Source organism: Corvus moneduloides, chromosome 5, assembly GCF_009650955.1.
Source record: "Corvus moneduloides isolate bCorMon1 chromosome 5, bCorMon1.pri, whole genome shotgun sequence".
NCBI classification, from domain to species: domain Eukaryota; kingdom Metazoa; phylum Chordata; class Aves; order Passeriformes; family Corvidae; genus Corvus; species Corvus moneduloides.
Genome location: NC_045480.1, coordinates 36,624,020 through 36,768,198, shown reverse-complemented (window position 1 = coordinate 36,768,198; position 144,179 = coordinate 36,624,020). Strand labels below are relative to the sequence as shown.

Here is a 144,179-nt window from a genome sequence, read left to right as displayed (position 1 = left end):
AATTGTGTTTATGGTTCTCAGAACAGCAGTACAGGCTGTTCACAGCATTCCTCTGACCTTTACTTCAGAAGGAGAAACAGAAAGAAGTCCTCTACTTCTGGAACATTGCTAAGTGGAACAGTTAATCTGGAAGTATTGCAACATGAATCCCAAGAATCAGTGATTGTGAATTGTCTAAGCCAAACTCTGATGTAGATGTACAGCCCTTCACTTTGAGAATGTTAATGATGTGGAAGAAGACCATCTGTAATCAAGCTAGGATCACCTGAGAAAACTTCTTCAAAGTCTCAGAAGTTGCCAGCCTTTTCCCAGAGATTGTCAGTTAAATCTGTAATTGTGATTGACTTTCAATTACAGAAAGAATACTGTTGAATTTTTTCACAGCACCAGGGTAGACACACTCCCTGCTAGGAGATCAAGTGACATACTAATTGGTAGAGAGCATCTCCACTTGTAATATTTGTAACCCAAAACAATTGAGTGGCCTTTTTATGGCCATGCAGATGTTTTGACTGTGATCTGAAAAGGGTGGGGACATCAGGCATGATTAAACAAATTAAAAACAATCACAGGAAAAATTATGCCCCAGAAGGTTACTTCAGGAGAAAAGGAGTCAAGCACTGTGTCTGCTGGCAATCTCGATACAACGTTTAACTGTTTCTTCTCATGATTTCATCAGTTCATTCCAGCAGCATGGCTCAACACACTTGAGCAAGTCTTTTCAGAGGCAGCAAAAATATCATTGCAAACACCCTGGAGCCATGAACTTCAACAGGTAATGTGTGGGGATGCAGACCACAGTTATGCTTTGCTCTAGGGAGTAGCAGAGACATTATATGCTTTGTTGCTACTCCTGCCTTCGCTGACAGGTTCCCTGTAGTCTTAAAAAGGGCATTCGCCGGGCTCTGTAGTGCCATGAGAAGAGCACTTCTGTACAGAGGTGATGTTGGGAGAGTACAACTGATCATCTACCACAAGTGTCTGTAGGGTGGCACTGCCTCATGGATCAAACAAATAAAAACATATGGTAAGGAGGACACATCCGAAAAGGGCAGCTCACCAGGTGGTGAATTTTCTAACAGGTGAAGAATGAAATGCTCCCAATGGTGTCTATGGAAAAGCACAGCATCATGAATGAGTGATCCTAGAAGCTTCTGCTGAGTTTTTGGAACATCACAATAAAACTTCACAGGCAGCAAAAATGATAACTTTCAGCACGAAAAATTAGATTCCTTAAAATGTATGTAGACCTATTTTCCAGGAGGACAATGTTTTTTTAAACCCCAAAATATTATTTACTCTTCCAGCAAACTGGTATTTCTATGCATTCAGGACCCAGAACAATGATGCATCAGTTGTCACTTCCTTTCTTTCATCAGGAAGCAGCAATGCAAGGGAAAAAGACGTCCAGAAAAACCTGACAGACTTCATGGAAATCTGTGTTCCAGACAATGTCCTCATCAGAATGACTCAGCCTTTAAAGTTTTCCTCAAAACCGCTAATGAATTTTTTTGATTGTATTTTGAGTAACATATCCCTCCTTTTAATCCTGTGGATGGAACCATTGAAATAGCCTAAGTAGATGTGTTCCTCTGAATCTTTTAACCTAATAGCTCTTTTTCTGATTTTGATACAGTCACATGCACTACCGTATGCACTGCATACATAATTGTGTGCTGTCAAAGGACATTCATGCACAACCCCTTAACTGTGAAAAAGAAAATAACAGCCACAATTATAAAAATGTTTCAGGAAACAGAGATACTGAATAGACCAAAATATTATTTAAAACCAACTACAAATTCACTTCTGAACGGTGTAGTTAAAAGCAATTCTTCATGCTTGCACTATCCTTATACGCATCATATGAATGATATGGTCTGAAAAAACTAATCTTGTGAAATATTCCTTACAGTATTTAAAATTTCTTTTAATGCAAATTTAGTTACTACTTTGACAGGCTGTCAGAGACTGAAAATACTTCATGCTCAAACATTGATATAAAGTTCTGCTCATTATAAAGAAGCTACAACCAAAGAAGCTTCCCTGAAGAGTGGGACTTTGGACTGAAAGTCAAATTGGTGATTAGATAAACGGAAACCTATCAGTCGTCTCAGACTGAGGGAAAGATATGCATCCACAAAAGGCCAAAGCCACCAGCTGCAACTGTCCCGGGCTGAGTGTGGGGTGGGGGGAGAGCCCAGCTCACAGAAGCCAGGTTTACACAGACTCCCCCCAGCCGAGGGGTGTGGGGTGGAGGGCAGGGGCTGGGCATACCCCACAGAGGGGGGGAGGAGGAGGTTTTGGGTTCATGGTGCAACCTCTGGTGAGAGACAGTGAACACCCATCCTCTGTTACACAAACTGGCCCAGCTGTGGAGCCCCCAATCCCACAGGGCACATCCACGGGACTTTCACGTGAGAGGCTTGGCCCCACAGGGCTGCACAGAGTCTGCTGTGAGAGACTGCCCCCCACACCTCCAGGGGCCATGCCCAGACATGCCCACCCAGCCTGAGCATGTATATCCACCAGACTCTGTGCCTTTTGGGGGGACCTTCACCACTAAGAGACCAGCTGGAGAGGATCAACGGGATGTCTCAGGATCCACAGAGTGGTGATATTTCCTTTATTCTGTCCCTGTCACTTTTTCTTTCTCTTTCTTTCTTTTTCTTTCTCTTTCTTTCTTTCTTTTTTTTTCTTTCTTTCTTTCTTTCTTTCTTTCTTTCTTTCTTTCTTTCTTTCTTTCTTTCTTTCTTTCTTTCTTTCTTTCTTTCTTTCTTTCTTTTCTTTTCTTTTCTTTTCTTTTCTTTTCTTTTCTTTTCTTTTCTTTTCTTTTCTTTTCTTTTCTTTTCTTTTCTTTTCTTTTCTTTTCTTTTCTTTTCTTTTCTTTTCTTTTCTTTTCTTTTCTTTTCTTTTCTTTCCTTCCTTCCTTCCTTCCTTCCTTCCTTCCTTCCTTCCTTCCTTCCTTCCTTCCTTCCTTCATTCCTTTCTCTCTATCTTTCTCTCTATCTTTCTCTCTATCTTTCTTTCTCTCTTTCTTTCTCTCTTTCTTTCTCTTTCTCTCTCTCTTTCTCTCTTTCTTTCTCTGTCTCTTGCTCTCTCTCATATTTACCATCAAATAAAACCCTTACTATTGTCACTGGCATATGGTCTTGTTTGCACCTTAATTTGGGCAGAGGCATTTCTAAGAACCTTAAAACTGGATCATAACACAAGCTAACATTATTATGTTGAGAATTCAGAACTAATGTGAAATGTATACCCATTTAAAAATCATATATATATCCCATGTTCTTAAAGCAGGCTGATCTGACTTCAGTTTTACATCTCTAGCTAAATCTACTTGCTTACCAAAGCACATTCTCTCAGCTAGAACAAAGGACAGATAACCTTCAAGACCTTGCAGAACTGTACAGAAAATAACAGGAACTAAACTGTCTAAAATTGAAAACAAAGGTCTTGCTGCTTGAGTAAATGTTCATAATGAACATTTCGAAAAAGAAAGTAGTGACACTCTTTGAGGAAGTTAGGAATGTGTTTCTTTGGGGGATGTCTGGTGCCAGAAGATATCTTTTGGGTGGAAGGCATCCCAGAACACAAGCAAATGGACTGGAAGGTTTCATTTTAAAGAAGCCAGATGCATTGATGTGACAGCTCTGAACAAAATGGCCATTTTGCACAAAAAGCCATACTGAACACAGAAGGTGTGGTATTGTAAATGCAGATTGTTTCTTCAGTGATGTGAAAAAAATGAAGAAAAGATCTAGGATTTGATGTGTGAGACTAAAGTGTAAACTTGTAGTATAAACTGTCAAAAGCAGTTGTCCTTATGTGGTATATAATTTGGCCTTAAATTTGCACGAATGCACAAGTAAACACAGTCTTGTTTTGAAATCGGTGTTGTTGCGCAAATTCTAGCTGATCATCTGCAGTTTTAGAAAGAGCTGAAGTCAGCGCCTGAGGCACAACTCCCTAATAAGTAATAGCATAATAACAAAATTCCATAAAGAATCAGATCAAAAGGCCAATATTCCCCAGTGGTAGCAATAAACATTTTGATATAAGAAACAAGGCATAGCAGAAGAGTTTCCCTTTTATACACACCATGATCTAAAAAATAAGGGAAAGCTTAGTTCAGTTCCCCTTTAAAAAGCATTATGTGTTCCCATGCCTCAGACAATGCTTCCAAGTGAGAGAGTCATTCCTCAGCTATTGGGCAGATCTGGAAGTATCTGTCAAAGTGTCAAAATATGCAGCTGCAAGACTTTGCAATGACTAAGATATGAAAAAGGAAGCAAAAAATAAGTTCTCTGTTTTGGCTTCTTGACCAGAAAATTAAAAGAAGAAAATATTTTCTATTAAATGGATATGTTTTGTTGTTTGCTGTACTGAAATAAGCTTGATCCTTACTTTCATTCACCACTTCTCAGCAAAACTCTTTTTTCAAAAGGAATGCTTTCCAGGTTTTGTCAGAAAAGCAAAAGGTGGGAGTTTATTCACAAAACCAGTGAAATGTTGCCTTTACCTTTGACTAGAGGCTGGGATAATCAGACATAGAATATGGAGTCTGGCATTCTCCATGAGATATTTTTGAAATTTGAAATCATGTCCTTTACCTCTCGAAAGAGCATTCTATAACTTCTTGGTTGTGCTATGGCTCTCTTAACTGTTACTGTTACAGTCTGTCTTATGGAAACTGCATAAAGAAAAGAGTGAGACACTAAAAACTGGAACGAGAAGAGTGACTCTCTTTGGTCATTGGGACATTCATTACAGAAATAGGCGCCTGGATTCCCATTTCACTGCAATACTATTGCTTGCAAGGATAGGTTGAGAAAACCTTCCACTACTAAAGAAAGTTCATTTAAGAGGTAGGAGGTGCAAATAGTCAGCAAGTTATAAAATGATTTTTTACAACTTTAATCTCAAACAGACTTTTCTACACAAGCTGGTGCTTGCCATTTATATGGTCAAATTTTGGGAAGTAAAAATTGTGTTTCATTTTACTCTTTCCTTATTTCTGAGGTAAGAAAACATGCAGAATTTTTTAGTAAGTTCACTGTATTTGGTGTTTTGGTGTTTAACAAAAACTTTACCAAACTTAAAAACATTTTATCAGAAAAAAAGAATCTAACCACTGTGTATTGATTTACAATATTTGTTTATATTTCTCTGTACTTGGATGCTGCCAAGTTTGGCTTTTCTCTCCCTCTAAATGCTTATTATTGTATGAGCAAGCATTAAGCTTAATCCTGTTGTGGTTAAATGAGAAGGAAGGTTCAGCAATTTCATTCCATGTCTTCAACTGTTCTTAGCCATGCGTGCATGTCTCTTGCTACTGTTTGATCTGCTCAGAAGAGATTTGGTTCAGAATGTCATCTCCATGGAATTTCAGCATAGTTACGAACACATGATTTGGGAGCTGATAACAAAGATATTTGCTGTAAGATTGTATCTTCTTAGTAGCAAGCAGTTAAGGAAGACAACTATAAAGCAGTTTTGATGGTCATGGCATGGGTGTAAATAGCTCAAGGGATGGAGCCATGAAAAAAGACAAATGAGACTGAAAAATTCCACACCGGGATAATTCCAGGGGATCTGGTGAGCAGGACAATGGTGCTGCAGTCATCTGGAATAGTTAAAACTCCAGTCACAGATACGCAAAAAATAAAACTGAAACTAGCTCATATGCAGAGAAGACAACTAGGGTGACAGCAGGAACAGAGAACATAAGTAATGAGAGATAGTGGAAGGATGTGATTTATTTAACTGTGCAAAAGGAAGGCTGAGAGGGGCTAAGATTGTTCTCCTCGGGGATAAACACCATGAGGGAACAGATCTGTTTAAGTTAAAGAACAATGCTGGCACAAGAACAAATACATATAGACTGACCCTGAAAAATTTTGGATTGGATGTTAAAAGAATATCACTAACAATAAAATGTTCTTCAAGCACTCACAGCCATACTGCAGGATGACCAGTGTACGCCTGCAGGAGAAGCTAAGAGATTTACCTTTACATCTCTGAGTGAGAATGCATAGCCCAGAGGCTGAAACCTTAGCCCTGTAGGTGTATTTCTCTAGTAGCACCAGTGTTTTTCTCTTTAAATTTGGTTTGCCAAATGAGTCTGATATTTTTATTACCACGGGTCCAGGTGTAAATGCTCTCTTCCAGGCTCTCTTTCCACCACATATTCCCAGCACATGCTTCCAATGATTTCTTAAAATGTAGCTGGTAGAAGTTCAATTCTTCTTTACTGTGATATAATTCAATGCAAGAGCAAGTTACTGACTTAACGCGGCACTTGCTTGCTGATCTGCTATCTGCCATGTCTATCTGGTCATAACAAATGATCATGATCATACCTTCTAGGCTTAAAGCCCACTAATATGTGGATGACCTGACCACGGGTTCACTGGGGACCAGGGTTTCACTGGTTTTTATAGATAACAAGCACATTTTTTTTAAAAAGCAAATTATTTTTGCCAGCAGGGATTTTGAGGTGTCAGCTGTAAAAGCTGCCATCAAGTGTTATGACATTGCAAAGAGAGGGTAAAGGGGCTTTGAAAATTACATCATTTACAATAGATTATTTACTTTTGGCTGTCACTAATGAAAGATTTAGAGCCTAGCTGAAGTTTTATTGCAGAACAACATTAGGGGTTACAAACTTAAAAGCACCTGTTTTTTTATGTATTAGACTAATATGACATTTGCTCTCATATGCTGTAATATTTTCCTTGCAGGTAAAGCCTTTGTTCCATTGTCAGCATTTTACTGAGGAAAAATAAATCCAGCTATTGAAGACTTTATCTGAAATATCTTCTCTTTTGTAGGGAACATAGGCATAGGAGCAAACAGCTGGCATAAAAAGCAATAAGATAAGATCTATTGAGAAAAGTATAGTTAGATAAAAGAAAAAAAAATTTTCTAGAAGAAACTAAAAGTCTTTTAGTTACTAGCTTTTTAAAATTAACATATCACTGAGGTCTTAGTAATCTTTTTTCTTGTTACAGAGAGTTGAGTAGCACTTTGACGATGAAATGAAAACTGTGCTCCTAAAATGGGACAAGGAAGGATATTCAGGTTAGGAAGGAAATCCAATGGAACTTGAGGTAAACACAGTCTTAAGAAGAAGGATCAACTTGTCCAGACTAATTCTTGTTCCCTTCTTTCAACAGTAGGTGAAATACCTAGCACGTATTTTGGTGCTTCCTGCCTTTTATTCTTGAATGTGCCATTAAAGTAGTGGGTTTCTGGAAATCAGTTTTTGGTCTCTAGAAGAAAATTTTCAGTGTATCCAGGTTGACTCATAGACAATATTTTGTCTGTCTTTTGCCTGTCTGTGTGTGTCCATCCTTAAAAATACTTAGCAACAGTAAGAAAGAGTAAGGAGAGTATTGGATATTTGCAGTTCTGTTGCAATATATGGCCAGTCCTCAGGAAGAACTCTGAGGGATTTCATGCTTCCTCACATGGGAACTGAGAATCTTCGTAGGAGAACTAAATGATAGAATTCAGATGAAAAGCATCAGGACTAAGTTCTGGCATGCGGATATTTCTCTGGAACATGCTCATTATGTAGGCTGAAAATTATCTTTGGTTAACTCGATAAAAAGTAGGCTTCCACTTTAAAGTCCATCCCAAGTATCCTGATTCATAAGATAATTTACTGCTAGAAGTCATGCTGAAAGGTGTTTACTGGCAGAGGTGAATACAAAACAAATATACAACAAATGTGCTAATAAGGGAAATGTTAGAGAGACAAGCTTTTAAGAGCTTCCTGTTCTCCCCTGAGATCTGGAAGAACAAGCTGTAACTCCAGCACCTGCCCTATGCTCTGTGTATCATCAAACATGCCATCTACTAAGCCCTGACACAGAGAAAAAGCTTTCTTCAGGGCTGCAACAACATTTAAAGGGCTGCTTAGTAGCTCCCTGTTTCAAGCAGATATTTAAAAGGCAGATTGATGCAGAATGTACTGGTCAGAGTAGTGGAAGGGTATATCAAACACTTTTTGGTCTCTCAGTAATCTTAGTATCAGTAATTTTTCAGTTTAGAGCAGGTTGGACAGATCAGTGGTGATATTCAGACAAAAAAACCCCAGAAGCCTAAGTGGCCACCATCAGGTGGATTACCTGCTGCTAGAACTTCTCTGAAACTCTGTGAAATGGCTCCCACATCACCAGCCCAACCACTGGATGTTGTGGGAATAACAAGGAATGGGACTAACACCAATATTACTTTAAAATTAAAAAAAAAAATAGTTTTCAAGGTAGGAAACACTTTTTGTAACTGTCTTGTTGCTTCTGTATGCTTTTGGAGGATATCCATCCCTGTCCAATGCTGCTTTCCTGATGAAGGGCTGTGTGTGTATGTTATCTGGCCAGGGGCGTTCACCCCTTCTCTGCCCCTGTGACACTGGGGCTAAACATGAGGATGGTTCTTCAGCTCGCCATGATTCCTCTCTTTGGGAGTGTCTCGCCCCTGCATGTGTGTTCAGTGTGTTTCAACATCTGTGGATCCCACAGGCCACCACACACAGCCCTATCCCACCAGGTGGCACGAGGAGAGGTGCTTTCAAGTGGCCCACAGCAGGGCCTTGGGAGCCATTCGGGGCTGGTGCATGTCACAGGCCCAGCTTGAGCGATTCACAGCCATGGTGCACATCTGTGGGTCTGGGATTTGGGCTGCCTCCCTGCCACCAGGCCCTTCCCAATGCCCGGCTGGGGTGGCGGGACAGTCCCAGTTCTGATGGATGCTGGGGGAGATCCCGAGGCTGTCACCTGACACACAGAAATTGAGTCTGAAAGAGGGAAGGATATCTGTTCTTCACATGCACAAGCAGAGTGTGGTATTTTCCTGAGTAAGTATTTGCATTTAGTAATCCATGCCTTTTTAAAATTCTGATCTTTGAAAAGAAGCGCTCAGATAACCCACACATTCAGGGAACTTCTGCAAGGGGAAAGGAGGGGGTAGGTACTGACAGCAGTGTGTCTGTGGTCACAAGGAGTGCGAGCCGTGGAAGCTGGGGAGGAGGGAGGTTGAAGTGGGAGGGGGAGACTAGAAGAAAACATGGGCCAGTGGATTCCAGGAAGGAAAAGCAGCAGGCTGTTGCAGACCAGAGGCAACAGCAAAAATGCTCTGCTCCAACATTTTACGCATGATATTGAGACTTATGTTTAATCCACATAGCTGCTGAACTGCACTGGATTTTAGTGGGTAACCTGGAAGTTTTAGATGGACAAATATGGTAATTGTGTGTGATCTATCTGTCCTTGCACCCAAGAGCAGGAACCTGGAAAAATGTTGTGAAAACTGTATACCTTCCTCAGGTGCTTTAGGCACTTTCAAACTAGGTGTAAAGGGTTTCCTATAATTTCAAGTTTTCCTGTTATTCCTTATTAGAATATTTGTTGTATTTACTACTGTGTTCTGGTACCAAAAGTTCACAGACAACCCTACGCAGCTGACATACCCAGCTAATTTTCTGGGAACACACCCATTCACTGATGAAATCACCCATATTTGCCCCATCCTCAACCCCCCTCCCAAAAAAACCCCCACAAATATTGCCAAGGTAAGGAATATTTCTTTCTTTTGTAGCCACACCCAGCATACTGTTACCATGACTCAGTCTTGTGTTCATCCTATGTGGCAAAACTATCAGCCTCATTTGGCAAGGGTTGGAATAAATAACCATAGTTTTTCCAGCTGACAGCACAACAGCTATAAATATTTCTTTCCAGAGGAAAACTATATAAAAATAATTTGTCAAATATCCTACTCTTCTTAAAAATTTCTGATAATGACTAAAATGTGAAGCCAAACTCTACTCTTATTTGCAGCCATTTAAATCTGGAACTTATCCATTGACTTCAATAGAGAGATTCCAGATTTATGTTTCTTTTGGCAGAACCTGCCTTAAGTTCTTATGGATGACAATTTTTCACAGGATTGCAACTTTTAAAATTCATGTAATACAATAAATTCTGAAGGAAAACTTATGCTCTTATGTGAAATTCTTCTAAAACACCCATTACATATGCCAAAAGTACTATGAGAATATCAGGGGCATATAGGGCTTCATTGCTTCTTTTATCTCCAAATCTCGAATAACTTTGAAATCATTCTCATTTATAAACTAGAAAATTTTGACAGGTCACAGCCTTTTTTACCTCAGGGACAAAGCCAAGAGATCTTCTTAATATATAGCTAGTATACAAAGCTATTCCTCTTCTAAAGAAATCTTCTAAAGATCAGACCTTGCAAAAATTTAGACATGTGCTTAAACTTAAGTAGGTAAGCAGCTTTGATTCAATGGAACCTACTCATTTAATGTTTACTTGTAAATTTAAGTATTTTGAGAATATATATATATGTACATATATATACAAAGCCATTATTTGCAATCATTGTATCTGAACACCATTTTCATAAGCATATGCTGATCTGTGACTAATCTACCCTTATGCATAATAGTGATGATGATGAAGAAAATACAGGAGCATGATCTAAACCTCTACAGAATATGCAACAAGATATAAACTAGTATGAAGTTAAAACATGAACTTGCAGGGGAATGTTTTGATATATGATATGAGGACAGAAAAGACGTGAAAAAGGGATTAAAAAGCTATGAATGATAATAAAATTGCCTAAGTTAATTGATATAAATAGCTTTTCTTGGAATTAGCAGTTATTCATTGTTAGATAAAACTGAATTTCCTGTACTCTTGATACATCAGAAATCATTTACTAGATATTGGAATGGTCATGATCCTCTCAAGAAAGGTGTCACAAGCAGCACCGAGGAAGAGACATGTTGATCTCTGTTTACAATTTCTTGTTAATGCAGGTTATGGAATTGGAACCAACTAAATACAAACTCAATCAATGCACTTCACTAGTTTTCCTGAATATATTTTTTGAAATCTTACTAAAGCTAATGTGATGTTTGACAGTTTTATTTCGAAGTATAGACCTTCAGTTCACTTCAGTGGTTAAAAATGTATGTATGTCTCTTGTTTGGATTTATTAAATTTGTGTCACTGAAGGAGAAATATAGGTGTACAAATAGTATGCCCTTATTCCTTATGAATAATATGCGGAAATGGAAATGAAATAAAACAATATGTAGGACAAAGAAATAATAGGAGTATTTGTTTTAAATAGTTAACCTCAGCTGTGTATGCATGTTTAAATAAATATATAGCCAAACTATTCTTATAATTTGTTTTTTATTTAGATAATGTGTATATTTGTCTTTCATTATGTTTATGTAATATTTGTATCTCCCATTAATCTCTTAAAAGCAAATATTCTAGAAGCTCTGTTAATTCTTTAAAATAACTGTACAGTCTCTTGCTTTAAAATAGAACTATTTTGTTTAGCCTAAGACAGCTGTGAAAGCATGAAAAATGAAAACACAGCATAAATATTAGCATTCCATTTTGTCTCAGCTTACTGACAGAAAATCATGTGATTTTTATGTTAGGAAGACTATCACAGCTCATTTAAGATCCATGCTATTTCTGTATAGAGTATATTTTAATGAAAATTCTAGCTAATGTCACAATTTTATCTGAGATGGAAAAATTAAACCTGTTTCAGACAGGTGGACTCAGGTAAAACAAACTAATGCATTAGGCATATAAATCACAAATATTCTTTCAATGTTAGATAAAAAGGTGTTCTCTTGGCATGCAAAATTTCCAGTTCTCAGTAAGACCAAGGAAGCAGCTTGTTTCCTGAGATGCAAAACAGTGCTTATTCCTCTACTCTTCTTCCCTTTTCTTAAAAAAAGAAAAGCATTAAAGGAATAAAGTACAATTATCTTCTTTCTCCCTATCAATTACAGATCAATTACAAAGTAGCTATGTCAAATTTGTGTTTCCCCAGATCACTGCAAACTAGAGTACGCAGCAATGAGATCATATAGGACCATTACGGTTATCTTATTTACACCGCTGTTCTTCCACTGTCAGAAGTAATTGTGAAGGGAGGGCACGACAAATTTGTCACTTTTCTGATCCTAAGCAGCAGTCACGCAGAGGAACAGCTCTTCATTGTGATGTCACTTTACATCTTAGCCTTGAATAAGAATTGCTGTAGATTGCTTTTGATTTATACCTGCTGCCATTTGAGCTGTCATGACTTGCTCCTTAGTCTGTCCTCTGAATTTTGTAATTCATCTTCATGGGATTCATCATCAAATTAGGATGTGATCCACTGGTTTCCATATTTTCTGATTTCTCTTCCTAACTGTTGCGCCACCAAACGTAGAGTGAGAGCAAGAACACAGCATTCCAGACAGAACTCTGTGAGCTAATGAGATTATGGCTGATACTGATATGCCAGTCTCACAGATTCTGAGCCTCACATATGAGACCTCTCCCTAATGGAAGTTTTCTGATAATTATTTCTGACTAATTTGAAAAGGTAGTATCACAATACACTCCCTCTGCCATTTCCCATTAAAAGTATCTCAGACAAATAATGTCCTCATCATTAGGCCTGAGGCATACTGATAATCTGCTGATTATACCTGTGTAGGTCAGAGATTGCTAACACTTAACTCATCTGAGCTCAGTCTTTATCACCAGCTCAGTCTGATTGTGAATACCTGCCTAAGACTGTAATACAGGTCTTTGTATTGTGTGGTCTAAACCATGTGGCTGCTTCTTTTGGCATAGTACCCTCTTTACAGCTTTGAATACTCTACTGCAAATTTACTGAGACCTTGCAAAGCACAGCAGCTTGTGCTACATAGAAAAAGTCATATTTCATATCCTACTTGAGAACAGCTTTTCAGAAAAGCAATAAATACTTGCCAGGGATGCAGTCCTCTTCAAAAACATCTATATTGTGTATCCATCTCAAGAAGCATTGGCTTTTCTCATCTGATCAGTTTTTGTGAAATGGTTATTACCCTTTTAGCATCCTGTACAGTACTCCATTAGATGCCACTCATGGCAGGGTAACAACAAAACATCTCTCTGACTCATCTGTTCCATTTTCTGCTGTTGAAGCTTTGTGTACCATAGTTCCTACTGGCAAATATGGCAGCCAGGTTTCCCTTCTCAATTTCTATAAAATTTTACTCTGCTTCAGTCAGAGTTCACTTTACTTGTACTGTAGAAATTTCTAAGCTATCTTTGCATGCTGAAATGATGGTTGGGCTAGGGAGATTAATCTAGAAAAGTATACAGTGCCTGAAAAACAATGTGATGTTTGTAAGGTCAGACAATAGGAGAGTTAAAGCTATGAATTTATGTCCATCTGTTGGACAGCAAGGACTACCCACATAACAGAATATTGTATCTAGTTGCTGTGGAGCTCCATCATGTTTCTCCAAACACTGCCAAGTTATCCTGTTGTCTCAGCAAAGCTGTCTTCCCTTGGGTACCCTCTGTGGTTACTCTAATTATCTGCAGAATCTTTTGTACAGCTTCCTGTACTATAAAATTTTCATTTTCACTTCCGCTAAAGTCATCTTTGCTGTCATCTGTCTAAATTCCTTTTGTATTTACCATCTTTTAGTCTTCACTTGAATTAAATTAGTATTTTCTACTTGGATCTTTGCCTTCCCTTTCATCTGTTTCTGATCATGTTCCACCTTGATTGACATTGTAATTATCATGTCCCCAGTTATTACGTGGATGTCTGTAGTAACTCCATATGTTTCACTGTTGCTTTGTTGAAATAATTTCCCCATTGCCCTTGTTCTAAAAGCTAGATATTATCTATTTTGTAGCTGCCTCAGGAGTTCCATAGTCTCGAGGATTCCTCATTTAAACAGACTTGCCAATATTGGTCTTTTTTTTTTGTGTCAAGTGGAGTAAATATGTTTTCACCAAGTAGGCCCTGCTGAACATCTGTTCATGAAAAAATGCTTAGCAAAGACCTGTTAAAATGTCTGGGATTAAGATTAATTATGACTTTTTCAGCTGTGACTAAATTATAAACCTTTTTTATTATGTTCATTTTGGCCTTGATTTTGGTTTATGAGATATTTGGGTACAATTTTGAATCTCTCTCATGCAAAGAGGCATAATAAAGACTGATATATGTACTCTGCTGTTTACACACCTGCAAGGGCTTGAAAAGTACAGTCAGGGTTTTTGATTGTGTGTGTGTGTTGGATGCCTTAAAATTCGACACTTGTATTAAGATAATCTGGTTTCTCAGTCTGACATGAAAGACAAAGAGCTGGAGACTTGACCTTAAATGGTCTTCAAGTCACTCAGTTTGGAATTGCCATCTCTTACAGGTGGAACACCAAAGTAGGTGGTATTTATTACCACCTGGCATCTAACTCAAAAGTTGAACTGAGGAAAACTTAACTTCAGGCCAAATATCACTCTTGATTATTAAAATGTGGAAAACACATTTGCTGCACTTATTCAACTGCTTTTTCTGCTCAGCATTGATCTGTTTTGGGTGCAGGTTTAAGCAGAGTAAATTCCATGCATAAATTTTAAGTATAACCATAAGCTAAACTTAATTCTACTCTGCATATGGAATCATAATAATTCCATTTTATAAATTTTGCAGTATGTTCCTCTGAAGGTCGAGCAAAACAGTACTTGGATGCTATAGCACACATTCACTGTTCCTCTGTGTGAGGTATTGATGTCCCTTTTATTCTGGCTATGTCTGCCTTAGCTGGTAGCAAGTTGATGAGGACATCCACGAAATGTGTTTGCAGTGGAGAGAGATTACTTCAGGTTAGCTCTTGCCGTGCATGAAGTGAATGTCTGTTTCCAGCTGAAGTGTTATCAGGTGTCAGTGAAGTCCTGCACTGAATATCAGTCTCACCCAAAAGAATATCAATTCATGCACTCTGAGACTGCCCTGCAGTGCAAACAAGCACGCAGTAGTTGGAGGCAACTGGGGGACTTTCTACATGAGGCTGCTTTTGGCCTGAAATAAAAGGCTACTTTAGAGGTAACCACTGACTCTCAAATACTGTGAAATTCTCTAGGATCCTTTGAAATGACAAGAATTGTACAGGTGGGACAAGATTTCTATTTTTGTGTCTATGTCTTGGAAGATACTGTCTTTTCAAAAGTCTCCTGTTCCTGTTCCTGCTCTACCCTGACTACATCTCTTTTGGTATTTCCAAATATATAATTTCTTGCCTCTCACCTCTTGTTATATTACGAAATTTTAGTGGTTTTTTTCATAAATGTAGAAATTGATAGTCTGTAACTACTTTGAAGACTTTATCAGAATCAAAGCATATTCATAACCATTACACACAATGAAAGGCTATTATAGGCTTTGAGAATCCTTGCTTCTATGTATATTAAAGCAAAGCTTTTTAATCACTTAGTAATACTGTTTCCTGGAGCCTTTAGCTGTATGAGGAGTGGACCAAACCTCTCTACTTCTCTGCAAAATTGCCAAGAAGAAATTAGACTGGGAATCACTGACAGTTGTCTAGTGTGTTTTACTAATACTGCTTTTAAGTTTGTCCATGTTTTGTTTTGTCTTGTTTCTTTGATTTTATTTTGTCTCATTTATATATATATATATATATAGTTTAAGATAAAATAACCTCTTCTTGCTTTAACCCAAATGGTGTCACTTCTAATACAAGGTTTCCAAGCTGTTGGCTACTCAGGAATTCAGAATGAGTCCAAAGGACGATGAAAAATTCTCTTGCCAAACACCATGCTTTACCTCTAGTTCTCCAGACTGTCTGTTCATATGAGAGCTGCTTCCAACTTCTAACAGAAGCTTAGCTATTAGAAATGAGTCATTTTAATGCAGCATCACTACACTATAACACATTTGTGATAGCTTAGGAGTTTGGGAGTTCACTTATACCTCTATATTGCCTGTAGTTGTAAAAGAATCAGATCCCCTGTTCATACTAGAGCACAGGACATTCTTAAACAGATGTAGCACTTCACCCATTTAGATAGCTTCATGCTGTTTAAAAGGTGACTCAAGTAAGCAAAATGCTTAAACATTTAATTATCTATGGCATCAGAATCTTAATGTGGATTAAACTAATTGAGGGTAAAAACATGGGTAACTACAAACATTTGGGAAGATACAGTATAGCTTTACTAAAGGGAAGTCCTGTGTTGCAAACCTCTTGAAGATCTTCAAAGGACTCAGCAGACATGTAGCTAAAGGTAATCTGACTCCTAGTTTACCTATCCAAAGACTTATTGGGTATTTGTCCAAAGACTTTTAAGGGGACTAAATAATCACAGAATTAGAGAGAAGGTCCCACTTATAAAATGCTGGTTAAAAGATAACCAACATAGAATTTATATGTTTTCATTATAAAACAGAGAGGTCACTGCTGCAGTTCCACTGCAGTTCCTCGGCATCTTGGATAAGCATCTTGGCTTACCAACATATTTCTAAGTTATTTAGAAAATTATATCCTCAGTGGGTGAAACAGTTTTCAGATAATATTATTTAGTAGAGCATTTGAAGACAGCTAAAGTACCTTAGAAGTCCATGTGACTATGTAATGAAGAGGCAGCTAATATTCATTCTAGATATATACAACAAGGTGAACTTGAGGAAAGACAATCCTAGCTTTACCTGTGACCTGGGGGTCTGCAACATTGCTCCTTATAAGTGAACCGGTGCTATGATAAATAGCTCCATCAAAACATTGACTTAACATTTAGCAGTGGACAAAAAGGAATCTTAAGAATTATTACAAAAGGAAGCAAGAGCAAATGCCAAACAAATGTTTATGCTGCTTTGTAAATATATGCTTCATCTTCTCCTAGAATACTGTGATTTTTTCGTATCTCACTTCAGAAGAATATAGTCCTGCAGCAGAAATCAAAAAAGTTCAAAGAACAGCAAGAATGATCAAAGATATAAAACAGCTTCAGAATGAATAATGACTAAACTGAATGATATTCAACTGAGAGATGACAGGATAGGCGTATCGTAAAGGTCTTCAGAATCAAAACTGTCTGGAGATAGTTGCGTAAAAGCTAGAGAGACCTCTTCACTGTCTCTTACAGGACAGGAGCTGGGGGCTAATGAATAAAGCTGCAGTTTAAAACAGAAGGATGTAATTGATCATGGTGTGGTGCTGTATATATTTTGAACCTTTTGTTAAATGATATTTTATATTTAAAAAATAAACGTTCTCAAGCAAACAACTGGAAAGACACTCAAAATTTTCATGTAAGTACTTGGGAGAAGTTATTAAATAGATAAACTATATGAGGTTCAAGAAATTGGATAAAATGAAAAAAATTGAGGCCAGGAAAGTATTAGAGAAAATATAATCTGTGCTTGCCCTGCACTAGCGTTTCCCTAGTTACTTCCTTTGTCTTTTAGAATCAGGATACTGGGTTAATAATTTTACTCAGAACCCATGGTCTCATAGTTTTCTGTACTTCAGTTCTGGCTCATTATTTATTTACATTTTCTATTTATTAATTATTTATATTTATTATTGTAAATTAAATCAGTCTCTGCATTAGTGAATTTCAGTAGTCGCTTCATCAAAACTGATTCATTTACACTGGCATTCTTAACAAATTTATCCAAATTTGGTTCTCTGTTTCATACAAACAGGCTGCCAGCCTGTCCAATAAACACATTCCAAAGAAACAAATTGTCCGAGAAAGACACTCATATGATTAATGAGGAGTATGAATAAAAACATGTATGTATTTACTGGAAATTACTGGATGAACTTTGCCATTTAACCAAATTAAACTTATATTAACTCAATTTAATAATTATTGCATATGAGTTTTTATGTGGAGTTGTTTCTTCTTGGTTTATACTGACTTTGCTTGCTCTGTTCAGGAGCCACGGTAAAAGCTGTAGTACTATAAGAAAGTGCAGAGTTGCACTTTACTTTTACTCAGAATGAACCTAGAGACATTATTTCAGAAAAATTCTTTCTGAAAACGAGACAGGAATAAACTTGGTTCCATATAGATTCTCTTGGAAGGGAAAAGTGAATTTCTTAATATTTATTAAACAGTAATAATTTCAGAGTATTACCAAGCAGGCATCAGGCTTCACACTCTTACCCACTGCATACAACCACCACTCCAAACCCCACAATTATAAAAACCTCAGTCTGGTTTTGATTATTAAGTAAGCCTTTACCTCAGGGTAATTACTACAAGCAAAATGCATGCAGTGACAAGGAACCTCTGCTTTTCTACCAGGTAAATAAATAGAAAACAAAAAGAGAGACCTGAAGGCATACAGCTAACCTAATCTCTTTTACCTAAAAGCAAAACTGAAGAGTCTTGCCTCTACTAAGCTTTTAATTCAGCATAAATCTGCAAGTGGATGTAAAAATCAAACAAAGCAAAACAACAACAAAAACCAACTCCTCTCAAATTACCATTTTCTAAAGCAATAATGCAGATAATTATCTCCACTAAAAACCCCCAAAGCATAAAAAACAGGATTCTAGGAACATTACATGTGTATGTTTCATTTGGAAAATCGGGCAAATCACCAGAACCCTGGCTTGGATTTTTAAAAGAATGTAAACCTTATGATTGCTTGCCAAGAAAAACCATTTACGTGATTCAGTCTAATTAGCAAATTTTGCCAAGAAAGCCCTTGAAAAGGGACCAATATCTGTCCCAACACATAGTCAACTCCCCTCCTCCCTGTGGTCCTTATGAGTTATTTGCATCCTAACAGTTGAAGAAATTGCCTTCTTTTGTAACAATAAGATGATGAAGATCACCAGACTATTCTCAACGTAATCATTAGACCTCTTTGTTTTCAGAGGAGTTGTAATTTAGATCTCAAGTAAACAGATGAATTCTCACACATCTTGTTTTCTCCAAAATAATCAAGGTGTTCATTACTCAGTTTAGCTAGCTCATGATAACTGAGGTTACTAGTATGAGGTAAAGTCCTCATGAAGATAAATCAGCTCAGAATTTCAACATGAATTTAGAGATCAAGCTGGACCTTTGCTGTAGTGCAATCTGCTGTGGTGAATTGCTAATATATGAAAGCCACAAATTGCCTGTCTTCTTTAGGAATTTTTTAGGCATTTGTTACCTTAAGTGGCAACACACCTAGCTTCCTACCGAAGACACATGCTCCATGAGGATGGCTTCCATGCTTGGAAAAGATTTTGCTAGCTGCAGGCAGGTAAGTGAGTAAACAGGCAGACACAGGCACACAGAGCTTACAGTCATTTGGACTACTTGTCTGCTTCAAATTAAGCAGCAGTTAAATGTTTTGTGGCTCATAGCCTAAATTTTGGAATTTGAGGCCCTTCCCATTCTCCCATCGGTCTGAGAGAGCCTGCTGTCAAGACTTTGAAGACAATCTTATGCAGACCTTTAAAGTTTTTGCTTAGAGAACCCTACAGAGTAGGGTTTTGTTAAATATTTTTCTTTTCAGCAAGAAGGTCCTTATATTTGTTTCTTTTAGTGTTTTCTTCCTTTTTTGTGTGTGTGTTTGCTGAGAGTACATTTATGTTGTAGTAGAAAGTTTTTGTATCCTAAAGAACAAATACTAGTGATGTTATATGGATAAATAACAGCTAATATTGATAAGAAAATGGATAGTAACAAGTATCTAAACAAAACTAGTGGACTTCTACTTGTTTTCAAGTAAGTTAATGGAAAATAAATTTGGCAAACGGCAAGATTCCAAATGCTGTGACTAGGACATGCCATAATTAAATTCATATTTTTTTTCTGATGTCTGTCAGATAATGATTCATTTTGCAACAACTGTTTAATACAATGCATAACTTCTCTCTCTTTGTTTTTGTTACAGAAGACTGAAAAAAAACAATGTAGGAAAATATTGTCTCGCTATGCCAGTTATGGCTACAAGAAAGCAGAGGATACAGGAATGGACTGATGATGTAGAAAGGTTCTTTTGCAGTTAGGGCAGAGAGTCTTACAGAAATTATTCTTTCAACAGAACCTTTTGTATGTCAGTCACATAGTGGTAATTTGCCCATAACACCACATATGTTTCCAGTCTCCTAATAATACAGAGTAAAATTCTTGACTTCTTGCTAAATAATTTCTGTCTTCTGCAGGCTTGTAGGAATAACAAAGATTTCAAGTAGCTAATATACAAGGTGCTGTTTACATACGTTATATAAGCACACATACATAAACATACATGGTGTATGTAAACAATATAATTCAAATTAATCAGGTGATATTTAGCCATAACACATGCTCTTACGTGTTTTCTTACCTAAGTGATCTAGCTACTGGGCCTAGTGGAAAACAAATGAGAAACTTGTGAATGAAAGCTCCAACACTAATTGTAAGAGAAACAGTTTAGCTGTTATAACTGTACACTTAGTGACACTGCTCTTTTGCAGGAAAGTGATGAGTACATTCAAGATCAGAGTTCTGTAAGTCGATCTGATACTGTACCTTGCTCAAAGATTTTATTGTCCTACATACCTTGCTTTAAGCAAGACACAGTTAGTTATGCATATCAGTAATTCATCAATTTCATGTATGTTTTAACTAGAACAAACCGTGAATTGAAACACACAGTCACTATCCTTATGTGACAGTTCAGGGAAGGCTTCTCTCCTCAATTTTTTTTCAGGGGAAGCAAAATTATCAACAATCATTTTAATATCCTGTTTTCCAAGGCAATAGCTTGACATTTTTCTAAGTCAACTGGAAACACTCTTGGCAGGTTTACCAAGTATAAATCTAACATGTAACAGTGAACTTCTTGTTTTCATAATGTCCACAAGAATATGTACACAACTGAGAGTTCTAAATTTAGGAGATCGCTTTGGGCTTAAAAGATGTTTATTTTAACTGAAGACCACAAGAAGCAAGTTTATTTTGCAGAATAGATTGTACACCATCTTCCTCTTCCATCACGTGAATTTTCAGGGTGAAAGAATTCTCCATCCTCTTTTTCCTAGACTGTCTGAAATGCACTATTTATGACAAGTAGGAAGACTCTTCAGCGGCACCAAGACCTGCTTTTTATGTATTTTTGAGTTAAAAGGATCAAGTGAGAGACAGTAGTCCATCAACTTTCTCATAACAAGCTGGCATTCAAATGAGTGGATGAAACTGGTGAGATAATGATAGAACAGAAGAAAACCATTCAAGATCAATTATCTCATTCTGATTTGTATTTTGTTATTCTTAAACCCACCACAACCATCCCCCACCCTCCTCTGAGGACATGGAGTCAAATTCTTTTACACTAAGTTCCTGGACTATGTATCCGCTTAAGAAGTGCTCTTCAAGGCAACTCATTCAGACTTTTTCAGGGAAAAACTAGAAACAAACAAACAAACAAAAAAAAAAAAAAAAGGAAAGAACAGAAACAACAAATAAATGAAATATTTCTTCATTTTCAAGGAAAAATTCTGAGTTGCTCAACAAGAATAGCTTATTTCAGGCTTCAAAAACCTCCACATTCACAGGGCATTTAGCCATAAGTTTGGTGTCCAAATTTTCTCAATTTCTGACAAGCAATTGCAATGACTGTGCGAAAGCAAGGTTTAAAGTTCTGTGCCATACAAACATATAGCTTTCTAAAACCACACAAGTACTTTCATTCAGTCCTTTTGAGTAAAGTGAATTTTATGATTCTCTTTTCATCATAAAATGCTCCAAAACATCAGCTGTCATGCAGGTATGAAAAGCGATGGTATTCATGAGACAAATTCACATTTGAGTGCTGCAGTTTGAGGAAGCTGCATCAAGGGAGGGGTACAACTAAAGATACCAGAGAAGAAAGAAGAGCAAAAGTCCATGGCTTTAATTACAGTGATAGGGAAGCCTGTATCTATAACTTGGTTTTTGGACTTTGCATTTAGCGTGGTGTGAGATAAAGCTTTCTGAAGTTGCATGGAGACATGAAAGCTTACCACTGACACGGTGTGAAAGAGGAAACAAAGGAAGATTTTCTGACCGTAGGCATCATAATTTTTACACAGAAATTTGTTTCCAGATTTTTCTATAAAATTTCTAAGCTTTAAAGATCACATATTTGTAGTTTAGAGTAGATCAAATAAAGAAAGGGAAAGAGAATATTTATCTCTTTCAATTAGATGATGGAAAAATTTCAGTCCAGATGTTATATACTCTATAAAAGCAGATGTATATCTGTGATTTTGATTATTTTTCAGCCAGTATTTCTTAAGACCAAGCCATATGTTTTGATTCCATCCAGTCTGACTCATAACAAAGCAGAACAATATTTCCTCAGTACAACTCCAGCACTTGTGCTTTTCATGCAATTCTCCTCACAATGGGAAACCTTTCAAAAAAAAAAACTAAGGAATTGAAAGAGAGTTTAAGGGAAATGGAAAGGTATGATACTCATAAAAAATTGATTGCAATCTGTTTTCTGCTGAGGCACAAACCCACAGCTTAATCTGTAATCCATGGGTCTGATGATAACTAGTTATTTTAGCATTTCAGAAAAAGAAAACTTTTGTTTCTTTGGCAAATAACTCTTACAAATGCAAGAAACACAAAGGTACTAAAAAGGCAAACAGAAGAAAGAAACCATTGGAATTTCTTTTGTAAAAAATCATGCAGAGCTATATAAGCACAGTATGTTGTAGGATTTGTTTTATCAGTTAGATAGAAAAGAATGCAAATAAATCAGCACAACCTTATCACGTATCATTGAAAAATAATGTTATTCAAATGCACGAAAAAGAATGCTGATTCTTTAGGAAGAGAAGGGAAGGTTGTTCCAACTGCCTAGGCTGTTCCTGTTTTTTTTCTGTTGGGAGTGGCTGAGAGCATGCTGCCATGCTTTGCTAATACCACTGAACATAAAAAGGATGGATGAAGGCAGTAAAGTAAAACAGTAAATGTGTCCTATGTTTCTTTTGTTAATGTTGCATCACTAAAGAACTTAAGGATGGGACCTGATGCTGCTATTGGCTTAGTATTAAGTTATTTGTTGAATTGGTTTTTTTCATTTTAAATTTTTAAAATAATTTCTTATGGTGCTTATTCATAATTTCTGTGTTCATGTATAGAAAAAAATCCTTTTTCTTTGCCCAAAGAGGTAATGTAAAAATACAAATGGAGCTGTTAGATAACGTGGTGATCAGTATTGTAGAAAAGACACTGTACCTGTAAACAAATTAGATACAATTAAAAATTGCAGAATTTAGTGTAGAAAAACATCAGCTTTTTCAGTGATGATTTCCAGATTCTGCCTTGCAGTAGTAGTGATTGAGCAGCTAAGGTTTAACTAGCTGGGTGTTCTGAAGATAGTGGGCCGGGGTCTTATCCCTGTGTCTCATGGGGGACTTAAGGCATAGCTTCACATCATAAAAGAAGTAAGCTGGCTGGAATTGTTCAAACCTGGAAGCGTATTATGGAATTTTGACAGAGACCACTGTTCCATCAGCTCTGTTATCTAAACTATTCAGGTATTTGTTCCTGGGATCATTTCAGTCAAAATGAACCAGTCAATGTACAGTGGTTCAAACAAATCCAGCTCAATTTGAGGACTGCTTTGGACTTCAGAAACTGAACCTAACAAGATTGCTAGCCTGAGAAGGGCCTGGGGTAGGGCCTTTGCCAGCTGATTCAAGAAATACTACAATTTCTTTTGCTCCTTTATCCAAGAAACCCTTCAGTATTATGGAACCAATAATGTCACTTCTTTAGGTAGTTAGTTTGGGTCGCTATTCTGGAGAATATTCTAATCACCAATGCCAAAGGTATTTTTGTCTATAAATGTTAATAATTGGTTTTGAAACATGAAATGGCTGACTGGGTTATTATTTATTGATATACATACAATACACTCACAAATACGTGCAAATTTTTATGCATCCAGAAGTAATTTAGAGCTAAAGATTAATGCTAAATATAAGTGAGTGTGTTTTTTGATATAATCCTTGAAAAATTATGTCTCCTTCCTGTTCCTCAATGTTTTTGTAGAATGATTGCCTAAAAGACATTTGTGGAAATGGTGTAATTGCTCTTGAGAAACAGTTTTTTCAGCCCTTTTGAAGGCTGTGAATGTTGTTTCAGATGAGTCAGTGAATTGAAGAATAATTTATATTAAAAAGCATAGCCTTGTCTCCCATGGTCCTGACTTTGAGCATCTAGAATTGACCCTTCCTTCCCTGTTTTTATTGATAGAAATAGTGAGCTTAGTGAGCTGAGTCAGATTTCTGAAGGGCAGCCACAGAGCTGGTATGAGGGAGAGGGCAGGGCTGTGTATCTGGGTATCAGGGAGGAGGCTGGAAGGGGTGACATCACCTCTTTCACTGTCAGTGGGTTGCTGGACTGCCTTAATTTTTATCACACTCTCTTCAAGTCTATGCTTCGCTCAGAACAGTGAGTGAGTTAGCAGTGATTTCAGTAATTCCATCAACACTGTGGTTGAACTAACAATAGTAAAAATAGGCCCCACTTGGCTTTCTTATGACTAATTGTAAGTCCATGATGGAGCAGGAATTGAACAATCCTCCAAAGCTGGTGCCCTAATGACTCACTCCTAAATTATACACTGTTTTTCAGGGTATACTAAGGTACACTAGATCCTAACTAGTTCCTGGAAAAATGTATTTGTTCTTGCTTTGTCGTTGTGTTTATCTAAAATGAAAATATTTTATAACCATTTAATGTCAATAAAAACACTGACTCAGGGCTATACACCCAAAGTACATATTTTGCTTTGCAGTGGCAAAAGGTTATGACATTTAATTCTTAGCCAACCTTTCACCTATCTCTATTTACTCTTCACATGCATACAGTCAGATGAAATACTGGCATTGGTAAAAACACACTGCTGTGGGTAAAATGCATTATATAATAACATGTAGTTTCTGTGTACTGCAAATTTGTCTGCATATACATATATGTGTATGTATGTGCACATGCTCACATAGTAAAGGAAACAATGTACTAGAAGGAAATAAGCCACTGAGAGAAATCTCATTCTGTTGTAGGAAATCACACTGTGCTCCTTCTAAGCTCTCTATTTGAAGGCTTTTGCTCCTACTGCTTTCACTAGACGTCTGTTCCAAGTACTGAAAGCTCTACAGGTTAGGACTCTTTCATCTATAAGAAGAAAGTCTAAAATACTAATGATCTCCTTATTCCCCCTTGACATTCATTCTTAGCTTAAAAGAGCTCTTTTTTGTTCTTGATGTTTATCCCTCATCAGAATTACAAGAATATGCTCATTTTCTGGAAATCAGTCATATATGCCGGCTGCTTCTATTACCAGATTAAAAAATTAAGCCATTCAAGCCATCTGATGTGAAAGACAAATTTCATATTCTTTTTGTAATCTAAGTAATCCTCCTCTGGATCTGCTTTAGGTGTTTGAACATATACATTCAGAAGAGTTCCAAGATTGTTGAATGGGATCTTTTCCTAATAAAAGTGTATCTAATTATGCTTCCTATGTTTCCTTTTGCCTTTTTCCTCACCTGCAATGCATGACAGTTTAGTGCTATTCTGTAGTCATCTCTAAGTCCTTTTTTCTGGGTGTTTCAAGCCGACCAGATTCCAGCTTACTGAATAATTTGAAGACTTTCTGTTTTATACTATTGAATGAAAAGTGGCTCCTCCTTTCTTCTCTAGCATACAAGGTCGTTGAGAAGTTTATGGAAACTGTTTTACATATTTCCAGACAGATGTGTTTGGAGGTTGTGAAACCGAATTTTAACTCACATGATGTTGGAGAGTTACAGAACTTGCTGTGATGGATCATGTGTACTGCTAATGTTGATCTGGCATTGTACCATGTGCTTCTAAATTGTCAAAGGATTGACCAAGCAGCAGCTATTAAATGTAACAATCAAATCAACTGCATATACTTCTTGGAAAGAGTTTTTGCAACCAGGAATATATATGCCTATGATTTCATAATGGCTCTGGTGTGACAGGAGTCCAGAACCACCCAAGGAATTTTCATGTTCAATGTAACATGTTTTATTGAAGCTTCATACTTATATGGAAATTTCAGCCTGTTATCCCTTTTTCTCTTTTCACTGTCTCCCTTTATTTATGGCTTAAAAAAAAGGAAAAAAAAAAAAAAAAAGGCTAAGGAAATCACTGTAAAGTTACAATTAATTTTCAGATAGTTTTTTTTTCCTTAACTGTGGTCACAACCATCCCTTCTTCTCTATTAACTTGCATTTTTGTAGTAATTTACCCCATTGCAAGCATGGAAAAGAGCAAAGTCAAGATTATAGAACCTCTTGGATGAGCTATAAGTAAAAACAATAATGCCAGGATCCTAGGGAAAACAAACAAACAAATAAACAAACCAAGAAGAAAAAAGGGATGGGAATTCTTCCTACCATGCTACGTAATGAATTCTGACTGCATTCCTGTTTCAACAGAACCCATCTGTCTGCATCACAGATACAGCACTACTGAAATAGCATTCTGTCACTTTAATATACTAAATAAACCATGACAGCCATTAAGTATGAACCACGAGAACCTTATTAGAAAAATAAATTAGGATGAAGAAAAAAAAGACTTTTTAAAAAATATTGAAATTCTCAGTGTATGATTACTCATTGGTACTTACTCTACTTCCCAGAGGGCACCCAACCTTATGTTCCCTTTCTCATGTAAAATCAGATGTGCAACTAATATGGAAGAGGGAAGCAAAAGGACAATTCACCATCACCAATTAATGGTTAATGTCTTTTCTTCAGAAAGTGCTTAAGAGAAGAAATATTCCACAGTGGATCTGAGACACCTGATATAAAATCAGCCACCAGTTTACACCAAAGAGCTTACTTTTGATGGAGGAAATATTGCACTGCCTTCCCTCTCAATTTTAAAATTAGTATCTTCTGTACATATTTTGCACAGATAATAACTAAATGAGACAAAATGTACTAAGAATCAGGTCTCTTACATTCTTGTTTCTTTAATGATTTAAGACAAATCCTTAGCATTGGGTTACTAATGTTTTTTCAGATGTTTGAAATTACATCAAGGGAAGCATTTGGATTTACTGACATTTCTGGGTTTTGGAAGGGTATCTAGGTCTTTTTTCTCCCATGTGCTCTCTGAAATAACTGGCAGTCCCATTCAATAATTCTTGACATGCAGAACAGTTTGGCAGGTTCAGAGAAAAATTAAAAGTAAGTATTGATTCTGAACACATTGTCCTTAGCAATGAGAAGGAGGGAATAGAGGTGTGGGTGTATTCTTGGAAATACTGGAAACCCAGATGTAACAATATTAAATTGTTTTGCTGCATTTTACTGCAATTTATGTTACTGCAATTATATAAAAACTCAAAAAATTGAACTAAATATTCTCTAGGAGCAGTGAAAGACAACTTTAAAAACAGTTTTCCATAGAGGTACTAGAGATTTCTGAATTCACCTTCTGCAAAGGTTTTTCTTCTCACCATATCCAGATGTCTTTTTGTAAATGACACTGCATTTTGGGGATAGCATCAATATGACTGTTGGGACCATAGTCAAAGAATGCTAGAAAGTTACTTTATTTTCTTCCCCTACCAGCTAATGGCTGAAACTCAATTAGAGAAAATGTAAAGGTTACACAATAAACAAACCCAAAATATCTCTGGATTAAAACTAGTGCTATGCAGATGAGAATAGGATCTTTAAAAAGCCATGCTTGGATTATTCTCCACTCTCTCTGGATAAGGCTTCAGGGGATATGATCCACAAAAGGGTGGAGACAGAGATCCAGGGCAACATAGCCTGTTTATATTCTGAGCATCAATACCCTCAAAGGAATGAAATGTATCCCAAAAATCCATAATAGCTTTACTGTCACTTTGCAGTAGGTCATGCTGCTTGAGATAGGTTAATTGACAGTGGGATCTCCGGTCTAAATACTCACATGAAAATGAGCTAGAACAAGATTTTTCCCTTATGAGATGTGATGGTACTAAAGTTACATTTATCCAATGATGGCAAGTTTCCCAACATTCTGAAAATCTAAAATTTCATTTCTTTATATGAACCTATCTCATTGTTACTAGTCCCAAATTATATTTTTGTATAATCATATGTATAGACTGTCACTGATTTCTTTTATGGTGGCAGTAACTTCTCTCTTCCTGTTAGGTCCAAGTAAGGTAGTTCTTAACCTGCTAAGTGAATGCTAAACACCTAACTTCTGTAAGAGAGCAAATTTCACTAAGTTTTCTAGCTGTGGCCTTGGAAATGCATAAAATAAGCTTAAGAAACTCCATATTGTCAGGAGAAATCTTTTGTTTAACGACAGCTTATCTTCTATCAAGGAACTGTCCTCCAACAGAAGTTATTCTAAGTTATAAATCAGTGAAAAATCTTAAACTGAGAATTGTCAGTGTGAATCAATTAGATATTACAAGGTTTCAAAATATTTATGCTAATAGGGGTATATCTAATGTGTAAACAGCTAGCCTATCTTTTGATGTTTGGAAGAAGTTCTTCAGGAACTATTTTCAGTTCCTTATTTGTAGTAACACTAATAACCAGAAAAGAAAAGCTGTATGTTTGACTGCTGAGCCAAAAAATCAAAGGACACATTCAGGGAAAGGTGAATATATTTGAGCAACACAGTCTTACTCTCTGTTTCTGTATAATATCAGTTACAATGTTATTGTTTCCATGAATCTATTAGCTTGATTTTACCTTGACCTTTACCTGTCATTTCTGAGAAATTACATAATTGATTTAGCAGTAACAGAACATAGAAACGCCAAAGTTAATTCACACAAGTCACTATTTTTCTTAATAAAACTTTCATTTTTCTGTCTACTTGATATTTCTCCTCTCAATTATTGAATAATCAAATTATTTTCAAAGTAGTAGAGTACTTATTTATTTGTTTCATTGGACTCTGCCCCTGAATTTTGCTGATCCTCTGTGATTCACTTCAAATCAAGATTTTTGCATAAGTTCCTTGCTTTAAGACTATGAGCTAAATGTGTCCATGCTTTAATCAGCAATTGCAGATTTTTTTTTCCTCTCGTTAAAAAAGTGTTATCATGTAACTGAAACACTTTGAGAAATAATATAAGATGATCCTCCAACGTTTATCACGAAAATTTTTCACTCAATAGCAGAAACTCCTCCTGTTTAGGTGCCAGCTGTATGCTGAGAACATTCCAATAGCTCTCTAACGCTGACAGAATCCTCCATAACAAATTAGTTTGTGCCTGTGGGCATACATGTATGAAAAGGGAAGGATGGAAAATCTGTTTTTTATTTACTGAAAGCAAGAAATGGCATGAGATGAATATTTACTCAAAATTTCATACTTTCTTCCTTAAAAGTACTCTTATTACAGCATGTGAATAATATGTATCTTGGCTATGATAGCGAAATTTTGTTATTACTGAGAGATGGGGACAGCTCTACTGAGCAGTCTTAAAACCTTTGAAGTTTTTGAAGCTGGGGAAGGAATTTTAAAAGGAAGGTTCACAAGAAGTGAGCAAAATATTTTGCTCAAATAAGTGATGAAGCTTGCTAGTATTTGTGCACAAAAGATCTATGGATTAGAATGGCTGAGCACGAATCAGCAGAGGCATGAAGCCGTGAAAAAGAAAATGTATAAACAGAGCTGTATGTCCAAAACACACTAAGTAATCCCTCTCCTCTGCACCTCACTACCAAGGCTTCCATGAGAACACTTTGTACAGTTCTGTTTTTTCCTCTCCAAAACAGGCAGAGGATTGGCTGAAACGCATGTAGAGGAGAGAAGAAACAGTGATTTCAAAGCTGGAAACCATGATCTATGAGGAAAGAATAAGTGATTTGGATTTTATTTTCTTGGAAAACAAAAGAGAAAAACAAAGGAATATGGTGTGGAGAAGGAATGCATTAAAAAAGTAATTAGCAAAGAGGAAGGGAGTAATGCTTTCCCTGTTTGTTGTAGATAAAATGAGAAATAATAGCCTAAATTGCAAAAAGAAGGAGTTATATATTTAGAAAAAAAACTTCTAAGAGTAAGAATAATGAGCTGCTGAGAAGCTGTGAAGTTCTTTAAAAACAGATTTAGCAAGTGTCTGTCCACACATATGTATCTGATTCCATGTTAACTCAGAAATCCCTTTTTTTTTTCTGTGATTTTATGTTCACTTACAATACACATTCTAGGTACACTGAACATATGAATTTGCATCACATAACCAGTATTACACCTTTTTTACTTAGCCAAAATATTTAGTTACAGAATATTTCAAGTGTATCCCACAGCCTGCGGGATGGACTCATGTTGGAGAAGTTGATGGAGGACTGTCTCCCATGGGAGGGACCCCACGTCAGAGAAGATGAAGAGTTTGAGGAGCCTCCCTTCTGAGGAGGAAGGAGTGGCAGAAACAATGTGTGATGAACCGATGGCAACCCCCATTCCCCATCCTCCTGTGTCACTGAGGGGGAGGAGGTAGAGAAAGAGTGAATTTGAGCCTGGGAAGAAGGGAGGAGTAGTGGGGAGGTGTTTTCAAGATTCACGTTTGTTTCTCACTATGCTACTTTGATTTGATTGGCAATAAGTTCAGTTTATTTCTCCAAGTTAATTCTGAGGTTTGCCTGTTACAGTAACTGCTGAGTGATGTCTCCCTGTCCTTGTCATCTTGAACAATGAACCTTTCCTTATATTTTCTCTCCCTTGTCCAGCTGAGGAGGAGTGCCAGAGTGGCTTTGGTGGACATTTTGTAGTGGGTCAGCCTGCTACAAAAAATCTGAAAATAATAATGCTATAATTTTGTACTTTACTCAATGTATTTTATTTATTTTATTTCTCACTTATGTTTCCAATAAAATTATTGATTTCAGATAAAGGTGAATTCTAATTTGATTAAAAATAAACAATCATCAGTGTGAATTTTTTTTAAAATTTTGTTTTTCATAGTTATAGGAAACCCAACTATTTAGACAGATCTATTTCATAAGTAATATTTACTCTCTACAATATCCAAGGGTGATTCCTGTGCAGGTAAAACATGAGTAAAATCTGTTTAATCACCTCTGCTCAAAGGTCAGATCAAAGGCAAGTTCTTATCAGCACAGAAACTCCAAGAAGGCAGCTTACAGGTTTGGACTTGGAGCAAAGATATCTCTGTTCAATGGTGTATCTGGTTGGAGGGTGTATGCAGATTCTGAAGAAGTCCACTTCCTTCCACAAAAGATTTTGTTTATTTTAATAAGATTACTGTCCAGGGAAAGGCAAGAGCTGTTAATGTTGGATGGATTTAGAATGTTGATAGAGAAAATTTCACTTTGGGTTTTCAAGTGGGAAAGGAACTAAAGCATGAACCATTTGGGATAGTTATGGATATTCTCTAAAACTTGAAATGAAAAAAGTGATCTTTTTCTAAATCTCAACTCAAGTATATTGTCTAGAGCTAGGTGATTTAAGTATTTCTTTCCTTGTTCTGACCTCTGCTGACTATTTACTGTCTAGATATAAACAGCACAAACAAAAATATTTCGTTTGTTTCCATAGGTTTTTATTACTAGATTTAAAAAAATAAACAACAAACAGGAGGATGAAGGAAGTGTCAAAAAGTTGTATAATGAAAAGAATTTCTTTGGTAGTGTTTCTGGATGTTGCATAATTACTCTGTTACCACCTCTGACAAAATTTTCCATGTTTATTTTACTATTTAAAATATTATAGTATAACTGAAACCAGCCACTCTTGAGGTCTGTGGAAATATTTTTGCTTCAGGCAGAGCTAGACTTGATGGCAATAGAATTAAGAGAGGCAGGATGGCAAGCATATTTTACAGATGTTCAAGTTTGGTTCAGATGTTCAAGTTCAATTGAGATTCTGCTGCACTTTTTTTTTACGAAGAGAATAAATAGCTCATTAACTTACAGGCACACAACAATTAAACACTGGAAAGGACTCAGAGTTTGCTTAACTCCTGAGTTTGGAACATCTGTTTAAGGTCTGAAGCAAATTGAAGTTTTTCAGAAAGATTATGTCAAAGATGATGATTCAATTTCCTCTGAAAAAACAGTAATTAAAATTCCGGTTACAATGAGATATATAACCACTGCCTTTTGTAAGCAGGTGGACCATCCTGATCCAATTTCTCAGACATTTTTCCACTGACTTCAGACCCACAAAACAGGGCTATTGGTAACTACCCATACAGGCTTGACAGCAAATTCTAGTTCAAAATAGATTCACAGAAACTACAGCCACTAAAAGTCTGTCAAGGATATTAAGCTTAGAAAATTGCAAGCATAGAATGAACTCAGTCACTCACTGATTTAAACTATTGGCTATGCAATTTGAATTACATCTTTCAATGGAGACTTACATCAGGCAAGATGGATGGGCATGCATAGTTTGTAACATTCCCACAGAGGTGATATTGCAAGGTTTTTCTCCCAGGTAGACAGCTCAGAGTGGTCTGGTAGCCTGGTTAGATATTGTGAAAAAAAATATTTTGTTTTGGATGGTTTTGCACAGGCCCCAAGAGGTATGCAGGTTATTTTGCTCTGTTGGTTACGAGTGAAATATTCTGCTTTAATTTAAAAAAGGTTAAGTAACCTTACAAAATTCACGGATGAGTTAATGCTGGCTGTGCCCTGAAATTACCCGGTAGACATCTCATAAGTATTAGAGAATGGGATATGGCTGCATGAGAGAGCTAGTACAGGTTCAGGAGAGATTACGAGGGTAGACAGGAAAACAGCGTGTATAGGATTTTCTGTGTGTTTATAGTAATTGTCCTGTGGTCGCTTTGGACATCCCAAAAGAATTGTACTCCTCAGGTGAAAACAAGGAAGGAATTAAAAAAAAAAAAATATATAAATTATGATATGATTTAGACATAGGTTTGATATTTTTAAAATATGTAGTGAAAAAAATACTTACAGAAGACTTAAGAAAATTTGGACCTACTCACACTGAAAACCGAGCTTGAACTTTTTTCCAGGATTAGGTAGTAAAGGAAGAAAAGAGGTGAGGAAAGGATCTAAGTACCTGAATTTTCCAGTAACTCTTATGCCAAGAGAATGGTCAGGGTTTTCATGTTAATTTGTGTCCATACTTTCCCTTGAAGGGGTGCTAGAGTGGGAACGCAAGCATGAGTATTATATGTAAGAATAAAGTATTAGAGGTTTAATAATCTGAAAGACAATATAACTGTTCTAGAAGTGGAGCAGCTGTGTGAAATGTTGATGGCAGTCACAAGGGAGACATAATTAGAAGGTGAGCAGGGATAACAAACCAGTTTAATACACTTGCCGTGTGTCGTAGGGTGGTGTCGGAATGCACTGCCTTTCAAATGAAAGCAGCATTCTGGAGGTGTTGTTAAGAAATGAAGGAATTAACTCTGGGGTGAAATCAGTATGTAAGGAGCTCTCAGAAAGGGGCCTTCTTGTATCGTCAAGACTTTGCCTGAACACTGAACTACTGCCGCAACGAGTAACACCTTTTCCATGTTCCCTCATCTAGAAGCTGCTTTGATACTGCTTCAAAACCCTTCAGAAATTTACTTGGTCTCATGTATTTGCAAAAAAACCAAAAAACCAAAAAACCACCAAAAAAAACCAAAACCAAAACCAAAACAAGGGGTTTTTTGGTACTTATAAACCTTAGTTAAATCTGAGGCTACTGGAAAGGGGACAGATTACTTTTGAAAGTGCTTTTAAATTTGTTTTCTCAAAATTGTTGGTATAAAATTGTTTCTGTGCTATGTCTGACCACAGCCACATACAATTCAAAAGTTTCCTGTTGAAGCGAGATATGCTCTTCGTGACTTATTTTCACTGAACTTCTTTTATTGTCAATGCAGTTAGATACAAAGTGTAAAGTAATTCAGTTGCATTATCGTTGAGGAGAGCCTGCAAAGCCCAGTGGGAAAAGAGTTTAACAACCACAATACTCATTGATTTTTAAGTTGTAAATACTTCTGTGAACCTTAAACATACAATTCTTTAACTTTGGAGAGATATTTTATTAACTAGTACTAAATTCAAAATTAATAATGTTCATCATGGTCCTATTTAATTAGCATCTAAATCATGAAAGAAACTATATGTTGTACTCTCTTGAGAAATGAAGGACAAACAATAAATGGATCTTAGTGGTGCAATGTAGTATCTATTCTAGTCTGTAACTATTCTGTAGTATCTATCTATAATAATATTCTCAGTACCATTTCAGATCTAAGTTCAGGGTGCTTTTACTGCTGTTCCCATATCTGTTCAGTGAATGTGTAAAGGGATGAAGTCTGCTAGGAAAGCAAGAGGGTAGTGATACAACAAGCTATCACAAGACAAACTGAGTTACAGATTTACACTGTTTATATTGCTGAAGTGTATGGGCTCACCTCAGCTTAGATATAATACGAATTTATCTATTCCTCAGTGAAACCTGTATATCATAGAGTGGTTTGGGTTGGAAGGGACTTTAAAGATCATCTCGTTTAAAGATCATGCCCAGAGCTCCATCCAACCTGCTTTTGAACACTACCATGGGTGGGGCAACCACAGCTTCTTTGGGAAACCTGTTCCAGTGCCTCACCACCCTCACAGGGAAGTATTTCTTCCTAATACCTCATCTAGACCTACTCTCTTTCAGTTTGTATCCACTCCCCCTTGTCCTATGCAAAAAGTTCACATGCCCTTGAAAAAAGTCTCTATCTTTCTTGTAGGTTCCCTTCAGTTACTGGAAAGCCTCAATTAAGTCACCCTGAAACTTATTTATACTACCTTGTGTTTGTGACATCATGACAACACACATGTGGTTAATAAGTGGAATGGCTGTTGTGCATATCTAATAAGTGATGCATCTAATAAGTGATTCTCATACCTGTACCTGTACTCTGAAGGCGTCCTTACCGTGAGGAATTTACTCCAAAGACCTTCAATGTTTAATTTTGTTTCTAAGACAGGATAACCTCAAAATGTTTCCATCACTTTCCAAATGAATTATGATTTGTAGCATGACCAGTAGCTATATTTTATAAATTTCCTTCTTAATAATGACTGTCAGTGTGGGAGATGTCTTCAGGAAGAATGCATTTTGCTGACTTTTGTCCCTGAACAAAACGCATATTCCCCAAACATGCCTCAATCCGTATGAGAGGGCGCCATCTTGTGGTGTAATTTATACTGTCCTGAGACACGACGATGCTTTTGCCCCAATAAAACAAGAAATGGCTGGGGAGGGACACCTGGTTCGCATATAACGCAATGAAGTATAATTGCAGCTTTTAAAAACTTCCAATAACCTCCTACTTTAAATATGTCAATCCTAATTCGAGCAACGTGTTGATTTATTCTGATCTCTACATGGGGTTTACTCCATACAGAATCACAGAATGGGTCAGGTTGGAGGGGACCACAGCAGCTCATGTAGTCCAATCTCTGCCTAAACAGGGTCATCCTAGAGCACAGGATTTTGTCCAGACACTTCTTGAATATCTCCATGAAGGAGACTCCACAACCTGTCTGGAAAATCTGTTACAGTGCACACTCACCCACAAAGTAAAGATCTTCCTCATATTCAGGTGGAAAACCAACTGTATCATGTGCTTTTAAAAACAACTGCTTCATGTCTTCTGTACCTACTCAACATGCTTAATGAGAATAAGTAAACACATCCAAAACAACACTGAGAAGTTTTCAAGGCAGGTCAGTATGTTATTTGGCTTGTAAGGGAGGAAATAAAACGAGTGGGTTTGAGGCTGAACTCAATACCTCAGTAGAGGTTTTAAACGCAGATTACTCAAACAGGGACTAATATTACAAGCAAAGTATTTTCAGCCTTGTGAGGGAAAGTGCAAAGCCCTGCACCTTGGGAGCAACAGCGCCCACGTGGCAGTGTATGCTGAGGGCTGAGCATCTGGAAAGGGGGTGTTCAGAACAGGACCTGGGGTCCTGTGGGCCTCAGGCTGAACACGAGCCAGAAACGGGCCCTTGTGGCAAGGACGGCTAGTGCTGGGCTTGGCTGCATTAACAGTGTTGCCAGCAGGTTGAGGGAGATGATTGCTCCCTTCCACTCTGCACTGGAGTGGGAGTCCAGCCACACCTGGACTACTGTGTCCAGTTTTGGGGGATTTCATCAACTTGTGTAAAAATTTGCATGAAGTATGTAAAGAAGATGGAGTCAGGCTCTTCTAAACAGTGCTCAGTGGCAAGATTGGAGGCAATGGGCACAACCCAAAACACAGGATGTTCCCTTTGAATATCGGGAAACACTTTTTATTCTGAGGGGGACTGAGCACTGGCACAGGTTGCCTACAGAGGCTGTGGAGTCTTCATCCTTGGAGATACTCAAAAGCCATCTGAACATGGCCCTGGGCAACTGGCTGTAAGTGGCCCTTCTTGAGCAGGGGTTTTGCACAAGGGGACTACCAGAGTCCCCTTCCAACCTCAGCCACTCTGTGACTTTGTAACTCTGTGAAATGAAATGAACATGGAAATGTTTAAATATTTCATTTTTGTTAATGAGAAAATATTCTATATAAAATATATACTTGTTTATTAAATGTTTGGAAGTATTATTAAATTTTTTGAGAAAGTATGATTCAGTTCCAAAATGAAAATTGCTCTGTAATTCTAGGTCTGTGACTTTTGAGGATTGTTGTCCTGGGTTTTAAATTCACAGGCTCGTGTCTTATTCAGAAAAAAAAAAAGAATGTTCTCAGATCCTGATAGTGTATAGATAGTAAAAAATAAAATCCACTGTATGGGCTATGTGAAATTAAATATTTCTAAAATTTTTTAAAATAGTTAGGTATTTTTAAAACTATTAGGTTAAAACTATTATTATATGCAGTCATGAAAAAGAGGATATTTGATATCTGTTTTTCCAGAACTTTGTTTTGAAAGGGTCATGTACTTTATGCCATAAATCCCACATTAATCTCTTTAAGATCTGTTACTTCTTTTCCCTATGATCCTCAGGTCACATTACCTGGCTGTTACTTTCTTTTTTAGTTGCTTATTGCACACCTGGTACAGTGCATTTGCAGTTGTCGTGCTCTGGGAACTGTGTACCTCATCATGAAAATGTTTGCTACTGCAGTAGTTTCGTGACACGGTTGCTTGTGAATATGTCTGAACAAGGGCAGAGGTACCACCTATGCTTTGCTTTTATTAGGGAAGACAATACAGTATAGATCTGCTGGAGGAACAGCTGTCACAAATAGCAAAGATCTGAGAGTTCTGCAGGCTCTGTGAAGGCTCACTCAAGATTTCTGCTAAGGCTTCTCTGGTGCTCTTGTTTCATCTGACTGTTCCTTTGAGAAATTTCCATTTTATAAAGCTCCAAGCTACAGGTTTGCTGAACTGAATTACTTGCAACTGATAATGGAAATACTTCATTTGTGATTGTGTCAAAATTGTTGTTTTGGGTCCCATCTACGTGATAAGCAAACTGGGAGGAGTGAACTGATGTTGCCTTTTGTCACATGTGGGCAGGGAGTGACAAAGCGCTGCGCTGTCTCCTACAGATATGGCTGTTACTGAGATGTCCATTCTCTGTGCTCTTTATAGGAGCATTAACACTGCTGTAACCAGATTAGAAGAACTCAGACTGTTCTCAAATGTCTTCTTATCTGCCAACTTCAAGCGTTTTCTATCAAGGAGTACAAAGGAGGTGCTCAGAGATCTACAGAATTTTCATAAGGCTATTTTGCTGCAAGTGAAACTCTTTGCCTTTTTGATAAGATCAGCAGGACTATTTTGGAGTGGCTGTACTTATTTCAATAGGAATTTATCAGGATAACTTTCCCTGAGTTTTCAGAACAAGGTTTTTTTTTGGAGCTAGAACCCATATAACAATCAAAGACACTCTATTCCTTCTCTCTCTTGCTTTCACTCCTGAAATACTTAATAGTAGTGCATAGTAACTACTCTTGAGGTTTTCATCCTTCTTTCCCATGGTGTTGATAGTTCCTTTTTTGACTTTAAATTCATTGCCTTAAATATCATAAAAATAATTCCACAGTTTCTGAAAAAAGATAAGTTTATTTTTCTTTGAACAAAATATCTACAATGACATGGGTGACACCATAAATTTCACATTTTTAACTCTTCTGACTGCAGAGAATGTCAGTTTAAGTGCAATATGATACTGTAATACAATGAAAAGGAATCTAATCAAATCCATGCACAACACATTTATAGATTTCTACGTAAAAAGGAAGTACTTTGAGATGAAATTGCTGTCAGAGAGAACTCACAGGAGAATATTTTGAAAACTCACAGACAAATTATTAATACACTACCATATCACTTTTTTTCTGTTTTTCTTGCTGTAGCCTTTAAAAAGCCAGGATCACTAACACACAAAATACTCTATACTATGTTAAACCTTTATGTCAAAAGTTTATGGCACAATTTCTTCTTATACAGCTCACAATTCCACATTCATGGAAAACCAGTAGCTACTTTAGTCCATTTCATCTGTTAGTATCACTCTGTCATACATTAAAATACAAACATAAGAAATGTTTCTTGCATATTTCACAAAGATGAAAGTGAAGAAGTGCAGTAATATTCGAGAATGTCAAGAAGACAGGATGAGCCAACACTTTTTCTGGCATTAATCCACTGCTTCTAGCAATCTAACCTGCTTCCACAAGCCTTCCAAACTGCTAGTACTTCAGTAATTACTGGAGGTGATTGTTGCCTGAAGACATGTTTTCTGAAACCACTCCAAAACAGAACACCCGTTTTATTACTAACAAGTAGTCTGGTTTGAGATTTATATTATTCTTAGTTGTCTCAAAAAGGAAAAAAGCTGTGAAATCTGATATAGTACTCATCTAACCATATGATTGTACAGTAAGATGTGGATAAAGTTATTTTACTACCTCACAGGGGTACTGTATGTGTTACTAGCTCCTTCAGCAATTTCACATTTTAAAACCAAATTATATTGTGTTGGATTAGATTAATTCCCATTATAGCTCAAACAAGAGAAGAAGTTGCACAAAAAGTGTATCTTTTGCAACCAACCATGTCAGCTTGGGCTGGGAATGGTATAAATAAATTAATTTCCTTCTACTATACAATTATTGCTGAAAATAATACTTTTTTTTTCTAAGGTTAAGGAAGACTTTTTATCTATCCCTACTGTTAAAAAATATAAGGTTTTGTAGAGTTTATTATATTCTATCTTTATCTACATTATCATTCTACAGACCTGTAAATCATTCCAAAATGGAAGCAATACCTCACTCCTTAAATGTAAAGTGCACATTTAATCACCTAGATTATTTCTGTCTAGTGACAGAACCATCTCTCACACGTCACAAATGATCCTTTATAAAGCAGATTTTGGAATGAACTATAAGAAAAGGAATCCAAAGAAAACTAATGTATGATTGAGCTGAAAAAATAATTAAATTTTAAGTAAATGCTCTGTTTTTCCTGAATTATACTAACCTGTTTAAATAATACTGCTTGCTGTAAAAACTCCTTGAAAGTAAAATGTACTTTATGTGTTAAAATAGCTAAGTAGTAAAATCCTAGTATTCCTTATTTCCTTTCATCTTCAAGTCTCCCATGGTCTATCAGCATTATAGAGAAAAAAACCATCCCTCTAACCATGGAAGCCTATTGTGCTGATATTTGAATATAGTTTTAAAAATAGAATGCATTTTGCTGTTTGGAATTTAAGCAGGAGTTTGGTATGGTAGTAGTTGAGTATTTCTACTGCACCTCTAAGAGGCTTTTCTTCTCCTCTCTCAAGGTACTGAAGTTTTTTGCCTTATGAGGGGTGACATGGATTCGGCCACACCTCTCTTTAGTGCAGAATGAAAAGACAGTCATGTGAGAGGTTCCAGGCACTGCTTTGGGGTTTCTCTCTCCCTATGGCCCCTGTTCTGCTATGCCCAGCCCAGACTTTTCATCCTGTATCTTCCTGTTCTGCTTCTCCTTCCACCAAGAAAAGAGGATGGTGGGGAAGTCAATCTGCACAGGTAGAAACTACTGTCACAAAACAATATAAACTTTGCAGCAGATGATATAAACTGTTTCCCCCTGTAGCTACTGCTTCCACCTGAACCAGTGCACCTATGGAGACACTGAGAGATTGGGAAAAATACTAAGAGTGCCTCATCCTTTCTTTTCCCCTTAATGGTGACTGTGTCAGCTCCTCAGTAGCTGTTTTACTGGGATATTCTCCCAGATCCTACTGTGTCTCCCTCTGTTCTCATTGTGTTACAATGTCCTTCTAGTGCCAGTATTTAATTTTTGATGTGTAGGGCTGGTCTACAGAAATCACAAAAACATGACCTGAGAAGTACAGGGTCTGCACCTACGGTGAATGATGACTTGGGACAAAGCTGCATTAGCCTGTCACACGGGGTTTGTGCTTATGAGAAGCCTTCTGGTGTGGCTTTGCCAAGGACTTGTCCTCTGCAGAGCCCAGGTCCAGTGACAGTGAAGTGAGGTAGCTAACTTCTTCTGCCTAATGAATGGGGTCTTTTTTATATGCAGGAGAAACCCTGCTAGATACCATTTGCCTCAAGCATTATTTCCTTGATTTTTTTCTGCATTTCCACTGCCTCTTTCCTGGAAGTGTAGCATAAATACTGCAGTCTGATAAATACTGTGGAGTACCTTTCAATTCTTGTATCTTAACATCATTTCCTGCTGCTTCACTATACAAAGTGCAAAAAAATCATCTCTTACACTAATCTTAGCTGGTGTTGGTAACTGTTGATTCCAGCTTTGCTGGCAGTTTTGGACTATTCCCAATGTCAGTGGTGAATAGCAGGCATTTTTGCCTTGAAGCTTCTTATCATCTTAAATGACATTTTTCTCTTTCTCTACTATGTGACTTTATATTAAGTAATTTAGGAATAATCTAAATGAACTTAACTTTAAAGTTCTGATTTCTTTTGAAAGACACATTATTAGTGGACTACAGAGGCTTCTGGCCTTGGCAAATGTTTTGGTTCCATTAAAAAAGTCCCCAAAACCATCAGCTCCAGGGAGATCTTGGTTCCATTGTATCAAAACAGAATCACATGCCAAATGCTATATGCATTTGAAAACAGCCCTTAAACTAAGTACAGTTGATTTTGCTGATAACAGAAACAAGTTAACATCCCTTTCCATACAATAAAACTAACCCTAACTTTGAGAGAGAGCAGACACGGTATCAGAAAAAAAAGCCAAAGAGTGAATTGATTTTAGATATAAATGAAGAAAAACTAGAAAAGAATAATAGTTTTAAAAGGAAGGTGGATTATACATGTTCCTTCTGACGCAGTTTAACAAAATGTGAGAGCTACTATTAGAGAAACTCTCTAACTAATCCTTGGAGGAAAACAATAACAAATGAAACCAATCCCAAGGTTGCTATGTTACAATCCCTAGTGCAGAGTTCCACTGCTTCTGTTACTTCATATGCACCATGCCCTTGGCAGTGCACCAGATGTTTGCCTCCAGCTGATTCTGCTTTTCTACACACATTCTGATCATCAACAAAGCACACATTTTAAACATGTTCAAAATAAAAATATTTTGCAATGAGAATCGGCCTCACCTACTGGGTTTAGAGTATCTATTAATTCTAAATGCTATATTTCCACATCTTACCAAGGTTTTGTTTTGCCAAGAGATTGACAAAATTAATTACTCTTGCCTAGACACTAAGCCATAAATGTGATCCATGGTGTTACAATTTTAAGAAGTAACTACTATGACTTATTTAAACCTAAACAGGGAAGATCTTTCTAAGAGTTTTAATAGTTGTTCTGCTATTTATTAATGTGAAATACAGTAAATGTAAAGGATCATCCAGGTATTTTTTTATGTTTTAGAACAGCTGCATGTTTTTCCGAAGTTGTAAAGTGCTTCTTAACCAGTATCTAAGTCATATTAATAAACTTCAAAGAACGAGTCAGAAAATTTGACACATTCATAAATTAAACTTCCTGTAATTATGTAATATATAGGAGATGAATGTGCATAAACATAACTGTATTCATCCTCCAAATGCTTCAGTGAAGCAGTTGACTCTTTGCTTTCAGTTTTGGTCCAAGATCTCTTTGCATTGAATCAAAATGAAGCATTGCAAAATTTTGATGTAATTTGTCTATTTCACAAGCTGTATGAGTTTTATGAATTGAGAAAGAAACCACTTAAAAATATAAAAAATATTAAAAAAATATGTTTAAATTATCAATGTATAAGTAATTAAATGAAAAAAAATCCTTTACAGGAATTAATATTTTACAAATTTTAATGTATTTATCATATGATATGAAGACTGTTAGGCTGTTTACTTTGTGCTGTCTGAGATTATTTCAACATACACCCTCCAGGGGAACAATAATTTGAAGTACATTGAATAAATTATATGACTTAAATGTGTTAAATATGTTCATTGCAAAACCGCCAGTACTGTCCTTAAGACTAGATCAAGTCATTTAAACTATTGTGTCCAATCAGAAATTTCTCATTATATTGTAAAATTAAAATAAAGCTTACAAACACTAATCTGTTCTGTAATACTGTGGGATTTACCTAGGGTATCCTGGAAACATTTTTAAAATTAAAAATACACCAGAATTTAAAAAATTTAAGGACCATCAAAGAATACTGTACATTTATACCACTATGTAACAGTATGTATAAATACTTGGCAGTAAAGCTTCAGTAGAGAGTGATTTTCAATGAAAAAGTTATTAATATTTAGTTTGACAAGGAAAGTTTGTAATAGCAGATGTATCTTCTCTGGGTGTCATTCTTCCATCCCACTGTAGCTGGTCATTGCAGGCTGTGCAGGATCCTTTTTCTCCCCCTCATTTTAACTCTTCTGATCACTCCTCTGATGTGCATTTCTAACAAGAAGCCTCCTGTTGAGTGTGACAGCCAGATCTTTATGTACTGCAAGCCTTAGTCTTGTTATTGGTGAATGTCCTCATGCCTGATGATTTTGTAGATTACCCAATAAAAAATGTTGAAAATCAGAAAGGCTAATGGGAAACAAGCTCTGGATATTGTGTCTATCTTCTTGGCCCGGTCAATGAATACCTTTCTCATCTCATCAGGGCTTTTTGGTACAGCTTGAACAGGATTATTTGGCCCCTTTTGTGTCATTCCGTCTTTTGCTGGCACACATGGGCCCACTCCATATGCTGTAATGCTAAACTGACTATCACGTGTATCATCATCCTGTTGGGGAAAAAAAAAGAAAAGAAAGAAGAGCAAGAAGGTTTTTTTTAAATTATTATTTACAGAATCCTTACCTGCTTCTAAATAGCAGTTGCACCATTACCTCATCGACTTCTTGAATCCACAGCTTATCTTAACCTGTTGAAATTTCATCCCTATCAGAGTCTGTTAAAAATACTGCTGGATCCTTAACAGGCACAGAATTTTCTATTTGTTTATAGAGTCTGTAATCCATTTAGTGAAATGAGAAAGCTTAGTAAACTAGTGGTAATTGGGCACACAATTCACTTTAAGTTTCTCCATTTACAGTAAATATGTGAAGTCTTCAAATGGACAAACTTCACACTGGTCTTTTAGAAAACAGCTATTAAGTCTGTAGATTGCCTTACAACCTAGGATCCTGGCCTCTGGAGATACTCCTCATAAAATCACTAATGACATGCACATTAATTATATTTATGAGAATTCTGCCTATCTGGCCACTGTATAATTAATCAATCTTATCTACATGTCTAATATCTGCTGTTCCCGGTGAATACATCAGATAAAGAGAATAGTACATAAAATGTCTTAGTTTAAAATAAACGGAAGCTAAAGGCCTGATTTTTCTTCTGACTTATTCGTCTGTCAGTTCAGGGCAAAACTGGCAAAGACATTCAGGATTAAGGAACTATAAAAGAAAGTGATTCTTAATCACATGGCACAGAAACAGAAGTGAATATTCTGAAGATATACATATTTTCGTAACATACAAATAAACAATGATGCTTGTGTCTGGAGACATGTTTTTTACTCCTCTTTACCTGGTTATAGGTATCCTCAAGTAATTAAAAAGGCACCTATGCAGACAAATAAATGATACATAATCTGTGAAGTCAGGACTAAATTTGGTTCTGAAATATATTCCAGCGTACTCCTTCATTATGTAGGTTACCCAAGAATAGTCATGTGATTTTGATGGCATTCACCATTTTTTCAATGCAAATTTTAGATTCAGGAATGTCTATTTTTCATGTCTAATTTAGCCTAGTTGCTTTAGGATTCTACACTTTCATGAAATTTAGAAATTACTATGTTAATTCTTAAGTATTTTGAAAAATAATTTCTGTAAGTACTATAAAAAGAGTTGAGCAGCTGTTAATTTTTTTTTTTGTAGGAGAATTTTTGATATTTTAAAACTCTTCCTAGTTTAAATTAAAGTAAAAAACTAAAAAAGATTTATTTGGCAAAGCAAGTCAAATAATTCTGTTTCAATTCAATAGTTTGAAGTATTTTTTTTTTAATTTATCCTCTTACTTTATACAAATGCAATTTCTCAATAGCACAACTTAAATCCAAAGTTCCAAATTTTTCATTTTGAAAATGTCTGTGACATTTTGAAAATCTGAAAACATTTTTCAGTGGAGAATTAATTTTAAACATATTTAAAGCTTCCATCAAAAAATTGCTAATTACTTTGTTTAAAAAAATTCCAACAAGTTTTATTATCAATATTGGTTGAATATGTTATCTACAAAAGAGTGCAGATAAATTACTAAGTTTGAAGTGAACGATTTGGCCATCAGCATAACCATCCAGCAGAGTTGTAATCATCATCCAGCTGAAATACTTCTTCATATACGTAAATTGAATAAACATAGAGACTGATATAGTTTACTGAAACTACTATATCTCAACTCTGTATTAGAATTTGCCTTTAAAAACTAAAAAGAAAGAAAAATTAATGTGAAAGAAAAGGAGGAAAAAATCACTGACTGACTTTACTATGGAAATGAAAAACAGAAATACAAAATGATAGGATCATTATTTGATGACGTGATAAAACAGAGATTTAATTACTGCAATAGTGTTCCTCTCCTGTCAGATAAGAATGGGAAATAATACCTTTAATGTAGTTGTATTCTAGACTAGTTGTAGTCTTGTGTTCCAGTTAAGAGAAGTATTAAGTCATAAATGCATGTACTGTGAGAATTTACCATAAACTTGCCATTTAAACACCTTCACATGTAGATTTCAGGGTTTTGTCTTTCCATGTTTCTCCAGAAAATAATGCTTATGACTGCACAGGTTGAGAAAGATAATAAAATTTTCTTCTGAGTAGATTTCAGCTATGCAGGTTTTCAGGATCAGGCACTATATACTAAGACTTTACTGGCTCTATTTTAGTTTTACCTGAGTGGAATGGTCCCCTAGAAAGTTTTAAACGTCAGGTCTCTCCTTATTTTTGTGCTTGCAGACATCCTGTTTTTCATCTGCAAGCAGACTGCTTGGAAATGCTCTCTGTTGTTGAATTGATGTGAAGCTCCTTGCAGGCGTCCAGCATTTCTGCCCAGTGTCTGTTGGATGGTGTCTCCATGAGGGCAGGCAGGATGGCTGGAGCCAGCCAAGCCACACCATGGTGTTAGGGCTGGTGGATATGCAGGAAAGGGCATCTTCTGGAACATATCAAGAGCCTCCATAATTCTTTTCAGCAGCCACAGCTTGAATAATCAAAATGTGGTTCTGCAAGTTTTCCAGCAGATTCATAATGCAGAGAAATCACTAGGTTGGCCTCAGATTCATATCTGAGGGTGCTTGTGCACAGCAAGAAAGATGCAGTTACTGCTATTATCAATACTAGCTTTGAGTGCTTTTTTGAGGGCATTTATGTCAGTGAAACCCCTTTTGTTTTTTTCTATTGATTGACTTGGCTCTTTTTGACTAGAAATATGTCTCAGAATGCATGTGTCTGAGGCTACAGATGTAGAAATCATCTAAAGGACAATGCCCTATATGACCCAGTTGACAGTATTTACTGTGGATCTTTCTGAAAAAGTCCTGCATATTGGCAGAATTAATAGAATTATTTTTTTAAAGTGATAAGCTTTTGTTTCTTTTGTGTACTTTTTAGTGTATCATCACTAAAGAAAAGAAAACTATTTCTTAAAAATTTTTCATAAAATATAAAAAATCTTATTATGAATGAACTTTAGTAAGAGTTTGATTTGATTTGAATGCACTTTTCACACATTCAGATTTAGAATTAACAGCTTGAAAGCTGTTCTGCATACAGTTACATTTAAATATTTTATAATTTCTATTAAAATTACTATAATTAAGGAATGAATAAAACGTAGATAAAAGGTTTTATTTGAAAAGTTAGAATTCTTTAATGCTCTGAAGGAAATAATTTCAATACATTTATTTCTGTATCAGTGTTCTACAAAATACTTAGCTATAAATTAATAGAAAACTGTGAGTTTTGTGGTCTTGTGACAATGGTGTTTTCTGTCCATGTGCCTAGTAATACATTGATCTTGAGAAATAACATGCATAAGGGCTGAAAATAACTCCATAGCCGTTTGATTGTAAGGTGTGATAACAACTTGAAAACTTATTTGAAGCCTTGACTTTGGTAATTTGAACACTATCTTTTTTACTATTCAGTTTTGAGAAGGAAAGCAGTAGTGAGTTGTTTTGCACTACAAACAGTGCAAGATTTTAGTACTATGTTTTAATCCAGATTTAAACATACCAAAAGGGATTAGGAAATTAACAAGACAGTACCTTTACTAACATTTCACGTCATCACATACAGGTAGCAATGAAGGCATATGAAGTTCACATGGGAAGACGTTATTTCAGACAAAAGGACAGGGCCTCTGTTAATGGTTGGATATCACATTATGACAAATGGGACATCTTCTTCATAGTTTACCCTTAAATTTGTACTGTAGATTTGAGGCAAAGTCCCGTCTATACGTCCTGTACATCTCAAGCCATTGCTATGCTGTAATGATTCACTGATTTCTTTTCCATCAAGAACTCCCTCAAAATACTTTCATCAAAACGGATGGTTGACCAAAAAGAAAACAAAAGAAAAAAGGTGTGATTACCATTAAAGACAATCTAGTTTGCATGTCTATTTTCCTCACTAAAGATATGGTGATCTTTAGATTTTGAAAATAGAACTAAAAGACTGAATATCCCCAAAACCTAAATATATGAACAGCTAACCTAAAACCAAATTGTTGTTATTCAGTATATGTACCCAGTTAATATTATTCTCATGGAATGTAAATGCAACTAAGAAAAAGCACTGATTATAGGTGTGTTTCAGTATCCCTGTATGACTTCTAATTCTGCCATTTTTTTCCTTTTGTCTTTTAAGAAGGAAATGAATAATTAACACTCATTCTGAAGGAATGGTAACATCATATTTCTGAATAGTTCTTTTCACTGGCCAGGTTTCCTTTTTTGTCAAAGAACTGCGGCTCATATACTAAGTATCAAATGAAGTCTCAAATTGGGAACCAAAATTCCCCTGTTCTCAGGATTCATTATGCCACTTGTGTAATCATAAAGACATTAGACCCTTTAAAAAAACTCTCCTATACCTACTGTGATGCTTATTGGAAAACGGTATTGAGTAGGTTGCACATTATGTTGCAACAACAGCTTTTATTTATAAATGAATTTATGAAACAATCCCAGGCACTTCAAAATTTTTGCTAGTTCTGCACAAACTGGGTTGGGCCTCTGAAAAGAAATTTTCCTTTCAGTAATTTGGAACCACTGGGTGAAGTCCGTACTTACAATCATAAAAATGGTGGCCAGAGGGTGCAGTTATACTCAAGAATTGCCTTTGATGCTGCTCTTAGTGTTTTCTGGGAAATGAGGCTGCAAATGAACTAGATGGTGTAAAAAGGGGCAGTGACTATAGGTGGAAAAAGCATAAAGAAAATGGCAGGGATAGATGAGCTTTGGATGCCAAAATGTCTTGTTGCAGCTCTGTACATAATTGCAATTTGTATAACCATAGAATTACCGCAGGGGTCTTATTCGAGTTCAAACATATGCTTCTTAAGAGAGAGGTTCCAGTTCCTCTGTGTTTTCAATCAACATTGAGAAGGTATAACCCCTAGTTTTAATCAATTTAAAAAATACTCCAACCTATGAAAACCTGCAAATTTGTTTGAGGATCTGTTTAGAAATAAAATGGAATTCAATGATTTGAACAAAGCATCTGAAAAATACAGAAGAGTCAGTAAGTACGACATTTAGCCAGAAATAAACAACTTTGCATTAGATGGAAAGCCAATGGCTCTGCAGTAGTTATGGGAAAAGACCCGGAAGATATGGAAGATCACAGTCTTGATATGGGTCAATAACCCAATGTTGTTTGAAAGGAAAATGGTAAACTGGCTTGGATAAACAAGTGTATTACTTGCATCATTTGATCCTTTGGCTGCTTTCAATTGTTACTGTGTAGGTTTCATGTTGTTCATGTTGCAAACACAGTTTTGAGGAATTATATGGGCTTATTAGGAGAATTTCCAGGGAAGGTGAATGAGAAAAAAGCAAAACACAACAAAACCCCCAAAACCCGAAACAAACCAAATCCAAAAACTTTATCCACTGGGAATGTTTATAGAAAAGACTGAATGGAAATGTGCAAATGGTGACATGAAGGAACAAAGTAGTCTGGTTTCTGTGTCCTTTCTAGACAAGACATGACAGGACAGAAAACGCATTAGTAAAACAACCTTTTTAAACAATTGGAATAGATTTCAGGGGAGCTTGTGGAATTTTCATGACTGGGATGAATTAGGTATGAATGATCTTAAGTCAGGAAAATGGATCCACTTACCTCCCAAAGACACTGAAATTCAATCATAGGACTATTGCTTTGGTTACTTGGTAAAAGTAAATATTTCTTGCAACAGGCACATCTTTCTAATTACAAGGAAAATAGACTTTGGAAATCCTTCACCTGTCCTATTGCAATTACCTATTACTCATAAATGATGTCTCCTTTCAACAGATACCTGAAATGAAACATTTCCAAGCTGACCTATTTTTGCACTTTTGCAACACAGTCAAATCACTAGAAGTTTTGCTGTACCCTTGTAGATAAAATTCTAGTGGCAAAAAAATTCTGTATTCAACAATTAGAATTCACCTGGTAGAAAAACCTGATCTTAGTAAAACGTCCCAAGATGGTAAGCATACAGAATGAAAAAGTCTAATAAGTTATCCTATCTGCCTTATTTCTTTAATAGTTTTGGACATAAATACTGAAAAGAATACTGTTTTCTCTTTGCCAAAGAAGAAAATGTAATGTTCAAGGAAGCCCCTGAACTTTATTTTAAATGCAGCCTTTTTACATAACTTCTTTTCACCTCTTGACTTTATGGTCAAATGAACATTTCTTAATAAATGGTAGTTTGAAAAGTCAGTGCAATCTGGTCCCTGACAGCCAGTGGCTGTTTGACCTAGTCCAAAGGAAAACCAAACATACAAAACTTTATAATCATGAGCTATAGTAACAGACTTTGAAAAAGACAAAAGAAGAAGGAAAACCAAGGTACTCTGAGTTATGATCCTAGGGCCTGCATTTCATGTTATAAATTGTGGTGAATAAATAGTAACATTTGTGGTAAGGAAGACTAGTTACTAACTGCAGTTTTTAATCTGTAAGACATCATTTATTATTTGTATAACAGTGGGTTTAGAATGTGATCCAGATTTCTTTCTGAGAGATAAAATCTCCATGCTGTAATGTTTCAAGTCCTGTATACTTGTTGGGCAAGGAAAGGTTTAATAAAACATTGAGAAAGAGAGAAGCAATTGGCTGACCTGTCCCTAGAGCTTGAGGTGTATTCTCAGAGGTTAACTCTGTCCAGGAGCTCTAGCTCTACATGGAATTGGAGTGAGTTAAAAAACATTTATTTAAATTAATCTTTTCTGAAAAACTACTAGTTTTCTAAAATCATAACCTTGCATAGGAGCAAAGCATTTTTTTTTGTAAATTTAGACTGAGAAGCTTGCCTCATAATGAAACATATAGGTACAGGGAGGAAGGGAAAGCATATGCCCCTGAACATATCTAATACCCTCATCTGAAGTGTGTTATAAAGAAAAACATTGAAATGCATGTCTCCAGAATCAGAGCAGAATACTTGGTACTTTATTGTACACTCTAAAGTCTCTAACTCTAATCTTTTAATTTTATGAGAATTTAGCAGGCAACCTACCTGAAGCTAAGGACTCTCTCATGAAGTGTAACATTAGAATAAGGACTTTTAAGTGTCAGTTCAAAAATACTATGATCCAGAAAAATAGTGTCTACGCAGTTAGTTATTCATGCACAAACTTTTTTTTCTTTAAAAGGTCTTCTCTTAGCAGTCCTTTTTATATTGTGGTTCCTTCCTCACATACCTCTAAGCTGAAATTTAATTGATTGTTATTGCTGAATGGGTGTCTGGTGAGTTTGAAGTCTTGCTAAGAGGGAGCTGAAAAGAGATTTGGTTTGATTCTGAGGAAGGAAGATACTACCTGCCAGTTCCTAATCCTGTGGTCATAATAATTGACCTGCATTTAAGAAAGATATCAATTAAATTGAACATGGTAAATTTGCTTGAGATCCAGAAGAAACAATAAGACATGGTGAGAAAGATGAATGGACTAAAAGTATAGTGACATAATATATCACTTACCACAGCTGTTTGTATTTGATACACGATTCAGCTGTTGTGACTTACCTACACTCTGTCCAGTAATCCATGTCTGCCTCACCCCATTCTTCCCATTCCAAACCTTTAAGCAGCTTTCAGAGAGCTGCCATATTTCAAGAACAAACACCTTGTTACAAAACTGCTGTTTTTGCTGCTACTGTCAGCCGGAAGAAAGAAACACATTTTTCACAGGGTCAAATGTTGAATGCAGGTACTTGCAGTCTGAATCATCCTCTAGTCTACAGTGCCTGGGATTCTCTGTACAGCTGAAGCTGAAGAAGTCTGGGACTCAACACAGAGGAACAGGCAGATGTATGACAATGTCATTTTCACCTGACTGTCTGGCCTGCCTTTTAACATGGAGTCTCAGCAACAGAGACTGCTTAGGTAGGCTTTACAGCAGTGCAGATTTTCAGCATCTTCTAAGTGAGAGGGAAACTTGTGAAATATGTTCTCCTGGTGATGTAAGCAGTAGACTGAGGTAAGTCTTCAGGAATGAAAGATGATTGAACTGAGCCATGTTGCTATGGTCAGACTTTCATCCACTAGTAATATTCTAGATACTGACTGATAGTGACAGGCTCTGCATGACATCGGTGATGTATCATTTAGTATCATTTAATAAGTAGGCTGGAAACCTATTTACACTTTGTAAAATCTGAAGTAGGAGTTACATATTGTTGTAAGAAATTTTCCTTATTTGTTGATTTAACTACAGATTTCAGAGTTCAAACTTGTAGCCTTAGCTGTTTGGCTTTGCACACTGGTAGTGAGTTTGCACACTGTTTGGCTTTGCACACTGGTACTGGTAGTCTGGACAGTCCCAGCTATAATATAAATACTAATAACAATTACTATAATTAAGTTTCTTACTAGTAATATGAACAAAATTAACAGGACAGAAAAAAATCCTGCAAACTTACCAGCCTTCTAAAGTAAAATGTTTGTCCTTTTACCAATAGTGTTATTTGAAAAAGCACTTTGTGTATTAAAAAATATTTGCATGAAACACAGGTGTTAAGGCTTTGAATTGAGTATTAGAATGAAATTAGGAAACAAAATTTGTTGAATCTCACTGTAGTAAAAACTGCTGCAAATACTAGTAACATTCATTCACTGAAGTATAATCTAACTCTTGTAACAGAGTGAAATTCATGCTTGTGCAGATGGCTCCCACATGGCCCATGCCTCATTTAAATCCCTCTTAATCCCTCTTTTGAGAATTCAAGTTGGATTTATTCAATTCATAGTCCTTGTAGTGACCCTCTGCCTATAGTGAATTTAGTGCTGTGCTGCCATTTTATTTATATTGCCACTTCAAGCTGTGGTATGTTTACCAAATTAACCCTGTATCCCTGCATAATTCAGTCAGACTCTTCCAAAGCTGTGAACACTGTTTCTTTTACCTTGCTCTTCTTCCTCTTGCGTTGGAATCTCAGAAGTTCTTTATGCTGCCTTGACACAAAGTTTACAGCTGCATACTCCAAAAGTGCAGAAAATACAAAGAGCAGACACACTGCCATCCAGATGTCAATGGCTTTGACATATGACACCTATGAGAGGAGACAGGAGAAGCCTGAGCGTGTTAAAACCACAGATGCAAAGTTTAGTATTTCATGTCAGGATGAAGTGCATTACTGACACACCCCAACAGTACTTTTATGGAACAAAACTTAGCATGAAAGTTAGGTTATAATAAGAACAACAATTCAACCTATAAATGTTAAATTTTTGTTTAAAAAATTTACGCTTTTACAGTATGTGTTTAAATCATTAAGAGTTCCTTATAGTGCACTGTTTATTACATCACAAACCAAATAATCCTCAAAAAACACAAGCTCTTCCTTCATTTGTTCCACTGAGATCTGGGAATGACACTAAGGAAGCAAAATATAGCTTGTAGTGGGACCAGCGGGAATTCCTGTATTAAAATGGATGTGGCCAAAAGTTCCTGGAATAAAAATTAGATAGAAGAGAGGAGATAGGTGTAGAGGTCTGATGTGTTCATTCTCTGCTAATAGAGGCACAGTAAATCAAATGTATAGTTTCAAATTAGTTCTGTATCTTTGACACAGTGAAGGTACTGTTTGGAGCTGTTAAGGTTCACACTTCTCTACATTTTAATGCAGGTGTGTTTGTAACTAGTGAGTTTATTAATAATTTAGGCACCTTTGAGGAAGGAATATAATTGAGAATTTATGGTTAGAATCTATGGCCTTTAGAATTTCAGTCATATCTGCTAGCATGTCATCAGATACTGGGATGTGAAAAAGGATGAGCCAGTCAATTGTTAAGGAGGGTATATGTAGTACTGAATACCATTGATTTCACTGCTTGTTAAGGTTTATGGAATTAACTAGATATGGGGCTGGCTAAATAGTTGAGAGAGGGAAGAATTAGAATATATTTGGCTGGAGAATCAAAAATCCTCTAAATATTTCAAAGTTATTTATCTGTTTAGAAAATGATTAAATGCTAATAATTAAAACACAAGGTTGACTGAAATTGTTTGTCACATAACATTATGATTGATATAGTACAAACAAAGGAAATTTTGCCTACCTTTGGAAGAGATGCTCGTGAACCTGAGCTTTGTGTTGTCATGGTCAGTACAGTTGTTATGCCTAAAGCCACTCTGGCTGGAGCTGCATCCATATTGATCCAAAATGACACCCAGGAGAGAATCACGATCAAGAGGCTCGGTATGTACATCTGGATGAGATAGTAACCCATCTGCCTCTCAAGGTGAAATCGGACTTCAATACACGTAAACTTTCCTTTTTACAACAAAGAAGAAATATTCAAGAGAAATAGAATGTTTTTACTGTCAACATCTAGTGCACACTCCTAAAGAATGTATGCTATGTCAAATGTATGTGTTCCCAAGAAAAAGATTTATGTTTTGAATTCTCTACAGTGATTTTTAATAAACACAGTCCCCATCATAAAAAGACTATTTACTGGAAAGAAAAAGGGCAGAAAACCTGAAAAATTAAGAATCTGATAAGCTCTGAAATTCTTATTTTCTTACAAAAAACAAACCATAATTCATTATGACAATAGGAAATTTCCTCTGTGAGATCACATTTTTTGCCACTTATGATTTGGAAATGCTTCTGTGTACAAACAAAATGCTTGCTTCCCCAATGTATAATATCTCCTTTATGTTTTGGTTCAATTTTAAGCTTAATTTTATTTTTATTAAACTAAAAATTGGGAAAAACATAGTGAGATCAGTATGGGCATTAAATTATCAATAGGAGAGTCTGCTAAATCTCTCCCTGTGTCCCCATTCAAACTGTTCCAGCTCATAAGTGAAATGACCAAGTTTCAAACATAGATTGAAGACTAAAAAGACCAGAGCTTAGGAAACTTTAGGAAGGTAATTAAATGACCTAGTTTTATCTAGGTACTGAACATAAAGCAACTTCTACTTACTTAATCAAACCAGAACAACAACAAAAAATCTATTGTTAGCTCATATAAATTCCATAAACCCATAATTTTATATTATTCAGATTGTTGTGGGGTTGGATTTTTTTTCCCACCCTGTAATCTGTAGATTATTTCGCAGATCTTGACCTGGCCTCATTAGATTTTCTAATTCTGCTCAATGGTCATATTAGTCACATAAGAATGGTGCTGAAGGCAATGTTGTTACTGTGTGTGTATATATGAAACAGTTTCTCACATCAACAAATACACATAACTCAGTTTTCTTCCTCATTTTGAGAGAAAATATTTCCTAATTCTAAATTTAGCAAGGAAGATTATACAGTTATTTATTTCTTAAGTGGTATGAAGCTCTTTGGTTATGTTTTCCACTAGGTTTTGATACCTATTTTCCTAATCAAGTTTTACTTGCCAAAATGCCATTTTATACAAAATTTTTCCACATTAAAAAAAACCCAATAGCAACTAATAGCAATTTGATATTTATCAGATTTTAAAAATTGTGTAATGGATTTATGAGTTTATCCTATACTAATATATTGTTTTATGCTGTGACAATAGTGCTAGGCATACAGAAATGAACTTCAGATAAAGTCAAACTGAAATATTTTTATTCTAGGGATATTAAGTGCTTCTGAACTTCATTATTTTCATAACATTTATTTTTACAGGCCACTAGTTTTTCTATGATAATTTTATGATATTTTTATTCTGCTGAGGCAGTAAAAAAAATTTAGAAAGATGTTTGTTATGATGTTCAATTTTAAGATTACATTCTGCATCGCAGGAGTTTTATATCTGCAAGCTCAATTATTAGTTCCATTCCTAATTGCCAGTGTTTTCTGAATCCTATCTACACTCCCAAAATCCGTGTCCCAGATCGTGGCTCAACCATCTGCTGTCCAAGCTTCAGGACTGATTTCTGCCTCGGTCACGGGATGAAATCCTGGTTTAAAAAAGTGAACGGGAATTTTGGTGTTTACTTCAGTAAAGGTCAGGATATTCCCCTACATTTCTCTTCCATAGTCTTCAAAAGGATACCTGTGCAATTTAGTCTTTCACTTAGCAATTCAGTACACCCCACATAATCAGAAGTTCTGCACTGACTGGCCTTTGTTGGAATCATATTCTTCAAACTGGTTCTTACTCTGAAGATTTCTATTTTTTTGTGACATTCATTCTGTTAATTCAGCTGCCTTGGACAGCAGCAGTCTCTGTCTCATACCTCACAGTAAATCGCGCTGGTAAGGAGTGACAGAAATGCATCAGCCCAATCTAGGTCTAAGCAAAGCCATTTTATTTGGCATCACATCAGTAAGAATTGTTCAGCATGAAACATTTTTTTCTTATAGGGTATTATATTCTCCTTTCAAAACAAATTAGGAAGGAAAACTAAGGAGCATCAGTTCGTAATATATGCATACGCATATATGAAGTGTCAATAAACATTAACTATTGTTCGTATGTTGGTTTTTTTTCCATGCAGAGAAATGTGGGATAAAAGATTTGAGTTTCTTTCATGAGGACTCCGGTGGACTTGAACTATTACAGACCACTCAGCAAAAAAATTCTGTGGTCCTAAACAGTGAACAGTAAATAATATAGTAGCTCTGATATGGATTATTTTATGTGGTTGCAAATTTGACAGATCTAACTGAACTAAGCAGAAAGAGAAGAATGGTTGTGAGCAACAGAATCCTAGCAAAATTCTAAATGAAAGAAGTGCAAATGGAATATATCCTAACCACAGGGAAGGAGAGAAAAAAGCAGAGATAATGAAGAGGCCAGAACTAGGACTGAATGATGTGTCAGAAGAATTATACAGAACCTTTTTTTTGCTTGGTTCAGAAATTTTGCAAATATCTTTGGTCAAGGAAAAAAGAAAAGCTGAAAACCTATTACACCAGGGCCAAACAAAAAATTGAAAAAAAAAAAAGAAAAAGAAAGTGGAATGTTTCTCAAAGTAGAAAAATGTCTTTGCTTAGCTCCACAACATGTGCCACTTAAGAGTCCTGCCTTTGTCTTAGACCCAGCAAGTTTACAGACTTGCCAGGTACATATCCAGTGCTTCCTAGACAAGACTACTGTGTTGCTCTCTTGCAGCACAGCACTGAAAAATTAATATGCAGCAGCTCCCCAGGAAGATGGGTGGCTACCCCGTTAGATACTCTTCTCTGCTGCTCCACTACTGAGTATTGGAGAAAGGCAGCAGATGGAGTGAGTCTCAGCACTGCAGTTGCAGCAGTTGCTGGTCTAAGTGTGAAAGAGTTGATGTCAGCTTTTGCCTTTCCTGACTGAAATCAGAACCACCTGCATAAACTTGGCTAATGAAGCTGAGTGGAAAAAGAAAACACTTTCACTAGCAGATGTGAGCTTCAGCAGCCAGCAGAAGCTGTGGCGTTGTTCCCCACCTGAAGCAGCATTCAGCTGTGGGCCTCCTTTCTCTTCCTGTATTCCATTTCAAATTCAAAGCCAGGTTAGCTGTGGTTTAATCTATTTGACTGGGTGCTTGAATGGATCAGAAGAGACATACCCACAAAGTCATCTCAGCTGGGGAATGAGATAGACAAGCAACTAAGAGCACTGCTCTAATAATTCATTTGCAGTATGTGAAAGGTAAACTTCAGTTCATTTTGATATGCACTGTGAACGTCACAGAGAGTGCCTAGTAGGAAGATAGGAATCCCTTGAGGTATTGTGGTTTTGCTGAACTGTGCAACAAACTACCTGATGGTAGTTTCAGATTAAAGCTAAATATAAGTGTGCACACAATCCATAAAGTGGATTTTTGTAATGCAAAAGAAAGAAAAACTATCGAGGGCTTCCTAAAAGAAATATTTTTTTCCTGAATTGAGGTAACATTTCTCGTGTTCGTAAGTCTAGTCTAACCAGGGATTTAAGTGTGCGAAAGGCGCAAAAGTGCTGACTCTATGAATGTTGTGCCTACGCGTGTGAACACACTGGTGTATAAGCATAAGATGGTGCATTTTTGTCTCTTATCCATATTCTCTGGTAACAACAATGTTAGAGCTGCTGGACTGGCATGATTTCCATGAAATGTCCATGATGAAACCATTAGCATAGTGGAAAAAAATGTATTGTAGTCAGTCTATATGATTTTTCTTTTCCCCAGAAAGCATGAATTACTTTTCTTTGGAGTCAGTATCTAGATTGATTTACCAAAATCTGAATATCGATCCAATATCGATATCCAACTGAGACGGACAAAGCTCTCTAACAGTTTAGAGTTAGAAAGTGCATGTTTTATCTGGCGCCAGGCTCTGCGTGGGATAGCTCCCTAAGATGCAGGGCCCCAATACAAGCAAACATGATACCTTTTATTCCCAAATATTATGAATATCCAAAATACAAATGTATATTCATAACATTAACACTTCCCATTCTCTGCTTCGTATGGAAATGAGCTTCAATGTCATTAAGCATGAGTAGTGTGTGTCCTGAATGGAGTCGGTGGTCTCAAATTGGGTCAGTGGTCTCAAAAAAGATGAAGTATCTCATCTTCCTCATTTTGACCTTTTTGCTTCTCTGAACTTTAACAATCCTAATTACTTTAGTGACCTGTAAGTTTCTTCTTGCATGACTTTTGGATGGGTTCCCACCAAGGGAGGAAATTGGTAATTATCCTTGTTCCCTATACCAACTCATCAATGTTTCTACTCCTCATTCTAAGCACAGCTAAGCAAACATGCAAATGACAGATCATCAGTTATTTGGTAATCAGTTACTAACATCTTAAAACCCATTTCAGGTCCAGCTCTCCTAACTATCTTAATTAACTCTCACTGGGCCCAAGTTCTTTCTTATTCCAACTAATCTCGAAACAGCTAGCCTATAACTAAAATCTTTACGTTTCTTCTAAATCTATGTTTCAAGATCACGTCCTTTTTTTGCTGTTGTTTCTTCCACGGCCAGCTGTGAGTAACCCAAAAGGAGCATTTTTCTACTTCAGGTCATCTTCACACTACACAGGCTCCTCTGACTGTGGCATGTGCTGTTTAGCAAATGGGCTATGCAGGCCGCAGTATGCTTGTGCCATTAAAAGGTACTGTCAGTAGTGTGGGATGTGCAAGGGAAATCAAGCATAAGTAGTAAATTCAGGCCATAAAGAATCCTCTTTTATAGTTTCATCTGTCTCAAACTGTCCCAGAGGTAAGAGTTTACTTAAAAATATTTGTCTCCTTTTAGCAGCCCTTAAGATGTCTTTTGGGGAAAGCTTTTCTTACTGTACCCCTACGGCTTTATAAACATGTTACGATTCCCAGGAAGGCTGAGTAGCTGTTTCTGAAGCTATACAGAAAGTTTTAATAAGGGAGAATTACTTCAGGATTCTGAGTCAAGGAAATAGTGTGCCTGAGAAATAATTACGAAGGGAGTGATAATTATTAAACTACTATGAAATTAAAAATTAATAGCATAATAAATAATGAAATGAATAAGTATTAAGAAACAAGAAAATAACTAAGCATGTAGAGTTCAACTGTTAATCCATGCAGAATGGAGGATCTGCTGAAGAATCTTGATACGACTTTAGATAGTAGTAAAATATAGTCTGACCTTGTAAGTCATTGATAATTCTAATAATTGATTTACTGTGAAATATTTTATGGATATAGAGAGGACTGTGGCTTAAAAATGATATGCCTTAATGAAATTCCAATAATCTATTTACTTAAAATAAGAATCTTATACTTGCTGAATAGAGATGATTTAAAGCTTAGCAAAACTGAGCTAAGTTAAGAAAATCTGAATAAACCTTTATGGACCTCTGTGGAATATGTGTCTTGGATCTGGGATGCAGATATTTCATATTCTGATTCCAACACATCTGTCAATATGGATGTAGACCACACAATTCGGATTTTACCAGTGTCTGATAGCCAACAAGCAGTCAGTCTAGCAGCCAAAATATTGCTAGCTATGGAGATTTGCTAACGGAATCCTGGGGCAATTGGACTGTGATGATGTTCCTCTGCTACAACACTTCATTTTTCCTCTTGAAGAACAGCTAGAGACAAAGACTTAGCATGAAATTAGGTACTGAGAGACAGCAGGAAAGGAGAAAAGGAGAGTGAGACTACTTCAGTGGCTAGGATATGCTCAACCTAATGGCTGACTTACTTAGATTTAGATCTCTTAATACAATAGAGAGCTTCTCCCAGAGCTTCTCTGTCCTCTGGAAAGTCATTTCTTAAGCACCTCAATTCCTCTACTCTCCCTATCCCCATAGAGATCCTAAGTTCAAAATGAGTTTGAAGATTGTATTAGACAGAGTATTTACCTCTCAGTGTTATTCTAAACCTCTGCTGTGTTTTACATTTTTAGACTTATAAAAACCAGAATTTGTCATCTTATATGGAAAAGATAACATATTGCAAAAGCCAGCTGACATGCTTTTTTCTATAGAGCTGAAAGTAATGACAGTTCTTTCTTCTCAAGACAAAAGTTAGAGGCTCTTCTTCCAAAATGAAGCAATAGGTGGACTCAAGAAACAGATTTTGTATGGACTGATGTAACATGGCTATTGCACCTTATGCCTTTGACTGTTTTCTAATGTTTAATACCTTGGATTCACTGGTTCTTACTAAATGGTTGTCACTGCAATGCTTTGAGTATTCCTATCTACTCTCTGTACAACGACAAATACTTACTCGAAACAAATGTCTGTTGCAGGACAACTCACACTGAGAGTAGTTCATGACATGTAATACATATTGTGAATATGATCTTACTGCAGGCCATCACAGACCTTCCCTTTGCCATACTTTTCCAGCCCTTCTGTAATGCTGGTTCTGGCACTTGTCTCATCCCGAGTTGGGAAACTTCAGTGCACTAGGTAGCAGAAAGCTAGTCCTTTAAATATCTGTGTGTAAAAGCCCCAGACAGATGAAGTTGGATCAGTATTGTCCTGAGACAAAATCATTGATCATGTAATTAATTAAGGCTTTTATTATGGGTCCTGCATACATAAACCCTAATGTTTTATCTAGTACACAGGGTGGGATCACCCTGGCAAAGGTTATTGCCTCAGTGAAGTGTGGCCATTGACTCCAAGTATCTTCAGACAAAATTGGTGAAAAAAAAGAAAGCCCCCCCAAAAAAAGACTTTTTATTTTTAAAGTTATTAATGTTTAAAGGAAATTTTCTGAGGACAATTTTATCTTCTAACTGAAAAAACTGCTTAGGTGAAAATAGACAGTCTCAGGAGGAAATAAACTGTACTGCCATAAGAGGGATCACATAGACCACCAGCACTTTCCTTTTGCCTCTTGTTGCGTGCTTTCTTTTTTCTCTGCATCTGCTAAAATAAGATTGCAATTAACATCTCTTGGCAACAGCGTGTTACGTATAACACTGCAATCAGAGTAGCGGATGATTTTCACAGAGAGGATGAAGGAGAATGAAATATATAAACTGAGTTTTCCATAAGGTAATAATGTCCCTTTTACTTTCTCTCCTGTTTGAGTCATTATCAGAATCACCACAAGAAAAGCAGACTACTTGATTTTACCTTGTTCAGTAAAGACATTTCCTTTTTATTCTTCCAAGAATGTGACATTGTCATCTCTGCTTTACTTATTACTTAAATACCGCTAAATGCTATTTTTTTCCTTTGCCTTCCAGTGATAAAATTTTTTGAACAAAAAATAAAATTCATAAATTATGTGCATGCAAATTTCATTGTTTAAAGAGACTGTACCCATAAAACTGATTACATATATGTAAATTTAGCTGAAATTATTTTCATACCTTTCTAAGAAGGTGTCAAGATAATAAAAAAGCACTTGGTAAGTGCAGTCTCTGGAAAGTTTCCAGTTTGCACTTTAGTATAGATTGCAATTTGAATGTATTTTGCTGATAAAAGCTGCTTGTAAAACTACTCATTTTTCCCTCATCATAAAATAAATGAAACACTGTATCTATACAGCCTGAATAGAAATTATGATTTTCCAGCATCTAGCATATAGAACTAGACAAGTTCTCATGTGTATGGCACTTGTCTATGTATCTAAAGCCAAGATTCACTAAATGACTCTAGGAATGTACTACCATTCAGCTTTTCTGTCAAGTCACAGTCTGTGGATATCAGCAGCATATTGGGGGAAATAAGTGCTGATGCCATCACCTGTCTTTGACTACATAAATTCCTGGACAGGAAGGAAGTGTCTTTACGTAGCTTTTTTTGAAAAAAATACTGAGGCAGGTGGTAAACTTAACATTGGTGTAAGACTGATAATGACTGCAGTAAAAGACAGTTGAAAATAAATATGGAAAAGAGGAACTATTTCCTTTTCAGCTTGACAGATTTGCACATGCAGTTCCCATGTCCCTCAGAATGGAGAACTGAGCTGCATTGAGCAGGGCCTTTGGAGGCTGGAGAACCCAGCACAACGGCACGGCAAAGAGAAATGCACAGATGCGTGATGAGGATGGAGTAACCGCCTGCACTGATACAGGCTGGGGGTGGACTGGGTAGGCAGCAGCTCTCCCAGGCCAGGGAGCCTGGGAGATATCAAGTTGAACATAAGTCTTGTGATGTGAAAGACTTGTCACGTGCTGTACTGTGTTAGCAGAGGCAGAGAGGGGAGAAGTATAAACTAAAGAGACATCTAGATGTAACATTTCCACTTCCAGGAGAGGTGATGAATTTTTATTCAATGAATCTTTAAGGTAAAATGCTCAAATTTTGATCAGTGCAGGGGTAACAATTCCGGCCTCTTTGCCCTTGAGAATAATGCCTTGTTGGAGTCAGACAATGCCATTTCGTGCATCTAGGAGCGGTCACATCCTCAGCCTGCCATAGACTCTGTTCTCCAAAGTGTTTATAATTTCTGCTTTTTCAGTGAAGGAATGAGCAGCTTCAGAAATTTCACACCCATAGACTACCTCCTGGATAAAATGTACAAGCTTCCTTTTTGGAGAAATGCTCAATGAAAAAACCCGAGGGAGTTAAAAGGTCTCGTCTTAAAAATCACTTCTATAGACTCAAAAAGAGTGGTTTAGGTGTTTCTCAACACAAGTAAGGGTTTGTGGCGTTGTTGGCAGAGTAAGGCATCAAAGTTATGTCTCCTTTAATCACTGTCATTATCATGCTGGCAGCAAAATGGCTGAATATAAGGCACTAGGTCAGGTGAAGGTGAGACTTAGAAGGGCCACAATCTACAGGTTGTTAAGCAACTTTTTTGACTATGGGGGAACAAATGGGAAAAATTGTGTTTGGGATGTGCATATTAGGAAGTCAGATGGGGAGTGTGGAGTTTAGGAAACGTGCTGTTCATCAAGATTGCAATTATCAGAAATGGTCGCATACAGTATCTACCAGTTCTGGTGGTGAGTGTAGCAATCATAGCTCCACTGTTTCCAGGACCACTACATCCAATTCTTTGGTCCAAAAGGCATTATTAGACCTAAGAGAGTTCTGAGCAGCATCACTCAAGTGCAGGTGTAAAGCATTATGCATGATGCAGGGATAAAGCCAAGACTCATTTGTGCCTATTAGTCTGCTATTATATATAAATTCATGCTACTGTATATTGGGCTTTTTGCAGCTATGATTGAAATTATCTGTGATTGAAATAAAATTTAGGTGTTGCACAACGGCCCAGGGAAGCCATTAATGTTACATGGGAATGCGACAAAGCAAGACCATCCTTGTAACATAAATGGTTCATATGTGATTTTTCTGGTTGTTATGATTCTACTTCACTTCCCAAATTGGTCACTGCAGATATGCCTGTGCATGCAAAATATGAAAATTATCAGAAATGTTGTTGTGTCACTTCAGAACACAAGATTTGATGAGCCATTTTGCTGTACTGTTGCTGACGCTGTTATGTCTCTATATTTAGACACAGTTTATTTTTTGAGCTCTGGTTACAGTGAACAGTTTTCCATTGGGCATGAAACACTGATGAGACATGTACTGATGAGTTTCCACATACTGTGCTGAAGCTTCATGTTAATTTGCTTCACGGGGAGAATTTTGAGATTTTTTTTCTGTTTTACAAGATATCTCAGAAGAGCTTTCGATCCTGTGTTGTAAATAAATTTAATTTGAAAACTCTTCTTTGGTCACTTACTGCATACCAGCTGCAGTTGCTTAGCATTACTTTAAGAATTCATTTTATCTAATCTGTCATAGGCCAGAGAAATAGACTTCACATCAAGTTTTGAAAACTGCTTATTTAAAATTTTGGTTCTTGTGGAGTGTCCTAAAGGCATATCTGCCTGCAGTATCTCATAGAAACCAAACCCCTCTAATCTGATTAAATTTGCTTCATAATGAAGATTTGAATAAAAAAAAATAATTTGGAGAAAATACTGTTATCTCGAAGAGGAGAGTATCACAATAAATATAGTCCTTCTTGGGTAGGACCACCTTTTCTTTCTGATTTGCCCTGACAAAATTCTAGATCTGTACCTGTAATTTTGGTGCTGTAACTCAGAGCAGGCCACTCAGCTGCTTCCTCTGGTGAGGACATACCCTTCCACCTGCTGCTCAGCATCAGCATCGTATTTTTCCTCTCTGTCCACCACAGGTAAGTCCCACAGCTGCGCAATTGCTTTATCTTTTGCTGACATCTTTTAATGTCCCTACCCTCTAACTGCACCCAGGCTTCCAAGGTTTCTGTATTATCAAATGCCTTGACTTTTTTGTGGGCAAATTAAATGGTCCAATTACTTTTTTAGTACAGGCATGAGCTTCATCTTTCCAGGGCTGTGGGTTGCACTCACATCTTAGAGCATGTTTGGCCACAGAAACGCGGTTTGGCCAAAGCAATACAGAATACGACAGGCTGGTGATTAGCCACACTGTCCTCTGGACTTATTACAGTAAAACCCTCCTCTCACCTAAATGCTACAGAATTGCATGGAGACAAGCACACTTGTAGCCACATCTTGAGAACCATGAGGCCTCACATGCAGCTAACAGCATCTGTTTCTCCTGCTTCTCCACTCAGGGCCACAGTGAAAAACCAGTACATGTAAGTTGACCCCATGCAACCTAGTATAGTGTGCCTAGGTGTAACATATTTTCCTGTTTTTCCTTAGATGGATATTAATACCAAGGTAAATAGGCTTGAAATATGGGTTGTGAAGAAAAATGTAGTGCCTTCAAAATATTGAAAAAATGAAGTTTTAGTCAAAATCACAAGGTTTGAACTCTGACAATTATAATGTAAATTCTCAGACAAATGAGTAAGAGTGTAACTCAGCTTTGGATGGAGTGTTTGGAAATCACTGGAAATCCTGAAATTTTAAACCAGGTTTCTGTTCAGTATCAGATGAAGCATCCCAGTAATGTCTTAATTTCTCAGAGATTTTTGATGCATCATGTTATGTAAATGCACTTTAGAAAAATGAGAAGAATGCCCTATTAGTTCTCATTAGTTAATATCATACATGGGGTATGGAATACAATTACAGACACTCATTAAAATGGCACAAAAACAGGAGAATCTTAAAAAGAAAGGGTAAGTTGCTTGTATATCTCAAAGGAGAAAGTGGAAAATAATGAAAATAAAATTTTCTTATTTGTCATAAGGATTATGGTAGAAAGGAAAAAAAGGAATTTCTACCTTATCATTAAAAAAGAAATGTCAGAGTGAAAAAAATTACTCTGCTATAGGATATTTATCACAAATTTTAGAAGGTTTTTAAGGATTATCCAGATATAAGTATTTGTACAATAGAAGTGCAGGCTAAGTATTTCCAATTTATTTTAGGGAACACTTCAAAATATCTCTATCAATATCTTCCTACGCTAAATGGAAATTATGAGAGAACCTTCCTTTCTCTTAGGGCACCACTGCAGTTGTGATAAAACTCAGTGTTGAAAAGCACTCCTTAATTTTGATTGTAACAGGACACTCCTTACAAACACCACCTTTTTAATTTTCTCTCCCTGACATTTCAGCAGAATCCAAATTAATCACTCTAATCTTAAATTTTAAGACATGCTTAATCATATTTGAGAGCAAAAATTAAAAAATATATGGATTAGAATGGAAGAGTTTTAGCTTTTTTTTCCCCTCAAGAGAATATATAAACTATGTATTTTTAGGCTTTGCTTTTCAGGATTATTGTGCTTGTGATTGTTCAGTTATTGATGTTGTTTTTCACAATTAAAAATTAAAATATACTTAATTATATTATTAATGTTAATCCTCTCCTTTTTCAAATAATCCCAGAGATGAGCTAAATATCTCAGTTCAACAAAGGCTTCAATTCAGTATCATAGAACCATAGAATTATAGAATTATAGCATGGTTTGAGTTGTAAGAGACCCTAAAGATCACCTAGTTCCAACCCTCCTGCTGAGGGCAAGGACACCTTTCAGTCAACCAGGTTGTTCAGAGCCCCATCCAACCTGGCCTTGAACACTTCCAGGGATGGGGCATCCACAACTTCTCTGAGCAACCTCTTCCTGTGCCTCACTGCCCTCACAATAAAGAATTTCTTCCTGATATCTACACCTGTGCTCTTTCAGTTTGGATCCATTCCCCCTTGTCCTGTCACTGCATGCTCACATCTAGTTTGCACACCTGGCCATTGGATGCTAAGAATGCTTTCAGCTCGCTCACATTGCCCCCTTGCTGGATGAACTCGGGCAGGGATAACTTGGCTTGGCAACCTTGGGTCCCTTTTTCCTCACTGAGCCAGGCTGTGCTTAGTGCACAGCATACAGACCTTTGGATTTCAGTAGTGCTTCAGATTGCACACTGTAAATGTGGTCACGGCACCTGCTGAGTAAGTAAAACCCCTGACTGAACAGTTTCTGAATTATTTCAACACTATATTTTCTTAAGGTATCTAAAATTGAAGTTTGTTCAGTCTTTAGGCAGTTTTGGTTTGTTTGCCAGTTATTTAAGACTGCATTATCTTGCACAATGCACTTGTATGTTTTAAACCTCTTCTGAATTCAGTGAGAACATTTAAAAAACACCCCAACTGTGACATTTATTATATCAATAAATGTAAATGTCTTTTCAGTTGTAATCACTTTCCTACCTGTATTGTAATGCTTGGTGCAGTAACATAAATCCTTTTCTTCTTTCAACAGAAACTGTGGCAGAGTGAGACCTTCTGCAACTTGAACCGCTCCCTTTTCTTGCCACTCAAAAATGAGATCATTCATTGTGTATCCAACTAAAACAAAGAAAAAACCCAAATAAACTCTAAATCAGCTGCAAACTTTGAAAAGCAGTAACATATCAAATTACAATATTTTAAGTAACTGTTATAAAAAGGAGGTAATACAGAGGGTCTGCTTGTACCAGTTAATCACAAATTTTTATCTGCCATTATATACCATACTGAATTAGAAGAGAAAAAAGGGCTGTCTTATGAAACTCTTTTTAAATCTTAATACTTAGATGGTCTATTAATGGATTCAACAAAACCATCTAAATTACCTAAACATCCAAATCTCTTGGGTGCTTGGGAACATCTTGCCCTCCCCAACCCATGAAGGATAAAATAGGCCTTCACACTCAGGCCTCTTCCTCCTTTCACTTGAGGTGAAATGTGGATTGTCAAAGTTATGTTTATGGATTTATGTCAGTTTGAATGGTTAGGTGCAAATTTTTCAAAGACAGCAATGAATTGAAAATTCTGTGGTTCAAAAAACTGCTTTTCTCTGAAACTTGAACAACACATGGGAAAGCAATTGGTTTTAGTCTTCTCTTATTAACTGACTGTGACATATTAAAAAGCCCTCAGCTTTAATATTCAGACTCTGCACTTATCCATACCTCATGCATGTGTATAAGATTAGATATAACAGCAAAAGACATACTAATCAAGGCCCAGACTTTGCAAAGGACAAGTACTTCTTCCTTCTATTTCCCTCTCTCACATGAATATTTGCATGGGATATCATCAGGGAAAATATCCCAGTTTCTTCTGAATATGTGATCTGTTATCTTTCCCAGGCATTTTATTCTAATTTTCTTTCTGAATAAATTTTATCTGGTTATTACAACTGGAAAAAAAAAAAAAAAAAGGCTTCATATTCTCATTCAAATTTGAGCCACATATACTGCAAGGAACCAGAAGCTAAAAGGAGAATTTTTCATCTAATTTACATAGCTTTCAGCTTCTTTGTAATATTTCCGTTCTGCTTTAGGCCAATGCTAATGAGCTGTTGAAAATAACCTGTTGAGAACCGGAAATTCTTTTAACCTTTCAGTAACACATTACTGTTTATAGTATATTGATCAGAACCTTCTAAAAGTCTGTTCAAAATTACTTAAATTTTGAGTTTCAGTGAAAAAAAGTAACCTCTTTGCTGGGTGGGCATAAATCTTACCTCTGTTATATTCAGTGATTTAATTACTCTTTTAATACACCTATAAATGGCATTCAGTGACCTGATCTGCTGACCTGAAAACTGAGATACACTTTATCTTTTCTGATCTACGTTGAATGAACCTAGGAGCTAAGAATTAGTGTTTATGAATGTAAAAATGTTTTTGACACTTCTTCCTTCTAAATTCTTGATGTTTCTTTTTGGGAAAACCTGTATACAAGGTATTCACAGGAACTCAGGCTGACTGTTGGTTTACTTGGTATTTTTTTTAAGGCTGGATGAATATGATAAAAATGAGACCATATCCTTTTAAATGCATTTGAGATCAGACATTACCCAAGTCACTACAAGCATATATAAAATGTGCAAGGACACGCTAGTTTTTCTTATTGATTGCATGATATTCCATAAACACAATCTTAAAATTCACTATAAAGTGCCATAAACTGTGAAAAATCAGAGGTATATATCTTATCAAACTTTGCATGAATTCAGACAAAAAGCCGTTGTGTGTAAAGCAGATTGCCATTTGAAGCCAGAAGTGATATTCCCTGAGCAAAACTCATCGAACTGGCAAGAAACAACTGCTGTGTCAAAATGTATTTCACTAAATCAGATTCATTCATCTCTAATGCATGCTTTTCATTTTGATTATCTACCCTGCCCACTAATTCTTCTATAATGTAATATATTAAAAATAACAGCAGTGTATTCAAAATGTTGGTGCAGTAATTAATTTTTGCCATGTTTACATTTTAAATGTCCAAATATAGCTTTAGCATTCAAAATTGTAACTTCAGTTTTGTAAGTCAAGGTTGTTGTCATAAATTAAAGGTGTCTTAAAATATAGAGAACTTAATGGAGATGTGAGTTTATGTTATACCAAATAAATTTAAAATAGTATAATTTTTCCACTAGTATGTTAAATTAAATCAGCTTGAATTAAATCAAAAGAAAATATGATTTTTCAATTAATTTTATGAAGAGTACCTGCTGATTAGCACCGTGCCTAACACTCAGAATGCTTATTGTACTGTGTGTGTTGTGCATAAGGGGAAAAAGGCATTTCTACAGAAAATACTTTCAAAACAATCAATGGTTACCATACTGGAGTATATGTACTATTACAGTTTAGGTATGTGGTGTTCTACATGCAATGAGCCTAAAATACAGTCCCCTGGCACACTAATTTTGGGACCTCTGCTGATTATTTGTAATAACTGTCCCTGTCCTCTTCTAAAAATACTAAACCTGAAGTCCACTCGAGCTTTTGGTTCGTGGCTACTTGCTACCTGATTAACAAATGTGCATTATCTTTAAAGGAATTACAGAAATCTCATTCAGTAAATTCATAAATGTAACAAAAAGTCTAAATGCCTGTTGCTGCTATTGGTGTGCTTTTGAAGATTAGAAATGCACTGTCTGTATTTTCCAAATGATCTATGAGATAAAAAATCTGAGAAGTTGTGCTCCATTACATGGTTCCCACTGTGGGAATGGAGCAGTAAAGTGTGGTTCTGAGATGTGAAGGTTTTGTTCTGCATGGATGTGTGGTTACCAGTACAAACTTGTGCTATAGGTTAGTTACATTGTTAGACATATTCTGTGACTTTTAAGAACTGAACTGCAATATGTAGTAATAAAGAAAAACACATTTCTCTTTAGGGCCCATAAGGGGTAAGATAATGGTGTCTTTATTGTGGTGTTAGGTCCATAAATTCTGAACACACAGAAACTAACAGGCAGGAGAATTGGCACACTCTAGGACCCTGAATTTGAGGAATTAGAGAAAACAGTTTGCAGGAATGACATTGAATAAGGAATCCTATTCCTTGCAGTATTTCAAGTCTAGATTCACACCTACAGAAGTCCTACTTTCTTGATGGTACCTGTTTCTGGATTCTCCTCACATTTGTTATGCCACAGAAGCCCATGACAAAAGTTAATGCAGTGATGAGTTTTGCAGTTTAGTTACATATGTTTAAATTAGCAAAAAAATTGAAGATGATACTTTATTATTTTCTATGCAGCTAACATTTCCATCAGGAGAACACTTTATTTTGTTTTCCTATGGAAATAATTCCCGTTGCCCTCTACACAACTCTAATAGTATAGAAAGAGATTACCCAAAGCCAAATCAGAGGAGGGCTTTTATCAACTAAACACAACTTTAAATGTGTTATCTCTGCTTATAGATGGATGGAGCTTATTCTGTAGTAAGCATAAGTGCCTAGCTCTTGAATCCTGACTTCTTCTTGGGATAAGACTTGAGTGTAAGGTGTTTTTTCTCTGTCTTGCTTTCATTGTGTTCTGCTTTCAATGGGAAATGTGGTGCAAATCCCCGAAGTCTGTGTGTCCAGAAGATAAAACTGAATTTACTTCTAAGAACAAGTGCCTTTCAGGGTAAACTTTTGCTACATGATGGTCATTCCTATTTTTTGTAAATTCTCGCTGTTCAGTCTTACTGTGAGCAGCTTACAGAAAGCAGCTCTCTTGCTGCTGCTTTATGAGCAGAACATATATATCTGTTACTTATTTGGATTTGCTGCAACCCAACATGATATTCAGCCTCTCATTAAACCAGAATTTTTTCTTTTTTGACTATGAGGTGGTGTTGGTGACTATTATAAATTGCTACCAGATATTTTTATTACCAGTGGCTGGGAAATAGAGTGTTATGTAGGAAATGCCTAGTGGCTAAATTTTATTGTCGAAAAAAGGACAGTCAGTCACTAGCCTAGGTAGTATATGTGGGTGCAGCTCACTGGTGCAAAAAGTGAATCTTTTATTCTACATGAATAGCTAAAAGCAATGGAGGCTATAATCTACCGTGGTCTTCAGGACCAGGCCAACCTAAACTAAATCAAGTGGGTTAGTAAAGACTTCTGCCACTGAAATGCAGTGTGCTAGGGTTTGGGTTTGCAGGGCATGGATGAGTGAAGGTTGAGAAAGTTGAGTTGTCAAACTGTGTTTTATGGGACAAACACCAGCTGCTTCAGCGGCTGAAGAAGAGGGCAGTTAGCAATGTATTTATTTTTGTCTACTGTGCAGTACTTGCTCTTAATTCTATACAGCTATTACTAATTATACAAAATCTAAGTGGTATGATCATAGAGTTATAAAGAAAGGACAGGAAAAACAACCTTGTTATGTTTGAACAGTGGTGCTCAGGAGTTACAGGACTGGCCACGTTACACTAATACTGTCTGTAATTACTCAAAATCTGAGGTCTTGCACATCTAAAATGCAAAAGCAGGTTGTAAATGGTTGGTAGTTTTATGACAAAGACATCATCCCAGGAGGAGAAAGTTTCCAGGAGTATTTCTCAGGAAAACTCAAGAACTGTGTGAATGCATGTCACTGTAGCCTCTGTGCAAACAGTCCTCTTAAAGAGACAAGTAATTTTTAGGACCCTGAAGTCATTCCAGGTAATTAGCTAATGAAGCATATACTGGCAGACTGAGAACTCTGCCTGAGACGAACATAATGAACTGGCATACTAAGTAGAATTTAGAATTAGCTAGAAGGGAAGAGGTCCTGAAACAATTGGGAAACTTGGACCTGGCCTGCAGAAATTTTACTTTAGAAAATTATGTGCAACAGAGTTGGTGATAAGTGTGAAAAAATGAAAGTAAAAGTCTGTCACACTTACAGAGGGGGAAGGTGGAAGAGATAAGGTATTGATGAAAAGTGGTTCTCAGGACTTGTGCCTGGAATACTTGATGGAGGGTTTTGAATATCTGGACATCAAACAAAATGAAATTGTAGTGATATTTTATTTAGTTGATCTAATCTATACAAAACTCTGGCAGATGGTGGACAACACAGTTTTAGTAATTTTAGCCTTTAGACAGCACTGAAAATTGTTTAGCTAGAGTGAAAATTTTCAGCATTTTCAAAAATAATTTGATCCTGCTGAAACATTTCTAAGTAGCTAGGGCATCTACAGTGTCTTGAAAGAAAAACCAAACTTTTCCCTTAGTCTGACTCATCTTTCCCAGAAAAAAAAATCTTTTAAAAAATGGTGTTGCTAAGTTGTTATCAACACTCATATGAGGTCTCTGAAAGAAAGAATTAGATTGTATCTTAGTATTTTTTTTTTAACACTACCACTAACACTAAATATCACCTTTTCATTCATCCAGTTTTGAAAGTATAGGACTAAAGCCTGTCTTAAATAAATAGAGTTCCATTCGACCCATATCAGTCTCCATTACTCTATAGAACTTCTTGGAGCCAAGCTATTTATATCAGTTGCATGCTAAGAGAAGGAATATTTCATTTTAGCTAATTCTATATCAGTGGTAGGCATTAAAAGCCCATTATATCATAGACAAGACAGTGAACATCCAACAATTTTGTTTTGAAGAATTATGGAAGTGTCTAACATCTCTTCTCCTGCTTCTCCAAGGACTACACCATTACAGAAAAAACAAAGTTTGTTACTCAAGGCAAGCAGCTCCCCTGTACCTTTAGAGACTACACCTTGGAACCACCACTGTCTTGGCAATTCCAGCATAAGTCCTTTATCACATCTGCTGACACAGTTTTATTTGCTTTGCCCATCCACCTTTAGCATACCTTTCCAAGCCATGAGCAAATTTGTGATCCAGCTGAATATCGATATATCCTGTAAATTTTCTACTCATTCTGTTTTATTACAGGAAGGCTGTTCTTCCCTTGTGTCATTTTAAAATACCTACAGGTATACTAAAACTCAACTCTTTTCCTCATGTTCAATAAACAGACACATGTACAGCATGAAACAACTGAGCAGAGTATCTGGCTTTTTTGTAAAAGAGTTTAGTTCAACTACACAATTTATATTTTAGTTTTTAATCCCAGTGATTTATCTAAATTCCATTCTCATTTCTTTAATTTTTAGTAAGGTACAGGTCCAAAAGGAACATTGGATTTAGTCATCAAACCCTTCAGTTCTTTAGGTATCCATTTGAAGCAAGGAGTACAGTCCTGTTGACTAGGGTTATTCCACTATTCTTCTGTTAGGCATCCCATCAGTTTGCCTCCAGGACAGGCTGCCTGCACATTACTGTTCCTAAGAACATGACAGACATTTGAATCATGCCCTAAATTCCCAGCAATATAGCAGAGGGAAGACATGACAGAGCTAACGAATCTGGTTTTGGCTTGAGGTTAGAACAAATTCTTCCGCATTATGCACTAAATATATTAGCTTCAAAAATGAGCTGTGATTCATTTCAAGGCTAAATTTATGCCAGAGCTCCAAGAAAGCAGGATTTTATTCAATGTACTTCTGAGCTGCCTTGTGAAGTGTCTACCCCTTGCACTGTCCTCTAATTGTTCTGATGGAATCTCTCCCTAGGGAGTTATAAGTTTGTTCTTCTTAGCCCGAATTTTGGAAAAGAATAACATTTCAGGTCAGCACACTAGCACATCTCTCAAACCTACTTTTATACTAGTTTCTGTATGTCAGCAGCAGTTGTACAGTTACTACTGCCCTTTCATTCTGCATTGGTCAGGAGCTGAAGACTACAAGTATCTTGGTGTTTGTAGCTGTGTGTCATGTCTCACTTCAGATAGACACAATAGGTTGAGTCACCCATCTGCAGAATAAAACCACACATGAGCAGTCGATAATTTTTGTGCCACTGAAATGGAAAGGAGAGAAGCCAGTACGGTTTCAATGCCTTCTGGCACAGACAGGCATTGGCCTAGTGTGTCCATAATTTCTGTCATTCAGGTAGAGACCTGAGGACTCCCTGGCAGATAAGAAATACACTCCAGTTATTTTATCTTTCTTATGGTGTCTTTGTGCTGTTTTGTCAAAGGAAAAATGTGCACATACTTTTTCTGTAATGCATTAGCTTGTACTGCTGCAGCTTGCATACCCATCTTTCCACTTGTACAGTCTCCAAATTAGAGACTGGGGGGAAAAAAATTGTGCAACTAAGCATCACTTAGTACAGAGGGAATTTTCTTTAACAATCCAGAAGACAGCAGCCTGATTGCTTAGAAAAACTAAAAAGCCTCCATAAATCAAAAGGGGGGGAAAAAGGGCCATGGTTTAATTTAATAATAAGCATCAAATTAAAATTATGAGGTAAGAAAATGTTTTATACCTTACCTATGTTGCTTTTCATAGTATATTTTTTTCTTTGGTAACTGAGTTATTCTTTTCAGTATTCTTTGGAAATTCAGGAGTATTAAATGTCACATAAATTTATAATTGTAATTTATGAATAAAGGAATGCTGTGAAGTAAAAGTGAAACTTAAAAAAGGAAGACAACAAGCTCTAGCACACAAAAGAAATAAATTTCTTTCCTGGGAGACAGGCCACAGAAATAAATATGTATCTAGCTGACATTTCTTTGTATCTTAGTCAAGCAGAATAAAACTAAAATTATCCCACATGGCAATAGGCTGCCCTGGTGTAAGGCATAGAAATGTAGAAGGGATTATTTCATATGTGCATTTTCATTTGTTCCCTTTCTAAGATAAAAAAACCAGCTCATTCTAGTTGCTGAGAAATGATTTGTTAAAATAAATCCTTTAAAAATAGAAGACATTTCCACTTAAATATTTTTCAGACACTTCATGATATAAGTGAAGTACTTTTACCAGGGGCAAATTCAGCTGCTTTTTGACCTTGGAAAAAACATTACATGAGCCAGCTAAAAATAAAGATATCATTTGGGAAGAAAATCTATACACAAATTTTTCTCTTAGACTTTTCTATGATGGAGCAACAGTATCAATATTGAAGGAAAGCATCTAGTACTAAAAGAGATTACTCTTTAAAGGAGAGACAAAACCTATGATCTGTCTCTTATAATTGTCAGTCTTTGCAACCCAGTGGTAAAATGAGTAAAAGAAAGATGAGTGATTTATTCTAATTTGCTTAGTGACACATGCAGGAGCAAGGCTCGCAAGATCAGACACAGTTTACAGAAACGATGAGATAAATTGGCCTTGTAAATTCATAATGTACAATGTCCTACACAACTTGGCACTCAGTGGAAAAAACAGCAATGATCACCACTTCAAAAAGAAACATCTGGAAGCATGGTTACTGCTGTTTTGCTCCTGCAAACACTTTGGTTTTTATAATATAGCCTGGTGGTCAGATAGTTTACTCAGGACATGAGAGGACTGTGTTCTCAGTTTTGAATCCAAATGTCTTCCACTTGCCCAGACAAGGCATTAATCACTAGGGTTAGTGCTTTGATCCCTCTGTTTACGTTGTCTCACTGTGCACCAAAAAATGCAAGGCAGACAGCCAGAGCAGAGTATGACACTGTGGCCTAGAAATTAAAGATGCTTAGATGCATTCAGGCTCTCAGGGTTATGTCAGTTCTTACCTCAGGAGATTTGATGTGAAGCCTGGGAAAATGCCAAATGCACCCATCCTCCTTCTTTCTTCTAAAATTTAAATAGAAGTGGATGTCTTTTCTTAGCCAGAGAGTCTGGAATTTGAATGTTTCTGCTCATCCTTTCCTAAGTTTTGGAAACTGGTCAGAGTTTACTCTCATATAAACTATTCTTCCCAGCATGCAGATATTTTTTGTAACACTTGTAAGTTGTCTATTTCCTTTCCTGCCCTTCCTGTACAGAGAAACTGGCTATGGACAGGTGAATTCCTGCTCTCAAAGGTCTAAGATCTTGGAACTTAGGTCACTGGAAATATCTGCTTTGGATCTGTCCCAAAATAATTTCAGGGAACTGCTGCCTTGTTCTTGCAAACCTAACTGGTTATTCTGCTATCAGACATGTAAACATAGCCAGAGCTCCCACATGCTACAAAACTTTCTGCCTTAGTCTCTGTTTTTTGATGTCTGAAGTTACAGGTGAAATAGAATTAGACAAGGCAATATGGGAAAATCTTTATTACTTATAACTTCCCTAGGAAATCAAATTTGATCTTTCTCTGTGAATAAAGAATTTGAAGCACTCATCTGTATTTTCTTCAGCTCCTCTTTGTGAGAGCTGCCTCTCTTTACCATGTGAATGTGCAGCTGGGAATTTACTCCCACTGAACTCAATGATTAAAAACAAGACTTCAGTGAAAAATGTTCTGCTGAAAAATACAGTAGAACATCTACAGTACTATTCAACTAATAAATGTTGGTTCCCTGTGGTGTAGTTTGTGGGAATTGTGGGCTCCTGCAAGGCTTCTATAAAACAAACCAGATGCCTGTCTGTTCAAGAATGCTCAGCTGTTGTCTGACCTGTCCTCACAACAGCTGAAAGAGAGGAAAAATGCAGCTGAGTTTTATGAAGCTGTTAATGCCAAACTTTCATAACTTTTTAAAACATTTTTTTAATTACACCTTTTGCTTGCTCAGTCAAACTTCCTCTCTGTTCAGTGATACTTCCTCTCTGAAGCAAAATTATATTTCGTGAGTATACCTGCCATCTGCATGTGCTCTGATGCAACTGCCTCATGTTACTCTTTTGTTTAGTCACATTGCTGACATAGGTTATCAGTAGCACTGTCTGCTCAGGTTGGCTGTGGAGTTTCGCTTCAGTCCTGGATATATAATATTGTCCTAAATTCCTTGACATTTGCAGCAAATAACGATCTCTCCATTTTAGTCAAGAAAATTTCTGCTGTCAGATTCAGCTGTTGTCCTCCTATTGAAAGGCTGCTTCATGATGCTACCATCTGTCCATCGTAATAAAAGATAGATCTGGCTTTCATACTCACCCTGCAATATTTTATAAAAGCATACCATACAACTAGCAGTTCCGACATACTGACTGATAGATAATTACCTTGCCCTTCCCTTAGATGCTGCTTTCTTCCAGTAAAAGAAAAAAAAAACCCAAAATACTTCAATAAAATTATATGTGTTGTGTTTCTTATCTATTATATATTTCAAATTATCCAGTATGTTCATTCTATATGCACAATTCTTTTATTTTTGAAATATTTTACTTATTGGCCTTAAAACTGTAAATCTAGATCTTTTAGATGGATACTTCTTAATTTGTCTTGCCCCTGTCATTAATTTTCACAAACTTCAGATTGCTGGAAGTTTTCAAAGAATGTTTTACTTTATTTTATTTTATTTTTGTTCTTTGCATCATTAGGAAGATTTTTCTGCTAGAGCTCTCTTTGAAATTCGTCTCATTTTAATGGAAACAGTAATTCCCAAATAATTCATATCACAAGGAAAATGAGAATGTAATGCCTCAGACAGAATAGTTGATTTCTCCTTTTGTGAGCATGTTTATGCCTTGAAATGGCATAGCTGCTTTACATTTTCCATCCTCTTTTAAGTAGCAAGATATCAAGGCAGATGACAAATAAAATATATGATAGGTTAAAATACACTAATTTTATTTCAGATAAAATCCCATAAATCACTTCTTTAAGTTATTCTTATGTTTCCTTTATGCTCTCCCACATTATTCACCTCCTGTACGTATGAACACAGGAAAGACTTATGGTGAAACCCTATATGCAGAAATTTTGTATAAATTGTCACTGGGTACTTAAGTTTAATGGTAACTTCGGATTTACACAAAACTCTTGATTTTCAGTGCAAATAGGGATGAAAGAACCTCTTCCTCTTAAAATCATGTATATTTCACAGATTGTTTTGATAAAATAGAAGATTCATTCTGAAAATTTGGTCTTGTACCACTACAAGGGGTTTTCCTACCTCCTGTATAGCTGTTGTAATCCCTGCAAAAGTATGTATAGGATAATACATTACGCAAACTTACAGCTTTCCAGCTGCATTATACATGTTTGCACATCCATTGGAAAATTTTTGAGATCCATCGGACAGGAAAGTATTAAAGTCAATCTGAAAGAACACAAAAAACTCATTAAAAATATACCAAAAATAAATGCCATAGAACTGTGCAGGAAGAATGCAGGAATACAATGGAAGCAATTAAAAATAGAATACATGTTTCAATAGAAAGCTCTCAAAAAGGGTCTATATTAGCTGAACCCATCTAACTCAGACTAGTCTGATAACATGGAAAAAAATTTTTACAAGCTTTCAGAAAAACAAGTTTTTCAGTAGGGTTGCCTAACTTTATGAGAAGTCTAAAGGAATGCAGTAACAGTGTGCCTTTTTTGTGCTGCAGCAGAATTATTGTACTGTTCCAGTATTTCAAATCCTTGGCATAAAACCTACCCAAATTTGCAAGAATTTCATAACATATGTCAGCTGGAAATCATGGTGGCAAACTAGCTTTATGTGTTATTGTCCTAAAATAAAGTGCTTAAAATGTCAACACAAAGGTTTAAAGAAACATTTTATGATATTGATAGTAGACTGAAATATGCCTGTAATTTTGAACTGTTGCTGTGTATCAGTGTTAGTCTTAATACTTTCTCAGAAATTCGTTGCAAATTATAGGCATATAGGCATATATTTTAAATCAATACAATAATTTATCTTTAGAGAGATACTTCTCAGAGGAATCAGAAAGAAAAATTTATAAGAGCTAAAGGCACATGTTCTTGTGCCTTTATCTCTGGTCATTTCTAGGTGTCCATTCATCATTCAGGGCCATTAATCTACCTTCATTAATCAGTTCAGTTGATAGAATGTCCTACAAAAACTTTAGGAGCTTCAGTTCAATTCCTTACAAATAAGGCTTTTCTAGCGTAGCAGTGCTCTAATCCCCCTCTCTTGAACCCATTCTCCTGTTTTTGGCAATGAGGCTAAAGGGAAGTGGGCAGTAGGTGGCAAGTATAGCTGTATATTTCTTTTACCTATCTTTATTTGCTGACCAAACCTCCTTGATTCACTGCTGCTATAATTTCTGTTTAACCAGCCAGTGACAGAGCTGCATAGGAGGAGTCTGAGAAGCGAAGTCAGACCCAGACCCTATTTCCACTCTATTAAAAATAATTCCAAATGCAAATTCTGGCTAGTAGGCTGGTAACACAGCAACTCATTTCAGAGACACCTGGGCTTTACTTTGTGCTTCAGTAAGTATTTTAGTATTTTATATTAGATATTCATTGAGTCAGGAACTGTAACCTCCCATTATTTTCTTGTCTGAATTGTTCCAATACAATTAGGGGACGAGGAGACTTTCGGGTATGAAAGAAAGAAGCAAATTTAGAAACTTCTTTTTTTTTTTCCTTTTAGTATCAGCACACTAGCAATTAGCATATCTCCCCTTATCAAAAGGTTAACTCACTCAAATGCACATAACAAGTAAACTAGATGCCAATGATATGATTTTAAATCTGTTTCAGAAACTGCAATAGTTCTTAATTAAATCGTGGCAACATAAACTGTCTGGCTTCATGAGAAACAAAGGAGCTAGCTGGTATCTGCTTTCAGCACAGTCCATGTTTGCTTTTATAATTTGATATGATAATATTTCTCACATTTGGGGTTTTTCACCCATTTCATGTGGCCACGAACTTGGTCTGAATTGTATTGAAGTTGCAATCCAAACATGTTTCAGCTGAGTGGTGGGGTCTATGTACTCTGTGCTGTATTTATTTGGAAGGAATAGGGCGAGGCTGGGAATTGATTAGAGTGGAACAACTGCCAGTGCCTCTTGGGGTGATTCAGACAGTCTGCAGATGATTGATTTAGATCTACTTTCTACTTGAATCCAGAGAAGGAATCATTTTAACCTGCTTTGAATCTGTTTCTAGTGACAGAATACATGTTGTGACACTGAAGATTGATTCTGTTCCCAGAGTGGCAGACTAACCTCCTTTTGGATATGAAATACTCCCAAGAATTTCAACCCAGCCCTTTCTCCTTGTGTAAGCTTGAAAAAGTGCTGCCTAATCATACTGGAAAGTGGGAGGGAGGAAGAAGACTCTCTTGCCACTGACAAATCCATGCATGTCATAAAGATTTCTTTTTCTCCAGTATACTGTTTACAGATTCTTGATGTCTCTTCAAAGAGTCTAATAACACATTAATTTGGTGTCATAAAAGCATGCAAAGCAAAACACTGAGTGGACAATAGTATATTTGTTTTGAAAAGACTACTATTTTGCACAAGTGAGTCACTGCTTCAATACTGAATCTATACCATGTCTAGTGGGGCATTAGCATACTTATATCCAATGTGTTTCTCATTAGATTGGGTTTTTGAAGACAGTAGTAAAATGCCTACTGATGTCTGTATCAAAAGGAAAGTGGTGGGAAGAGAAGTGGGATAATTAGATTCTGTCAATACTTATGATTGCTGCTTTCAGCTTCTTAAAACCTTTTCATAAATTTACTTTCCAGTTTTCTCTCCATCTCCAGCAGCAAATGACTAATCTTTAGATGTCATACATCCTCAAACAGGCCATGTTTTCATGTTGAAGTGCAACTGCAACTTCCAAAATGGGGGAAAAGAAATAACATTTGATCGTCATGAAATTGGAGGGTACAGACTGTGAAACTCATACATGAGGCTAACTCACATTACAATACTACAGGATTGTTTGTTCTGTGCAGTGTCTTAGTTCCTCTAGGCTTAGTACCTGTACTTTAAAATAGGAAAGGTACTTTTCTTAATACTTTTACTATGTGAATGCCTAATGAGGGATCATTTTCCATTTTAGTATTAACAATGAACAGTAACGATGACAAAATTCTGCATTCAAAACTCACACATAATAGTTCTGCATGATTGGAAACTGAATATATGTTTTAGCAATTCCTAGTTATACTTTCGAACTTCTTCTGAAAAAGATCATTAGAGACTCACCTGATGGAATAAAGTACATTTCCATTTTTGAAAATCCGCAACAACTTATTATCTGTTGTAACTTCATGAAAGTTGGCACCTTTTTCATTAGCAAAGAACAAATCAGGTTTCCAAATTGAATCCAGCATGGATGGATCTAAATCTAAAGAGTCATCTGGATATTCACTGTATGCGAGGCGTGGATCATTCCAATTCTGACGGAGAAAGATGTTCACTCGATAATCCTGAATAAAAGAGAAAACAAGCAAAGCTTTATCAAGCATAGGGATTTAGCTTTTATTTCATTTCTTAGCCATGTAATCCCCTGCCCAGCTGTGGATGACAAAAGAATTACTTAGCTGAATGCCAGAATGATACCTATTTGTATTAGTGGGGACACAATGGATAAGAACAAAGATGCATTTCAAGGCAATTGAAAAAATCCTAAAGTAAGGAAATACAACCTCCATGTACATTTCATGTAATTCCTTATAACTCTACCCCTATCACAAATTTGTCTTGAAATTGAAATGAGAAGCATAAAAAGAGTTTTATGGTGTTACCTCTTTCTGCCTGACCCCTGGCAGTGGTATTCCCACCTCCCTCTCTCTGTCAGGGAGAATCTGTCCCACTTTAAGGGAAGTTAAATTATTTTTTTTTCTCTTTCTAATCTTTACATATTTTAGACCCACCACATAGGGTTTCTGTGCCTCAATTCCCTATTGAACATTGTGTGAGCAGTAACTTGTCATACAGCTGTCTGAGGAGGGCACGTTCCTCCTCTCTTCAAATAGGGTAGACACCATATAAGTCTTTATGATAAATTAGTTACAAGTGGGGTTACCTTAATTTCTACTGAAAGCCCTGTCTTAATCAAGAGTGCTTTTATAGAAAAGATGAGTGAGTGCTTCAAACTAATAGAAGTCATTTTGGAGCTGCACATACATTCTGTCAGAGATATATTTACGGCTCCACACTTTCTTGCAACTTTACCACTCTGAAAATATTTGGTTTTAAATAAAGGTGAATATTAGCTTCTCATTATATCGCATTTAGAACTGAGACTGACCATAAGGGCATAGGAACTATAGTTTTATTGGTTCTAATAAGACTTTCCTCATTATTTGAACTGCATTCATGAAAAAGATAAAAATAAAATAGAGAGAAAGGTTAGCTGCAGGGGGAAAATGGGAACTGGTTGTCAGACCTTACATGACACTTCTGAATGTAACAAAAGTAAAAAACATCACTTATTTATGGTTAAAAAAGATGATGAAAATTAATTTTAACAAGAAAACTTTTTGTGTCAGAATGGGAAATGAAGTGCGCAGGGATGAGCAATACCGTTTAGCCAAAACCTATGGATACTAGTTATAGGTTAGACTAACTAGTTAAAACCCCATTGGTGTAGAAATTGTGGGTACTGTTAAAAATTCAGCATTTTATCAATATTGCTCTTAGGAAACTTGGAACATGAAACCATGTAGTTGGAATAATCATGCCAACAGACATAATAAAGGACAACAGGAACCTTGTTATGCAACACTTACTCATGAGAAACAGTCTTCCATATCTTCAGCATCCTGCTGTTTTGGTCAATTTAATTACTCAGCTTGAATAAGGGTAGCCAAATATGCTAAAAACATGCTTATCAAGTATTACAAATCAAAAATATTGCAAATCATATAGAGAAAGTCCCAGTAAAGAGTTTTATGTTAATATAAACTTAAAAATTTTTAAGACAAATAAAGTAAGTGGAAAACTACACCTGAAGAATGAAACCAATTCAGTTTACTCTTTCCAGCAGACAGGAAAAAGGCTCTCTGACCAAATGGAAGCATGCAGCATTAAATGCATAGGATTTGTTAATCAACTGCTTTATTTAAAGAAATCAACTGTTAATTAATTTCTTAAACACACACATACAAGCATACCCCAAACCCTTTCAGAAAAGGGTTGAAAGACATTTTCTTTTTATTATGGGTAGTGACAGCCTCAGAAGCCATGAAAATTTTTTAGGAGAACCTGTTGGTATTTTTTATAATTAGCACCTTTATGTGATGAAACCAGAGCCAGGGATTTGTACTTTACTGATGTAGAAACAAGCCTGTATTTCTTTGTGTGCTTCTAAAGTAAGATAAAATTTTTAGACAAGCCTGTGCCTCAGTGCTCACAGAACTATATTTTTAGTGTCTTCTAGTAAGAGGGAATAATAACTCCTGAAATACCCTTATTTCATTGCATGACATCCCAAATACCATGTAGTACCTGTTTCCATTCCAGATTGCTGTATAAAATCAAAAGGACAGGAAGAAGAAGGATGTGGGAACAGAGATGGCTCCACTGCCTTACCCAGCACAGGCAATTCTTGCAATGAAGGAAACATTAGCTCTGAACCTGGGGCACTGGGGTGGGAGCACTGCAGCTCTCAGGACTTTGCACTTCAGCCCAACCCAAGCTTTCTATTTTAAATTATATAACATGAGGGATGTCTACTTACTTTACTTTTCTCAGTAGAAAATGAAGAGTTTTTGGATGGGATTAATTGTAGAGTAAAGGTCTCCTCACATGTGTGAGACAGAATGGGTGAAAAATGCGTAGCAGGAAGACAAAATGGAAAAGGAAAATGGAGGATGACAAATGATGGAATCCTTTCAAGATTGGATTAAGTTATTCTGTATGTCAGAATGAGTAAAGTTTATTGGTTTAAATTTTTTCCAGCTTTTAAGATGAAAAAAGTCCTGGTTAAACTTCTCACTGTAGCAACTGGAGCTATTTTTCATTGTTCTCTCCCTTGAAAAGTCTGACTTAAATTGGCACTCATTATTCACGAAAAAAAATTCTAATTTATCAAAAGGAAAGAGATATATTTGACTGTTATTTTATGAAGGACAAGTATTCATCATCTCAGTTTATAACTACACATCATGAGCACAAGGCTTAACTGCTTTAAACAAGTAGGGTTGTTTGATGCAAACACAAACACCAAAATAAAACTGCCTGAATTGATTTGTTATCCTACAAGAGGCTCTGTATTCTCATGTGCTATTTGCCTGAAAGGATAACTCCTAATTCAAATAACTGTGACAGAAAGGTTCCTTGAGGGGAGGGAGAAATCATCATTTAAGTTGTGGTGACTTTCACAGTCTCATCTGTAACCTCAAGGCTGTCATTTTTTGAACAGCTGCTGTACCCTGGTTCTACAGAACGAGAGTGTGACATGGGTCTGCACTTGCTTCACCATACTTTAAAACCTTAGCCACACTGTGAACTTTCTTAGAGGGTCAGGATACTGTTCATCTGCTTCATAAGGCTCAATAAAATAAAAATTGGGGATCAGGTAATTGCTCTTTGCTGTCCGTGCTATGGCTGAGGCCACTATGGACCCCAGTACTGACATTTTGATTAATAATTTCCAGCACATGGTGAAATCTGAAACACTTATAGAATATTTTGATTTCTACTTCATTATACTTGTACAGATAGAGCTATATTACCATAACATACAGAATGTAGCTTTATGGAAATTTTTGCACAAATCCTCAGGATACTAATTTCCTAATTCTCTCTATTTCTTTAATGCATTTTTCATATGCACTGCATGTGGAATCCTTCTAGATCTGAGAGATTCCAAAATATGCCCCTTATTTCAACATTGAATATCACCTGCTCTCATAATTTTTGTATGCTGTTATTTGAACCAAGTCTTCAGAATTTCATGCATAAATTACAGAACTCTTTCTGTTACCATTCCAAATATTATGATAATTTTACCTAATATATACTTCTAAGTGAAATCTAGACTTGTCTTTTGGATAATGTAGTCAAATTATTCTTCCTTCACTTGTTTTAACTCACTGTAAAATTTTAACATGGAAATCTTGAAGACTTTGAAGGAACACTGTTAAGAGTAGACATAAGACACTATAACAAATATTGTTCTTGTAGAAAATTTTTTCATCTGTTAACTATGACACTTGTAATGAAAGCTCATTTTCACTGCTGTACAAGAAAAGCTGGTATGTTGCAGAACGCATTAATAGTTTTAATTTTTACTGCTGAGATTTTCTAAACTTACTGTCTCAGTCTCTGAAAAACATGCAACTCGATATAGTTTTTCCTCCTGCCTTGACTGGTATAATTAGACAGGATGGCCTGTGGCATAATAGTACTTTGTGGTAATAACATCTTTCCATTTTAAATTTATTCACTGTTCTTAAGCACTGTGGCTGCACTTTAGGTAACTAATTGTTTTGTGTAAATTCGTGGTATTTTCTGGTTTCTCTTTATGTAGCTGAAAATTTCAGAGTGGACCAAAAGCTATTCAGCTGATGATTTCAATATGCCTTTGACGAAACCTCTCTGGTATAGAAACTCAAATATTTAAACCTTAGTTAGCCACTCAAATTGTCAAGTCATTTTCCATACAGGTTACCAATGGCATTGCAAAATAAAGTAGGAGAAGAATCTTGAAATTCACACTCACATTTGAGAAATGCAAATATAGTTTTTGTATTTTCATGGATTCCCTTGTATTTCAACATGCTTAATAGCTGGAATTCCATCATTACTGAGATTACTTATGGTGCAGCCTTAACTATTCAAAAGAATATGTAAAAGAAGGCGCAGGGAAGGATGATAGAGGACTGGACAGGGTAGTCAGTTCTGTGAGAGTAGCCATGAAAAGTTGCATTTCTTTAAATTAATTTAAATTGATAATGCAAAGGACTTGTGTTATGACTTAATTTATGACTTGATTTCCCTCAATAAGTATATCATAAGGGAGGGAGAAAACATTTTAAATCTAAAGGCAAAAATATCCTTCCTTAACTATCAATGAATTTAGACTGAACTGAAATGTTTCATCTTTTTTCTTATGCTAACACACCCTGGTGATACTTTCATTGGTCTTATGTATTATAGCAAATAAGGGGATTATTTATTTTTTATTACATCTTTGCACTACTACTGGAGTACTGTGTACAGTTCTGGTTTTCCCAGCATAAAAAGGACATGGAACTGTTTGAGCAAGTCCAGAGGAGGGCCACAAAATTGATAAGAGGACTGGAACACCTCTGCTACAAAGACAGGGTGAGAAAGCTGGGGCTGTTCAGCCTGGAGAAGAAAAGGTTGAATGAAGAAAATTTTTACTGTGAGAGGGGTGATACACTGGAACAGGGAGGTTCTGGATGCTGCAGCCATGACAGTGTTCAAGGGCAGGTTGGATAAGGCCTTGAGCAACCTGGTCTAGTGGGAGGTGTCCCTGCCCACGGCGGGGGTGGGGGGGGGTGGGGGTGGGACTGGATGATGTTTAAGATCCGTTCCAACCCATTAAAATTCTGTGATTCTATGATTGCAGGTCTGAACTGCAGCAAGGATAATGCATATATCTCTGCTGTTTGGCAGTTCAATTAATGAGTGAAAACCAACTGCAACAAGCCCCATGCTCCACCAATGACTGTAACTCATTAATCTGTCGAAGATATACCATAGCAGCTAAAGAGAAAATAACTGTGATTTAAATCAACTGCTTATTACTTAGCTTTAATTGACACATTAAATCTGTGTCTGAGTACCAAGATTTGACTAATGCCAGATGAGAACATGCTTTTTTGTACTGAAGAGCTGTAGAGCATTCATTACAAGAAGCAATGTAGATGCGCTGTTGATTATGATAAAGAGTTTGTCTATAGAGAATCCTTCTTGGTGATCTGTTGCTGGATATTTCCATAGGTGGAATCTCTCTTTCCAGACCTGATTTTGGTAGTGGGTAAAACTAAGGATGTCCTTATTGTTCTGACTCTGGAATTACAGAATCCATGGAGAGGCTGAGAGCAGCTGCAGTAAGAAGCAAGAAGTACCCTCAGTAAGAAGTAACTTTGTGAATTTTCTAGAACCACCTGATCCCTTCCTCAGACAGCAATGTCTTCATGGATGAGCCTCAGGAGAAAGTCTTCTTCTTGCAATTTTTGTTTCTAATTGTGTTTCCGATTCTTGCCATATGAGGAAAATAATTCAGTTCCATGCACAAACAGATGGAGAACTATGGAGAATTTCCTGTCTGTTTCTGCCCGAAGTTAGTTGGTTAAACACTTTGAAGGTGATTAGGATCTCTAGATTTCAGCCCTTGAAGGCTGAGGATGAGCAGTAAGGCCTGTTCAGTTCCTGGATAAAAGCTCTAATCCTAGTCTAGTTTGAAAATTGTAGGTGCTCCTGCTCCCTCCACTAAGTAGGACAGCCCAGATGCTTGGAAGTTTAGGTGAGGACTAACTTGCCTCTGATCTCAGGAAGATTTAAGAAATTATTTGAGTTATTCAGAAAAGACTATTGATGGATTTGGATGAACAGCTCCTCTGAGCAGCAGAATTTAAGGTGTGCATTAATGCTTTTAATACTTTGTGGGTTTTTTTTCTTTTTTTTTTTCCTAAGTTAGTATTTTGGGATTTTAGTTTGCTTTTGTTTGTTTCTCATACATTTCAGAACTACTAGATATCCTAATGGGTGTCCTGTGAATAGTTTGGTTAAAGCTTTATTTCAGTTTTGCCTAATTCATTTCAGAGTTTGACTCCAATATCTATCCATCAGTACTCATATTGAAGTCAATAGAACTAGAACTCACTTGGCAAAGAGCTGGCTAAAACTATTACTTCAGCATTGCTACCTGTAATGTCAGACCTCTCAGACTTCCTTACAAAATTAAAATTCAGAGTTCAGCAAATAAATTTACACACTACTTCTGCACCAAGCGCTCTTCCTGGGTGTGCCACCTGCTTTCATAACCTTGGATTCTGAAGTGGTATGGCTTCTGTTAGTGTTCTGGCTGGCACAGATGAATGCTTCTTGCTTTATTTTCTTCTGGGATGAGTAATACCTCATTTTCCATACATACAAATAATGGAGGATGAGAGCTGTTCTGCAACTACTACAGTTCTGTCTTTGCCTTAGAGAAAGTATTGGGTCATTTACAGGATGCTTATTAGCACAGAGCTATCAGTCTTTGTCATTCAACCCACAGCTAAAAGAAGAATATAGACACTAGTTTCTGAGAGAACTCCTTCATTTTTGCCTTATTTACTCCCTTGTCTTTTTTACAAAACATTCTAAATCAGTTGAATTCAGCAATGTGCTACAATATCTACTTATTTTCCATATGTGTTATGGCTAAAACATTGCAAATGGACAGGTTTAGTTTATTTTAGTGTTCAGTTATTTTGTTGAGTTTATTATCAGTAGCAATACTGGATTTTAGTATCTGTGCTCACATATAATGATCAAAAGTCAAAGGTAGCTAATATCTAGGATGCTTATTCTTAAAAAGATTAATTATAGTACTGACATACTGTATAATAATGTTTGTCATAGTGCCTACTGCATGTCATAGAATATTTGTTAATTAAAGATTGAATATACTACTTCCATATTTAATGGAAGCTGTGTGTTTCCAACTCCTAATGCATTACACTAAAATCACATTTTGCAACTCGTTCAGCGTAATTGCTTTTTTTAAGCTTTAGCTCAGGGGCTTTTAAAATGTTTGCACTTTCAAGCAGTAGTATAAGGGATTAGATGAAAAAGGACATGACAATTACATGAACAAATAACATACACTAAGCCTCTGTTTTCATTTGGTCCTTGCCATGTTCTTGGCTGACAAAAGATTCTGGGTTTTTTTCTGCAAACAAATTATGTGTCCCTAAAGAAGTTTTTGCTCTAACAGCAGAGGGAACTTCTTCCTAAGTGAAAAGTTAGATTTTTCTGAGATTATTCATTTGTTCACAAGAATTTTTGGTGCTAGATGTTCCATTTTGTTATTAATGAATTTTATGTTTGCACTTATATGACTGGTTTCAATATGTGACCGAATGGGCTAATTTTATAAATCTTTACTGAAGACATGTATTTGAAATCATCCTCAGTTTCATCTCCTCAGGCAAATATAATCAAATTAGATCAAGTACAGTTTTGGGAATTCCATATTAAATTACCTTGCTGCCTTCCTTGTGTTGGTAGATAATATGACATTGTCTAGAATAGGGTAAATAAGGTAAAATATAAGGTAAAATATAAGGTAAAGGTAAACCAGGTCAAGTCCAGAAGCAGAGCCTGCTAACTCCCATAGTCCAAACACTTGCTGAAGTGGGCTCTGAGAAGGCATACATTTCTAACTTTAGACAAACTTGATCAGATATGAGTTGACCTTAAATTTATTGATATGCATGAAATGCACCAAGAGGTCTATCAGGAAAATCATGTCGTTTTGGTGGTTTTACAATGATGCCATCATAACACATTAAATTTTATTTGTCCTTGAACTGTATCCATAATGACGAGAAAGGGAACAATTTGTTTGTCTCCCCAAAAACATTCTCTAGTGGCATTTGAAAAGCCCTAAAATATTCTTCCTTTTGGCTGCTGGTTTAGAAAGATGCACATCTCCTGCAATCCTGTGATATGTCTACCTTCCTAGATAACTCAGGGACTCTTAGGGATTATTAAGGCCACACTAAATGCACTCAGGCAATTAAATAAACCTTTAAGAGACACAAACTCCATTCAGTATCGATTTACTAACCTGTTCCTTTCATGAAGTTAACTTTGTGAACAAGTACACGTGGGTCTAGATGAGTAGTAAGGGCGAAGGAAGAAATGTCAAGTTTTTGGGCTTCCACTAGGTCCGTGATGAAAGAGGTAGAAGTAAAGGTTACTCATTGAAAAGCCAATCCTAACCTTATTTTAAAATACCTCAAATACTGTAGTTTGTAATACTACAGTAATACCAGAACAGTAGTCACAGGCACAAATCATAAACATTTTCCCTACACTTTGCTAATCTGGGAAACAGTCTTGTTACCTTGTAAGGTCTAGTATAAATATTTAAAAATTGAAGTAAAGCTATCCAAAATTAATAATTAACCAGTGTAAAATATAAATATATACATTGAAAACTGTTATATTTGTATATAGTATATATTTTATATATATAATACACATTAAAAAGACATGCAAATTTTGTATTTAATATATTCAGTTTTCTGAAACTTTAGAGCAGCTGCATTCACAAAAATAAGGAAAAATATATTCCAATCAAGGGAACTAATAATGGCTGATTAGAAACATCAAATTTTCAGTGTTTCATCCCTTCAATCTTACCAGGAGTTAAGCAGATAAACTCTTATTCAATACAAATCTTTTAAAAGAAGATATAGGAACGAAAAAGAAGATTGTAAGAGATCCCACATATTGTAGCTTACAATGTTTGTAGATGGAAAGCAGACTAGAAATCTTCTTTAACTAATCCTGTTACGCTAATAAATTAGCTTGCATATGTTCCTATACATTTATGTTTTGAAAATCCATTAAGTGAAAAAGAAATCTAGTGACTGAAAGAGCAGGCAATGTAAAGACTGCTTATTTTTTAAAGCAAGGGAATAAATTCAGATTCCCCAGGAGTGCTTTTGAAGATTATTGTTTTGTCATCAAAAACAGGTAAAGAAGAAATAGAGAGTACCTACTTTTTCTCAGTTATGTGTGTGCAATACATTTGTTTTTCATTCACCTTCAATATCTTCATGGCTGCGACAAAGTTTTAGGTCAGTATCTATTCACACTGCCTCAGTTTCCAATGAGAAATGACTTGAGGAGGTGGCTGCCTGTTTCTTTTTTTTTTTGGGAAAGAAAGATATGGGATTAAATTTGCTCCTAGGCAAAATTAAATTTTAAGCCTAGAGGCCTGCAAGTTGGGACATTTCTGAACTGTGGAGAAGGCTTGTTTAGCTGGGGTAAAGTTAATTTACTTCACAGTGGCTGGTACACGGCGATATTTTGATTTGTGCTGAACACAGGGTTGATAACATAGAGGTGTTTTGCTGTTATTGCTGAGCAATGCTTTAACAGAGCCAAAGAGGTACTTGCTTTATTTCCTTTTGTTGTGCGGGTGAAGAGACTGGGGGTGCATGGGAAATTGGGAAGAGACAGAGCTGGGACAGCTAATACTCACTGACCAAGGGGATATACCATACCATATGGCACCATGCTCAGTATCTATATGGGGGGGGAGGAAGGGGGAGGAGGGCAAGAAGGAGGAGGGGATGTTTGAGTTATGGCATTTTTCCTCCCAAGTAACTGTAATGTGTGATGGAGTCCTGCTTTCCTGGGAATGCCTGAACACCTGCCTGCCCATGGGTAGCAGTGAATTAATTCCTTGTTTAGCTTTGCTTCTGTGCACAGTTTTTGCTTTCCCTATTAAACTGTCTTTATCTCAGCCCATGAGTTTTCTTCCTTTTACCCTTCCAATTCTCTCCCCAATCCCACTGGTGGGGGAATGAGCGAGCGGCTGTGGGGTACTTGTTTGCCGGCTGGGGTTAACTCATGACAGGAGGGATTTTTGTTTGCTTTGCAGTGCTTTTCAGCCCTGGATGAAATTGTAGAGAAATTCAAAGCCTCTGCAAGCTGGAGCACTAGAGGCAGAGGAGCAGAGAAGCCTGTGAATTTGGATTACCTGCAATTTGGAGAGAGGGAGGAAGGTGTCAATCTGTAGATCTCTGTCTAGAGACACCTGTCTGATGAATCTAAACAGCAGATTAGCAGATTAGCACTTCATAAAATGGTTAACTAGGTGAAGAGATAAATGGAAGTGTTTAGGAGCGAGAGAAGACAGAACCCAATTTCTGTGCTGAAGGAGATGGCTGCTGCTGCTGAGGTCTGCATAATAAATCTAAGATTCTGAAGTCATAAGGGTTATTTTCTGCAGTTGAAGAAATCAAACTATCCGAAAGATGCTGAGTTTTATTATTGTGTAAATTGGTATTAGCATCTAGAAGGATTTAGAGGGGAAAAAAAAAGAGGTCTGACACTTGATATAATGGCAGTAATGACATAGGGAGTGGCATGTCAGTATAAAATGCGTATCAGACCACTCCTTGCTGTGATCATACTGACTTTTAAAGAAAATTAAAGCTTGATTCACAGACTCATAATACTTCTTGTTCTGCTAGCTGTTAATGGCCATAATTGATAGCATGCTGTGTATTGTCTAAGGAAAAGGAAAAATACTATGTAAAAACCAGATCCTTACAAGCTCTTTTGATAAATTGTGTAATTTTACTGTTTAATTTTAAAGTACTATAAGATTTCAACTTTTTTTTAAAGATCTATCTTTGCACTACAGGTATGATGTATAAAAAGTCTGAGTGTACAGCTCTTTCATGATGAGTGATTACTTTGGCTACTGTAATTAAAAATGCACACCCAGAGTATGCACATCCAGAGTGCATGAAGTACCAAGTATTCAGAATAGCATGAAGACATGAGAGGAGAACAGAGTTTTTAAATTATGCTAAAATAACTGAAACTTATTCAAGGCAAGAATATCAAGGTTATGTAGAATGTTTGTACTGGGAACTTTTCCAGTGCATATTTACTAGGCTCAAGAACAGAAATTAGGAACAAAGGTGGCAATCTGAAAATCTTTTATTTTCTTAATTCAGGTTCATTCAACAGCTGTTCTGAAGTCCACCGTAGCTTTTGTTCCTGTAAACAGAGTTAGCGAATTGCAGGTTCATGCAAAACCCAGGGAGACAGGCTATAGTCTTTCAGTGATAGATGGGGATTTAGGGACTTAACTCCTATTAGTGTTAATGGGAGTTAAGGACAAAATCCACATATATCATGGTGAGATTAATTTCCATTGCTTAAATATACATCATGAGGCAGCTACACTAAAGATATTTTTAAAAGTATTGCTTTTGACCTAGTCCTTTAACTATTTTTTTATAACGTTTTTACACTGGTAGCTGTGTTCTTATAATTTTAGGAAACATCACAAGTGTTACATAATCATAACCTCAAGGGACTTCATCTTGGATGATTGCAACAAAATAAGAAACTTCACAAACAGCATACCTTATATGATGTGAACAGAGCTATTTAGTGATGCCACAATCTTATTTTCACAGATACTGAGATTTCCTACTATAGTGACTGAGTAGAACTCAGCTTGCAAATTAGTTACTTTCACAGTTTTTTCTGGATAATGCTGCAATTGTTACACCAGGACATAGATTTTTAGGAACAGCCTACCTGATAACGGCCTTCAAATAGATTGAAAAGACTATTATAATAATGTGGACGTAAGTAGGAAGATGCTGGAAGGGATGGAAAAAATGCCACATTATTTCATAGTGCAGTGCTGTACAAGTAATAGTTTTCCCTTTAAGTGAGAAAGAGCGATCAGAGGAAGAGGAGTCAATGTAAGCAAACATAGATAAGGGGAAATAAGATGTGTGAACTGTTCCCCAGCTTTGCTAGAAGATTAGATGACTGTAGGTAAACAAAGGATGTAAAAATTTAACTAAAGGCTAAGTCTCCCTTGGAATGAGAAGATAAAGGTTCTGCAAGAGCCTTTGCTAAAGTTGTAAAGAAACCATTTGGGTTTTAGGAAGCATTAGAACAGGTGATGAGTAGCATTTAAAGCAGCATTGTATGCAGTCGCAAGGGCTTGAGCTGATGATATAGGAGGTCATTTCAGGTCTTCTGTAGCTAATAATTGCAGTAAGTGGCTATGGGGAAGTAGAAAGCTTTGTGTCTATAAAATGAACTGTTTGGCTTTTTGTATTGTACAAAGTGTTTTGCAAATTCTTTAAGAATGCTTGTTAAAATGGACCAGAAAGAAGGATACATTTGTATGTCTGGATGAGCTGACTATAACACCTGTCCTGGTAAATATTTATCTAGTTTAGATAAACCAGAACAATTACTTCTAGCTTAGAGTACTAAGGCAACCGTAGGTCTGGATTCAGCCTTTTCTTCAAATGAGGTAAAAAATATTTGGAACTAGGCTTCCCTTAATGTAAACAAGATTTAAGAAAATGTCACCCAGCACACAAACCTTAAGGCTACTGCTGCTACCATTTCCCTAGACCTAAGAAACAATATCTGACTAATGGTTTATAAAATGTTTTCAGGACTTTTTTATACCTGAAGTTGGTACAAATAGTTGTATACCTTATTTGACATTTCTTCCAGGACCAGGAAGTCAAAGCATAGAATACTGTATGCATTTGATAGTAGTATAGAGAGATTTTTTGGATGCCCAGCTCGAATGAGTAGCTACAGTCACTCAGCTTTCACAGGGCCTGAGGTACTGGAATATTTTCCATGTTTTGTGTGACAGCGAGGACAATAAACTGTTGGTTGTGCTTCAGGAAGAATTTTGGAGATTTTACTTAACATTTAACATTTTGTTGTTGCTGTTTTTTATGAATGGAAAACATTTGTGATTTATATATTGGCAAAGAGTACCAAAGTGTTTAAGCTTCATCTCTCAGTCTTTTGTGAAGCTGAATGACAAAAACCTGCTAAAACTCAGCAAGTGAAGGCTATCGTTGGTTTTAACTGCAATTTTCTTCAACTAATTTGACTGGTAGGTATGAAACTGCATCTTCAGGCACCACAACAATATGATCAGCATAGAGCATTGTGCCTTCAAATGAGAAAATGTGTTGTCATCTCCTCCTGCAGCTTTTCTACATGAGCTCAGAGTGCTTGTCTTCTGCATGTGCCATAGTCTAGAAACACTGTTCTTTCATGTGAGAAAACTTGAGAGATTACCTTTTGTCTTCTGGCAATAAGTAATAAAAGTTACATCTGGAAATCTTGACAGCACCACAAAGGTCTGAAATAAGTCATAAATTACCCGTATAGGTGGGTATTTAGATCCAGATGACATGTTTATATTACTAGGGAATGTTAAATGGAACCTGTTAAATGGTCATTATTTTTGTTTTATTCTCTATATTACATTAAGACATCATTGAATTCCAGCTCCAAGTTCTAGAAAACACTAGAGAATTTTACTGTGACTCAGTAAAACCAAGCCTTACAGAGGTAAATACACAAAATATTCCGATTCATCTTCCAAAAAATCTGGAAACAAATTATGGGTCACAACCACACAAATGAATCCAGATTACAAATCAAAACAAATGAAATAGGAATTTTAGTACTTCATTGTGGAAACTTTCTGGTATATTATGTTTCTAAACTCTGCATTAAAGGCGGTTTCACAAAATGACCACACCTTTATTCTGTTTATGCCCATTACATGGCCGCTGTCACTGAAAACTGTCAGTTTGAGCTTCTGCTTTACTGTAGATACATTATCTTTTCAGGACTATGACTCGTTCCTCCACAGAATATAGTCCTTTTCAATTCTTGGTCCATTTTTAAATTTCCATTTATACTGCAAATGCACACTAACAACTGAGTCAGATCCTCTTCCACAGTTCTTTCACCTAAAGCTATTGAAAATGTCCAAAACTTTTTAAAGGAGTTTTTCATTATTACAGTATCACTTATGCTAAACTTCACAATTAGTTCTGAGATGCTGACTGCATGAAATAATTTATAATTTCCCTTTATAAAGGAAGTTTCAATTCTTTATAAATCATTGAAAGAATATCTAGAAAGGTCTAGAAACCAAAATCTTGGTATTTTTTCTTTTTTTTTTTCCCTCAGACACATGCACTCTGTTATAAGGTAAATTTGACTATAGAGCTTTCAGAAGAACTTGGCCTTAGGATGCTATGAAAAATAAACCTGAGACTTAGTCTTGATTTGGTTTGTTGGTTTTTTACAGCTACAAACAAGAAAGGTTAACCTAACACTGAATAAGACAAGATTGCTTGTTCATTTTTTTATGGATGTGTCTATTCATAGTTTATATTTCTGGTTTTTGGTATATCCACGTTGAATGAACTGGCTTTTAAACAGGAAATATGTGGAAACCACCCTTGTAACTGAGCTTTTTATTAAAATAGCATAAACACAGTCAATTAACCAAGGATTGAACACTACTGCTCCCTAATCACTCACTGGAGAGTTGCTTCTGAAAACAGTTTAAAACCCACTGCCTTGAGGGGCCAGGAAAAGAAGTCTGCTACCAGCTTCTGTAAAGGCCATCAACTCCAGCAAAGGCAAAGCTTCTGGTGAGTTTTAAAAATCAATTTAATCACCCATTTTTGCTAGTCCAGACCAAACATGAGTCTGAACTCTTTTCTTCAGTGCAGAGCTCATTTGCTGCCCAGACTCTGGAAATTTGGTTCTGGAATTCTCCAATCCAAACAGTCTATTTTTTTCTTTTCTGAATAATTTATAAATCATCAGAGAAATCCAAAAGGAAAAATTTATATTTCCTTTACTTTTTCAGTGTCATAAAAGGAGCCTAAAAGGCTGGAGTTATTTCCTGAGAAAAAAATTAAGTAGAGATGCCAGGGAAGAATAACGGAATATTCACATTTTATAACACAGAAAGAGGATAGGAAAAGGTACAGAATAGTACAAGCATTTTCATAAGCTTCAGAGAGGCCAGTAGATAAATAGAGTGATGTCATTTGTCCTCCCTTCTGACTTGTGTAAGGATGATTTTCAGTGTTAATAGGAAAAGAGATTTCCCTAGAATTGGAATTTCAGCTACTGGCACTTGATAACCATGGTGTGTTTTCACCTGTACCAGCCTCTTCCATGCATAGCATCACTCAGCCTATCCATCTGCTGCACTGTCACAGTTTATCAGCAAATCAGGTCCTTGGCTCTCATGTTTCTGTGCACAGCTTCAAATTGATCTTATTCTTAACAGGCACCTGAAAACACCTCCTCAACACCCGTAAGTGCTGTGCAATACAAAACATCACCCTTGATCCTCTGTTGCATGCAGTTGGTGTCATGTCACATTTTGCAACTTGGTGAGACATCTGGGACACGGCTGCACTGCCTTTATTGTATTTTCTTGTTCTCTCTACTTCATTATGCTGTTGTAAAACTAGCCAGCATTTTACCTGCTATCTTCCACCACACAGTATCTGAATTCCAAGATTCCCTTCTGAAAAGCTATCCTAGACTAAAAGTTTCAGAGCAGAAGTGTACAAAAAAATGTTTTCTATTGCTGCTTGGAAAGCCAATGTGAATAGGAATTACTTTTTAAATTTAAAAAAAAATGATGCTATTTGTTTGCCAATTCATATCTTGTATATATAGAAATGTGTTTTTCCAAACGTAGTTTGGTTGCATCCTATAAACTTTCTTTATAATATGGAATAGATGCTGTATCTCATAAGGGTGATATGATCTCTCTGCTTAGAATGCAGGTTCAGCAGCAGGATTTGCCTGGATTAGTCTGGACATGTAACAAACTGGACAGTTGTAGACCCACTAGAATTTGTAAAACCTCTGTCTACTCCTGACTCTGTGACCCAGGATCAGGGTGCCTGAGGCCAGTGTATGAAAAATAAAGGACGTTATATAATCTGCCTTCCAAACTTGCACACGAACAATCAATTTTTCTGTGTCTTGATAGATGGGAGTTGATTGTCAAACAGGGGGAAAAATGGATTTTTTTCAATTTTGAAACTGTAAAGTGGCCATTATTGAGAGGCCTCACTTTCACTCATCTGAGACACAAAGTATAGGTGTTTCTTCCTGACACTTCAGTATTAACACATTTCTATGTATTGGAAAGATTTTTTCAGTGTATTTTCAGTAAAGAAAGGCATATATTTCCTTGTATTTGAGACAATAGACTAATTGATTAATTTGAGGAAAAATATTTGGTGAAACTCTTCAGCATTAAGGTTTGTAATGTGTACAAGGGAACATTTCTTCCAAGCACTCTATTGAAAGACAACCTAGAATAGGTACAATAGAACAAAATCAGAAATGCTTATTGAAGAAAGATGAAGATAAAGAAATTAAAGAGCTGTGGCTCAAGAAAGGACAGTAATTATGGTGACTTAAAAATGGGTTAGTGTGGTTTAAAAGCACATTTTATTCGTAAATGCAAGATAATATCATTTGGGGGGGGATGTACAGAAAGATCAATATCATGCCTCCTATCAACATTCAGTTCTTTTCAGACTGAATCAAGAAATACCCCTGAGCAAAAACATGGTAAGGCTGAATAAGAGACATATGATTTTCAATGTGTTAGTTGTCTGCACTGTTGTTATTTGCCATCATGTCTCTCTGTGAGCATCCTCTTCAATGCACTTTGAGCACATGAATTATGCTAAATATATTAACCCACACTGAGTAAAAATTGCTGTAAATCTGTGTTAAGGTCAGTGTTGTACCTGACCTTTAAAACTCAGAAAGCCTTGACAGTTTATCAGTCACATTTCCTAGAATAAAAGCAGATATTTTGGTATGGCCTACTATGTACTCAATAGCCTAATTGTTTTGTGTATTCAGTATTCTGACTTTGAACATTTGCTGCTGAAAATGTTGGCACTGAGATTATTCTGACCCTGTATGACTGAATAATCATTTTTTTTGTTGGCAATTGCCAATAATATATATGAAGCTGCTCTTAGTGATCACAAAATCTTTTAGCCTTAGGAGATACAGTGCGAATACAAGCCGAGCACGGTTTGAGCTACAAAAAAACTCTCTAAGGAACCTTTCAGAGTATTGTGATAAAAGCTGAAATTTAAGTTCCATTGAAATTAAGTTCCACTGAAATTTAAGTTCCACACAGCAAGAAAACTATTTTCTTTCCTGTAGGATATGTTTCCCATATTGCCAATATGTATTTAACTTACATGACCAAGCAATCCAACTGATTTGTCAGATTTTTAAGGTTCTGTGTGCTGAGGTACATTACTATTTATCTCAAATGAAAAACTTCACATGTTAATTTGTGTTAATTATGTTATGTTAATTTCATATAGTGAAATAATAATTTTATTTTGGTCTTCCACAATTTTTTAATCTTTTATTCTTCCATATTTCTAAATCCTTATGTGTAAAAGCTGAGAATAATAGCAACATGTAAAATATGAAAGACTGGTCCTAGGTTTTCCATTATATGTGTGAAGCAAAAAGAGTTTTACTTGTCTAGAAGATGAGTGTGAAGTCCTTACTTTGTGAATATCATTGAGACATGCACAGATCTAGTGCTACCATTCAGTTTGATAACAGAAAAATTGGTGAGGCAATTGCACCAATGATGCCAGTGATAAAAGATTATTTAAGCGAGTTTTTAATTATGTAGTTTACTTTTTTTCCTGCCTTCTCAGAGCATACATGACATAAATTAAATTGCTCATATGATCCCTTAACATCACCTAGGTTCAACTAGAATCACAGCTTCCTAGCAAGAGGTGGCATTCTTTTCCTTGCTGTGAACCACCTGATTTTTATTTTGAGAAAAGGAAAGAGAATATGAAATAACTGGAACCAGGAAGGAAGGAAGGAAGGAAGGAAGGAAGGAAGGAAAAGAAAGAAAAACAGTCTACAGGGTTGACAAGCTGTAAGCCAAATTATGCTACTTTTTGGTTTGCTGCCTCTCCTGAGCAGTTAGACCAGAGTAGATGAATTTAAGAGAATGTGCTTGCCCAAGAGACACACGCTGTCGTTCCCATCGCACGCTGCCACACTCCTCATCCTTACTGAGAGCTAGTCAGCCCAGCAATGTGAAGTTGGCCGCCGGGTTACTTTGCAAGCAACGCGGGTTTTTTTAACCCCTTCTTTTTCCGCCTGTTTACTCTGTTATGCGCAGCCGAGGCAGCAGAGGGAGCTCAAAGATTTTGGTCATCGGCGAGAGACCCTGGGAGGCCCGGACAGAGACGGACACTGCCAAGGGCAATTGCAGCGACAGCGAAGGACAGGGCTCGATGTATTCGGACTTCTTTAAAGCTCATAGCTTAGATGCATATCCCATTAGCAGCTGGCACTTATAAATACAGGGTACCAGTGGCCAGGTTTTATTTTGAACTTGTTGCTAACTTAACCTGTTCCATTTACAGTTTGGAAAAAGAGGTATTTATTAAGAATATAAAAATCCTTTTCGAGTCTAAAAAGTTGTTCTAATGAGTTGCTCTATGCTTAAAGACATATAACAGATATTAAGACATAGGCAACTGAATTTTAAGGACTACAGTAAATTCAACTGATAAAACAGTGATAATTGAAGAAATACTGAACTGCAGCGAACTGACTTTTGTTAAACCATGCAGAAATTCAGTTTATGAAACAATGCAAGATGGTTTTCATTTTCATTTAAAGGTATAAAGATTTTCATGTGTTTTAGAAATTCACCGTCAGTGTTGTGGAGAAGTAAAGCTAATAAACCACACAACTGAAAGTCCTATCTAGACAAAAGCATTTGTACTTCTGCAAAGACTTGAGTCTCTGAGAGGTCATCAGCTGCTGACAGTAAGTAGAAGTCTGTTGTGAACTGTATCAGTGAATACATTATTAACAAAACACAAGCATCATGAAGGTCAAGGTTGTGCAAAAGTGTCCAGTTTTTGAATGCATAAAAACAAGAGAATTAAAAACCTTGTGGTTCTGACCAGGTTTAGTATTTTCTGTAACATACTACACTACCTGGAACTATTTGTTACAGACCAGGTCATCGCCTATCTTGACTGTTTCAATTTGCTTTTTGAGATAACACACAGCAGAATGCATTTTCATTATAAAATAGAAATATTGTACCAACTTACTAAGTTGCACCGAAAGAAAATGCTTATAACTCTCTGGTTTTAGAGAGAAAATACACTTGAGATGTGAACTCGGTCATCCTCTTCCCAAACTCAGGACAATTTTGTAAGTGTTAACAACTCCAGTTTTATATATATCCTTTATACAGAAATTCAGTGGCTGGGTCTTTGTGCTTTACTGACCTTGTGGTCTGTCTCCTCTTTTGGACCAGATTCATTCACCCAGACATTAGAAAGTAGCTGTGGAACACTATTCTAATCATGTGGGTATTGCTTAATCCTCCGATTGAACCTGAATAAATCTCTCTGGATGCCATGTCAATCTGTTTGGGATTTGCAATCTGGAAAGGCCCCCAAATACAAATTAAAGTCATTTTCTATCTGGAAAAAAAAATCATCTACCTCTCTCAGTAACATCTACTACTGTGTTCCAAGGGAGGTAAAGAACAGGCAATTGTTAATACCACTTGGAGATAGGGGGCTATAAATATTTGACTATATGAATTTTTCTTATTGTTTTGCTAACTACAGGTCCTTGGTTATGTTATGGTTTATTAGTAAGTTTTTTGTTTGTTTGTGTTGTTGGTTTTTTTAAATATATCAATTATCTTTAGTGTGTGTTCTGTCATTCCAAGTACATATGCTGACCCCTGAAATTGTTGGGATTTCAGAGTATTTCCCATATTTGGATCTTACCAAGTCCTGCAGTTATTCTGTCATCTCTGTATTCTAACCCTTTCTGCCCCCAAATTACTATGTAACTGTTTTCAAAGAGGTATTTTTCCCTTTCTTCAAAAAATGTGAAGCACTTGTAGAGAGAGAAAGAATGCCAATATCTCCCCTCACTAGATTTTAATGATTATATCTGTGCTCCAAGTTACTAGCATATGTCTCACCTTTCAATGTGGTTATCCTGGGTGTTTTTGTCAATTCACAGTTCAATATCTAGTTTTGCTATCTTTAGACTCAGATGTTTTCTCCTTATTTTGTTAAAATCTCATCTTTTTGTACTGCATCATCTGCCCTTCTTTACTAGACAAATTTTAAGTGTATGTACAAAAGCATGCAATACACTTCTATTTGCTCCAATTTTTATATACCAGTTCAAAGTTTTAATCATTCTATTATTTCAATGCAATACCTCTATGGAAGAAGGACTTTTAATATAAAGTATACATCTCCGTATGCACTGTATAGGATGAAATTATAAAATATTATTAACAAAGTGACTTAATGAATTGCCATTTTTGAGGTTAGAAAGGTGGAACATTATAGAAACTAATATCTATCTAATAATTATTTCATTGCAACTGTCAAATAAAACTTACAGAGAAATAAAAAAACCTCTTCAACCCTTGGCTTTACTTTTCCTTGTTTGTGATGGTATAATGATGTCATTTCTGTTAGAAAAAATCAATTGCTAAGTTAGACATTCTCACTTTCTATTCTTAGAAGTGGATTTCCTTCTTTGTTTAGTTCCAAGTGAAGAGAAGCCCTAGCTAGCTTTAGAACTTATAGAACATATTTAATTTGAACTTCAAACATTGACTAAGTTAAAATATCTTACCATGGTTGTCTCTGCAATGGATCCAAAGCTGTTTATAAATATGTTGCATGTGACATTAACTGGAGGACCTGCAAAAGAGAAAAAAACCACCAGTCCCTGTTCCAGAATTATTGCTTATTGGTTGACTATTCAATACAGACCATTCAGAAACAATATTTACTGACTTTTGAAGAAATAATGCTACATTCAAACTTATTTAATGCATGATTAAATCGAATGGTTTCTAATAATTTTCCTTTTGATTTTTCTCAAAAATCAATTTTTTTTTTAATCTGGCCAGGTTAGCAATTAAAAAAAACCACAGCAACAAAGTTCAGTGTAAACCTACACACATGCTTCTGTATAAAAAAGAAAAAATCAACATCTCATTTGAAATAGTTAGTAAAAGTATTGTATGTGTATTTCAGTGAGAATGCATGTCACTTCTCACAACAATTAGGGGAAAAGTGACTTTCTTCACTCAAGGCAGCTTCTACCTTCAATGTTATCTGTCATCAGTAGGAAAAGAAATGCATTGTTGCTCCTCTTATCTCTGCTGCTTAGAGGAAAATAATTTAGATTCTATTCCCATTTCTCTTAATTTCACAAAGTGTTTAAGAGTCCATTTATAACTGAAATCTTTGTTACCGTGGGTCCTCAGTCAACTGTTGTTTTGTCTTATCTTGCATTGTGAAGTATCAGTAGTGGCAGAGCAGTCGTTATGATAACTGAACAATGAATTGCCTCTTCATGAAAAAGGGTTTAAATTATTTTCTAGAAGTCTCTTTAAAATTGTCATTGTGGAAAAGCATGCTAATTTTTTCCATTATTCCTTATCAAATTCAGTCTGTGTCCAATAGAAACAAGGTTTTTCCATCACAAGGTTTTTTTGTTACCTTCCTACAACTCAATATTCTTATATCAATAAACCAGTTCAGCACTGGAGAACCTGGATTCTTTTTGCAGCTGTAAGCAGTCTAACAATGAGAGATCTATATCTGGAATCTGAGGACTGGTCTTATAAACCTTTATGTAATATCTCTTTTAGCATCACTGAAGAAAGAAACTGCTCTCCCACTACTGGTGGTTTGAAAATAGCAAAATCTAACATGATCAATAAATTTCACGTTAAATACTTGAAGAATCAGAATGTCCATTAAAAATTGTGCCAATATGACAGAACTTGGAAAATCCAGCTTGCTTTCCTGACAGCAAAAATTGTTTTGAAGTGCTGTACAGCAATTGCAACAGAACACTTCTACATGTACTTCAGCCTTTGCAATACACAAGACTACACCTATGGAGCAGAATTCTCAGGTAAGGAGGTAACACTTGCAGCCACTTTGGTACTCAGTTAGAGTTTTTGAGCATATCCAGTACTTCTGAGAATTCAGTAACAGTTTTACATGCTCAGCTCCTGAAAAGGATCAAGGGAAAAAGGAAAAGCAGGGAAGACGAATGAAGGCAGAGTCACTAAACACTGTCAGGGAGAAAATTGTATTTCTTGCCCATGTTAGTTAATTTGTTTGCAAGGCAGTTTTTCTTCCAAACACTTCCATGTTGTAGTATTTGCCATCATTTCAAATTTGATGTGATATTATCTTGTTTAAAATTCTTTAAAGTACAAGTTTGCTATATCAACATAGTTGCTTTTATTAAGAAAAAAAGCTCTGAATCGCTACAGTGCTGATGCCTAATTTCAAATTACAATAATATAGTTAACAGCTAGTTAAAAGGAGCACAAAAGTAGAAGCTAAAAGTAGCTTGTAAATGTTTTAGAGTTAACTCAAAGACACTGTGCTGAGAGTAAAAATGAACTTCCCAAAACATGGTCAAAAAGAATCACGAATGAGAAGCTGTAAAAGCTGGAAGTCATATTCAAACACAGGAATTCAGGCAAGTTGAACATAGATTAAAGAGAGGCAGAAAAGAAATAGAGCTAAAACTCACTACAGACAGAAAAGCTAACAATGATCCCTATCTACAAGGTGTTAAAAATAGAATCCTGCCAAGATCTGAAAGCTGAAAGAAGATGATTAAGCTACAAAAGTATCCATGAAAGTGAAGAAGGTCAGAGCAGAAAAACCAAATGAAGTCTTTATAGCAGCATTTGTCTCCAATTGCTGGCTGTGTCAAATACTAGAGCCATTCTGCTGGAATTTTGTATGAGGACTGCAGAAGACATTTCAGACTAAGTGAACAGGAACAAACTGACAGGCTGAGGTGATATAAATCCAGAAATTATAAAAATCTTTGCAAAATGGTAGAAATACAATTCACTGTGCGTCAGCTATCACCTGTGTCAGTTTTGTAATCAGTGGAAACTTGTGCTATGTACAGCAAGTATAACTTGAATTAAAAAAAACCCCAGACTTCAGGTATGATGGTGGATGGCATGAACATGAACTCTGTCCCTGTAAACCTTACCTCTGTACCAGCCAAACTGGTAGAAATAATGAGAACTTTTATAATGAAGAGATATAGATTAATATTATATATAGATACATCATATAGATTACTATATTTATATATTAGGGAGAAAGATGTCAAAAAGTCAAAAAGGATCAAAAATTCTATGACAAGCTTCCACAAAAAACTAGCTTAAGTAGAACATGACCCTTCACATTGGAAAAGGTATACAGCAGGGTGCAATCTGTAAGCATACAAATTTGTAAAGATCAAAAGGAAGTAATGCTTCTCCATTTCTCAGTATGTCAAGTGTTAATAAAATCAGTAAAATAATCACCAAATTTAAAGCAAACAAAAAAATTACACTTTTTAATATTCCAAAACACAAAGGTTTTATTGCCAGAAAATACTTAAAAGGCCAAAACAGCTTCCAGAAGGGATCAGGAGAACATATGTAACTAAATTTTTTTTTTTTTTTTCAGTTAAATCCTGGCTTTCAAAGTTTCTAAACTGATGATTGTTGAATAATGTTTGCCAATAGCAGGGCAAGTAACACTTTGCATTTTCCTATGTAAATGGCCAAATTTTTACCTTAATATTTAAATTTTTTACACCTAGGTTACGTAATTGTGTTCAAATTTGAAAGGCAATGAAGTATTTTCATATTTGCAGGAATGGATATAGTTTGCAATGTGGACACTGAGTAAGAGAAGCCCCTTGCTATAGGTTTGATATAACATTAAAAAAAAAAATATTGCAACTGGAACAAAGCTTTTACAATAATTCTCAATTTGCTGTTGTATTCCATAGCTGAATAAATACCATGTCTTCTCTATTATATCTGTTGAACAAGAACTGACATACAGATATAGCTGAGCACATAGACAAAAATACATAATTTTGTCCTCTTGACCAAGATTAATTATGACTAAAATTGGTAGTTAAAAATCTTGTCTGCATAAGAATTTTACTGGAACAAAAAATGATTTAAAATGAATGTCTGAGTCATCTTATTAGGGCTTATCCTCTTTCTTTGAAACTATCATCAGTTTAATACCTCAAAAAGGCATTAAGCCCCAGCACTTGTTCTAGGAGTAATAAAACTAACCAAAAAGTGGCAAAGTCACTTAAGGAGATATACTTAGTGGTAGGTCTGAGTCATTCTGGGCAGATCTGTTCAAACCTCATAGTTGTCCAGAAGATTTAGAATGTGCACTTTTTGAAAATGAACAACATCAAATTAGGTTTTATCTCTTTAAGTTTCGATGGTTACAAAACAAGGCTCTAAATCCTTTGAATGATACTTTCAAGAAGTACTGCATTGAATTTTGTAATCTCTAAACCATGTGCCTATTCTTCACTGTAGCCTCATGAGAAGATTGTGATTGGATGCTGTCCATGACAAACTATAAAATTAAATCCCCAAATCATATAGAGATGTGTTTGAAATTCCAGTGCACATTTATAATTTCCTGAGAAATATCAGCACCACTAACTTAAAAAAAACCAAAACATTTCCAGCTGCAGTAAATCCTGGGTAATAAGTTTATATATACACAACCAACTGTTTATGGTTTGCTGATGAGGAAGTAATCTGACAAATCTCTTACATGGTCCTTATGAATCAGACTGGGCAAACTCTGGTAAAACCAGCACATAGCAGTGGCTTTAGAGTCAAAACCACTTAAGTTTCTGGAACTTGGAGATGTCAAAAACCTATAACATTTCTTGCTGAATAAGAATTAAGATGGAAAGGCAGTGACAGATGACTTAGAGGAGAAAGCACTGCCAGCTTGAAGGAATATTTTTGTAGTAAACTGTAAGCCTTACAGTGAAATGTTAGAGCTAAGAGAATCTCTTGCACTCAGGAAGATGGGCGTAGGAGAAAACAATTAAGGTAAAGTAAGAATAATATAATTTTTAATCATAGTAGGTTTATTATTTAAAAATATTTTTTATATTCTGGGTAATTTATAGACCGATACCTTGTTTAAAGCCTCAGTAACAGAGGTAAATACGGTTCCACTATAATATTGCAACTCCTTGTTTTCAAAAGAAAGAATAGTCAAATTTACCTAAACTTCCCAGATTGCAAAAGTTAGAATGGATGGCTTTTGTCTGTATGATACTTTGCATATTCATATAAAAATATGGTTTATGTAATCCTTCATTAAATACTCTAACATGCCTGAGTCTGGATAATATTTTTCATACTAAGACCCTCAGAAGACGTAATCATTCCATTTGCAAACTTTGCTGTTTCAGTCTTCTTTGAATCTGCTTTGTCTTGACTGAATCTCCTTTGTGATAAGTGCATAAAAGGCACATGCCAAGAGACAATTCCAGGTATTGAGAATTTGCAATTTCAGTGCAGAACTGGGTAGAGGGAAAAGAATAAGAGGAAAGATGGTCCTTTTAGCATTTCAGGGAACAAATGTGAGGAATATAATTTGGTGGTAGAATTGGTAACTAAGATAAGCTGTTTTGAGTTTGATGGTCATGTCATTAACACACTCTTTAGAACCAGACAGATATGAAGATTCGGTCGATCTTTCACAGAACTTGCTTTCCAGAGCGTTTCACACTATGACAACCCAAGGTGGGAATTTCAATCCATCAGTAACCATTTCAGGAAAGGAAAGAAACCAACAAATGATATTAGACAACCCGAATCTAATGACAAGCTATGTTTATGAAAGGCCTGCAACTGGGCAGCTGTGAAAGTGGCAGGGGAAAAATGTATTGCTACAGAAATGAACAGCCATACACCCAAAAGAAAGGCAAGAGAAGGCACTTTTTTTTTTTCAGTGAATGTACTTCTTAGTTTTCATATTTGTTTCAGAAATTGCATTTGTTGAGCAGTAATACTGACATACTGAAAACCTGAAAGTTTCGTTTTGAAATTACCTTTGAAATTTGGTCTGATCCTCGCATCATAGCCTGACATCCTGCCCATCAGCTTATCCAGGAAATCGGATGGCGACATTGGCATGCTACGAGATCTTGCACTGTCTGTTTCCTTTGTGGCTACCAAGCTAACAGCAAGGAAAAACAAACAAAGAAACAAACAAACAAAAATTTGTTACAAGTTTTGTTAGCGAAACTTTGATTTTATTTAGCCAATCATAGTTCATTTTTGTAGGAACAGGAAAACAGGAAAGCTAAGACAGTCTTTCAAGCTAGTTAATGCTTCAAAAATAGTAGTAGCAAAGAAATTGAAAGAGTAAGCTCTTTCTGTATCTGTCATTTAATATGTAAATTTTATTCTGCTGTGCTGCACAGTTATATGTTACTTCTTCCATAGATCTTCTGAAGATTAATAACACTTTCAGTTAACAGTAATCGATATCTTTATCACAGAGTTAAATGTCATCTACAGAAATAGCTGTGTACATGAAATGTCACATTTTGGAGTCTGAGACTGATCTATTTGAACTGGGTGTGCTGTGATAGAAGCCTGGATCAGAAAAAAGAATACTAAGGGTCTTGATTAGAATAGCACTACTATCACCAATTTTGGGTTTATGTTGATATGTAACCATAATAAAACAGATCACTCTCTTGGCAGGTGGTATTCTTTAACATTGTCTTACAGTTTCATTTTCTGTTAAAACAAAGGTGACTGCTACAGTGGGAAAAAAATAAAAACAACCTGTAGTGGTTTGGTCTAAAATACTCATTACTGTTTATCTTCTGTGAGATAAGAATTAGGAGAAATGCAAAGCAGGCACCAAACTTGAAAGAATATAAAGAAGTTTATTAACAGACCTAAAAGAGGGAAAAAAAAATTATACCACCTTCAGAACTCTCCTCCTCCCCCCACTGTCCTCCCTTCTCCCACTGACAATGTAAAAAGACAACCCTTGAGATGTTCAGTCTGTTTACCACTTCCATAATAACCTTGTTCAGTCCATTTAGGAAGAGAAGTCTCTTCTTGCTCATGCTATGAAAACATTATCACAACGAGACAGCCGCCCACTTCCAAATATTGTTCAGTCCATTTAGGAAGAGGAGTCTCTCTGCTCGCATGTGAGTCCTTTCCCCCGACTTGCAGCTTTTCCCGCAACTGCTTTCGGGAGGGTCCACTCTGGAAGTTTTTTGGGGTACAATTTTAAGGTTGAGCCGTTCAGAAACAAAAACAGAGGCCCTTCTCCTTCCCTGGGAGCAAAGGGTCTTCATCATCTTCATCTTTAGGACTATCTCCGGGAGCATCTCTAGGAACTGAGGTTTTCTCCTTTCCCGTTTGGAGCAAAAGTCCTCATCTGGTTCATCTCTCCCTGTCCAAACTTCTCATGAAATTACAGCTGCGTCAGCATCTGCCTATCTCAGCGCAGGTGCTTTTGCTTACGAGTTGAACACTCCACCCCCCATATCTTCATGAAATGACAACAGGATACTCTGATATATCATAGCTTCACAACAGAATTTCAGCTTTAAGCATCTCCTCTCTCTCTTCCCTCAGGTTTTCAGCTCTTCACAGCAGTAAAAGGGTTAATCTCACCTCGGCCTTGCAGCTTTGCAGCTGGAATGTTGAATTTTTCTTATCGCAGTGGAGAGGGGGGAGAGCCGAGCCGCTCCGGCTGCCCACGGCAAGGCAGTGGGGGGGGGTTCCATGGCTGGAACAGGTCCATCGGCTTTGGGATGGCCGTGGCCCGGCCCGGCCTGGCCCAAGCAGGGCCTGGCCGGGCCCGCTGGCCCCCACACGGGGCCTGCAGCCACCTGTCCCAGCGCCGGAAACGAGAGAGAGCTTGGAGGGGGAGTTTGTCTGTTCTTAAACGTGGATCACAGAGACGGTCACAGCTTTAAGTGGCTTAGAGAATTGTCCATATTCAAACTGGCCAGCTGATAGGTTCTATCAGGTCCCAGAGGAAACTGTAAGCACCCCTTAGCAAGGACATCCCTTCCGGGACTATGCTTGCTAACCTATGACACAACCGTAACAAGTTACTGAAGAAACTATATTAGGACAATCTTTTCTTCTCAGGGCCACATGACAAATGCCAGCTCCTATAGCTTCCTCTTCACATGCATACAAAACTCCCACTGACATTCTAAAGCGTGTTCTGCACATGCTAAGAGAGCAGAGTAGTGGCACTGTGATCAGCCTTGGGACCCAAAGAACAAGTCTTGTTGTGGAACAACTCTTACTTGAGTGCTATCTAACACACTGGACAAAACAATACAGTCAGAGAATATATAAATTTTGAGTAACATTGCAATACACAGTACAACTGAAATAATTTGTGGCTTTTGGAGTCTCAAAAAAGACAAAGAGCTTAGCACGTTTGTGCTAAATTCAAGTCAAAAATCTGCTATAGAAGGACTTAAATCTCTTTTACTTACCCAATTCATTGTCTCCATGTCAATTCACTCTTTTAGAAGTGCTTAAATATGCTTTTGTTTAGATGTAAACACAGGGAATAATGTAAAGCCTTTAGGAATTTTCTGACTCATAAAAAACCTATGCTAAATTTTGCTTCTTAACAATGGATGGCATATCAAAATGGAAAAATTCCATACAGGTATATATGTATGCAGAGGCCATGTGGAGTGCAGACTGAGAAAATTTAATTTCTTTCTTTTCGAGACTCTGTTACTCAGCTCATTAAAAGTTACACTTTTATAGAAACTTCCATTTAGAAGTTGTGTTAAAGTTTTTGTCTTCAAGTTTGAAATTTGGATTTATTATCTTAAATAAAAAAATATTTCATATTAGTCCTTGAGAGTTAAAAATTTGGGCACACATAGAATATGAACATAGAAGCCTCTAGAAGGCTATGGTTTGCTCACATTTAAATTAAAAATGGAAATGAAGTCTTTTAATTGTAATATTGAATCAGAAAGTTAAATTTGATCCTTGAGTTTATTTGCTTAGCTAGTGTTTATTCTATTCTATCTGTAAGCTGATCTGTATATTCTTAAATTGTTCATAAATTGTTAAATTGTTGGACATTTCCAAATTGTTTTGAATATTTTGGTATCTCTTTCAGTAAAGATGTTTCTTTACTCTCCTTCAATAGCTAACCTAGTTCTTTATTTCTTCCCGTAGCTGCAGAATGTACTTCCCTTTCTGAGAAAGTAAATATTCAACATATTCTTTTTATAGTTCAGTTTGAAATTATCCTATTGCTATAATTTTCATTATCAATCATTCTGAATGGATCTGAGTCATCACATTATTACAACTTGTAGCAATTCATGTTTCTGTAAAACATTGCAAATGTTTATAAAGCAAATAAAATACAAAAATCCAATTACCTTTTGCTGGGTATTATCTACTTGGAAAGCAGGAGAATCAAGTTACACTTAGTATACACGCCTTAAACACTTAGATTTCTTTCTAGCAGTCTTCTATCAGGAATTTATATTTCTATTCTGTAGGTATATAAAATTTCTGTACTACAGGATATACAATCCTATATTTTTATTCTTAATATACATAAATTATTCAGAACACAAATATAGAAAGGCCCATTGTTAGCTTGAATATCATTTTCTGGGAAGGAAAAATTTGTTTGTTTGCCCTTTTTTCTCTTCACGGAACTTTTTGTAAATCTTTCCTTGTTGTACTTGTAGTTCTTGCTTTCCCATAGAAGAGAGAATTTTGAAATTAAAGTAACTAATGCTGACTGGGAGAAATAGTAATTGCTGTGACTATGGATTTTCTCAAAGTGACACGTACCTTTTCATATGATGGCATCATTAATATTTGCTTTCACTAGTCAATTACAAGTCTCAAAATATCTTGAATAATTTAATACCTGCTTATGAAAAGAATACATTCAACATAATGAATACCTTTTTTATAAACAAGTTTTATCTCAAAAGTCAGCTATAATTTGTAATCAAATATTTCTTCAAGGAATGTTTTCCCTTTTACTAAGCTTAGGGTGTTATGAGTAAAAGCTGGTTGAGTTCTACAGAATTCTGCCCATTTGATTTAACTTTAACTGAAAATATGTATTTCAAGAATACTGTTGTACAAATAAAACTTTCATCAATCAGACCTGACATGTGGAATACTTGTCTAGTTAAAAATGAGCAAAACTTGGTAATGTAATAAAACCTGAGTAAAGCAGTGGATTTTAGGAAGGGATTTTCTGTTTCCAGACTAACATAAAAATTTACTCTGTGTGGTAAGGGCTCTTCAGTTTTATTGCACGCTGTCTCTGAAAGCTAGGCCTCTGGCTAAGGGGTTAGAGAAAGCTATACCCCTTTCCTGATCCAAGAACTGAGCTTCTTTCAGTGTTAATCATGCACATAGTTTCATCCTCGATACACAACTATTGCATAAGTCCAGGAATGGCTTTGCGTGCCTCCAGAGGGAATTCATTCTGACCTGTCACAGTTCTTTAAAGAATTTGTACATGCATTCTCTAACAGGCAGAATTATAAGACTTTAATATCAGCAAGAATTTTAAAATAAGCAAGGTACAATGGACTTGTGATTAGCATAAAGTCACCATCTGATTTTAAATTACTGAGAAAGAAAGCTGTACACTTTTTTCACAGGCAGAAGCTTCCCGTTGCTGAAGCCTTTTTGAAGAGACATTATAACCTCACAGTCTTCTGGTCTGTTCATATTTTATGAGGAAAAGTTACCAACAAGAATGCTCTCCCTGATAGTGATTCTGAGTTGTGAGATATTGGCAAATATTATTAACAGTTATAAGGATTTATGCCATTTTCCAATTTCAGACTTAGAACAGTACTTGACTTCAGTTTCCTGGATATATCCCGAATATCTTTAAAATGTAAATTAAGCCTTCAAAAACAATTGAAAAGAAATTTGTTAACTGAAGTTGTGGACAAGAATCAAGAAAAAAATTGAAAATGTCAAAAGATGCATTCAAATATTATTTGTGACCAGATAAATTTACATCAAAAGTTAGTGTAAGAATTTTTTGTTTCAAATAAGCTGTCACACAAAACCTGACAAGAACAGAAAATTAGAATCACAGGGACTATAAGTACTCATGTCTTTGGTCCATTCTGTCAAATTATTTTTTCACCTAAAATCTGAGGACAGATGAGCTTTCCATCAATGCCTTGAAGACTGTCAAGTTGGAATTTCATGCACTGAGATGGGAAAACTTCCTAAATCACAGGTCTGTGACAGTGCATTACCAACCAAAAGTCATATTTTAGTCAGAAACTGTTAGGTCAAGCTGAAGATATTTCAAGTGGGATTTAAATGTTAGAGAGCAAGAAGCAACCTGACACAGACAAGATGCAGCTTCTCTAGATCAGCACCCACATCCTAAATTTCAGACAAAAAGCTACATGTAAGAATGGTGTTCAGCAAAGCCATCTATAATCTGAAAAGAAAATGCAAAGCAATTGATAGTTTAAAACTGAGAAATACAAAAAGAATTGACAGAGACATAAATTCTGAGGATGTGAAGAAAATAACCTAGTTCTTAAATTCCGCCCATTTAGGTAGAAGAGTTTAAAACAATTAGAGGAAGGATATAAGAGATGTATGAACTGGGAATGTAGGCAGAGCTGGAGAAAGCAGTGAAGAAGGATTCAGAATTCATCAAACAACTCAGCACTGTTGTGGTAAAGTTCTCACTGCACTACTGTGTTATCCAGTGGTGCGGAAAGATTGAAAGAGTGAGCAGAAGCATGAAGGTCACTTATTATTTTATACGATATTAATGAGACCAGTTCTGGCATGTTGCATCAAATTCCATGTCCAAGTTTTAAAAGGACATTAAAGCATTTGGAAAGGTACTGAAGCAAGCCACTAAGCCATGACCTGAGAGTTAGGGAAATTTGCTTCAAGTAACAGACTTTAAGAGCTTAATCTGCTTAGTTTATCAAAAAAGAAGAGTGAAAAAAAATAGCATGATTGAAGCATATAAATATCTCAAGGGGGCAGAAAATGCTGGAAATTTATCTAAAGAAGAAAGGCAGAATAAAAACCAATGAGAGACAGACAAATTCAAATGGGAATTTGGACACACAGTTTAATAATAACAGAAGATCAAACTGTACCAACCAAGAAAATACAGCTTTGTGGAAGAAACAATTTAGCAAAATATAAGGTATTGTTTTTAATATGTGGCTAGCTTGGTGAAAAGGAATGAGCTCTGATATATAGAAAAGCAGCTAAATTCAAATTAAACATTACATAACTCATGTAGAAATCTTTGGACTGTCAAAAGGCACTTGACTGATTTGAGGCGCTTAAGGAAGGGAAGCAATGGGCATAGTTCCAAGTGTGAAATGATGTCTTCTCAGGGTCCTTCCACACACAGGCTGGGTTGCAGACTTGCAGTTGCTGTAATCAGGTTTGCAAGTTACAGCTGTAATGTTGGCTCATCTTGTTCAATTCCTTTCACAGCTGGGTGTTTGACTTACTAAGCAGTTGTATGAGCATCAGCTCCTTGCACAGTAGGGACTTAAGCTCCAGAACGGAAACTGCACTTGAGATGCCCATAAACCAGAAGCAGCTTAAAAAATCAGAGGTTGACCACTATGAGGAAAAAGGGAGGTAAATGTTCTTTCTATGACACACACCTGCAAAGAATAAAGAATTGTAAGCTAAATTATAACGTTGCCATGAAAGCAAATGGATATGAAGTAACCAGGGATAAATTTAGATCAAAATTAAAACTTTCAGCCACTGAAACATTTCAGTTCAGGAATAGTTTAATACTTTGAGCTGAGATAGAAAAGTTCTGTGTGTTTCAAGATGGAGCTAGGACTTAGGATGCTGTGACATGTATGACTGTGATTGCAGGTGATGAGAACTCAGCTCTTTTTTAACCCTCTGCTGAGACTATGTTTCTATGATCCTTTTGGGTTTTTAAAATAATTGCTACTACAGAAATCTGAAAAAAAAAAATACAGCTAACACAACTATACAGCCAGAGCATCAATATCTACAGAATTTAAAAGGAGATCTCATCTAGCAGCTGGCAATTCAGTTACCAAGATAAAGCACGGGTCAGGAATCTGTGCTCCTGAAACGTCTATTTAAAGTAGGCATGTTTGCGAGACAACGTCTTTCTCTTCCCTTCCTCCAAAAGAATGTTATTGAAGAAAACTCTTCAAAGGGAATTTACAATTGCTACAAATGTTTCCTTCTCTAAAACATTTACAGCTGCAAAAATCAGATTGCTTTCCCGTCTTTTTTTTTTTAAGAACTACTGTGTTCTACCTGTAAGTTGTTTCTATCTGTCCCAAACTTCTGCACATTTTTACCAAAGCACAAACAAAGGAAAGAAACTTTACATATGAATGTGCTTTATACAACCTTTATTTTTAAAGGTATATTTTCAAAGGTAATTTCAGTCCTGCTATCTTTGAGACTTATCATTTTTGTACTGCAGAAAAGTGCTGTTTTTCACTGATTTCCCTCATTTAAACATTCATCTTCAAGGTGGGTTATCAAAAAATTGCTTTCAGTGTGTGGTTTCAGCCCTAAAAGATACATATTTGTTTGAAAATATTGAAGAAAAGAAGTAATGGACTACTGTCAGCGTTTCTATAAGAAAGATTGTATCACTCCAGAAGGGCTTAATAAGAACAGTATAGACAAAAGTGAAGGATGAAATTACATCTTACACCATTTGCTGAATCTTCTCATTTTGTTGCTGCTACAGGTAGGTGACAGAGATAAAGAAAGAATATGGTGTGCTGTACCTTCCACTGGAAACTTCCTGGAGAGATGTTTCCAAGTCCAACTTAGGACAGTCTGGTAATTTATCCAAATTAGTCTGAGAGTAGTCTCCAGAGTCTCACAGACTTACTTTTGATCTTTGAATTATACCATAAATTCATTTTCTCCCTCCCATAGGTAAACTACTAATGAATTTTCTTGAAAATCTTACATGAACACCAGGTTACTGTCACATTTGTCTTGAGGATTTTTTTCATCTGATCATAAATTGCTAATTTTCTTTCAAACACAATCCATTTTAGTAGTTCAGAGAGGTAGAAGGTTTGCATTTCATCTTATAATGCATACTACAGTGCTGCTACACGGACTGTGATGGTCCAGTAGGTCTTTCATTTCATTATTTAACTTATTCTATCAGACAGCAAGTGTGGCCAAACCCCTGGAGCAATTGGATGTTGTGTTTGTGGTCCATTCTCTCCAGCTGATATTTGAATGTCTTTAATGCACTTCATATTAAAATGCTTCTCAGAGAAGCTCAAAGGAATTAATTACACCCTTAGAAGGAAAGCAAAAACTGCAGCCAATATGCATTTAATTGCATCTCATATACAAAAGCATTCCTGTAAATTAGTCTAGAGGTACTTATTCACTGGTTCACCAGCAATGGTTAGATGAATTAATCTCATGACTAGTTTCCTCAATTCCATAGCTGAAAAAATGGTGATAGAATTCATCAGCTTTTAAAACAAAAATTATTCAGTATAACCATGTAATTAATGAGGTATGCTAGGAAGGAAATGATCTTCTAATTGGTGATGTTGGATCATCTGATGGTGTTTTGCTTTTTGAAAATTTTAGCAATAAGATTTTATGATATGAAGAAAGCCTTCAAACCCTCTTCTGAGGGTTCATATTCTATATAAATATACACCTTCATAAAATACATCTGGCAGAATTAAGGGGGAAAGGAAGCTCTTAATTTGATGAGGTCAGAAGCATAGGATGGCTTTTTATGTAATGGTAATGTCTCTAATGAACTGATCTACCAATTAACTAGGTAAAGGACTAACAAGATCAGAGTTTATAGTTAGCATAATTTGCACACATTGTTCAAGGCATGTATATAAACCTGAGAAAAATTGAGAGTAGAATGTTCCAGCATGTGACAGCTTAAAATAAAAAACAAGAAATATTACAGGAATGGTTACTGAAGGCCTCAAGCCCATCCAAATTAAAGTGTTTTCTTTGCTTTGACAATAATAAATCCTGCTCTTTTTAGAAACAAAAAAAATTGCCTTCCATTTTACACCAAAAAATATCATACATTAACGTAAAGCATAATCAATACTAATTTGTGTGGGTTTTGGGGATAACACTAAGGTTTTTTCCAAATTTGTGCACAGTTGATCATTGAAATGCATTTGTTCAGTTAAGTAGTGTGACACAGATATTCTTTTGAGGTGTGATGTGTTTAAACTGGCTAACTAAGATAGCTGTCAGAAGAGAAATACAAGTCTCTGTTTTACTGCAATAAAGAATTTTAAATTTGGAAACCTTAAAGATTAGCAAATACTGTGGAGTGGGAGTTCAGAAGACAGGATAAATATTTTTTTAAGCAAATATTTTTAAAAATTTTGATACCATTTAAAAGCAATCTCTTTACTGAAAATTAAAAGGCTTCATAGAAAATAAAAGACAAATAGACTTTTCTGATTGGAGGCCATTCATCAGCAGTATTTATTAATGAAAATCCAGGGCCATTCTGGAAAGCCAAGAGCTGTCAGGGGGTCACAGCTGCATGGATCCACTACTGAAAGTGACTTATAAAATCAGCTGTCACTGCTGTTCCATTCTAGCTCACACAGGGATAGTTTCTGCTGCGAAACAAAACAAAACACAAAATTCATCTCCTTCTCTGCGTTATTCTTGGAAGACAAGCTCTTCACATGCGCATCATGAAGTCAGGGTAACTGAACTCCTAGTTTAGATGCCTGAATTAGACAATGTTACCTTCTACCATTCAAGGTTAATACAAGGAGAGAATTTCCTTCCAACTCCTTTGCATCCCAGCATGAAAATAACTCTATTTGAATAATGATTTACTGGTGAATAAATGAATTTCATTTTGAGGGACCAAAAAAACCCCATTTCCAAGGGTGAAAGAATAGTGGAAGAGGGTGGCATGTAATAAAGCCAAAGATAGTAAAGGAAGGAGAAAGAATTAAGTTTGCAATGTGTTAACAAAGACTGAAGTGGTAACAAAGTGCTTTTCATTTTATTTCTGCTAGAACTGACAATAATGTGTTTCTTGCTAATTAAAGATGAAATATCTTTTACTTATTGTAGGTCAAAAAGTTGACAGTTCCTAGTGCAAGGAAAATGCAGATTTTCATATCCTGCAATGTTTTAGATAATAATAATTTTATCAGAACAGAGAAAACATAGAATTCTTAACTCATGTTGGTCAGAGAAAAGACTGTCATATCAACTAAGAGGAGCAGAAGCATTCTATTACCAAGATTCTAAATAGGTATTTTCTAAGAAAAGCTCTCAAGAAAATTTTAAATATTTTGTATAAAATTTAGATTTTCTACTGACTTTTCACAGTTTTATATTTTTCTAGTTGCCCTCTTATTGTCTTATCTTGATTGAGTGCAAATAGATTAATTTTTTGATATAATGTTCCAGATATAAGTAGAGTTGCATTGGGACACATTTTCAGCCAAAATAACATTTTTTATGTGCATCAAACAAAAACTTTCAATTTTAAGTTCACTAATTATCCATTATTATTACTTTAGTGATTATAAATCGAAGCTACATGAAATATATAGGGGATTGCATTTCAATGCAACTATTAGAAAAATACTTTCTTTCAGATTTGAATAAAAATCGTTTTTGTGCTTCAACTACAGAATTAACGTTAAATTTTAATGCTCCTGTAGCTTAGGCAATGGTTAAAAGCATATTTTTATGATGTTCCTGATGCCTTTATGGTGTTATATTTTTTGCTATTATTAATACAGTTGAGAATTCCTCCAGCCCTCCAGTCTTTCTCTAGTCATGCTTGTCATGGAAGTAAAACAGCTTCTTAAAGTAAACACATATTTAACACATGTTAACATAAGTGTGGACTATAGTTTCAAAAAGCTTTGGATTGCTGTGGAATGTTTCAGCTCTTCTTAACAGAGAGAAAAAAAAGAGAGAATAATGTGATTTTAAGTCTTCTGATTAAGTCTCTCTGATATGATCATCATTCTAGTATATTATAGTCTAGATAATGTTAAATTTATATAATTTGTTTGTTTGTTTGTGACCTGGTACATATATATAAGCACAATGCTTTACCCCTTTCTTGGGAAAAAAGAATCTCTTAGGGTAAAGGAAGAAAATTAATTTGTCAGCATTCTTCCTAATCCTATGGGCAGGGCTTTCTATCTTAATTAAGATTCAACAAACTACAGGTTGTCTCTGTAATTTTGCTTTGTTTTATAAGACAAGTTCACTGTTGCCAGCTTTAGCCATGCAGCATGTGAATCATTGTATTTTATGATTCAGGACTCTGTTCTGAACATTTTTCATTGTTTTCCTTGACGCACCCTCTTAATAGTCTTTTAACCTGTTGTATAGACTATTTTTATAAATGTTCTAAACTCAGGTCTTAGTTTCTTACCATTTTTAAATTTATTCAGCCCATTTTTTGGGGGAGGAAAAAGCTAACTCAAAGAGGAGCAGAGAATATTTCAAATATTCAAATTCTGACAAATCTTTTACTCTCCCAAGGACCTACTGAATGGGTTTAGGTTTTGACATCTTTATATTTTAATTAAAAATAATTAGATCTTCTCCAAATTTAATTAACTTTTGGTTTGGTTTGGTTTGGGTTTTTTTGATAGTACTTGGCTAAAAGCAATGGAGTATTTTTTTAAATATTACAGAATCTGTAAACCACTTATTTATAGTAGTCTGAACTTGCATTATTCTCTCACTAAAAAGAGTAATTTGTGTATTCTCAGATAATGGAGAAAAGTTATTGGCATAATGGATAGATTGCAAAATAACCAAGTAAAATAATTTCTTGAATATTTTACGTTATTACACCAGGTATTCTTCTCTAAAGCTGTCAGAGTTGAATAATTACATTTATTGTCATGGTTAATGCATGATTCCCCTAATCAGCTGAACTTGCACAGGAAATGACTGGCGTCTTTCACCACCATAATGAATGGTAATGCTGCTGATGACAATGAGGCAACACGAGATTGAAAGGCAGATTAATGCAAATGAGACTTTTGACAGCAAACTCTTGTTTCTCAAGGCAATTCTTCCTAGATCTAGGAAGAACCCGTGAATTCTGCTAACAGAATCCTACAGATTATAGCTTCTTTCTGTATTTTGAATACATTTCAAGATGCCCTTTAAGTTGTAGAGATGTGTATCACCGACTTTTCTAGTTCTAATGGATTTTCTACTGTTGTGGCAGTGCCCCATCAGCTTTGCATTTATTAGGTTGTTGTACTCTCAACAGTATAAACAGAAACAATGTCCACTAAAGTGTACATCTGTAGAAGAGATATCTTTCTTGTAATCATAATTAATGGTCAATTATAATGTCATATGTATTCTGTTCCTTCTTTTTCTTGTTTTGCTTTAAAAATCCACTTTTATGAGTTGAAAACCATAACCAAAACTGAAAATGTTTTTTTTTCTGTGTTTGTTCTCAATTTTAACTATGCATAAAAATCTTCTCAGAAAGTCTTACATTAGAATGATTGAGGTTTATCATACCTAGATAAAAAATTAATTTTGAATTAAAACCCCAGATTTGTGAAGATTGAACCACAATTAGATTAAACACTATTTTGTTTGTCTTAGGGAAACACTTCTTTTATCAATCCTGTATCTTGAGCGAGCATGCCAGATGGCTGTTTAGAAGATTTGACTTTTTTCTAAAATAAGTTTGATAAAAGTTCTGTTAGAGAAAAGCTGAATATAGCCTGAAAAGTCACTGTATAAAGTTTTTTTCCCAAAACGCTTCACATGAAATTGTTTATTTTGATTAGCTGGCTAATTATAGTGCAGATCTGCGTTATTAGCATTAATTTAGAATTTTCAATTAAGACAAAATATTTCTAGTTGAAAATCTACTGTTTTCATTAAATGGTGTTTTACGGAAACATATATGTTTCAATGTTGTTTTATGAAATGCTGGCAGGCTTGGGTGGAATACTGCTCAGTGTCCTTTCTATTTTGTCAGTCCCAATCAGTTTTCCAATGTCAATGGGAACTGGAGTCTCAGTTTCTAATTTTCAAAGACTCTGAACTTCTTCCCCACAGAATTAGCAGAGTTTTTTCCTGCTTTCTGCAACTTAAACTTCTTTTTATGCATTGAAAAAGTGAGAATATCTTTCCGTGCTTTGGAATCTTTTGTGAGACAGGAATGGTGATGTTCAACCAGCCATGTTAATTTACATGAGATATGTGGATTAAGTAATTTTTTCCTTTTTATTAATTCTATCCAGGATCAACACTGTTATAAATCAGTATAAGACTTTCTTTAACAAAACCAGAGTTGAGCTTCAGGATGATGATGAGAGTGACAGAATTCATGCCACATAATGACAGAACCCAGTATTCCTAATGCATGCACTGAAGCATATTCCTTACGGAATAAGTCAGAGAAAATAATGTGAAGGTTAAGAAAACGGTGCTGCTAGCCTTTCATGCTTCCACCAAAATTATCCTGGTCCACTACACGCATTCTCTTTCACACGTAGAAAGTGGTGTTTAAACTTCCCCTCAGATACATATATAGTCTTTGCTATTCCAGTCTTCATTATGTCAGCATCCCCTTAATTATCATCCCAGTATCCTGAGCTTTGTGTGAAGAACTAGAAATAAGCTGAGGGAAGGAAGGGCCATGACCTGTGCTGATCTCCCACTGCCCTCACAAATCCTCCACCAGCTGAGTGAGGGACTTCATGGGGTCCAGGTAGAGCCCCTTCCCTGGATCATCACGAAGGCATTGAGGACGCTGCCCCCTTCCCAAACAGTATTACAGGCTTTATTATGTGCAAGACACGTTTTCTCCTGAAGGAGTCATCCCTGTTGAAAAGCATGAAAAAGAGCATTCTGTTAACCATTATTTTTAGGGAATTTGAACAAGTGCCTTTGTGCTCACATTTTAATTACAGATGAAAATTTGAGCACTCTTAAATCCAAAGATACGTGTAGAGAAACAACAGAAATACAGAAATAGAGATATTTTGAGATATTTTGAGAGATCATTTGCAGAGTGATAGAATTTTAGGATAAGCTATGGAGATAAAATTGGTAAAATTTTAACGTAAATGTGGAGAAGTTGGAAAATAGCATTTTAATTCCAGTTCCCCACTCTATTGTACTTCTTGTAATCATAGATTACTGTCTCAAGTGGGGACATTTCATATTCATTTTTTGTGGTAAAAGCTTGCAATATTATGTTCAAAACAATTGACTACCAATTTTTAGTGCACAAGAACTGAGGGAAACTGCAAGATATTTTATTCTACTTTAACTCTTACAAATTAAGAGTTGCCTTAAAAGAAAAAAAAAAGAAAAAGAAAAAGAAAAAGAAAAGAAAAGAAACTTTCCAGAAAGAATTCTTTCTACTGGAATAAAGCAATGAAAAAAAAAACTCTATGGATTTTAAAAAATGTCTTTTAGGGGATTTACTCCAGATAAGATCTGAAATCTGCCCACTTTGAGTTTAGTTCTAATACTGATGAGTCAGAGGTAATGGATCTGACCCAATAACATCAAGGAAAAGATCCCACATCCCTTCACAGAAGTGCTACAGAGGTGCTTGGGCACAGAATTGACACTTTAGAACACAGGAGCTAGCCACAACTTGGCTGTGTGAAGTCAGTGCTTTTGTCATGATTGATTTCAAGGTGTTTCTTTTTGCTGGCAATTTACCACTTTGTGACATTTATTTAATCTAGTAGGGCACTCTTAGGATATATATTGCTCAAATACCTGGAAGTTTAGTTGGTCCCTGAAGATGGAGATGTCATAGCCTACACATGCTCAGGGAATGGACTCTCCTGTGCATTACTGAATAATAAAGGACAGTGCAGTTTTGAAACACTTTATGAAATTAAAAGACATAGCAGGACAAAAACTCAGGATATTTTTAGTAATTGAGTCCCACTGTACCCCAGGACATTATAAACCAACTTTTCCCAAAATAGTCTCTAAGCTCTGTAGTCCCCCACTAAGATGTCAAGTCACCATAGTTTCAAGAAAAGAAAAGAAAAGAAAAGAAAAGAAAAGAAAAGAAAAGAGAAAAGAAAAGAAAAGAAAAGAAAAGAAAAGAAAAGAAAAGAAAAGAAAAGAAAAGAAAAGAAAAGAAAAGAAAAGAAAAGAAAAGAAAAGAAAAGAAAAGAAAAGAAACCTTTGGGAACCGTGCTGGAGTAACTGTATTGGCTAGCTATTTCTGCTGTGTGGTTACCTTTGAAATTAAAATTAATTAATGTTAATTGTTGGTAAAAATTGTACAAAATTGTGAACAGCCAATTTTGTAGAAAGTGATCTGTGAAATTACATATTCTGGTACTTGTGGATCCTCAGAGATGCTGTTTAGGATTGCATTGGGTTTGTATCTTACTTTTCAAAATTCAAAAAGGGAGAATGTATTCAGCTTGCGTTTCACAAGGAACTGGAGATAAACTCTAGACATAGCAGAGTCTAAACATAAACAGTACATAGTATATGAAGCCTTGAGCAATGGTGTGATGGGTAGCATAATCCAACTCTTTTTTTAGATTAAATGTGTTTAGATATCTATCTTAGATCAAAGAGGGAATGAAACTAAGACAGTAGGTTATGTAGATATAACTACAACTTGAATTTTAATTATAAAGAGGAAAATGAGTTTGCTTTTTTTAAATTTCATAGCTGTTTTGATTTTGCTTATGATATTCTTCCTGAATTAATTTTAACTGTAAGAATCCCATGCAGGTTAACAGCAATTAGCTCAACCTAAGGAACAGTCTGAGAAAATTTAGTACTCCCGTGTTCTGCTCTATTGTTTCACTAAAAGAGCCTCAGGATAATCGGCTGCTTTGCTTTTTCCTATGACCATTGATTTGTATTAGTCAGTAGCCCCACTACTTGTGCAGCTCCACTATTTCAAAAGCCCCATCACTGACCATGACTACGTAGGACCAGAGTGTTCTTGAAATTTTCTACCTTTTCTGTAGTGTCAAAGTGTTTCCCTTGGAAGCTGCATTTTGCTAATATTTCATGTCACCAGAAGGAGACTTCAGTAATAACAATATCAAAGAGGACTGATCTTCCTTGGGGAAGTTCCTACCTAGAAATAGCCCTGACTTTCCCTGCTGTCCCCACTCATTTTGTACATCAGTGTCAGCCCAGAGAAATAACAGGGTGGTATGTGGTATAGAAAAATTGTATAAAACATGATGGAGTGTGGAGTCATTGTCCCTGCAGGTGTTTAATAAAAGACTGGACATGGAACATAGTGCCATGGCCTAGTTGATATGGGGGTGTTCATTCATAGGTTGGACTTGATGATATTAGAGGTCTTTTCCAACATAATTGATTCTGCTTTTCTGTTCATTAGGTAGAATGTCCAGTTAAGTGTAGATTGAGTATTATTACCCTGTTTGCTGTTGTATTCAATAATGTGTATTGAAGCAATTAATTAGACATATAACTGGAAAACTAATAATGAAATGCATTGTGTTATATCTGTATAAACACACACCATCTATTTTTTTTTACATTTTTTTTTTCACTCTTTTTTTTTATTCTCACTACTTGCACTTCCATTGCCACAACATCTAAGGACATCAGCCAGGTAGGATAATATTGCCTCAGAAGCTATAAAAAATAATGGATTGAGCTAGAAAAAAAGTACAGGCTTTAAGATTCTCACCCTTTTCTCTTGACTTTACTGAGCAAAATATTCTGCTTCCCCATGTTCTTCTCATTCTTCTGTTTTGGTCCTGCATTCTTGTTAAACATAGGTTTTTGCTGTGTATTTTCCTGCCCTCTGAGATGTTTCCTTTTTGCTGGTAGTTGGTCTCCTCAAAAAGGTGCCTTTTACTTGACCTATTCATGATGCCTATGTATCAGTGAAAGTGATATCTTCTATTTGCTATGTCCCTTTACTGATTATATCACTAAACATCACAAAAATTAGTAGGAAAAGCAGTAAAGAGGACAAGAAGCAACACCACACACAAGGGCTCTTCATCATCCATTACTTGAGAAAAGCTGATTTGCAGGAATAATTCCCCATAGGTACTATTATGTAATAGTCAGTAAGGTCGTTTGAAGCCTGTATTCTGAATCTGTTAAAATAAGAAGCTCTAATCTTGTAAAAATTTTCATTTTCTCTGATTGTCAGGATTCCTAGGATGCCTGGACAAGACTAATCTGGTAGAGGAACTACTACATTTATCATCATACAGAAGTACAGCACTTATCTCACAATATTACTTGCTTTCAGTTGTTGTTATCATCAATTGGCTAGGAAGGAATTAGGAGAGGTTGAAAAGTAAGAAAATGTCACTAGCACTGTAAGAATTGAAAGATTTTTGTGTTTGATTGAAATTTCTATGTTATTTTTTTTTTTTTTACAGTTTATAGTACTGTAAACACAAACATATCTAATCCTTTCCCAAAATTATAAAGATGGTAATCACTTAGAAAAATAACCAAGTTTTTATAGAAATAAAGAATGGATAGCTAAAGCCATAATCAAATTTGTACTCATGGAGAAACTCCTATTTGGTACAAAGGGATTTCAGTGTCTACAGAGGTATAGAAATACATGAAAAATTGGTAGAGCTGAAATACAAGAGAATTTAAGTTACATATTCTTGGTCACAAAACCCCCTTTTGTCACTTTTTTCTGAGTTTTGGAAAGTACAGTACTTCCCTAAAGGTACTGATGCTCTCCTCCTAGACTTTTAGAAGGATGCTTCATCACAGGAGTTTTACTTACTGGGCTCAGTGTGAGCTCTGGTAACCAAGCCTTGAAACAGAGCTGTTTGTATTTGTTCTGTAGAACCCTCAGCAGGAGTTCACTGTCTTCTCTAATGACTTGTTTTTTTTCTTTTATCTGTGTTTGTTTATCTTTTTTTTTCACCCTCAGAAGTGCTGGGGAGATTCTTGTGGTCTCTGCATGAGAGTGTGCAAGCATTCTTTCACCCAGTCTTGTACCTTCGTAATTTTGATCGTGAGCCTCACCTGCTGCCCTGACCCTTTGGCTTTGACCTTGGATATACCTCTTCATTACTAACTTTGCTCATCAATTTGGACTGTTTGAACTGCTCTTCTCTCATACAAGTGCTGTGGGACTGACAACATTTATGGCAGAATCCTGCTCCTTCCTGCTGGGAATCTGAACTCCCAGCTTGCCTCCCCTTCCTTTGCTACTTCCTGAGATGTGCTAAGTGCTTTTCGTTAGACCTGGAGTCTGTAAACTGATTTATTCCACAGAAACTATCTTTCAAATTGAGCCTGGGCTGCTGAGGAATGGTACTGTGCCTCAGTGCTGTCATCTTGAATTAATAGATTTTCTTCTATGTACTTTTATTCGTATCTTGATTTTAACAGACACTTTAATTTCTTGAGTAGTTTGTAGGTCTAATTCTTAACATATTAATAAGCTACTGAAGCTGCATTAGAACACCTGAAAATCTTTATTTTCAAAGACGTCTGTGATGCTATGTCAGATTTAATAGTTTTAAGCTGTTGTATTTTTTCTCTTTCATTATTTGAAGGAACTAATACTGGCTTAAAGGATAATGACTTCTGCTTCTTATAGATATTCACCTGAAATCAATTTGCAAAGAAATGCAGGAACAATTTCAAAATCAGTTAACTGTGAACTCAGATATGTCCCAAAGTTAGGTTGCATGGAGCTTTTTTCCACAAAAATCTGGTTTTTTAGAGCATTATCTGTGTCTGTGATACTGTTTCCTTCAGTGTAAGTCCGATGGAGTAGTGAAAAGAAGAAGGAAAGAGGTAATAATCTAATTGTAGCATGATTCTTGGTCTATGCTAATATGGATAAATAAAGAAATACCACATAGGGAGAATCTATTTTGCATTTCCATAGTGCCCCCTACCTTTTCGCCCTGTTCTTTCCCCACACGCTGGTCTGCATATAAAATAGATACACTGTACCCCTTAAGGGAAAAGCAAATCCATGGCAAGTCCCTGATGGGGTAGTTCTAATAGATCAGTGCTGCTGTCCATGAAAGTTCCTGAGCTCTTATAAAACTGTTTGACTCACAAATCTGATCTTCGTGTTGACTCTACAAATACGATCTTGCTTTCGTCATGACTTCTTGGAATTCAGGCAAATGCAGAGGATTTTTTTTAACACTATTACTTTATTGAAAACTCAGAAGAATACTCAGTCTTAGACATTATTATAACTTCAAACCATATCTCAGAATTCTTTTCTTTCTTTGGTAGCAAATTAAAGTTATTTTTAGGATAAATTATATTCCTTTTCCTAGATTTTACCCTCTTTTTTACATCTGCACCCTCTTAGTATCACATTCGGGCTCAGACTGGTAGTAATAAGTAATATTTTTTTTACTTTGGGTCTGATAATAGCTTTTCTCTCCATCCTCAAAAATATTGCATAAACCAGAGTGTTATGTGCTTTAACCATTGTTTTCATGCTTATGGTCTATTAATATATTATTAATATGTGTGTTAATCTATGACATAGTAGTACAAACATGCACAATATTATGAAAGACTACAGATAATCACAGAATCATTAAGGCTGGAAAAGATCAGCCTTCAAGATCATGAAGTCCAGCCTTTGACTGAGCACCACCTTCTCAACCTGACCACAGCCCTAAGTGCAATGTCTAGTAATTTCTTGAACACCTCCAGGGATTGTGACTCCACCACCCCCCTGGACAGCCCATTCCAATGCTTTACCAACCTTTCCATGAAGAAATTCTTCCTGATATCCAATCTGAATCTTCCCTGGCACAGCTTGAGGCCACTTCTCCTTGTGCTGTCACTGGTTACCTGGGAGAACAGGCCAATCCCTGCCTGGCTACACCCTCCTTTCAGGGAGTTGTGGAGAGCAATAAGGTGCCCACTGAACCTCCTTTTCTCCAGATTAAACAACTCCAGCTCCCTCAGCTGCTCCTCACAATACTTACTCTCTAGACCCTTTGCCAGCTTCATTGCTCTTCTAATGTTTTTTTTTTTTCCCCCTACAATGTCTTTCGGAGATCAAACTAATTATTAGATCCTATAATGACCAATATACGTCTTGTTTCAGTCATTGCAATTTGAAGGGTCTTCTGATGCGGAATGAAAAATTAAAAATTAAAAAAAAATAAATCAGGTGAAGTTTCTTCTTGTGAAGCATGCATCTTGAGACTTTGCTCATTAAAGTAGCAAGTCTAAATTTATACTGAAAAACATCCCTTTTCTATCTTCACTGGCATATAATTTAAACTTTAATTTTAAATATCCTCAGGGCTGTTGGACAAGTAATGAAGGTTTTTCCTGTTAGTTTCATTCAGTTTTCTCACACAGCCTTCAGTTCATTAAAGAAGACCGGAAAAGTTTCAAAGTTGCACAATGTAGGAGAAGATAACATTATTTCCTCCAAAATGTGCAAGCAAGTAAACCACTTAAGGTTTGACTGTTCCTAGAAATGCAAGCACATCCATCTTCTCATCAAGTGTTATATAGGTGCTAAGGCTCAAGTCTGTGTCTACTATTTCCTGTTCCCTTTGCTCCAATGGAAATCATTTCACAAGGCTTAAGTTGGAAAAGAAATAAAATTAATGGCTCCAGGAGAGTTGAGAATTTTACAGGTTTTAATATTTTTTTTCTTTTTTTTCTTTTTTTCCATTTTAAAGCATGTGGAGAAGACTCCAATGTGTTTGCACTGACTCAGGTTTCTCATGTATTATTATTAGACCTAAAGTCACCAGCTGTCTCTATCTTGAGATTGATATGGAAGATATACACAGATCAAGAGCAGCTTTCTGAACTCTTTCTCCAACCATGTAGTCTTTGTGCACAGTAACCATGTTCATTATCATAAAATGGCTATTTATGAGCAGAAGGTGGAAAAAACCACAGTTATCTGGACATTGAAGAGAATAGTTTGAATTTATGCTAAATAAGATCTCTGTATACATTTGGAAACAATTAAATATTAGTTCAGATGTATGTGATGCAAAACACCTGGATGCTTTTCATAACTGACTTTATAGATTTTTTTCCCCCTTGGAACAAATGTTTTTATATCATTAAAATAAAGGATGAACAATTCAACAGTAGGATGGAAAAAATATGCAGAGGAAAAATAAGTTCTATAATATACACAATGAAATAGAATAATAATAGCATAGTGCTGCTTGCATTGCCTACACTATACAAGGATTTGGTCACCTACACTGAACATCAAACACACTGAAAAATTTGAAGTGTAGTATACGTGCATTGACTTTTCTCCCAGTGTCAATCTCATACCATGTGACCAAGTTTCTTAAAATCTCTTTCTTGAGGCACATTTACAATAAAATCGCATTATAAACTATTAATGTTGCATATGTTGATGCAAAGCACGTAATTAAATTAACTTCAAAAAGGAAAGATTTGCTATAAACCTGTGAGTACTTGTGAAGTGTGCCATCATTGTGGGACACTACACGCTGCTGATTTAACTTCATGGTTATAAATCCCTTACATGTATAATCCCCAAACTCTCTTTTCAAATGTAAGTTTCCTTTTTTGTCTTTGTTAAGTAACGATGTGATTCTTAAAATAGTTTACTATTTTACTGTCATATTATATGCCATAGTTTGTTTATTGTGATACGGAGCTAGAATGTTTGTTGATAACAAGCATAGCTAACTGCATTAGCAGTGAATATATGACGACACTGAAGTCTCTTTCTTTACATGTGAGATTTTTCTTTTAAAGTTTTCCCTCACGGAGGACTCAAGTTCATTTTAGCCTGGTATCACCACACTTGCAGTGTTTGCCTTGATATAATAACATTACTTCACCTAGAAAGAGTGTGCTGGGCAGAAAGTAGAGAAAGCCGTATGAACCTCAATCTTCCACTCAGGTCATAATTTATGGATATGTTGCCGTCTTTCATAATACAAATCCTAGACTGTCGGTAGTACAGCAAATGCTTTCCCTCTTAGGGGAACTTCTATAGACCATATCCTATCTTCACTCAGCTAGTGTTTTTCTGTTTCTATACAAGACTTCTGACCTAACGCAATCTTTGATTTTCCTTTTGCTGAAAAGAACCGACAATAATAATGAAGTCTATATATTCCCAACTCAGATCACCTTCTATAACTTTTACAGGTAGACACTTTGCACCTTAAGAATTTTCAATATCATTGATGTTACAATTCCTGCTGAAAACAGTGATAAAATTCACAGATCTTATAGGGAAACTCTATCTGCGAGCAGGTGAAGGAAGTACGCAACCTCCTGCTCGTAAAATGCAAAATCAAATTCGGGACAGGGCAATGTTACAAAGCCGTTCAGGAAGCATGGAGCTCACGCATTCTGTGCCCACAGCCTGGCTGCCGCGGGTAGCCGGGCGTTCGTGGTGAGAAAAGGCAGTGACAGCGGCGGCTGTCCGCACCCGTCCCAGGCATTCCAGCTGCCCGAAACCCGGGAAGGGGGACACCTCTAGTTTTCCAAAGAAAGCAACTCACCTGAGCAGTACAGCAGCTTCCCACAGATAAAACCCCGAGACAGCGGCGCGGAGGTACCTAATCCGGGCCATGCTGCTCGGAGACGCGGCGGAGCCCGGGAGCGGCGGTGTCGGAGGCATCGGAGGGGCTCGGCGGCGCGGCTCGGCGGGCTCGGGCGGCGCGGCTCCCCGCGGGCGGGCGGGCAGCTCCCAGCACCCTGGAGAGCTCCGGGGCTCCGCGCCCGCCGCCCGCCTCAGCGCCTGGCGGTCCCCCGCGCCCTCCCGCTGGGCCCCGCCGCGCCCGCCCCGCCGCTCCGCATCGCAGCCCAGTGGGAGCCTAATCCCAGCCGCGGCGGCGGCGCCGAGCCGCGGCGGCGGCGGGAGCCCCCCTGCCCGCCCGCCTGCCCCCGGCTCCTGCCAGCAGCCGGCACTCCGCCGCCGGACGCATCCCGGGCACGGGGAGCGCCGCGGCCGGCGGCGGGGCGGGCGGGAGGCTGGGCGGGGGCCGGCTACGGCCGCCCCCCGGAGAGCGCGGCCGCCGCGGAGGGCGCGGGGCGGGACTGGGAGCGGCGGCTGCGGCGAGGGGGCGCCCTGGAGGGACTGCCCCGGGGGGGGGATGTCCCGCCGGGCAGCGGGGAGGGCTCCACGGGGCTGGCAGGCGACGTCTGTGCTCAGAACGGCCCCTGCCCGAGCGCCTTCCCTCCCGCGGGGGGAGGGGCGGCGGAGTCGATGCCTACACGGGGTAGCGACCCTCAGAGAGATCGGGTGAACTCACTGAACCTCGGGTCTCGGAAAGGATTGGGGAAAGAGGGGCGCTTCTGCTTCGCCTGTAGGTCTGGTGGTATGCTTTTTCTTACGAAATGAGTGAGCGGGGGTGAGAAACCCGTCTCTGTGTTTCAGTCCCGTCTTTGAAAGTACGGCGCAGATTGACGCAGAAAAAGTATATCCTGTTCTAATTGACTTTTTCAGAAAAGAAAGATGATCTCATGCCATAAGGTGGACTAAGAGGGAAACCCAAAGAGTTGCAAGTTTGACTGGGAAGGAGAGTGGAGGGGATTATGGGATGAACAAGGGAAAGAACATCTGGAGAGGGAAAAACCGGAAAGTTACTCATAAGAACAGGGAGGGACGGAGAATAAGGTTGCTAGTACACAGGTGGCAGTAGGAAAGTGACATGATTACATTTATTGTCAGAGAAACCAAACAACATTTCATGCAAACCAGGTGCTAAGGGTTTATGAGTTGATATTGAGAAATGCTGCTCGAGAAATTCTTGTGGGAATCTGTATGGTTTGTGCAAAAATTAAAATGAAGGATTTTTAGGAAGGGCTGCACCTGCAGAAGGGCAGAAGGGGAAAATATGTGTGAGATTGTAAGGTAGGGGTGCTCTGTGGGCCTAAAAGACAATGGCCTTTGAATACCCACATCACGTCTGGGAGAGCCACTGGAAAGAGAAATCTGGGGGGACCAGTTCAGGACTCTACATTTGCAAACATCATCTGACTGGGCCTATCCCCCTCTTCTTGACTGCCTCAGTATGATCTGACAGCTTTTTTTTCCTGTAGCCACTAACTTGTGTTTGATGGCAGCCCTATTACTTGTGCAGCTCCAATGGTTGCACAGCCCACACGATTATCTCATGCCAGACTCTTATAAAAACAATTAAAAAGCCATAGAAAACTTAAATGCCAAAGACAGAAGCAGATGTGGAAAAAGGCTAAGGTTCAGCAAGATAAGGCACATGAAGCAAAGTAAAAGGAACTGAAATTTTAGGGAAGTATAATAAGCTCATTACAGAAAAAGGAAGATGGAAAGAGAGAGACTGAAATATAAAACAACTTTTAAAACAAAATAGAAAAAGAAAAGTTTAAAAGGTCATCAACTAGCGGAGATGCAGGAAAGAAATTAGAAACAGGGATTTTACGCATTCCATATAACCAAAGATAGGTGTGAGTTAGAAATAGGGTATTTAATTAGAAACCTTGAAAGCATTGACATTCCACCTCCAGGTATCTTGTCTTTCCTCTGTTCCCTGAACTTTTTAGATTCATAGTAGAGTAGGGATGCTCTGAGTTTCTAGGTCCACTTTGCAAAAAGTTGATCCTTTTTTTTTCGTTCTTTCTGTAGCCCTGGGTGTCAATAATGATCATGAAAGAAACTTGTTGAAAGAAACCCTCAACTGAAAACACAGTAACAAACAAACTAAAGAATCCCTCTATTTGCTCAGGGGCAGTCTGTCAATGCATGTTCTCCACAGAATCAGTGGAGTACTTTGTATATTTAGAACAGTTGGTTCTTATCTTTCCCCTTAAAATAAGTATGCAGCAAGGCTGCTTCTCCAGGCGCTATTTAACTTTGTGTGCATTATGCACTTCAGCAATGAATTGGTCTAACATTTAATTTATTTTCACTGAGGTAAATGCATTTTTCTTATGGTGCTATTAGTTAAAACTACCACCGTGAACTCTCCATGTCTCCATTAGGAACCGTTCTATTAATTATAAGTGCCGGCTATACTTTAGATATGCAGAGTTCAAGCTTCTCAAAACCCTTGTGGGAAACATATACACTTGCTTGTGCTTTAAGTAACCAGTTTACTGTTGCATTATTTTATTCTGCTAAATAAGAATGTTGTTTTCAAGCTTTTGAAAATTTTCTGTGGGTAGCGTTGAATATTAAAATATTCTCTTCTGAGTGAATTCAAACAACTCGCCTTGATTTAGAAAAGGTTCCAGTTCAACAAAACACTCAAGTATACTGTTGATTTCAAACTTTGATAAAATTTCCCCTAATTGTTATAAATTTTTTAATTCACTATTGTTTTAATTATCATCTTTTTAGTCTTTCCATATCATTACTGGTAGACTTACCTGCTTATTATACCAAGCTAAACAAATGGCTATGTCCCATCTTTAGAAGAACATTATGGTATCTCTTGATACTTCTGGAAGTCACAGTAGATCGAAAGGTGAGACTTGTTTGAACATCCATTTTAAAAACAGAACCCACAGAACTTCTGTCTCAAGTATTAATGTCTTTATTTATATATGCCTCATATATCTGCATAAAAACATCAAATAATTTTGCTCATCATTCAAAACATGATAGCTGGTATGTGTGTACCATATGCACACAAAACTGAGCTGCATCATTTACTTTCAGTACAATTGGAGGTTAATTGAAGTACACTCTTCACAAATGGAAAACATTAATATGTTGAATAAAGTTTTCACCAAAATATTCCAATGTCAATTTCTAATTCTCCTTATAACCAGCAGGCTGGATAGCTACTGTATCTCTGGTCCAATCATGATTTAGGTATGAAAGTAAACCACTTGTATTTATGAACTTGAGAGATGTTCACCAGGAGTAGCCTGTGAAGCAAAAATGCTTTAAGGTTACTGGAAGAAGATGTTCCTTATCCAGATAACAGTGTTATATTATATTACTTTCGTTGTATATTATATTTTTTTGTTGTTGTTCCAAAAATGGGGATAATTGAAAAAATGTGTATATTTGGACAGCAAGAAATAAGATAGGTCAATATGATAGACTACCTCATTTTATTAACCCACAGTTTATACAATTGAATGCAAGAGAATGCAGCTACTCCAAATTATTCACACAGAAGAACAAAAGTGCACATATGGATGGAAGGATTAATTAATGTGCTTTTTAGTGTGATACTGTTATTCTGGAATATTAAGATAAACTAACCATAGTTGTAGTCACGAGAAGTTATTATTATCATTTTGGTATGCCCAGGCACAAACACACTATGGTTCAGTATGTTTAATCATTCTGTAAAAAGGCAGCTGACAAATTTGAAGGGTTTCTGAAAAGAACTACAAGAATGTTAGTTTGAAATACTTTTTTTAAAACAACCTTAAAATTCACCTTGTAAAAAACTGAAGGGTCTTTAAACACCTGCATGAAGTAAAAGCAATTTTGAAGTCAAGATAAAAAATTTAAAGTTTAAAATAAGTAGAGGTAGTAAATTAGCAGGATTGGAACCTGATAAAAGATGAATTCAGAATAGAAGAGAAATAATCCTACTTTGAAGCAATTAAATGATTGCAATATCTAAAGAGGGACCAGAACTGATCACTTTTAAAGTCTTTAGATCTAGGTCTGTTGTATGTTCTGGGTTTGGTCCAAAAGCCACTGGGTAAAATCTGATGATTCTTGAGATTCAGTTCAAGTCAATGATGGCTCCAAAGTTCAGACATGGGCATCTATAAACCCAAAATGTTTTACAATGATATATTCAGCTACAAAGTAAGAGTTATTAATTTTCTTACAAGCACTAGATTGCCTTCCAAACTGACAGTTGAAAACCACATGCATCATAATGGTAGGGAATAAAGACCTCATGCATGTAGTCCTCACCACACTTGTATTGCCAGTTCGAACATTCCATCATTTTAAGAGGGTGTTGTGATGGGATATGACATCACTGTAGTTTAGATACTGGTTTTACTGAGACATGTTTGATTATGTTAATTAGTCTGGCTTTCTCAGTACACAGGATTCCCCAGGATGTAATTCATTCAAGTGTGAAACCCCAGAGGCTTTGACCTATTACTAAACACAAAACTACAAATGGAATAAATGTTTTTCGCTAAACACAGTCCTAAAATAGAAAGGCCAATTTTAAAATATGAGAGTAATTTCACTGAAAAGAAAAATGTAGTTGTTCAATACACCTCAACAAGCAAGAAAAGGCTTAGAAATGTACTTCAGTCTCTGAAAGCAAAGTGGAGTCTGTATGAAATAATTTGCCGGACAGTTTTCTCTGTAAAAAATATAGGTGCTCACCACAAGGCTGAAACATAACATTCTGAAAATGTATTATCTCAAAAGCAAGTCTTTGGATAACTAAAATAAATAAACTTTTTCATTTGGTTTGCTGAACTGTTGGCTGTTGCATTTAATTTTGGGATGCATGCAAAGGAATTGTTTCTAATTCATGGTTAATTAAATTTTCTGTCTTCCAACAAACAGCGAAGTACCAGATTGCATGTATTTTTCTTCAGATATTTTTTCTTCTCAAACACATTCTATTTTAAGCATTAATTCTCATAAGTCAGATGGAGTTCCTGAGTTCCAGTGTCAGCTGTTTTATCTATCATGATCTTTAGATCTGTGCTAATCTACATGAGACACCAGTCTCCGGGGAGGTAGGTTATAGTAGTAATAGAAATTAAAATTCAGATAAATGGTCTATGTTTTAGTGTAAGATCTCATTCAATGTTAAGAAGAGTAATACGTAAATGTTATTTCAGAGAAATAATATATCACATGAAAACCCCCACAGTCTTGTAAATAACAGGTATATACATAAAAATACCACCAAGTTGTCTAATATCTAAATATAAAATTATTGTTAAATATTAACCATTATGGTTACAAAAAGTGTCTGTATGTACACACTTTATAGGAAGACAACTAAGCAAGGCTATAAATACAGTATGAATTTGTACTCCAAAAGTAGTCATCACTGAAAAGAAGTTCTGAGGTATACCTGATCTGTTCACTGTGGTGTCTTGACTGCCTTGGAGCAAGATCTGATCTTTTCTCTATGTGCTTATAATTTCTGTTAGGAAATAAGGGTCTATGGGAACTTCATATTTTCTCTATGTTTTACAAAAAAAGATCAGAGCAAACAGCAGTCTATAAAGAGGGTAGAAATGCCCATGAACCATTGTGTGCACAGTTCAACCAAAAGCAGAAAAGTTTGCAAATTAATTTCATACTTTATTATTAGCTCCATTTATTAATCAAGGGTTCAATCCATTTAACTCTGGTTAGCTCAAAGCAAGTGAGCTGTTCTGCTGGAGTCAGCATCCCTGTGAGTGTTTTGCTGGCTCAAGCCTCAATGGAGACCATTCCTGCTAGTTAGTGAGTGCTCATTTTTTTAAAAATTTAATTACTCCATGTAATCATATCAGAACAATTCTTAAATATCCAGCCTGCCATTTTCCCAGTGTGAAACTTTCAGTTTCTTCTGTTTGCTTGAGTAATTTTTTTTTTAATTCTCCCATGGGATGATTTTGCATGCAAAAAAATAACAGAGAAGCATATTGTATCCGTGCAAATTAACTCCCATGGATTTTGATGCTAGAAATATTATTGCTTGCGTGTGTAAAACATAGTATGAGTTAAGACCATTTTTTAATATAGCTGAAAATCTGTGGGTCTTGTGATGAGCAGAATTGTTATGAGGACACCTCAATGCTTTATATTTTAGGCTGTGGGCTTTTTTATGCTTAAAGAAGTTGTTTAGATATGATACTTTTGAAATCTTTTGGGGCTGGACTACCTTTGTTTCTACTGGAGTATTTTACATTAAAATGTAAGAAAACCACCAAAACTCCAACCAAACTACTTTCTAAGAACACTTCTCAGTGACTGCGAACAGATGCAGCAAAGTCGTGGTGACAGCAGGTGGATGTAAAAAGAAGGGAATTAAAGCTGGAGACCCAGATTTTCTTTTCCTTCCATACTTTGCAGCATCTTTCTTTTTCATCTTGAGAGTATACAAATTTTGCAGCATGTCCTGGAAGCTAAGAAATACAAGTATGAATTTAGGGAGAGAGTAAATACTAAAGGCGTAGAACAGTGGAAAATCTCCCACTGATTGTTCTCTCTATATTGCTGTGGTTTGTGCTCAGATCCATTTCGACTGACTATACACAATACATGTATCACAAGGATAAAGAAAGGAGATAAATCTAATAAGGGTATTATGAGCTGTATAAATGTTCAATAACCCTTTGAATTACTGTATGACTTAAATAGGTTGTAGGGGATCCTTTATAATCTGGAAAGTGATTCCAAAATGCAAGACCTGGGCTAGCTTAGTTTGGTAGCTGTCTGTTTCTTTATAAACACTGTTACTCAAAACTGATTCTCAGAGTTGTGACTGAAAACCAAACCATTTTTGCCCACTTTTTCCTCAGTAACTTTTCTTTAACACATTTTTACATCTATTGACCTGTTTCAGCTAATTAATTTGCAGCAAAATTTATTATTTTTGTGATAATCAATTACATTACATTGGTTTTATGGGCATTACTTTTTATATGGAATGAGTGCTTGATAACATATTTTGACTAGTTTATAAGGGCTTGGATGACTGGATCATTTGCATTGAGGTGTAATAATGACTACTAGCAGGAAAAAGGCAGAGATGGTTATTGGACTTCAATTTCATAATTGAAATTCAACTGTACAACTGAAGCTATGGACTGTGTATAGATGTAGTGTAATTTTTTGCCTAACAGTAGCTTGACAGTGGAAGAAGATGGTTTCAATAATTGGCCACTGGGGTTTTTTTTTTGAAGGTGTGCTACTCTCCACTCACTATCCATGTTCTATTTGTGTGTGGCAAATTGCTTTTTATTGGGGAGGGGGTGTAGAAAAGCTTTGAGAGATGTAGTTCTAAACAGTTACTCCCGCTTTGTTGATTCAATGAATGCAACTATTTGGCCATCCTTTAAATGAGATTTTTTTCTTATCCCTGGAGGTATTTAAAAGTTGTGTAGATGTGACACTTGGGGATGTGGTTTAGTGGTGTTCAGTACTGGCCTAAGGACAGATTCTTAAGGGTGATGATGCTATGACTCTGAATGATGTTATGAAATACTTAGAGTTTCAACTTGGTTGAGCATGTATTTTATAATAACTTATAAAAAATGGGGTATTTAAGTTAAATTTGGTGCCCAAGTGATCACTTGCATGTACTTATTGAATTCAAAATCCTCTTATCTACTGACAAGAAACTGTATAGCTGGATATGATTCTAAGTCAACAGCTGTCTTCATAGAGCTGTGAAGATGGTTGTCCTGACCTGATCTGTGAATCTGATATCTGCATAATTCTCCCTTCAAGTATCCATATCCAATAATTCATCTCTGGCTTCATCAGATATACGCTTCATTGTAATCCTTTAAGAGGAAGGGCAGAGGAAAACTATTGGACTAGTGTGTTTAGCACATTACTGTTGAGTCTTGCAGAGAACAGCTTACATTTTCGGAAGGTGGATTTTTTTTTTAAAGACGGAATATGTTAGTGTCACAGTGAAGAAATTATTTCAGCAATAGCTCTCTATCAGATATTGACTGCAAAGTAGCTCTTACTAAATATGTGTTGTTTCACCCCTTAAGACGTGACTTCATACATATTCTTTCTGGTAGGAGTTTTAGCTGTTATAGGTTAGGCTGCTAACAAAAAAGCCTATTAAGGATATTTTTTAGTTTTTTATTTGTCTAAAAAAAATCACAGACTTAAAGGTTAACTGCTGATTTCTATAACTTGTACATGCTAGAATATAAAGTGTTAGAGAAACTGTTTTTCCTCTCCAGATGATCTTTCCTCAAAGCTACTAATTGAATTTGCAGTGTATTCTTCATTGTTACAAAATAGATGTTAATCTATGTTTAGTAAATTTTGTTTTAAAATCTCTGTTAACAGTCACTATTTCCTACATATGCTGATCATGCACGTGATGCATCTCACCTTTAAAGCATCTATAACAAACTGAATCTCATTGAACTGACTTTCAGCATTATTTCAGTGAATAATAAAAGTCTGAAACAGCAAGCCTGCTTTCATTTTGCCTTATCTTTGCCAGCTTTCTGGTCCAGTATAGCAATTACTTTGCTCCTGGATGATCCAATTACAGAAATTCTGAACTCTGTGCTCCTAGATGCTTCAACAGCAGGAGGTTAGAGTAACAGCCAGACACTTAAATGTGGCTGGAGTGACTATCCTGCTCCGGATATTGTCAAGTTGTAGGTGGGGGACAGATGTGACAGACAGCTTGTACCACTTAGCTATAGATATTGTTTTGTTTCTTTTCTGTTTCATTAACTGTTACAGGGCCTGAATCAGATGTGTATTTGTGATTTGAGTGCACATGCATAAATACACAACAACATACACTTAAATATGACACAGCAATAAGTTCTGTCGGAAATTTGGTTCAAAAGAAATATTAAAGCCTCATCTTGAATTAATGATTGAAAAAGTTTATACCTTAACTATACCTTAATTTCACCTTAATTTCAAGTATTTATTTTTTATTATCTCTGTTATCATTGAGTGGAGACCCTTAAAATTTTTAAGTCCCTTTTTGACTTAACTACACATAAATTGAAAGACTCTTCAGAAGTATAAAGTGACAATAAATCATAAAAATGCTCTATTTTAGTGATGTATGTGTTTCACATATTAAATGTAACATCCTTGGCTGCATTTTTAGTTCAATAGAACATGAATTTTACTTCAGTTGTAGCTATAAAGCTGATATGGAACTTAAGGATTTATTTCATTTATTAACAAAAAAAACCATATGAACTAAGAAAAGAGCAGGCACTGCATGCAAAATTTATAGAAGTGCACTTCTTTCTTCACTTGTAGTAAACTCATTAAACAATATACAGTCTCAGCAGGATTGAGATTTTTATTTCAAGACTTTTATTTCAAGACTATTTTCCTAATGTGAAGAAAGACAGTGCCCTCATACAGGTTTTATATTAGTAGATAAAACTATTTTGGAGACTTAATGTAACCATTTGAAGATAGCTGCTGGGCAATGGAAGAGATACTATACTCAGAAACTCCCATTCACTTAGGTCATGCATGTGTTTGTGTACTCAGAAAATATCTCCTTTGCTCTTAAGTAGGTGCTTGCAAAGCACAGGCACATGAAGGACCCTGTGGTCCTGCCCCATGGAGAAGAAAATGTGTCCTGCTCTATAAGCAATTAGGTGTCTGCTCTTTCAGAGTGGTATTTCAGAGGATATTTTTGCATGGCACAGTTACAACAGTGAGACTCCATAGGCCACATTTTACTGTCACTTTAATGATTTAGCTAATGAATTGGAAGCTAACAGTTTCTAAAAGTTTCTAATTTTTATAAACTTGTGGATGACAATATCCTTGAGGATGCTTTGAGACATGAAGATAAGGGGGTCAAAGGAAATGGAAATCTGTACCTTTACATGCTCATGTTGCAGTATTTGTAGTTTCAAAAAGCCTAGTTACTTCAGAGGGAAAAACTTTGTGCATCTACAAAACAGAAGAAGTGAAGCGGAGTTCTGTGTGTGTTGGTGCAATGGCAAGTTCCCATGCATTTCATAGTTTTGGCCTTATTGAATACTGGCAATCACAGAATTGTAGAATATTCTGTGTTGGAAGGGACCCATCAGGATCATCGAGTCCAACTCCTGTCCCTGCACAGGACACCCCAAGAGTCACACCATTGTGTGACATCTCTTGTGCCTGAGAGCACTGACCAAACACTTCTTGAACTCTGTCAGGCTTGGTGCTGTGACCACTTCCCTGGGGAGCCTGTTCCAGTGGTCATGAGAGTGAAGAGACCAGTGCCTGCCCTTTTGTTTCCCCTGCTAAAGACCACAATGAGATGTCCCCTCAGTCTCCTCCTCTCCTCCTCTGAAAAGACCAAGTGACCTCAGCTGCTTCTCATATGGCTTCTTCTCAAGACTCTTCACCACCCTTGCTGCCCTTCTTTGGATGCTCTCTAATAGTTTAATATCTTTCTTATAATTGTGGCGGCCAAAACTGCCCCCAGCACTCGAGGTGAGGCTGCCCCAGTGCAGAGCAGAGTAGGACAATCCCCTCCCTTGCCTGGCTGGTGATGCTGTGCCTGATGCATCCCAGGACACACTTGGCCCTTCTGGCTGCCAGGGCACTGCTGACTCAGGTTCAACTTTCTGTCAGCCAAGACCCCCAGGTCCCTTTCCGTGGCACTGCTTTCCAGCATCTCATTCCCCAGTCCATCTGTACATCCAGGGCTGCCCCATCCCAGGTGCACAATCCAGCACTTGCTCGTGTTAAACTTCATATGGTTGGTGTTTCCCAGCTTCCTAATTTGTTGAGATCTCTCTGCAGGGTTTCTCTGCCTTCAAAGGAGTTGACAACTCCTCCCAATTTAGTATCATCAGCAAACTTCCTTAGTGTTCTTTTGAGTTCTGCATCCAAGTCATAATGAAGAATGGGTTTTGCTGAATTAAGAAGCTTCTTTCATTGGCAGATGTCTTGGTTCTGCTTATATGTTAACTGAAATCTCACCTGGAGTATCAAGTTTCTTCATTCAGAATGATGTTTCTTGTGTATTTTTGCACCTTTGTTTTTCCTGAGGAGACACAGCACTTGAAGCAAGTCTATTTCAGTCATAGATGTAGACAAGAAAGTTCAGATTCAACTGAAAACATAAAACTGTGGTGAAAGTGGCATGTACTGTCAGTTTGTATTTAATACTGATCCAGAGATACTGGAAGAATTAATGAGATCAATTTATCATCACTGTTTCAATTGTATATAAATGGTATTTTTTCATTCTTAATACTCAGTAAGGGTGCTTCTTTTTGAAATTGTCATCAAACTGTGTTTAGGGGTTTTTTTAAAGAAATGGTCTTGTATGTCAGCTAAGGAGATGAGAGACACAGATGACAAATATGCCAGTTGTATTGACTATGGGGTTTTGAAACAGATGAGGCCCTGGTGGATCAAATTCAAATTCATTCACATTTCCTGATAGGGAGATGTGGTCTATATGCAGAAATGATGTTTGAGAGTGATTAATCCTTTCAATCTGGAGACATAAATGGGCAGAACTCAAATAGTCTCTGGCTGATGAGTAATCCTATAGTGGATTTTTGTGTCCTCTTCCTTGGAATAAAAGAAGTTGGATGAAAAGCTGCAGTACAAATGTAAATAGCCTTGCATTACAAATGCAGTGTGTCAGTTCAGCAATTAGGATATCTAGCAATACGAAGCCCATTACCAAGGGAGCAGGAGTGCAGTAATTGCAAAAAGCAAATTAGGCTGCTGTGCATTTTATGGGCCTCAGTAGGGCTAGGACGCAGCCTTCAGGAGTACAGAGAGAAACTGATGCTGTCAACAGTTCTGTTCTTGTCTCTGTGGTATTGCTTCATACCACTTTTAGGAAAATAGGGCTGTGTTTTTAATTCTCTCGCAAAATGAAGAGTCTTCAAATGTTTGGAGATTGTAATGTTGTCTAATCTTGAGAATGTGTATAGTTATTTTCAAAATCTGTTCTATAGTGTTGCTATTTCTTTTTCCTTTACAAACTCTAAAATGGGAGTAAAAATTATTCTTATCTGCTTCTTGGCATAGCTGAATGTTGATGTGAGATCTATCCAGCTTGTTGAGTACCACAACAATGATGGATACAAAGAAGAAATCCCATGTGTGAGACATTACTAATATATAGGATTTTAAAGCAGACCTTATCTGCTGGAAATGTTATTAATTTTTTCATGAATATCGAGATAGTTCTGCTAGAGGAAGGTCCAAAATATTTTTGCTGTATAAAACCTCTTCACAAAAATATCTCATTCATCCAAAGCTTTTAAGACATCCTTGTCATCAGATAAGGCAACAAAACAAAACGCATTTAGGAAAAAGATGACTGCTACGCCCACTTAGTTTGAATGGGATTCAGCAGCAATAGAAACAGACAAATTTTGACATAGTTCAGAAGCTCTGCTTGCACTGAAAAAACAAAGCTATGTCCTGCATTCATAAAAAAGTGGTAATAAAAAAACCTGTATAAAGCAAATCCAAGCTAATTCATATTGATTCTTAAAAGTATCTCAATTCTCTACTTCCTGAGGCAATAGTAATTGTTTACTTGTCTTACAGTCTGTTTCAGTATCTCACAAAGATTAGCAGTGACTGGAGTAAACCCTGATGTCAGTGAAAAATAAGATAAAACATTGTATTTCAAATATCTGAGCCGTGTTTCTCAAGAATCCAGACTTCAACTATGGTGTTCATTTTTCTATGAAAAGGAGACAGACTATTTTTGTTACAATGATGTAGTCCGTGCAGAGTGAGGACGGCTTTAGAAATGTATTCAGACTTATCTTGGCAGTTAAGATTTACTGTTATGTTTCATCTAAATGATTGCATTTAAAACTGGGATTAAGGAGTGTGCTTTGAAAAACCTTCAAATCAATATAACCAGCATGATCCTCCTTTCACAGTTCTCTTTCTTAAAGGTAGTATATTATGGACCATTATTTCAGAAAAATGTTTTCTCATTATTATGCATGCCTTGTTAGCTGTGGGAAACTGCTTTAAGTAAGTGAAGGCCATTAGGTGAAAAAATTGGAAAATGGAAAAATTATTGAGTTACCAGACTTAATAACTAAGCTACTTTATGCATATTGGCAGTAGTGAGATGCAATACCCTTTATTGTAAGGTTGCGCATATAAAAAAATTTCTGAAGTTAAATACAATGCAGGCATCTTGCAAAGCCAGTGGGCAGGAAACAAATTTCCCTGGGCAACCATGAGACATTTGGAGCCTGGCATTACAGTGAACCAGAATTTCTTTCCAGCTACAAGAAAGGAAAAATTCAGTTCTTTGAAACATTTTCTCTGAAAATGAGATATATGCAAGGAGCTTATCTCAACAGACATTAGAATGCAGTAAGGAAGATGGTTAAGTGTACTTCAGTTTTCCTTTTTCAGCATAGCATTCAGAAAAGTTTTTAAGATACAACTATTTTGTGTAAATGTGTCACAAACTGTAAATGTCTTTTTAAAATCTATTGTTTATTGACTGAAGACAAATGGGAGGAATTTCAGAATGCTTTAAATGTCTTATAAAATACTAGGATACTGAGAGCAGCCTCCCCAGGGATGTGATCATCATCTGTCCTCATAAGTGAAGATTTTCAAGATGTAATTGGACATTGCTAAATAATTTCATCTAGGCTCCCTTTCCCAGAGAAGGCTGGAGCAGATGATCTGTCAAGATCCCTTCCAACCTGGGCTGTTCTTATTCCTATGGAATAGGTATGTTTTACGAGATTTGTGTTGGACTGGGTCTCATTCTGACCATTTTCAGGTGTAGATGCTTGTCTGAGACTTCTGAAGGATTTGTGTTTACTGCTGGGGCTAAAGGAATTTTTCCTTGTCTTAAGATAACAATTTTGAAATATGACTTTTTTGTTTTTCACTGACAACTTGTCAAAGTCAACAGTAATTTATGACCAGTAGCGATTGATATGCCTTATCTGAGATCATTTGCTTTCCAAGTAGTGAAACAAAAAACAAACTGTCCATTGTGAGTTGGAGCTATTTGATTATGGAAGAGCTTGTACTTTAACCCTTAACTGATTAGCTCTAAGACATGGCCATTCTGCCAAGATGATGTTGTCTAGACCTTGCCAGGTCATAAAAATAACTGAGATTTTAAAAAACTTTTATTGATTTGAAGTGCACACAGACAAAGCCTGAAAGTGGCATCCAAAAAAGCCTGTGAAATTTAGGAAAACACTCAAGCATGGACTCAGTTTAGCCTTCAGTGCCAGGTTATTTTCCAGATATTTTTGTATCTTTTACTTTATGAAAATTAATTTATGCTGTGTTTTTCTTTCACCAAACTCTGAAGGACACTAAAGAGACATGAAACAGTTGTCCCTGCATTTGCTAATGTGAACTGACCAGGAAAATATCTTGCTTTTTCTGTGGTTTTTCTGTGGTTTTTCTCATCTAAGGTGTTTTTCTCCAGTGGAAAACAGAAGTTGAATATGTAATGACTTCTTTTCAGCTTCCTGTTTTAGGGGTGAGTGTGTGTGTGTGTGTGTGTATGTGTGTGTGTGTATACACCTATATATATATTTCTGTTAAACATGAAGATACTACCACCTAATCTGTTGAAGAAACATAACTATTTGTATATGTTTCTAATTAAATGTTCAGAGAGAAGAGATATGAATGGGCTTTGCATAAATATAGGCCAGGTCCCTTCTTAGCTCTACCTAGCATCCACTTAAACAATAGAAAAAAGCCTAATGGAAAAGCTGAAGAGTAACTGAAAGATGCTGAATGTGCTTTATTTAATCTGGGAAAACTCCTGTTTAACAGACTAAAGTTATTTTCGTTGTTGATGCTCTCTCACTGCTGAGATTTGTCAAAGTAACCAAAAATCTACCAGATTCACAAAACTTTCTTACCCAAGGAGGAAAAAATGCTGCAATTTTTCATGGCTTATAAGAATTTATGACAAGAGTTCCCAGTTACATTGGGCTTTCAGGGGAGGGATAGAGGGAGGGAAATGCAAGCAACCCTAAATGCCCTTATTTTTTTCTTCATGGATACTATAAATGAGTTTTAATGTATTATTTCACCAAGGCGTTGTAGAGTCTTCTTCACAGCCTGTAAAAATTCATGTGTACTGACCCCCTGTGTGCTCAGGAGCTTGTGCATATTGGAGATTTTGTTTCTCTGTTGTTATTGCTAATTCTAACAGATCTGACATATGGTGTTGCACTTGAGATTACTGACACTGTGTTGCCTAACTGCCAATTTCCAA

General features: G+C 36.4%; 1 protein-coding gene across 4 annotated transcripts; it reads right to left on the bottom strand.

Annotated features, from left to right (window-relative positions):
* Positions 1-37,877: 37,877 nt before the first annotated feature.
* On the bottom strand, positions 37,878-129,176 carry GLRA3 (glycine receptor alpha 3). 4 transcript variants are annotated; one of them, XM_032109677.1, is made up of 11 exons: positions 123,556-123,561; positions 110,210-110,212; positions 106,356-106,483; positions 101,061-101,128; positions 80,019-80,242; positions 77,055-77,137; positions 66,043-66,180; positions 53,122-53,336; positions 51,966-52,112; positions 46,761-46,880; positions 37,878-43,063 (listed from the first exon to the last, which is right to left on the bottom strand). In XM_032109677.1, exons 3-11 carry the CDS (start codon positions 106,438-106,440, stop codon positions 42,794-42,796), a joined length of 1,350 nt encoding a protein of 449 aa, XP_031965568.1. In that variant the 5' UTR covers positions 106,441-106,483; positions 110,210-110,212; positions 123,556-123,561; the 3' UTR covers positions 37,878-42,793. The 4 variants fall into 4 exon arrangements, with proteins under 4 accessions (XP_031965568.1, XP_031965566.1, XP_031965565.1 ...); XM_032109675.1 differs by lacking the exons at positions 110,210-110,212; positions 123,556-123,561 and adding an exon at positions 128,826-129,176 and having other exon boundaries at positions 101,061-101,071; XM_032109674.1 differs by lacking the exons at positions 110,210-110,212; positions 123,556-123,561 and adding an exon at positions 128,826-128,988.
* Positions 129,177-144,179: the final 15,003 nt, after the last annotated feature.

Coding starts and splice junctions, on each gene's coding strand:
- GLRA3 (XM_032109674.1), bottom strand. CDS start 128,944: ATGCCTCCGACACCGCCGCTCCCGGGCTCCGCCGCGTCTCCGAGCAGC. Junction 101,129..106,355: donor GATCAGACCAAATTTCAAAG/GTAATTTCAAAA, acceptor TCTCTTTTGCAG/GTCCTCCAGTTAATGTCACA. Junction 80,243..101,060: donor CCATTGCAGAGACAACCATG/GTAAGATATTTT, acceptor TCTTTTATTCAG/GATTATCGAGTGAACATCTT.